This window comes from Bombina bombina, chromosome 4 (assembly GCF_027579735.1).
Source record: "Bombina bombina isolate aBomBom1 chromosome 4, aBomBom1.pri, whole genome shotgun sequence".
NCBI lineage: Eukaryota > Metazoa > Chordata > Amphibia > Anura > Bombinatoridae > Bombina > Bombina bombina.
Genome location: NC_069502.1, coordinates 1,014,358,616 through 1,014,502,794, shown reverse-complemented (window position 1 = coordinate 1,014,502,794; position 144,179 = coordinate 1,014,358,616). Strand labels below are relative to the sequence as shown.

The 144,179-nt window shown below is 38.1% G+C and overlaps 2 protein-coding genes across 2 annotated transcripts in view; one reads left to right on the top strand and one right to left on the bottom strand.

Annotated features, from left to right (window-relative positions):
• DNAAF10 (dynein axonemal assembly factor 10) overlaps positions 1-32,780 on the top strand; it is a 50,670-nt gene extending 17,890 nt beyond the window's left edge. Inside the window, exons 3-8 of the mRNA XM_053712108.1 lie at positions 1,036-1,166; positions 22,427-22,528; positions 23,161-23,276; positions 31,439-31,573; positions 31,840-31,937; positions 32,354-32,780. Coding sequence (XP_053568083.1) covers positions 1,036-1,166; positions 22,427-22,528; positions 23,161-23,276; positions 31,439-31,573; positions 31,840-31,937; positions 32,354-32,561 — 790 coding nt within the window. The 3' untranslated portion in view covers positions 32,562-32,780. The remainder of the gene's footprint in view (positions 1-1,035; positions 1,167-22,426; positions 22,529-23,160; positions 23,277-31,438; positions 31,574-31,839; positions 31,938-32,353) is intronic.
• A 2,228-nt stretch (positions 32,781-35,008) lies between these two features.
• LOC128658157 (uncharacterized) lies at positions 35,009-100,508 on the bottom strand. The gene is made up of 6 exons (XM_053712662.1): positions 100,279-100,508; positions 95,157-95,305; positions 90,541-90,689; positions 85,259-85,398; positions 44,726-44,948; positions 35,009-35,148 (listed from the first exon to the last, which is right to left on the bottom strand). The coding sequence occupies exons 3-6, from the start codon at positions 90,647-90,649 to the stop codon at positions 35,009-35,011; spliced, it is 612 nt and encodes a 203-aa protein (XP_053568637.1). The 5' UTR covers positions 90,650-90,689; positions 95,157-95,305; positions 100,279-100,508.
• Between the last annotated feature and the right edge of the window lie 43,671 nt (positions 100,509-144,179).

The following is a 144,179-nucleotide window of genomic DNA, read 5'->3' as shown; positions in this document are numbered from 1 at the left end:
GGGCTGTGGCTTCCACATGGGCCTTCAAGAACGAGGCTTCTGTTGATCAGATATGTAGGGCAGCGACTTGGTCTTCACTGCACACTTTTACCAAATTTTACAAGTTTGATACTTTTGCTTCTTCTGAGGCTATTTTTGGGAGAAAGGTTTTGCAAGCCGTGGTGCCTTCCATCTAGGTGACCTGATTTGCTCCCTCCCATCATCCGTGTCCTAAAGCTTTGGTATTGGTTCCCACAAGTAAGGATGACGCCGTGGACCGGACACACCTATGTTGGAGAAAACAGAATTTATGTTTACCTGATAAATTACTTTCTCCAACGGTGTGTCCGGTCCACGGCCCGCCCTGGTTTTTTAATCAGGTCTGATAATTTATTTTCTTTAACTACAGTCACCACGGTATCATATGGTTTCTCCTATGCAAATATTCCTCCTTAACGTCGGTCGAATGACTGGGGTAGGCGGAGCCTAGGAGGGATCATGTGACCAGCTTTGCTGGGCTCTTTGCCATTTCCTGTTGGGGAAGAGAATATCCCACAAGTAAGGATGACGCCGTGGACCGGACACACCGTTGGAGAAAGTAATTTATCAGGTAAACATAAATTCAGTTTTTTTTTTTCTTCGTTCTCTTGGTATCTTTATTTGATCCGGCCCATTTTAGGTTGAGAACCTGGGTTGCACTTGCTGATGGGATGGCTAAATGTAGCCACCAATCAGCAAACCCTATCCAGTATACTGAACCAAAAATAGGCAGTCTCCAAAGCTTTCATTCCTGCTTTTTCAAATAAAAATACCAAGAGAACAAAGAAAATTTGATAATAGGAGTAAATTAGAAAGTTGCTTAAAATGACATGCTCTATCTGAATAATGAAAGAAAATATTTGGGTTTACTATCCCTTTAATAACTGGCTCACAGAGGCAACCCCCATAGCTGGATTGGCTGATAGGGACAATCTTCTAAGTGGGAGATATCACATGTAGCCTACTTAAAAGTACATACATTTTACAAGGTAGATGCCTGGCTTTTTATATTTTTAGGAATCTGGAAGCTGCTGATGTTCCGGTGTATTCTGTGCAAGCTCACAAGGAAATAATAAACTGTATAGATGGAGTGGGTGGCTTAGGAATTGGTGACGGAGCACCAGAAATTGTGACTGGAAGCCGTGATGGTAAGCTCTGTTGGCTAAATCTTCTACATTCTCCTTTTTAATTTCCTGTTATGAACTTTGTGTGTAGCGAAATGTATGTTTGTTTTTTTTTTTTTTTTTTTTTTGTATTTAAAAAAAACAACAAAAAAACCTTTTTAAGGTTTTTCCCAGTTTCCGTGTCCAGTCCCATACATATTAAACACCGTTCTTTTACAGAAAAAACAGGCCTTTCTAGTGATACCCTTTATTTAGCCACCAATCAGCAAGCGCTACCCAGGTGCTGAACCAAAAATGGGATGGCTCCTAAGCTTACATTCCTGCTTTTCAAATAAAGATACAAAGAAAGATTGATAATAGGAGTAAATTAGAAAGTTGCTTAAAATTGCATGCTCTATCTGAATCCTGAAAGAAAAAAAAATCTGGGTTTCATATCCCTTTTAAGTATGCAATCGCTAAGACTGGCTGTCAGTGATTGTATACACAGTTACTGTACTGCTGCTGGCATGACTCACATGTAGGCTTCCAGCAGCAGCATGAGATACTCGCTGATCGCAGTGTGCATCTCATGAATGGAGGCAACTCATCTCATGAATGGAGGCAACTCGCTGCCAGGTATGGGATCACAGGGGCACCCTGTCCCTGCGATCACTAGCCTAGTGTGTCCTCCATTACGCTATTTCTGCACTGCCTCACTCCCGAGTCATGCAGAAATAGCTTGGGTGTGCCGATCAGGCTGAGCCGGACGCACTAACCGCCCAGAAAACGGCTGCTATACAGGGTATGCTAAGGTCATTAAGGGGTTAAATAAGATATTTGTTTTCTATATAGGAGTATGAGACATTCTGATATTATAAAATGTTTAATATGTTAAAAAATGTTTCTTATGAAGTAAAAAAAATCTTTGCAATATACTTTATTTATTTGCCCCCTTTTTCTGTAATTTAACAGTGCAACCATTCTACATATCTGTCCCTAATTGGCCTTAGTAGAGGCAATAGGTCATTGGTTAGCCTTGCCTATTGTGATAATAAATATAGATTGGCTCCTACAAGCAAGGAAAGCGATACATTAGCCATTGAAAAGCAATTGCAGCAAACAAGATTTTAATATATTCAGAATTTTTTTACACTGTAGTAATATAAGCTTTGTGATACAAAAAGGAATAAACAGTCAGATGTTGAAAATCTTGCTATACTTGGCATATCTAAAGTTTAGGTATTTTTTTTTTAACCCCTTGCGTGCGGCCACCCATTGTCACCATCAGCACAAAACCTGGAGTTTAAACGGTGACATGTTGCCATTCTTATCTGGATCCTGGGGACCCCCACACTTCAGGAACACTTAGTGATATCAGCAGAGATATTTTGCATTTACTAATTTTCTGTATACATTTAAAAGATGGGCAATGTGACAAATATACATTTATCTTCTGATTTATAATTTATTACTTTTTATTGAATTATGTACGTATTTTATGTTAGCAGTTTTAACCCCTTAAGGACCAAGGATGTACGTACAGGGTACGTCCTACAAACACTGTCACTTAATGACCAAGGACGTACCCTGTAGGTCCTCAGGGTTTTCAAGCGCTGGAAGCGATCATGATCGCTTCCAGACAATTTATGGTATTGCTGTGCTGCCTAGAAGAAAAAAGCAGCACTCGTGGGACACCAACTATGATAAAAAATCCAAACTTTATTCCATAGGTTTAAAAAGTGAGGTAGGATCAGGGAATTAACCCCTTACGCGTTTCGTACTCCAACTGAGTACTTAGTCATAGGGATAATTGCTTAGACCGGACATGGCCTATTTAAAGGCACAGTGTCCAATCAGGCGATTTACAAAAAAGTTAAAAAAACAGTAAATTAAAAGCATGTTAACATAAAACATGATCGTTTAACAATATGTATGCATGAAGTTGCAAAACATCAGATGATATAAATGTGAAAATGTATGATTTTGGTTACCCCATCATAATTCCGTTCTTTTCATCTTAAGAAACCTTATATATCAAATGCATGAGGAGTTTAAATGCAAAAATAGTAACATCAATATACTAAGGACACCCTAGATATGGAAAACCTTGTTTTGATGCCTGTAACTAACCTAGTACGTTTGCAACATGTGAACACTGCATTAATTAACATGTTGTTTAAAAAAGAATTTGTTATTTTTGTAATCATATCACATAATGCTGAACATGGTTAGTAATGACATTTAAGTTGTCTTTATATAAATAATAAGGGATTAATCCATATGGCATGATATAATATGATGAAATATCTGTGATGGATAGATATCAGTCTATAAATAGACTCATATCCCATTCTTTATTTAAACCTTCAGGGGTTACTGTTCTTAATTTATATATCCAAAACATTTCTTGTTTGAGTAACATTTTATTCCTGTTTCCCCCTCTGGTAGGTGGATAAATTTTATCTATGACTTTTACTGTCATATTAAATTTATTCGTCATATGCATCGTGAAATGGTGCCGTGCAATTGCAGAACTTTTATTATACATTTTAGTATCATAAATGTGTTCTCTCATGCGAGATCTTAGTTCTCTACTGGTCTGACCTGTGTATTGCATATGACACAGATTGCACTCTAACAGGTACACAACATAATGACTCCTACAATTAGCATAAAAGCCAATATTATAGCTTTCTTTAGTAACATTGCTTGAAAAGGTTTCCCCTCTGCCTATAATGTCACATGTGGAACATGGACCAGTACCACATTTAAAAGTACCTTTCTTATGCAGCCATGTACCTTTTTTCTGTTTTTTAGAGGACACTAAGCTAGGTGATAATTTATTGGCTAAGGTAGGCGCCTTTCTAGGAACAAACTTGCACTTGTCTATAATCCCACCTAATATCTCATCTTGTTGTAAGATATGTAAATTTTTCTTTAAAATGCCACATACTTGGTTATATTGATTAGAGTATTCTGTAGAAAATACAACAGGGAAATCTTTGAAATCCCTGTTGTCTTTCTTTTGTTTCATCAATAGGTCCTGCTGAGTATTAACACTAACTTGTTGGATACTGTTATCCAAAAGTTTATTGTTATACCCTCTTTTAATGAGCCTGTCTTTAAGCATTACTGCCTGTTTCTCAAAGAGTTCATCAGAATTTGTGTTTCTCCTGACTCTCAAAAGCTGGGCCCTGGGTATTGACCTGATTAGATGGGGTGGATGGCAAGATCTTGCGTGCAAGATAGAGTTACCTGCAGTTGGCTTACGAAATGTATCTGTCACTATGCTCTCTGTGTCAATCATGCCTGTTAATGTAAGATCAAGAAAATTAACAGTGTTGCAGTTACTTTCACCAATGAATTTTAAATTTAAATTGTTGTTATTCAAAAATTCTATAAATTCTGTCACATTTACAGATTCATCAACTATAAACAGCAGGTCATCTATATAACGCATGTATGCGACAGTGGATTTCATGTATGGATTTTCTTCGCTGAAAATAACATTATTCTCCCACCAACCTACATAGAGGTTGGCGAAAGAGGGCGCAAATTTTGCACCCATGGCGGTGCCACAAACCTGTAAATAAAATTCACTGTCAAACATACAATAATTATGTTGCAAAAGGAACTCAATTATTTCACAAATTAATATCTTAGTTTCTTCAGAAAAATTGGTATCTTGATCTAAAAAATACCTAGTTGCTTTAACCCCTAAAAAGTGCGGTATGCAGGAGTACAAGGATGCGACATCTGCCACAATCCAGCGATACCCAGCTTTCCATTTTACCTTTTTGCAAATTACTGATTAAATGTGAGGAATCTCTTAGATAACTATACAGTGTAACTACAATTGGTTGCAATATTGAGTCTATCCACTCCGACAGAGGCTCAAACAATGAGCCTATGCCGGAGATGATAGGTCGACCTGGTGGAGAAACAAGACTCTTATGTGTCTTCGGGAGGTGATGAAATATTGGAATTGATGGAAAATTTGGAACCAAAACATTAATTTCTTTGTTTGTTAGAATACCCAAGGATACTGTTTGTTCCAAGATCCTTAATAATTTCTTTTTAAATTCACATGTTGGATCTCTTGTTAACTTTCTATAGGTCAAGGTATCATTTAACTGTCTTTTTGCCTCAAAAATGTAATCTGTTTTATTTAAAACAACTACATTCCCTCCCTTGTCACTCGCTCTTATAGTGATGTTCTCGTTAGCCTGTAAATTTTTCAGGGCTCTGAATTCATCTTTAGTGAGATTGGGTTTAACTGGTGTTGTTTTACACTTACGTTCTAGTTCTAAAATATCCCTCTCTACTTGTTTTTGAAATATATTCAGAAATTTGCCTCTGAACTGAACAGGATAAAAGTCACTATTGAGACATCTTGCAATACCCTTTTTTAAGCATCTGATGCAGAGAGAGACACTCTGTGGTCCTCTCTGCATCGGCCAGCGATGGTGCCGATCGTTGGTGGGTGGGAGCCATTGCAGGGAGGCAGGTGGGCGGCCCATCTCTGGAGAACTTCCGGCCAGTGGGGGGGATCTCATTTGCGGGTGCATGTGAAAGCGTGCACGGGATCACTAAACAAGAAGTGGTGGGAGAGGGAGAGGGGAATGTTGTCACTAAACAAACAGGGGTGAGAAAGGGATGGGGGGGGGGGGTAGTGTATTGAGGGTGGGCAGCTACACTACAGAAAGTGTGATTTTATAAAAAAAAAAGGCACATTTTATTGCAAAGTGGGTACTGGCAGACAACTGCCAGTACCCAAAATGGTGGCAAATAGTTTGAGGGGGGGGGAGGGTTAGAGAGCTGTTTTGGGGGGCTCTGAGAGGTTGGGTGGTATGGGGGATCCTACACTGCAGACAATATATAATTAAAAAACAAAAAAAATATTTTTATACTGGCAGACCTCCTTGCCCGTACTAAAGATGGCGGTGACAATAGTGAGGTGGGGGAGGGAAGAGAGCTGTTTGAGAGGGGTCAGGGAGGGTTCAGGGGGTGGGACTAAAGCTAAAATTAACCCTGCAAGCTCCCTACAAGCTATCTAATTCACCCCTTCACTGCTGGGCATAATACAAGTGTGGTGCGCAGTGGCGGGGGATCCCAGGGAAGCATTTACAACCCTGCCATAATTGCACAAGCTGTTTGTAAATAATTTCTGTGAGGAACCTAAAGTTTGTGAAAAAGTTAGTAAAAAAAAAAAGTGAACTTGGTGAAATGGTGGCATGAAATATACCAAAATGGGCCTAGATAAATACTTTGGGTTGTCTACTAAAAATATATAGACATGTAAAGGGTTATTCAGGGATTCCTGACAGATATCAGTGTGAACTTATGCAAAAAAGTTTAGCTTTTGAATTCACCTCATAAAATGTTTGGACTTTTCTTCATCCAGCTGCACACACCCTCTTCTTACCTGAAATGTGCTTGTGTTTGTTCTGAGTGAGATGTCAGTGATGCATCCACTCTACAATGCATATTGAAAACATAATTTATTTATCTGTTTAGCTAATGGCAGTGTGATCTAAATTGCTCCCAAGTGTATATCCTAGTGATCATGTTGCAAACTTCTAAGTGAATCTAAAATGTACTTTGCATTTTGCCTACACCTTTTATTTATTTTTAAATCTTAAGTGTTTATGTTATGCACTACTGTGCATTTCAGATTCACAGGTGTTCCTTTTTAATTCATATCTGGTCATTTTTTAGACTTAATTCTCAACTCTAGTCCTCAATTACCCTAAAAGGGATATGAAATACAATTTTTTTTTCATGCTTCAGATACTGCAAAACATTACTTCTATTATCTAATTTGCATGTTTTTTTTTTTTTTGTGGTATCCTTTGTTGGAAAGGATATTTAGGTAGACTCAGGAGCTGGGAGCTAGCTGCACATATATGCCTATTGTCATTAGTTAACCAATGTGTTTAGCTAGCTCCCAGTAGTGTATTTAATAAAATATACCAATAGATTGAAGCAAAACTGATCATAGATTTTGAGAGTTGTTTAAAACGGTGTGCTCTGAATAAAAAGGCTGCAAAATATATAATGCACATTGCAATAATGTTTCACTTGCAATAATGAAACCTTTAATGTGTTGTCAAATGTCAAGTTTAATGGTCCTTTAAAGTGAAGGTCCATTTTGATGAATTAGTGCCGGGGTTTTTAATAAACCTATGAAAAACAAGGGCACTTTAATTCATCAAAATTGACATTTCACTGTTTACTTAAAAAACTTACCTTTTAATCCTTGCAGCAGCTCCAGCGATCCCCCCCGGCTGTCGGAAGCCTCTGCAGACGTCAAATGACGAATCGGGCTTCCGCCAATCACAACTCCCCCCCCCCCCCCCCGGGGGAATCTTGGCCTGATGCAACGCTGTGATTGGAGGAAGCCGGATTTGTCATTTTGGACCCGCGAAGACGGCTTTTGACGGGTGGAGGAAGTGCTGGAGCAGCTGCCAGGATTAAAAGGTAAGTTTTTGAAGAAAACGGTGAAATGTCAATTTTGATGAATTAAAGTGCTCTTGTTTTTAGTAGGTTTATTAAAAACCGGGCACTAATTCATCAAAATGGACCTTCACTTTAAGTAGGCTCTTGAGCAGCGCTGCACTGCTGAGAGCTAGTTGGTGAGATTGGTGGCTACACACATGCCTCTTGGTGTATGTGTGTATGTATGTGTGTGTGTATATACTGTATATATAATCCCTTTATTTACCATTCCCTAGTTTTGCATAACCAACACAGTAAAATAAATACACTTTTCATCCCTGTAATTACCTTTTATCTAAGCCTTTGCAAACTGCCCCCCTTATTTCAGTTCTTTTGACAGACATCCATTTTAGCCAATCAGAGCTGGCTCCCTGGTACTCCCCACGTGTGTGAGCACAGTGTTGGCTATATGACACACATGAACTAACACCCTCTAATGGTGAAAAACTGTCAAAATGCCCTGAGAGAAGAGGCGGCCTTCAAGGGCTTAGAAATTAGCATATGATCCTTTCAACTAAGAATACCAAGAAAACAAAGCAAAATTGGTGATAAAAGTAAATTGGAAAAATGTTTAAAATGACATTCTCTATCTGAATCATGAAAGTTTATTTCTCTTGTTAAGTGTATCCAGTCCACGGATCATCCATTACTTGTGGGATATTCTCCTTCCCAACAGGAAGTTGCAAGAGGATCACCCACAGCAGAGCTGCTATATAGCTCCTCCCCTAACTGCCATATCCAGTCATTCTCTTGCAACTCTCAACAAAGATGGACGTAGTAAGAGGAGAGTGGTGTATTATAGTTAGTTTCTTAACTTCAATCAAAAGTTTGTTATTTTTAAATGGTACCGGAGTGTACTGTTTTATCAAAGGCAGCATTAGAAGAAGAATCTGCCTGTGATTTCTATGATCTTAGCAGAAGTAACTAAGATCCATTGCCGTTCTCACATATTCTGAGGAGTGAGGATAACTTCAGAGGGGGAATGGCGTGCAGGTTTTCCTGCAATAAGGTATGTGCAGTTAACATATTTCTAGGGATGGAATTTGCTAGAAAAATGCTGCTGATACCGGATTAATGTAAGTTAAGCCTAAATGCAGTGATTTAATAGCGACTGGTATCAGGCTTATTAACAGAGATACATACTCTTATAAAGTGTAATATAAAACGTTTGCTGGCATGTTAATCGTTTTTATATATGCTTTGGTGATAACTTATTGGGGCCTAGTTTTTTCCACATGGCTGGCTTTATTTTTGCCTAGAAGAGGCTTTCCACTGTTATAGTATAAAAGTTACAGTTGGTGCAGTTAAAATTACAAACTGTGACATTCAGCTTCCCTCAGCAGTCCCCTGCATGCTATAGGACATCTCTGAAGGGCTCAAAAGGCTTCAAAAGTAGGAGCTGTGGCAGTTGTTATGACTGTTTAAAAAACATATTTTTCGTTTTGTTAATCTGTTTTTTGTATTAAGGGGTTAATCATCCATTTGCAAGTGGGTGCAATGCTCTGCTAACTTGTTACATACACTGTAAAAATTTCGTTGGTGTAACTGCCTCTTTTCACTGTTATTTCAAATTTTGCCAAAATTTGTTTCTCTTAAAGGCACAGTAACGTTTTTTATATTGCTTGTTAACTTTGTTTAAAGTGTTTTCCAAGCTTGCTAGTCTCATTGCTAGTCTGTACAAACATGTCTGACACAGAGGAAACTACTTGTTCATTATGTTTAAAAGCCATGGTGGAGCCCCATAGGAGAATGTGTACTAAATGTATTGATTTCACCTTAAACAGTAAAGATCAGTCTTTATCTATAAAAGAATTGTCACCAGAGGGGTCTGTCGAGGGGGAAGTTATGCCGACTAACTCTCCCCACGTGTCGGACCCTTCGCCTCCCGCTCGAGGGACGCAAGCTAATATGGCGCCAAGTACATCAGGGATGCCCATAGCGATTACTTTGCAGGACATGGCTGCAATCATGAATAATACCCTGTCACAGGTATTAGCCAGATTGCCTGAATTGAGAGGCAAGCGCGATAGCTCTGGGGTTAGACGAGATACAGAGCGCGTAGATGCTGTAAGAGCCATGTCTGATACTGTGTCACAATATGCAGAACCTGAGGACGGAGAGCTTCAGTCTGTGGGTGACGTCTCTAAATCGGGGAGACCTGATTCAGAGATTTCTAATTTTAAATTAAAGCTTGAGAACCTCCGTGTGTTACTTGGGGAGGTATTAGCTGCTCTGAATGACTGTGACACAATTGCAGTGCCAGAGAAATTGTGTAGGCTGGATAAATACTATGCAGTGCCGGTGAGTACTGATGGTTTTTCCAATACCTAAAAGGCTTACAGAAATTATTAGTAAGGAGTGGGATAGACCCGGTGTGCCCTTTTCCCCACCTCCTATATTTAGAAAAATGTTTCCAATAGATGCCACTACACTGGACTTATGGCAGTCTGTCCCTAAGATGGAGGGAGCAGTTTCTACTTTAGCAAAGCGTACCACTATCCCGGTTGAGGACAGTTGTGCTTTTTCAGATCCAATGGATAAAAAATTAGAGGGTTACCTTAAGAAAATGTTTATTCAACAAGGTTTTATTTTACAGCCCCTTGCATGCATTGCACCTGTCACTGCTGCGGCGGCGTTCTGGTTTGAGGCCTTGGAAGAGGCCATCCATACAGCTCCATTGACTGAAATTATTGACAAGCTTAGAACACTTAAGCTAGCTAACTCATTTGTTTCTGATGCCATTGTTCATTTGACTAAACTAACGGCTAAGAATTCCGGATTCGCCATCCAGCCGCGTAGGGCGATATGGCTTAAATCCTGGTCAGCTGATGGGACTTCAAAGTCTAAATTACTCAACATTCCTTTCAAGGGGCAGACCTTATTCGGGCCTGGTTTGAAAGAAATTATTGCTGACATTACTGGAGGTAAGGGTCATACCCTTCCTCAGGACAGGGCCAAATCAGTCCCCTCTACTAAATCTGGATCAGGAAACCAGAGATTCTCTTCTCTGGTGGTTATCTCGGGTCCATCTGTCCAAAGGTATGACCTTTCGCAGGCCAGATTGGACCATTGTAACAACAGACGCCAGCCTTCTAGGTTGGGGTGCAGTCTGGAACTCCCTGAAGGCTCAGGGTTCATGGACTCAGGAGGAGAAACTCCTCCCAATAAATATTCTGGAGTTAAGAGCAATATTCAATGCTTTTCTAGCTTGGCCTCAGTTAGCAACACTGAGGTTCATCAGATTTCAGTCGGACAACATCACGACTGTGGCTTACATCATCCATCAAGGGGGGACCAGGAGTTCCCTAGCGATGTCAGAAGTCTCCAAGATAATTCGCTGGGCAGAGACTCACTCTTGCCACCTATCAGTGATCCATATCCCAGGGGTAGAGAACTGGGAGGCGGATTTTCTAAGTCGTCAGACTTTTCATCCGGGGGAGTGGGAACTCCATCCGGAGGTGTTTGCTCAATTGGTTCTCCATTGGGGCAAACCAGAACTGGATCTCATGGCGTCTCGCCAGAATGCCAAGCTTCCTTGTTACGGATCCAGGTCCAGGGACCCAGAAGCGGCACTGATAGATGCTCTAGCAGCGCCTTGGTTCTTCAACCTGGCCTATGTGTTTCCACCTTTTCCTCTGCTCCCTCGTCTGATTGCCAAAATCAAACAGGAGAGAGCATCGGTGATATTGATAGCGCCTGCGTGGCTACGCAGGACCTGGTATGCAGACCTAGTGGACATGTCATCCTTTCCACCATGGACTCTGCCTCTGAGACAAGACCTTCTAATACAAGGTCCTTTCAATCATCCGAATCTACTTTCTCTGAGACTGACTGCATGGAGATTGAACGCTTGATCCTATCAAAGCGTGGCTTCTCCGAGTCAGTAATTGATACCTTAATACAGACACGAAAGCCTGTCACCAGGAACATTTACCACAAGATTTGGCGTAAATATCTTCATTGGTGTGGATCCAAGAATTACTCATGGAGTAGGGTTAGGATTCCTAGAATATTGTCCTTCCTCCAAGAGGGTTTGGACAAGGGACTATCAGCTAGTTATTTATAGGGACAGATTTCTGCTCTGTCTATTCTTTTACACAAGCGTCTGGCAGAAGTTCCAGACGTTCAGGCATTTTGTCAGGCTTTAGTTAGAATTAAGCCTGTGTTTAAACCTGTTGCTCCCCCATGGAGCTTAAACTTGGTTCTTAAAGTTCTTCAAGGGGTTCCGTTTGAACCCCTTCATTCTATTGATATCAAACTTCTATCATGGAAAGTTCTTTTTCTGATGGCTATTTCCTCGGCTCGAAGAGTCTCGGAGTTATCTGCCTTACATTGTGATTCTCCTTATCTGATCTTTCATTCAGATAAAGTAGTTCTGCGTACAAAACCTGGGTTTTTACCTAAGGTGGTTTCTAACAAGAATATCAATCAAGAGATTGTTGTTCCATCATTATGCCCTAATCCTTCTTCAAAGAAGGAACGTCTTTTGCATAATCTAGACGTAGTCCGTGCATTGAAGTTTTACTTGCAGGCTACTAAAGATTTTCGCCAAACATCTCACCTGTTTGTTATTTACTCTGGACAGAGGAGAGGTCAAAAGGCCTCGGCAACCTCTCTTTCTTTTTGGCTTCGGAGTATAATCCGTTTAGCATATGAGACTGCTGGACAGCAGCCCCCTGAAAGAATTACAGCTCATTCTACTAGAGCTGTGGCTTCCACCTGGGCCTTTAAAAATGAGGCCTCTGTTGAACAGATTTGCAAGGCTGCGACTTGGTCTTCGCTTCATACCTTTTCAAAATTTTACAAATTTGATACTTTTGCTTCTTCGGAGGCTGTTTTTGGGAGAAAGGTTCTACAGGCAGTGGTTCCTGCCTTGTCCCTCCCATCATCCGTGTACTTAAGCTTTGGTATTGGTATCCCACAAGTAATGGATGATCCGTGGACTGGATACACTTAACAAGAGAAAACATAATTTATGCTTACCTGATAAATTTATTTCTCTTGTAGTGTATCCAGTCCACGGCCCGCCCTGTCCTTTTAAGGCAGGTCTAAATTTTAATTGAACTTCAGTCACCACTGCACCCTATGGTTTCTCCTTTCTCGGCTTGTTTTGGTCGAATGACTGGATATGGCAGTTAGGGGAGGAGCTATATAGCAGCTCTGCTGTGGGTGATCCTCTTGCAACTTCCTGTTGGGAAGGAGAATATCCCACAAGTAATGGTTGATCCGTGGACTGGATACACTACAAGAGAAATAAATTTATCAGGTAAGCATAAATTATGTTTTTGGACTAAACTGTCCCTTTTAAATGGACTTTCTAAAGATACCATTATTTTCATCATATCTTATAATTGACTGTAATTTTTTTTTTTAAATATAAAATATGATGAAAAAATGGAAAAAACAAACTTTTTCTAACTTTGACCCCCAAAATCTGTTACAAATCTACAACCACCAAAAACACCCATGCTAAAGAGTTTCTAAATTTTGTCCTGAGTTTAGAAATACCCAATGTTTACATGTTCTTTGCTTTTTTTGAAAGTTTTAGGGCAATAAGTACAAGTAGCACTTTGCTATTTCCAAATTAGCGATAGTTGCATTGGAACACTATCTGTCAGGAATCCCTGAATAACCCTTCACATGTATATATTGATCTAGGCCCATTTTGGTATATTTCATGCCACCATTTCACTGGCAAATGCGATCAAATAAAAAACAATCGTTCACTTTTTCACAAACTTTTTCACAATTTTAGGTTTCTCACTGAAATTATTTACAAACAGCTTGTGCAATTATGGCACAAATGGTTGTAAATGCTTCTCTGCCATACCCTTTGTTCAGAAAAATCAGACATATTTGACTTTGGCATTGCTTTTTGGTAATTAGAAGGCTGCTAAATGCTGCTGCGCATCACACTTGTTTTATGCCCAGCAGTTAAGGGGTTAATTAGGTAGCTTGTAGGGGTAATTTTAGCTTTAGTGTAGAGATCAGCCTCCCACCTGACACATCCCACCCCCTGAGCCCTCCCTGACCCCCCTCAAACGGCTCTCTACCCTCCCCCACCTCACAATTGTCACCGCCATCTTAAGTACTGGTAGAGTCTGCCAGTACTAAAATAATTTTTATTTTTTTGGTATATATTCTTCAGTGTTGGATCCCCCTTAGCCCCTAACCTCCCCGATTTCCCCCCCCCCCCCCACACAGCTCTCTAACCCAGCTGTCTGCCAGTACCCAATTTGTTAAATAAAATATGACTTTTTTAAATTAATAAATAAAATCCCCAATTTTCTGTAGTGTAGCTGCACCCTTTCCCCCTCCCAGATCCCTTGCCCATCATTGGATTCACCCCCCCCCCCACGCCCTCCTTCTCATGCATTCAATTGCATTTAATGGTAATGCGGAACACTCCCGCGCACTCGGTGCAGACATGAATAGGAAATAAACCACCGATGGGCCGCCTCCCTGCTGCTGCTCCCACCACCAAGGATAAATTTATGTCACAATTAGCGGAGCCATCTAGGAATAAAGCTATATTGGATTTAGTGCTATTCAAGGCCCATATACAGAGATGGCAGAAGCTCTGTTTATTCCAAGAAAATTGTTTGTGACGAGGTCACAATTGAAGGCTGGAGGAAAGGAGATTTAATCTCTCTAGCAATGTAAACCTTTTTTCACTGTAAAAGCAATCAATTTGTGGAACTCATTACCTAAGGAGTTAGTAAATGCCATGTGACTTCGTGATTCAGAGAGCATGTAATTTTAAGCAACTTTCTAATTTACTTCTATTATTTTTTTCTTGGTTCTCTTGCTATCTTTATGTGAAAAAGCAAGAATCTAAGCTAAGGAGCCAGCCCATTTTTGGTTCAGCACCCTGAATAGTGCTTGCTGTTTGGTGGCTACATTTAGCCACCAATAAGCAAGTGTAACCCAGGTGCTGAACCAAAAATGGGCAGGCTTCTAAGCTTACATTTTGCTTTTCAAATAGATAGCAAGAGAACAAAGAAAAATTGGTAATGTGGGTAAATTAGAAAGTTGCTTAAAATGACATGATCTATCTGAATCATTAAAGAAAAAATATGGGTTTACTATATCTTTAAATGGGACTAGACTTGGCAAAACAGAGGAGAAAACTGAATTGACTTATAGATAGCAAGCTAAAGATGGGTGCGCAATGCAGGGCAGCGGCTTCTAAGGCCGCGGAGCCATCTAGGAATAAAGCTATATTGGATTTAGTGCTATTTAAGGCCCATATACAGAGATGGCAGAAGCTCTGTTTATTCCAAGAAAATTGTATGTGACAAGGTCACAATTGAAGGCTGGAGGAAAGGAGATTTCTTCTGTTAAGTGTGATCAGTCCACGGGTCATCATTACTTCTGGGATATTACTCCTCCCCAACAGGAAGTGCAAGAGGATTCACCCAGCAGAGCTGCATATAGCTCCTCCCCTCTACGTCACTCCCAGTCATTCTCTTGCACCCAACGACTAGATAGGATGTGTGAGAGGACTATGGTGATTATACTTAGTTTTATATCTTCAATCAAAAGTTTGTTATTTTAAAATAGCACCGGAGTGTGTTATTACCTCTCTGGCAGAGTTTGAAGAAGAATCTACCAGAGTTTTGCTATGATTTTAGCCGGAGTAGTTAAGATCATATTGCTGTTCTCTGCCATCTGAGGAGTGAGGTAAACTTCAGATCAGGGGACAGCGGGCAGATGAATCTGCATAGAGGTATGTAGCAGTTTTTATTTTCTGACAATGGAATTGATGAGAAAATCCTGCCATACCGATATAATGTCATGTATGTATACTTTACACTTCAGTATTCTGGGGAATGGTACTTCACTAGAATTACACTGTAAGAAATACATAAAGCTGTTTAATAACTAGAGATTATGTTTAACGTTTTTGCTGGAATGTAAAATCGTTTTCATTTGCTGAGGTACTGTGTGAATAAATGTTTGGGCACTATTTTTCCACTTGGCAGTTGCTTAATCTGTTTTTCTGACAGTTTCTGTTCTCCCTCACTGCTGTGTGTGAGGGGGAGGGGCCGTTTTTTGGCGCTTTTACTATGCATCAAATATTTCAGTCAGCAACTCATTGTATTCCCTGCATGATCCGGTTCATCTCTACAGAGCTCAGGGGTCTTCAAAACTTATTTTGAGGGAGGTAATTTCTCTCAGCAGAGCTGTGAGAATTATAGTTTGACTGAGATAAAAAACGTTTATTCTGTAATTTGTTTCCTGCTTTCAGAATTTGTTATCTTTGCTAATGGGATTAAACCTTTGCTAAAGTTGTGTTGTTTACAAGGATTGAGGCTATAACTGTTTCAATTTATTAATTTTCAACTGTCATAGATCTTCTGTGCTTCTTAAAGGCACAGTACGTTTTAATATTATTCTAATTGAATTGTATTTCCAAGTTGCAAGTCTATTTGCTAGTGTGTTAAACATGTCTGATTCAGAGGATGATACCTGTGTCATTTGTTGCAATGCCAAAGTGGAGGCCAATAGAAATTTATGTACTAACTGTATTGATGCTACTTTAAATAAAAGTCAATCTGTACAAATTGAACAAATTTCACCAAACAACGAGGGGAGAGTTATGCCGACTAACTCGCCTCACGTGTCAGTACCTACATCTCCCGCTCAGAGGGAGGTGCGTGATATTGTAGCGCCGAGTACATCTGGGCGGCCATTACAAATCACATTACAGGATATGGCTACTGTTATGACTGAGGTTTTGGCTAAATTACCAGAACTAAGAGGTAAGCGTGATCACTCTGGGGTGAGAACAGAGTGCGCTGATAATATTAGGGCCATGTCAGACACTGCGTCACAGGTGGCAGAACATGAGGACGGAGAACTTCATTCTGTGGGTGACGGTTCTGATCCAAACAGACTGGATTCAGATATTTCAAATTTTAAATTTAAACTGGAAAACCTCCGTGTATTACTAGGGGAGGTGTTAGCGGCTCTGAATGATTGTAACACAGTTGCAATACCAGAGAAAATGTGTAGGTTGGATAAATATTTTGCGGTACCGACGAGTACTGAGGTTTTTCCTATACCTAAGAGACTTACTGAAATTGTTACTAAGGAGTGGGATAGACCCGGTGTGCCGTTCTCACCCCCTCCGATATTTAGAAAAATGTTTCCAATAGACGCCACCACAAGGGACTTATGGCAAACGGTCCCTAAGGTGGAGGGAGCAGTTTCTACCTTAGCTAAGCGTACCACTATCCCGGTGGAGGATAGCTGTGCTTTTTCAGATCCAATGGATAAAAAGTTAGAGGGTTACCTTAAGAAAATGTTTGTTCAACAAGGTTTTATATTGCAACCCCTTGCATGCATTGCGCCGATCACGGCTGCAGCGGCATTCTGGATTGAGTCTCTGGAAGAGAACATTGGTTCAGCTACTCTGGACGACATTACGGACAGGCTTAGAGTCCTTAAACTAGCTAATTCATTCATTTCGGAGGCCGTAGTACATCTTACTAAACTTACGGCGAAGAATTCAGGATTCGCCATTCAGGCACGCAGGGCGCTGTGGCTAAAATCCTGGTCAGCTGATGTTACTTCTAAGTCTAAATTGCTTAATATACCTTTCAAAGGGCAGACCTTATTCGGGCCCGGGTTGAAAGAGATTATCGCTGACATTACAGGAGGTAAAGGCCATGCCCTGCCTCAGGACAAAGCCAAAGCCAAGACTAGACGGTCTAATTTTCGTTCCTTTCGTAATTTCAAAGCAGGAGCAGCATCAACTTCCTCTGCACCAAAACAGGAAGGAGCTGTTGCTTGCTACAGACAAGGCTGGAAACCTAACCAGTCCTGGAACAAGGGCAAGCAGACTAGGAAACCTGCTGCTGCCCCTAAAACAGCATGAATTGAGGGCCCCCGATCCGGGATCGGATCTAGTGGGGGGCAGACTTTCTCTCTTCGCCCAGGCTTGGGCAAGAGATGTTCAGGATCCCTGGGCGCTAGAGATAATATCTCAGGGATACCTTCTGGACTTCAAATACTCTCCTCCAAGAGAGAGATTTCATCTGTCAAGATTGTCAACAATCCAGACAAAGAAAGAGGCGTTTCTACGCTGCGTACAAGAGCTCTTGTTAATGGGAGTAATCCATCCAGTTCCACGATCGGAACAGGGACAGGGGTTTTACTCAAATCTGTTTGTGGTTCCCAAAAAAGAGGGAACTTTCAGACCAATCCTGGACTTAAAGATCCTAAACAAATTCCTAAGAGTTCCATCGTTCAAGATGGAGACTATTCGGACAATTTTACCTATGATCCAAGAGGGTCAATACATGACCACTGTAGATTTAAAAGATGCTTACCTTCACATACCGATTCACAAAGATCATTATCGGTACCTAAGGTTTGCCTTCCTAGACAGGCATTACCAGTTTGTGGCTCTTCCATTCGGATTGGCTACAGCTCCAAGAATCTTCACAAAGGTTCTGGGTGCTCTTCTGGCGGTACTAAGACCGCGGGGAATCTCGGTAGCTCCATACCTAGACGACATTCTGATACAAGCTTCAAGCTTTCAAACTGCCAAGTCTCATACAGAGTTAGTGCTGGCATTTCTAAGGTCACATGGATGGAAGGTGAACGAAAAGAAAAGTTCACTCGTTCCACTCACAAGAGTTCCCTTCCTGGGGACTCTTATAGATTCTGTAGAAATGAAGATTTACCTGACAGAGGACAGGCTAACAAGACTTCAAAGTGCTTGCCGCACCCTTCATTCCATTCAACACCCGTCAGTGGCTCAATGCATGGAGGTAATCGGCTTAATGGTAGCGGCAATGGACATAGTACCCTTTGCACGCTTACACCTCAGACCACTGCAACTGTGTATGCTAAGTCAGTGGAATGGGGATTACTCAGACTTATCCCCTTCTCTGAATCTGGATCAAGAGACCAGAAATTCTCTTCTATGGTGGCTTTCTCGGCCACATCTGTCCAGGGGGATGCCATTCAGCAGACCAGACTGGACAATTGTAACAACAGACGCCAGCCTTCTAGGTTGGGGTGCCGTCTGGAATTCTCTGAAGGCTCAGGGACAATGGAGTCAGGAGGAGAGTCTCCTGCCAATAAACATTCTGGAATTGAGAGCAGTTCTCAATGCCCTCCTGGCTTGGCCCCAGTTGACAACTCGGGGGTTCATCAGGTTTCAGTCGGACAACATCACGACTGTAGCTTACATCAACCATCAGGGAGGGACAAGAAGCTCCCTAGCTATGATGGAAGTATCAAAAATAATTTGTTGGGCAGAGTCTCACTCTTGCCACCTGTCAGCAATCCACATCCCGGGAGTGGAGAACTGGGAGGCGGATTTCTTAAGTCGTCAGACTTTTCATCCGGGGGAGTGGGAACTTCATCCGGAGGTCTTTGCCCAAATACTTCGATGTTGGGGCAAACCAGAGATAGATCTCATGGCGTCTCGACAGAACGCCAAGCTTCCTCATTACGGGTCCAGATCCAGGGATCCAGGAGCAGTCCTGATAGATGCTCTGACAGCACCTTGGGACTTCAGGATGGCTTACGTGTTTCCACCCTTCCCGTTGCTTCCTCGATTGATTGCCAGAATCAAACAAGAGAGAGCATCAGTGATTCTAATAGCACCTGCGTGGCCACGCAGGACTTGGTATGCAGACCTGGTGGACATGTCATCCTGTCCACCTTGGTCTCTACCTCTGAAACAGGACCTTCTGATACAGGGTCCCTTCAAACATCAAAATCTAACTTCTCTGAAGCTGACTGCTTGGAAATTGAACGCTTGATTTTATCAAGACGTCAGTTATTGATACCTTAATACAGGCTAGGAAACCTGTTACCAGAAAGATTTACCATAAGATATGGCGTAAATACCTATATTGGTGTGAATCCAAAGGTTACTCTTGGAGTAAGGTTAGGATTCCTAGGATATTGTCTTTTCTACAAGAAGGTTTAGAAAAGGGTTTATCTGCTAGTTCATTAAAGGGACAGATCTCAGCTCTGTCCATTCTGTTACACAAACGTCTGTCAGAAGTTCCTGACGTCCAGGCTTTTTGTCAGGCTTTGGCCAGAATTAAGCCTGTGTTTAAAACTGTTGCTCCACCATGGAGTTTAAACCTTGTTCTTAATGTTTTACAGGGCGTTCCGTTTGAACCCCTTCATTCCATTGATATAAAGTTGTTATCTTGGAAAGTTCTATTTTTAATGGCTATTTCCTCGGCTCGAAGAGTCTCTGAATTATCAGCCTTACATTGTGATTCTCCTTATTTGATTTTTCATTCGGATAAGGTAGTCCTGCGTACTAAACCTGGGTTCTTACCTAAGGTAGTTACTAACAGGAATATCAATCAAGAGATTGTTGTTCCTTCTTTATGCCCAAATCCTTCTTCAAAGAAGGAACGTCTACTGCACAACCTGGATGTAGTCCGTGCTCTAAAATTTTACTTACAGACAACTAAGGAATTTCGACAAACGTCTTCTCTGTTTGTCATTTACTCTGGGCAGAGGAGAGGTCAAAAAGCTTCCGCTACCTCTCTTTCTTTTTGGCTTAGTAGCATAATTCGTTTAGCTTATGAGACTGCTGGACAGCAGCCTCCTGAAAGAATTACAGCTCATTCTACTAGAGCTGTGGCTTCCACTTGGGCCTTCAAGAATGAGGCCTCTGTTGAACAGATTTGCAAGGCTGCAACTTGGTCTTCGCTTCATACTTTTTCAAAATTTTACAAATTTGACACTTTTGCTTCATCGGAGGCTATTTTTGGGAGAAAGGTTCTTCAGGCAGTGGTTCCTTCTGTATAAAGAGCCTGCCTATCCCTCCCGTCATCCGTGTACTTTTGCTTTGGTATTGGTATCCCAGAAGTAATGATGACCCGTGGACTGATCACACTTAACAGAAGAAAACATAATTTATGCTTACCTGATAAATTCCTTTCTTCTGTAGTGTGATCAGTCCACGGCCCGCCCTGTTTTTAAGGCAGGTAAATATTTTTTAATTTATACTCCAGTCACCACTTCACCCTTGGCTTTTCCTTTCTCGTTGGTCCTTGGTCGAATGACTGGGAGTGACGTAGAGGGGAGGAGCTATATGCAGCTCTGCTGGGTGAATCCTCTTGCACTTCCTGTTGGGGAGGAGTAATATCCCAGAAGTAATGATGACCCGTGGACTGATCACACTACAGAAGAAAGGAATTTATCAGGTAAGCATAAATTATGTTTTAATCTCTAGCATTGCAAACATTTTTTCACTGTAAACGCAATCAATTTGTGTAACTCATTACATAAGGCTGTAGTAAATGCTAATATCTTAGATACATTTTAAAAAGATACTTTTTTGTCTAGAAACAAAATTCAGGGATTTTGTGTTAAATGGGACACCTTTTTTAATGGGATTAATTTTAAGCTCAAATTGAGCGAGTGTGTGCAAATGTCATGTATGTAACACTGTGGTGCATTTTAGAGCTGCAACAACTTTAATCGATTATGAAAATAGTTGTCAACTAATCTCATAATCTATTAGTTTGCAATTAGCTGGTCTGTTCACCAGCTGCTTCACTCGAATGAGCTCCTGCACATGGTATTGTTTTATGACTATGCCTTTAGCCTAAATGACGTCTACAGAGGTTTACTTTTCAGGACAGTATAAGTTAACTACTCAAGGGTTATGTGCAACCCAGAAATAAAATAGGAGTCATCATTTGGATTGTTTATATTAAATCAGGTGATTTGGGACTACGCTTTGCATAATATAGTGCCGAGCTTGTTATTTACACCTAGCCCTAGATTGATCGGTTTTGTTATTTGAATTGATGTGCACTATTATTCGTTTGCACCATTATTAGTGGATTGCTTGCTTGCTATTGCTGATTATATGTACTTTATAGATAAATGTGTAAGGCTTTGTCCTGTTACTGATATATAGTCCTTAGAGCTTTTGACTTTTGTTGTTGTTGTTTTGTTTTGTTTTTTTATATATATATATATTAGTTCTAATATGTACCAAATTTAACCTCTAAGTATATATCTGTTATTTTAAAAGGGGACAAGATTTATTTTTTCCCTAACCTTATAGCTGGTTGGTTACCATTGCATATAGATAAGTTATTTTTATGTTAGAATTAAGTTCAGGCTTACTTTGAGAGACCCCTTGCCAAGGAGGAAAAACCTTTGCATTGGTGGAGCTAACAAAGATAAATATCCCACCTTGGTAAAATTGGCAAAACCCTACTTATGCATCTCATGCACCTCAACACCATCTGAGCTCCTCTTCTCTGCTGCAGGCAAAATATCTTGCAAAAAGAGAGCCAGCCTCAGCTATGCGCACGTGGTCATGTTGACATTTTTGCATTTCAATGCAAAGTTTCTAAAAGAATGAATAACAGAATGTTATAAACAGTTATACTCTACCTCTTTCTAGTTCTACCTCCTTTTGAAACCGTGCGTTTGTTGCTTGATTATGATCTGAAGTTTATATTTGTAAAACTCAGTATGTGGATTTTATTTTAAATATAGGAAAAAAATATTCTTTTTTTCATCCAATTAGTCGAATAATTTAAAAAATAATTGTTGGTTGCATCCCTAGTGCATTTCAGAGTTACTGTTGTCTCTCTAAACCTGACTTGAACACATTTCTTTTCTCTTTATTTTGCCGTTTTAACTATGTATATTGCAGTGTTGTAAGATTTTTAAATAAAAAATGTTAACCCTATAATAGGATCATATTTCCTTAAGGTATATTGAGTAGCCTTATGCAAGACTAAGTGTTCAGTAAAATTTGCTGTTGGCTAAATTAACAGCTAGAACTGATATTTCAGGGACCGTAAAAGTTTGGGACACAAGGCAGAAGGATACACCAGTTGCTAATATGGAACCAGTAGAAGGAGAAACCAAAAGAGATTGCTGGACAGTGACATTTGGTACGTATTCTGTTTGTTATGCTGTCAATAAATAATGCTGTATTTAGGTTGCTGTCAGAAACTACCTAGATTCTGGCCAAGGTTAGATCTAAAGTTATTTCGCCTCTAATCATGTAGCGATTGGAAGTGGGGGGGGGGGGGGGGGGGGGGATCCAGTATATTCTTGTTTTTTGCAGTGCTTCATCATCTAAAACCTTAGGGTTTGTCATTTCTCATTCAGAGCTTTTTTACTTTTTCTCTCTTGAGTTGTATGTGTTAAACATCTGCAGAGTGGTTAAACACATAGTTAAAACCAGCTTCCACTCTTATTACCGGCTACACACATATGCTGCCTCTGATTAAGTTTATCAGCTATGTTCAGCTCAGGATCAGTAATACATTATTAGTCCAGAGTTGACTTTAGTTATGTGTGTTATAATTGCTTCATGTCCCTTTAACTTTCTTACTGAACATAAAGCTCTAGTTTGCATGCACCTTATTCATTTTAATCTGTTTTTTTAAAAAACAAAAGTTCTCACCACTGTGCAGAAATGAAACCTAGTTGAAAGATTTTAAATTAGCTTTTACCGGATTATTATTTATCATGTTTGCAGATGTGCTCTGACTGTACAATAATGTGTCTTTGATTCCAGGCAATGCTTACAATCAGCAAGAGCGGGTAGTCTGTGCTGGATATGACAATGGGGACATTAAACTATTTGACCTTCGCAACATGTCACTAAGATGGGAAACCAATATTAAAAATGGGGTAAAGTTGATATAATCTGCTAGTAACCTGAAGTCCTGTTTCATCTATCGATCATCAATGCAAATAAAATAAATCAATAGATCAAATACATAGGCCTAGGGCATCTTATAACTTGTCTGTATTTTGATTAAAAGAGGCTGCTAGTTTGCAAGTGTCCTTTGTCATTAATGTGACTGCAGGATATGCTGCTTCTTCCCTTTTCTCTAGATAAAGAGGAAGTGCAACTACATGCAGCATTAGCTTATTGAAGCAAATCACTAGAGACGCTGCAATGCTATGTGGGGTTAAACACATGGTTAAAATACTGCTGGGAGCCTCAGAGCACGCTCTTCCCAATGCTATGCAACCACTGCCTGTGCTTTGATCAGTGACAGTTTCTGTTTAGAGCATATTATTTAATCTCTGTAATGACCCTTTAGTGATCGAGCACACTATGGTTGATGTGAATTTGCAGGTGACCACCCCTGCACTTCTAATATGCAGTTTTTATAGTGCTTTAAAGGGACATTCTGGTCAAAATTGCAATATATACGTGTATTGGCAAAAATGCTTCTAGTAAGTTATTACTGTTTTAGTGTTAACCTTTTTCTCTGCACGTGAAGCATAGCTAAATATTCTCAGTGCACCAGCTTTTTAAATTCTGAAGCTGCTCAGAGCACCAGTGTGGCTTTGTATCATGTCAGCAATTAAAGGGACAGTCTAGTCAAAATTAAACTTTCATGATTCAGATAGGAGATGGCAAATACAGATCTTATATGCACAATTCTGTATGATATGGAGAGAAAACACAATACTCCCCTTAGTGCAGACCGCTGCCTTCCCACAGGACTGTCAAATGTTTTTGTTTCAAAAATCAGGGGCACAGATCTAGGGGTGTCAAATCAATTTAAGCAATTTGCCATGCTGGGAATACAGACTCAAAGTGGGTGTATATACAAATTAAATGTATATAAGTGAAGTATACATTTTCAATTCCCGCCTTGTTTTATCGCCATGAATCTCTTCAGTGGGAAGCAAACTCCTAGGTGGGCTCCAGGAATAAAAAAACTCCAATGGTGTATGTATAGCAAACTAGTAAAATAAAAATGCATAATACTCACTGATAAAAAAAAAATCAGATTCCAACGATCTTGTAAAGGAACAGAAAAGTTCTATACAGCTCAACGTTTACAATCACCTTTTTTATAAGAGCGCAATAAAAACATTTATAAGATGTTTTTATTGTGCTCTTGAAAAAGACGATTGTAATCGTTGAAACGCGTTGAGCTGTATAATAAATATAGTTCTCTTTTATCAACTTTTCTGTTCCTTTACAAGATCGTTAGAATCTGATTTTTTTTTTTTTTTTTTTTATCAGCGAGTATTCTGCATTTTTATTTGACTAGTTTGGTATACATACACCATTGGAGTTTTTTTATTTCTAGTGCCCACCTAGGAGTTTGCTTCCCACTGAAGGGTTTCATGGTGAAGCGCTAAAACAACGCTGGAATTAAAAATGGATACTGCACTTATATACATTTTAATTTGTATATACACCCACTTTGAGTCTGTATTCCCAGCACATCTCAAGTTTTTTGGAAATTGCAGAATTGGATTCGACACCCCTAGATCTGCGCCCCTGATTTTTGAAACCATGATTAGGATAGGGCATGCAAATTGAAACAACTTTCCAATTCACTATTATAACCAAATTGCCACTTGCATTGTGCTAATGAAATCTCTATTTTTTTAGATAAACTGTGAAGTGCCATGTGCTCTTTCATATTTTATTTTATTTATTTTTACTGGAAGATCCAGTTTTTAGACTTAAATTTATTGGAAAAAGGACAAAATAAATTATTGTATATTCTACTAAATACAATTAAGATTGTAATATGAAATTCTTAAACACTCAATGAGTATTACACTAAAAATATAATATAAAAATATAATTCCTCTTAAAATGATGCATAATTTAAAAAAAAAACAAAAAAAAAACGTATTGGTTATTTTGCTTGTCCTTCCCGGAACAATTGTAGTATTTCCACTCAACGGAATGCAGAACCCCCACCCTTCTGCATGGTGTACAGCGATTGGTTGATATGTGCAGGAGCACACATTTTTTCTAATTCAATTGATTCTAATTTTAAAACCTTTATTTCTCCAACATAGGTGTGTCCGGTCCACGGCGTCATCCTTACTTGTGGGATATTCTCTTCCCCAACAGGAAATGGCAAAGAGCCCAGCAAAGCTGGTCACATGATCCCTCCTAGGCTCCGCCTTCCCCAGTCATTCTCTTTGCCGTTGTACAGGCAACATCTCCACGGAGATGGCTTAGAGTTTTTTAGTGTTTAACTGTAGTTTTTATTATTCAATCAAGAGTTTGTTATTTTAAAATAGTGCTGGTATGTACTATTTACTCTGAAACAGAAAAGAGATGAAGATTTCTGTTTGTAAGAGGAAAATGATTTTAGCAACCGTTACTAAAATCGATGGCTGTTTCCACACAGGACTGTTGAGAGGAATTAACTTCAGTTGGGGGAACAGTGAGCAGACTTTTGCTGCTTGAGGTATGACACATTCTAACAAGACGATGTAATGCTGGAAGCTGTCATTTTCCCTATGGGATCCGGTAAGCCATTTTTATTACAGACAGAAAAAAAGGGCTTCACAAGGGCTTTTTAAGACTGTAGACATTTTCTGGGCTAAATCGATTTATATATAAACATATTTTATACTCCATAGCCTTGAGGAATTATTTTAATCTTGGGAATTTTGTAAAATAACCGGCAGGCACTGTATTGGACACCTTATTCTCTAGGGGCTTTCCCTAATCATAGGCAGAGTCTCATTTTCGCGCCTGTATTGCGCACTTGTTTTTGAGAAGCATGACATGCAGATGCATGTGTGAGGAGCTCTGATACATAGAAAAGACTTTCTGAAGGCGTCATTTGGTATCGTATTCCCCTTTGGGCTTGGTTGGGTCTCAGCAAAGCAGATACCAGGGACTGTAAAGGGGTTAAATATAAAAACGGCTCCGGTTCCGTTATTTTAAGGGTTAAAGCTTCCAAATTTAGTGTGCAATACTTTTAAGGCTTTAAGACACTGTGGTGAAAATTTGGTGAATTTTGAACAATTCCTTCATACTTTTTCGCAATTGCAGTAATAAAGTGTGTTCAGTTTAAAATTTAAAGTGACAGTAACGGTTTTATTTTAAAACGTTTTTTGTACTTTGTTATCAAGTTTATGCCTGTTTAACATGTCTGAACTACCAGATAGACTGTGTTCTGAATGTGGGGAAGCCAAGGTTCCTTCTCATTTAAATAGATGTGATTTATGTGACACAAAATTTAGAGAAAATGATGCACAAGATGATTCCTCAAGTGAGGGGAGTAAGCATGGTACTGCATCATCCCCTCCTGCGTCTACACCAGTCTTGCCCACACAGGAGGCCCCTAGTACATCTAGCGCGCCAATACTCCTTACTATGCAACAATTAACGGCTGTAATGGATAATTCTATCAAAAACATTTTAGCCAAAATGCCCACTTATCAGAGAAAGCGCGACTGCTCTGTTTTAGAAAATACTGAAGAGCATGAGGACGCTGATGATATTGGTTCTGAAGGGCCCCTACACCAGTCTGAGGGGGCCAGGGAGGTTTTGTCTGAGGGAGAAATTTCAGATTCAGGGAAAATTTCTCAACAAGCTGAACCTGATGTGTTTACATTTAAATTTAAATTGGAACATCTCCGCGCTCTGCTTAAGGAGGTGTTATCCACTCTGGATGATTGTGAGAATTTGGTCATTCCAGAGAAACTATGTAAAATGGACAAGTTCCTAGAGGTCCCGGGGCCCCCCGAAGCTTTTCCTATACCCAAGCGGGTGGCGGACATTGTAAATAAAGAATGGGAAAGGCCCGGTATACCTTTCGTCCCTCCCCCCATATTTAAAAAATTGTTTCCTATGGTCGACCCCAGAAAGGACTTATGGCAGACAGTCCCCAAGGTCGAGGGGGCGGTTTCTACTCTAAACAAACGCACCACTATACCCATAGAAGATAGTTGTGCTTTCAAAGATCCTATGGATATAAAATTAGAAGGTTTGCTTAAAAAGATGTTTGTTCAGCAAGGTTACCTTCTACAACCAATTTCATGCATTGTTCCTGTCACTACAGCCGCGTGTTTCTGGTTCGATGAGCTAGAAAAGGCGATCAATAATAATTCTTCTTCTTATGAGGAGATTATGGACAGAATTCGTGCTCTCAAATTGGCTAATTCTTTCACCCTAGACGCCACTTTGCAATTGGCTAGGTTAGCGGCGAAAAATTCTGGGTTTGCTATTGTGGCGCGCAGAGCGCTTTGGTTAAAATCTTGGTCAGCGGATGCGTCTTCCAAGAACAAATTGCTTAACATTCCTTTCAAGGGGAAAACGCTGTTTGGCCCTGACTTGAAAGAGATTATCTCTGATATCACTGGGGGCAAGGGCCACGCCCTTCCTCAGGATAGGTCTTTCAAGGCCAAAAATAAACCTAATTTTCGTCCCTTTCGCAGAAACGGACCAGCCCCAAGTGCTACGTCCTCTAAGCAAGAGGGTAATACTTTTCAAGCCAAGCCAGCCTGGAGACCAATGCAAGGCTGGAACAAAGGAAAGCAGGCCAAGAAACCTGCCACTGCTACCAAGACAGCATGAGATGTTGGCCCCCGATCCGGGATCGGATCTGGTGGGGGGCAGACTCTCTCTCTTCGCTCAGGCTTGGGCAAGAGATGTTCTGGATCCTTGGGCGCTAGAAATAGTCTCCCAAGGTTATCTTCTGGAATTCAAGGGGCTTCCCCCAAGGGGGAGGTTCCACAGGTCTCAATTGTCTTCAGACCACATAAAAAAACAGGCATTCTTGCATTGTGTAGAAGACCTGTTAAAAATGGGAGTGATTCATCCTGTTCCATTAGGAGAACAAGGGATGGGGTTCTACTCCAATCTGTTCGTAGTTCCCAAAAAAGAGGGAACGTTCAGACCAATCTTAGATCTCAAGATCCTAAACAAGTTTCTCAAGGTTCCATCGTTCAAAATGGAAACCATTCGAACAATTCTTCCTTCCATCCAGGAAGGTCAATTCATGACCACGGTGGATTTAAAGGATGCGTATCTACATATTCCTATCCACAAGGAACATCATCGGTTCCTAAGGTTCGCATTCCTGGACAAGCATTACCAGTTTGTGGCACTTCCGTTCGGATTAGCCACTGCTCCAAGGATTTTCACAAAGGTACTAGGGTCCCTTCTAGCGGTACTAAGACCAAGGGGCATTGCAGTAGTACCTTACTTGGACGACATTCTGATTCAAGCGTCGTCCCTTCCTCAAGCAAAGGCTCACACGGACATTGTCCTGGCCTTTCTCAGATCTCACGGATGGAAAGTGAACGTAGAAAAGAGTTCTCTATCTCCGTCAACAAGGGTTCCCTTCTTGGGAACAATAATAGACTCCTTAGAAATGAGGATTTTTCTGACAGAGGCCAGAAAATCAAAACTTCTAAACTCTTGTCAAATACTTCATTCTGTTCCTCTTCCTTCCATAGCGCAGTGCATGGAAGTAATAGGTTTGATGGTAGCGGCAATGGACATAGTTCCTTTTGCGCGAATTCATCTAAGACCATTACAACTGTGCATGCTCAGTCAGTGGAATGGGGACTATACAGACTTGTCTCCGACGATACAAGTAGATCAGAGGACCAGAGATTCACTCCGTTGGTGGCTGTCCCTGGACAACCTGTCACAGGGGATGAGCTTCCGCAGACCAGAGTGGGTCATTGTCACGACCGACGCCAGTCTGGTGGGCTGGGGCGCGGTCTGGGGACCCCTGAAAGCTCAGGGTCTTTGGTCTCGGGAAGAATCTCTTCTCCCGATAAATATTCTGGAACTGAGAGCGATATTCAATGCTCTCAAGGCTTGACCTCAGCTAGCAAAGGCCAAGTTCATACGGTTTCAATCAGACAACATGACGACTGTTGCGTACATCAACCATCAGGGGGGAACAAGGAGTTCCCTGGCGATGGAAGAAGTGACCAAAATCATTCAATGGGCGGAGACTCACTCCTGCCACTTGTCTGCAATCCACATCCCAGGAGTGGAAAATTGGGAAGCGGATTTTCTGAGTCGTCAGACATTTCATCCGGGGGAGTGGGAACTCCATCCGGAAATCTTTGCCCAAATTACTCAATTGTGGGGCATTCCAGACATGGATCTGATGGCCTCTCGTCAGAACTTCAAGGTTCCTTGCTACGGGTCCAGATCCAGGGATCCCAGGGCGACTCTAGTAGATGCACTAGTAGCACCTTGGACCTTCAAACTAGCTTATGTATTCCCGCCGTTTCCTCTCATCCCCAGGCTGGTAGCCAGGATCAATCAGGAGAGGGCATCGGTGATCTTGATAGCTCCTGCGTGGCCACGCAGGACTTGGTATGCAGACCTGGTGAATATGTCATCGGCTCCACCATGGAAGCTACCTTTGAGACGAGACCTTCTTGTTCAAGGTCCGTTCGAACATCCGAATCTGATCTCACTCCAACTGACTGCTTGGAGATTGAACGCTTGATCTTATCAAAGCGAGGGTTCTCAGATTCTGTCATTGATACTCTTGTTCAGGCCAGAAAGCCTGTAACTAGAAAAATTTACCACAAAATATGGAAAAAATATATCTGTTGGTGTGAATCTAAAGGATTCCCTTGGGACAAGGTAAAAATTCCTAGATTCTATCCTTTCTTCAAGAAGGTTTGGAGAAAGGATTATCTGCAAGTTCCTTGTAGGGACAGATTTCTGCCTTGTCTGTGTTACTTCACAAAAAGCTGGCAGCTGTGCCAGATGTTCAAGCCTTTGTTCAGGCTCTGGTTAGAATCAAGCCTGTTTACAAACCTTTGACTCCTCCTTGGAGTCTCAATTTAGTTCTTTCAGTTCTTCAGGGGGTTCCGTTTGAACCCTTACATTCCGTTGATATTAAGTTATTATCTTGGAAAGTTTTGTTTTTGGTTGCAATTTCTTCTGCTAGAAGAGTTTCAGAATTATCTGCTCTGCAGTGTTCTCCTCCTTATCTGGTGTTCCATGCAGATAAGGTGGTTTTTCGTACTAAACCTGGTTTTCTTCCGAAAGTTGTTTCTAACAAAAACATTAACCAGGAGATAGTCTTGCCTTCTTTGTGTCCGAATCCAGTTTCAAAGAAGGAACGTTTGTTGCACAATTTGGATGTTGTTCGTGCTCTAAAATTCTATTTAGATGCTACTAAGGATTTTAGACAAACATCTTCCTTGTTTGTTGTTTATTCTGGTAAAAGGAGAGGTCAAAAAGCAACTTCTACCTCTCTCTCTTTTTGGATTAAAAGCATCATCAGATTGGCTTATGAGACTGCCGGACGGCAGCCTCCTGAAAGAATCACAGCTCATTCCACTAGGGCTGTGGCTTCCACATGGGCCTTCAAGAACGAGGCTTCTGTTGATCAGATATGTAAGGCAGCGACTTGGTCTTCACTGCACACTTTTACTAAATTTTACAAGTTTGATACTTTTGCTTCTTCTGAGGCTATTTTTGGGAGAAAGGTTTTGCAAGCCGTGGTGCCTTCCATCTAGGTGACCTGATTTGCTCCCTCCCTTCATCCGTGTCCTAAAGCTTTGGTATTGGTTCCCACAAGTAAGGATGACGCCGTGGACCGGACACACCTATGTTGGAGAAAACAGAATTTATGTTTACCTGATAAATTACTTTCTCCAACGGTGTGTCCGGTCCACGGCCCCGCCCTGGTTTTTTAATCAGGTCTGATAATTTATTTTCTTTAACTACAGTCACCACGGTATCATATGGTTTCTCCTATGCAAATATTCCTCCTTTACGTCGGTCGAATGACTGGGGAAGGCGGAGCCTAGGAGGGATCATGTGACCAGCTTTGCTGGGCTCTTTGCCATTTCCTGTTGGGGAAGAGAATATCCCACAAGTAAGGATGACGCCGTGGACCGGACACACCGTTGGAGAAAGTAATTTATCAGGTAAACATAAATTCTGTTTTTGTGTGCAAGTCTGATACAATGTAGCAAATAGTTTCCAATGCATAAGCTATTTATTATAATTACACTAGTGTGATGCTGCTTTGAGTGGAGCAGTAACCATATTGAACCCACTAATTTCTGCATTTCTTTGGCAGGTGTGCAGTTTGGAGTTTGACAGAAAGGACATCATTATGAATAAATTGGTTGCCACTTCACTGGAAGGCAAATTTCATGTTTTTGACATGAGGACCCAGCATCCTACAAAAGGATTTGCATCTGTCTCAGAAAAGGTGATCTAAATTCATGGCACACAGTAGAACACTGGATCAGATAGATATTTAAGCTTGATGCAAGACCACAAATTAAAGCACTGGTTGTTTTTCCCACCTCTTAATTTTTTTTAAAAAAATGTTTAATTTAGTTCATCCTTTATTTTATTGGAGAGCATAAGTGTACTTTATTAATTTCTCTATAGAAGCAGTGTTTACATTTGTTTTTCTTTAGTTAATTTGTATTGCTAACTTATTTATTTTTTTGGTTAATCTTGGCAAACTAGGCTCATAAATCTACAATATGGCAAGTACGACATTTGCCCCAGAACAGAGATGTCTTCATGACGACCGGTGGTGGTGGAAATATCCATCTTTGGAAATAGTAAGTAAATGCATCACTAAAAGGCACATAATGGCTAGAAAAAAAATGCTTTAAAAGGATATTGTATACAAGGCACATTGAAAATATTTTTGTCTTAAAATAAGTGAAAGCTTTTTAAATTGATATCAATACTGATGTATCTATCATTCTTGCTACTAATGCTCACTGGCTGCAAAGATCAACTCCTAAAACTCTGAAGAAGGACAGGCCTCAGCAGACTTGAGACAAAAGAATTGGTTAAGGACCATAATTTGTCCCCCACCACCCAAAAATATAGTTTTCTTAAATGTCTTAGATAAACAGAAAATGTTGACTACTTATGTCCTAATGAAGAATTAGAAACAAAGAAAATGCATGATTTCCTTTTTTTTTTTTTTTCCCCTTTCCCTTGACCTTACTCATGCTTTCTTTCCTAGTGAATATCCTGCTCAACGATCAAAAAAAGACTCAGATGGTGTTGATATGGGAGTTGCTGGATCAGTGAGTCTTCTACAGAATGTGACTCTGTCAACACAGCCTATTTCTAGCTTAGACTGGAGCCCAGACAAGAAGGGACTATGTGTTTCCACATCATTTGACCAGACTGTGCGAGTACTGATAGTCACCAAGTTGAATAAACTTTGATACACCTGTTCTAAAGAAGAGCTCATGTCCTCAATAACATGGAGCCAGGTTTACTTTTTATAAAAGGTTCTGTTTCACTGTTGCAGTGACCAGAAAATATCTGACTTTAAATGATTTAACAGAACTAAGATAATGGGGAATCTTTTTGTGAACATCAAGAAAAATGCCATATTTTAATATATTGTATACTCTATAAATAAAATCCCACTTTGTATTATACTAATTCATGTAATTATTTTGTATATAAAGTGCTAGGCATATGAGAAGTGTTTGAGTTTGGAGCATATATTCACTTGCCCACAAATGATAATGCACCTATGTGAATTTAAACCACTTTTTATTGCTTCTCATTTTTGAGAGTATTTTTAATGGTAATTATTATAAAGGAAAACTGTTATATTTAGAATAAAACTTGCCAGAATATTGCTGGGCCATAATGTTTCAATTGATATATTGAGGCGACTTTTGACATTGCTGCCAGGGGGTGCAAAATCATGTCAACCTCCTGATGAATGTTATTGTATCCTTAGACACTTGCCACAATAACCAGTGCCATAGATTGGAGATGTCCTCTGCAAAATCATCTTCTGCTTAAAATCGTGCTCAACACTATCATAGAGTTTTTGTTGAGGTTTTATTCCAGCTGCAACATTCTCTCTCTAGATACCGTATATTACAAGTCCTCATGTTGTTTTTGCCTGACATTATTATTGGAGCGGGCAGCTAGCATATACAGTGCCCTCCACTAATATTGGCACCCTTGGTAAATATGAGCAAAGAAGGCTGTGAATGTTTCTTGTTTAACCTTTTAATCTTTTGTTAAAAAAATACACAAATACTCTGCTCTCATAGATATCAAACAATTGCAAACACAACACAGGTTTTATAGAAAAAACGAAAAAAAACAAAAAACTTTTAAATGTGTGGCACAATTATTGGCACCCCTATGAATTCATATGAGAAAAATATATTTGAAGTATATAACCATTTATATTTTAGTACACCTGGGTGTTGTTCAACCATGACTGCCTGTTTCACAGGGGTATAAATATGTGGTAACACATAGGCAACATTTCCTTAGTCATTCATCACAATGGGTGAGACCAAGGAACATAGCTGTGATGTGCGGCAAAAGGTTGTTGAGCGTCACAAAATGGGAATTGACTCTAAGAAAATAGCAAAACCTTTTCCACCATCAGAGCAATTATTAAGAAGTTCTAGTCAACTGGAAATGTTATGAATCAACCTGGAAGAGGACATGTGTCTATATTGTCTCAATGCACTGTGAAGAGGATGGGTTGAGTGTCCAAAATATCTCCAAGGATCACAGCTGGAGAATTGCAGAAGTTAGTTGTATTTTGGGGTCAAAGTCTCAAACTACAATCCAACATCACCACAAGTTGATTGGAAGGGTTTCAAGAAAAAAGCCTCAACACTAATCCAAAAACAAGCATCTTCAGTTTCCCAGGCACTACTGGTACTTGAAATGGGATCAGGTTCTATGGTTAGATGAAACCAAAATAGAGCTTTTTGGAAATAAACACCAGAGGTCGGTTTGACGCACAGAGAGGTAGCCATATGGAAAAGTATCTCATGTCCACGGTTAAATATGGTGGTGGCTCTTTAATGTTTTGTGTCTGTTTTTCTGCCAGAGGAACTGGACATTTTGTTAGAATACATGCCATCATGGATTCTATCATATATAAACATATTAAATGAACACCTGACTGCCACTATCAGAAAGCTTAAAATGGGCTGTGGTTGGATCTTCCAGCAGGATACTTATCAAAATCCCCTGACATGAACCCCACCAGCTTTGACCTTTTGAAATTTGAAGTATCTGGAGAGATTCTGTATGGAGGAATGGTCTCAGATCCCTTGCCATGACATTAATTGTTCCACATATTTTAACAGATGCTTTTTTTAGGATAAACCCCTGTGTTGCATTTGCAATTGTTTGATATCCATCAGAGCAGAGTATTTGTGTATTTTTTGTTTTAACAAAATATCAAAAGGTTAAACAAAACCTTCTTTGCTTACATTTACCAAGGGTGCCAATATTGGTGGAGGGCACTGTATATACACTTGCCTATGATTCCTTTCCTATCCTATTTGTTTATCTGTCAATATATGAATCAAAATCTACTGTGTTAGTCATAGAAAAAAGTAGTCTTATGAAACCAACAAATTGTCTAAAACACATGAAGAAAGCATAATACCACTGTATAAATGAAATAATATATATTTTGTTAATTCGTTGTAATAACTTAACACAACTCAAGCACAGATATGTAGCCAAACCTTGAGCATGTAGCTCAGTTTAATAATCATTTGCACAACTTAATGTGTAAACGGGTATTTATTGTACACAATTTTACGCAAATATTGTCAACAGATTGCTATGTATGCAAATAAGTAAAGCGCATGCACTTTATTAAAAATTGTTCTTAAATCCAACACTTAAAACGAAAGAAATTCTGGAGGTCTTCATCATCTACTGACTTGCTGTGGATTCCTGCATAAACGCTCTTGAGGATGCTTGTTTTGAATTTTTCTTCTAGGATAGTGATATATTTTTCTAGACAACCTAGAATAAATGAATAGTACATGTTCATAAAGATAGTATCCTGCCCATTTAACCCTCATATTAGTCTTTTTTTCTTTTTCTTTAATGCTCTTCAGTTTTTTGCTACTTTATTTATACTTGAGCACCTCCCTTTACATATAACCACAGCTTACATAGGTTCCAATGTGGTATGTTGGTTGTGTGACTTAAAACATTCCTTTACTCTGCTGCCCTGCAATTAATCCCAATACGATCCTCACCTTTCTCGAATGAGAACACTTCTTGGGTATCATGATATACAAATGTTTGAAGCTTATAGAACAGTAATACAGGTACCTCACTTTATACTGAGGGTAGGTGTCTAAAACCTGTATCTTTACCTGTACCTAATCTAAACAGGATCATTACAAGATGAAAGTACAAATACAGTAGATCAATGAATTTTACTGAGCATTTTTTCTGACAGTCACAATTTTAAATGAGGGTCTTGCACACCTGGATTTGTTTGTTAGGCATTGAAAATTATTGTGTGCATGTGGCATGTGCTGGTACAACTATATGATGGAGTGATCAGCCAGGTCAAAGGTCATGAATGGAATACAGTTCAACCAGATTGCTTAAACAGATTCAGAATCCTAATGCAGAAACAGTCCAAACCAGGCTTTACATTTTACATGGTATCAGCATGTAAATGTCTTTTAAAGTGAAAGATGGAAATATTTAGTCATGTTGTGGAAAACAGAGTCACAAGGAGACTGATGTGATAGTCTTAAATATGAAGGTGGCTCCACCTGCATCATGGCTGGCCCCTTCCCCTGCAAAACAGGGATCAGAGTGTACTTGACTATTGTATCATTTTGACTTTACAAATATGGTGGCAGGGAAGTGTTGTCGGACAGAAAATCCTGCCACTAATATTTTGTACAGGAAGGCAGCATGGACTAACCAGTGGGGAAGACTGTGCCACAGAGAAGAAGCTCCTCTTGATCCTATGTGGCTGCTGGCTCAGTCTCTGTTGAAAGCAAACGGCTAGAAAGGGTGCTATTGAAATGGCTAGCACTGCCACAATCATTGCTCTGGGGCCCAGTGAACTCTAGTTTACACTCGTCAAATATTTATTTAAAACTCCAGTGTGCTAGTAATTGTAATATGGTCTTGGTTTTGTATGGCATGTATAAAATAAAGATCGTGTCACGTCATGTTGTAACAAAAGCTATCATAAAAATATTCCTAGCAACAATGCTGTAAATTTGTCCTGTACTGCCACCTAGTGTCCATTTTTACACACAGCAACCAATTCAAAATAAATTTAGAATATTGTTAAATTTCAGTAGCAAAATTGGTCAAGCAGTTCAATTTATAAAGCAGAGTATTCAACTAGAATTGTAATAAATTACAAACTTGGGTAACTAGGGCATGTTATTGCAACAGATAAGTCCTCGATGCACTGTTTTTCCCCTAGATAAAGTTGGAAAAGAAGCACAATGTTTCCCAAGCAAAACTCCTGCTATCTTTGGAATTCAGGAGAATAATAAACAATCAATTCATAGTTTACACTGAGGGGTTGCTAATTAATGCAGCACATCTTACTAGGCCTTTAGCTGGGGAGGAGTTTAGGCTCCTAGAAATATTTGTAGATATACAGTAAATAGTTAACATCAAGACATACAATTCTTGTAAAACTCTGGAAGTGTATTAATAAACTAGTAGTTCTTTCAGAGTAAGTAAGATTATGGTGAGTTTGTAAGCTTCTGTTAATACTTTGCCATTTCATAGAGTGGTATTTGGATGTCCAGCTATAAATATAAGGATATAGTTTTATATCCATCGTTGCTGAAGCTATAAACCTACAGTCTTAGGATAATTTTCATGACTGAGTTATACATAACAACAACACATTGGGTTTAGAATTGGGAAGTTATCTGGCATTCTACAGGACAGAAGAGGAACAGGCATTTAATGTGACAGATTGGCAAGCAGGAAAAATCTTTGCAATGGAAAGTCCAGAATAAACTTCTGTTGCAGTGATTCTACTGAAGGGGAAAAAAAACCATACTGAGGAAGAATATGGCACAATGTGAGAATCACAAAGATGTATGAGGAGCTGGCCAAGAGAACTAATAAGTCGTCATATACTGGACAACTGGTAAATTATAGCTGGGCATCCAAAGATCACTCTATGAAATGGCAAAGTATTAGAATCAAACAGGACAACAGATATTTCCTCTGCTACAGAAATGTTAAAGATGAGAAAAGAATGGCTGCCGGAATACCTGTGTAATGTCCTGATTATTGACTGGCTTTTTATAAATTAAGATTTTTATAGTCACACGAGGAATATGCCTAGAGAAGCAAGTGCTGGGGGCTGCTTACTTTGAGGGCACAGTAGGGCTCCCAGGTGTTTATGGTATGGCATTCAGCATAAATATGACTCCAAATACTGGGCCATTATAGTCGAAATATTACATTCTAATTCGTTGGAGCATGTCATTTAGCAAAAGGTATCATCGCCTGTGTAGCCAACGGCCCTAGTGAGCAGTGGAAGGAAGAATCAGTGCGATGAACATGATTGACAACAAGTAGTGTGCACTCAGCTAACCAGAGCTCAGTAGAGTCTACCCAGATGATAGAAAGAGCCATGATGTGGCAAAATATTCAAAAGGGGTCTGTCGAGAAACCCAGGGCAAATATTCCAAAGAACTGACATTACTGGTTAAAGGCAGCATCGCCAAGAGAACGCGCACAAGATATCCTAATTTCGACTTTTTTTGTGCTCGTCAGGTTAGCACAAGAGCAGAAACAGTTTACTTTCAACTTATAATACGAGAGCAACCCGACAAGTGCAAAAAGCGTACTTCTAGTGCAGATAATGCTCTAGTAGGGGCGTTAAAGAATGCTCCACCTGTAATCTGGCCCCATGTCTATATCATGGGACTCTGAGAGGTGGAAATAAGCTCTTGTATATAAAAGAGATGTGTGATCACCCTCTCCGTGTACAGGGGTGACATTAGTATCTATTCTATTAATACCAAATCATATATATTGAGGCAAATCATTGATGCTAACTTGGGATATATGAGATTTAGAGGACACCGCTACTTTATAGGGAAGACACTGGTAGCCACCAGTTTTTAATGGGACAGTGTACTGTGAAATTGATTTCCCTGTAATGTGTTTCGAATGACATACAATGTCCAATACTTAGAGAGAACAATTTAAAAATGAACATTTTATTACTTATCTCTTATTCTCAACTACCCCCACCCCGGGAGTGTTATTTATTCTGCTAGCTATATTTACATAGCTTTTCCATAGCCTGTTCTTATGTATAACTTTTCTGGATAGGTGGGAATACAACAAGCAACATTGGCTATTTGAAATGTCAAAATAAAGCTAAAGGAGCTATTTATAAGCAATTTAATACACCCCAGCAGGAAAATGAATAATTGGGAACACATTAAAGGGGAGAAAATGTTACAGTACACCGTTCCTTTAAATGTATCTTCTTCCATATTTTTATTGCAGCTGAGTTCAGCCTGTAGTTAAAATTTAAAATCATATAAAACTAGCCTACTCCAGTCCCAAGACTAACACCAGTCTTATTATCCCCGTCTGATTAAAGTGATGGTAAACTTTGTTTTAAAATCAGGTCCGGAATCTAAACGATATTTTAGACAGACTTTAATTGATCACTTCTAACGAAGATGCTCTGTAAATTACTTTTTAATCTAGCCATTCCATTCTAATACCCCGCACTCTGGCTGCCCACATCAAAAGGATTTTTTTGGGTGAGTTAACGGTTTGAACTGTTCTCCAATTGGTGCTCTAGCTACAACAAAAGTACTGTACGGCTAGAACACCGATTGGAGAACAGTTCAAAATTGTTTTGAAGTGGGCGGACAGAGTGCTGGGTATTAGAATGGCAGGGCTAGATTAAAAAATAAGTTACAGCACATATTCATTAGAAGTGATCAATAAATTAAAGTCCCTGTAAAATATTGCTTTGATGCTGGACCTGATTTTAAAACATGTAAAGTTTACCATCACATTAAAGGGACAGTCTACTTGAAAATGTTTTATTGTTTAAACATAAGATAATTCCTTTATTACCCAGTCCCCAGTTTTGCATAACCAATACTGTTATATTAATACACTTTTTACCTCTGTGATTACCTTGTATCCAAGCATCTGCAGACTGTCCCCATATCTCAGTTCTTTTTGCAAACTTGCATTTTAGCCAATTAGTGCTGGCTCTTGCATGATTCCACAGGGGTGAGCACACATGAACTAGTGCTGCCTGACTGTGAAAAGCTAATAAATGCACTGAAATAACAGGTGGCTTGCAAGGGCTTATGAACAAGCAGATTACAGAATTTGCTTTTTGTCCTCCTAGGGAGTGTGGGGAAATTCAAATTTGTACTCAAATAAGCAAGGTGTGTTTAATGTAATTTTTTATAAAGGTGGTATTAATAATTAAGGAGATGCTGGAAATATAATTGATATGAAAATATATATTGATCTGTAAACCACTTAAAGGGACAGTCTACTTGAAAATTGTTATTGTTTAAGAAGATAGATAACCACTTATTACCTATTCCCCAGTTTTGCATAGCCAACACTTACGTTGATACACTTTTTACCTCTGTGATTACCTTGTATCTAAGCCTCTGCAGGCTCCCCCCTTATCTCAATGCTTTTTACAAACTTGCATTTTAGCCAATTAGTGTTGGTTCCTGCATAACTCTATGGAATTGACCACAAAGTTATCTATATGGCATACATGAACTAGCACTGTCTGGCTGTAAAAAGCTAATAAAGTTCACTAAGAGGTGGCCTGCAGGGGCTTAGAAACAGGCAGATATTTAGAAGTTTAGAGGTTATAAAGTGTATCAATAAAACAATGATGGTAGTGCAAAGCTGAGGAATGGGTAGTAAATGTGTTATCTTTCTTTTTAAGCAATAGAAAAATCAAGTAGACTGTCCCATTAACTGATTAGAAGAGTAGAAAGACGTGTTCATGAGAGCAAACCCTCCTACCTTGTTCCTGATGTTTTAATCTCTTAACCAAGCATATTTATTTTTTTAAATTGCATAAACAGAAGAGACTAAACTTTTAATCAATTTGGAAAAAGCACCAACCTAAATATAAGTTGCCAGACACTGAAAAGGTTTGTCAAACCCTCATATACAGCTACACAAAGATTAATCCAGCCATCAAATTTATATTAAAGGACCTTTATTTGCCTATCAGGGTCCAAAGAAGATGATAAAATGTCAAACCACCACCTGCCCTTAATCATGTCTAAGGGTTAAATGGTGGCTGGAAACATTCAGCTAGATTACGAGTTTTGCGTTATGAGTGAAAAAGCATTGTTATACTTCATAACGATACTTTTTCACTAATGCCCCTATTACAAGTCTTGTCAGAATAGGTGTACCACACACCTTTTTGACCGTCACGCAACGTCAGTACCCGCACTTTAAGAAAAGTCCTTTTTCAATGGGACTCCCATAGCGCTGCTATTACAAGTTTTGCGGTGAGGTCAAAAAGTGAGCGGTAAACTCTAAAATGACAAGATCCGCACTGCCATCTAAAGTCAGTAGTTATGAGTTTTATGCTACAAAGCTGTAGCATAAAACTGATAACTAAAATGTCACAAAGTACACTTACACCTATAAACTACCTATTAACCCCTAAATCGAGGCCCTCCCGCATAGCAAACACTAAAATAAATGTATTAACCACTAATTTTCCGCTCTGGACATCGCCGCCACCTCAAAAATGTATTAACCCCTATCCCGCCGCTTCCCGACATCGTCGCCACTATAATAAAATTATTAACCCCTGAACCGCCGCCCTTCCGCATCGCAAACACTATTTAAATATTATTAACCCCCTAATCTGCTGTCCACCCACACCGCCACTATAATAAACCTATTAACCACTAAACCGCAAGCCCCCCACAACAAAATATACTAAATTAAACTATTAATCCCTAAACCTCTGGCCTCCCACATCACTACATAAATATATTAACCCCTAAACCGAACCCTAACGTAACCCTAACCCTAACGTAACCCTAACACCCCCTAACTTAAATATAATTAAAATAAATCAAAATAAAACTTACAATTATTACCTAAATAATTCCTATTTAAAACTAAATACATACTTACCTATATAATAAAACCTAAGCTAGCTACAAAATAACTAATAGTTATAATATTGTAGCTATCTTAGGTTTTATTTTTATTTCACAAGTAAGTTTGTGTTTAATTTAACTAGGTAGACTAGTTATTAAATAGTTATTAACTATTTACTAGCTACCTAGTTAAAATAAATACTAATTTACCTGTAAAATAAAACCTAACCTGCTTCACACTAAAACCTAACATTACAATAAAATAAATTAAATTAATCAAATACAATTATCTAAATTCCAAAAAAAAATAAACACTAAATTGCACAAAATAAAAAACAAAATTATCAAAAATAAAAACGAATAACTCCTAATCTAATAGCCCTATCAAATTTAAAAAAATGCCCCCCCCAATAAAAAAAACCCTAGCCTACACTAAACTGCCAATAGCCCTTAAAAGGGCCTTTTGCAGGGCATTGCCCCAAAGAAATCAGCTCTTTTACCTGTAAAAAAAAAATACAAACCACCCCAACAGTAAAACCCATCACCCAAACCCCCCAAATAAAAACCTATCTAAATAAACCTAAGCTAACCATTGCCCTGAAATGGCATTTAGCTCTTTTACATTGCCCAAACCCTAATCTAAAAATAAAACCCCCAACGAACCACTTACAGTTTTCGAAGACTGGACATCCATCCTCATCCAAGCGACAGAAGTCCTCATCGAAGCCGGCAGAAGTCCTCATCGAAGCCGGTAGAAGTCTTCATCCAAGCTGGCCGAAGTCCTCATCAAAGCCGGCAGAAGTCTTCATCTAAGCAGGCAGAAGTCTTCATCCAGATGTCATTTTCTATCTTCATCCTTTCGGCGAGGAGCGGGTTCATCTTCATGACATCCGATGCGGAGCATCCTCTTCTTCCGATGGTCAACGTAGAATGAAGTTTCCCTTTAAGGTACGTCATCCAAGATGGCATCCCTTAAATTGCGACTGGCTGATAGAATTCTATCAGCCAATAGGAATTAAAGGGGGAAAAATCCTATTGGCTGTTGCAATCAGCCAATAGGATTGAGCTTTCATCCTATTGGCTGATCCAATCAGCTTATAGGATTGAGCTTGCATTCTATTGGCTGATTGGATCAGAATTCTATCAACCAATCGGAATGTGAGGGACACCATCTTGAATGACGTGCATTAAAGGGAAACTTCATTCTACATTGACCATCGGAAGAAGAGGATGCTCCGCGCTGGATATCTTGAAGATGGAGCCGCTCCGTGCCGGATGAATGAAGATAGAAGATGCCGTCTGGATGAAGACTTCTGCCCGCTTGGATGAAGACTTCTGCCGGCTTCGATGAGGACTTTGGCCCGCTTGGATGAAGACTTCTGCCGGCTTCGATGAGGACTTCTGCCCGCTTGGATGAAGACTTCTGCCGCCTGGATGAGGATGGATGTCTGGTCTTCGAAAACTGTAAGTGGATCATCGGGGGTTAGTGTTAGTTTTTTTTTTAAGGGTTTATTGGGTGGGTTTTATTTTTAGCTTAGGGTTTGGGCAGTAAAAGAGCTAAATGCCCTTTTAAGGGCCATGCCCATCCAAATGCCCTTTTAAGGGCAATGGTTAGCTTAGGTTTATTTAGAAAGGTTTTTATTTGGGGGGTTTGGTTGTGTGGGTGGTGGGTTTTACTTTTGGGGGGTTGTTTGTATTTTTTTTACAGGTAAAAGAGCTTTTTCCTTGGGGCATTGGCAGTTTAGTGTAGGCTAGGATTTTTTATTTATTTTGGGGGGCTTTTTATTTTGATAGGGCTATTAGATTAGGAGTAATTCATTTTTATTTTTGATAATTTTGTTTTATATTATGTGTAATTTAGTGTTTATTTTTTTTGTAATTTAGATAATTGTATTTGATTAATTTAATTTAATTCATTTTATTGTAATGTTAGTTTTTAGTGTAAGGCAGGTTGGGTTTTATTTTACAGGTAAGTTTGTATTTATTTTAGCTAGGTAGTTAGTAAATAGTTAATAACTATTTACTAACTAGTCTACCTAGTTAAAATAAATACAAACTTACCTGTGAAATAAAAATAAAACCTAAGATAGCTACAATATTATAACTATTAATTATATTGTAGCTAGCTTAGGTTTTATTTACAGGTATTTTGTTTTAAATAGGTATTATTTAGGTAATGATTGTAAGTTTTATTTAGATTGATTTTAATTATATTTAAGTTAGGGGGTGTTAGGCTAAGCGTTAGACTTAGGGTTACGTTAGGGTTAGGGTTACATTAGGGTTAATGTTCGGTTTAGGGGTTAATATATTTATTTAGTGTTAGTGATGTTGGAGGCCAGAGGTTTAGGGGTTAATAACTTTAGTATAGTGGTGGCGACATGGGGGATGGCAGATTAGGGGTTAATAACTGTTAGACATGTGCGATTCGTTTCAGATCGATTCGGAAATTCGGCCGAATTCGTAAAATTCGGGATTCGGATCGATCCGAATTTCCGAATTAAAATAGTGTCCCGAATCTACCGAATAAATCCAAATTAGTTTGGATTTATTCGGTAGATTCTGATGGCCATGGATTACACTAGTATTGTACAGTATATTAGGTTATATCACTCTGCTATGGGTTACACCTAATATACAGTACATAATACTAGTCTAATCCCATCTAACACTTACCGAAATTCTGAATTTCCAAACCAAACCGAATCCAGACGAATTTATTTGAATCCGAATGAAACCAAAACGAATCTGAACCGAATTGATTTTTCCGAATTCAAATCGATCCGAAACTAAATTCAAAAAAATCCGAATCGATCCAAACCGAACCGAATTTTTTCGCCATGCACATATCTAATAACTGTAATGTAGGTGGCGGCGATGTTAAGGGCAGCAGATTAGGGATTAATAACTGTATGTAGGTGGCAGCGATATCGGGAGCGGCAAATTAGGGGTTAATAGTTTTATGTAGGTGGCAGCGATGTTAGGGGCAGCAGATTAGGGGTGTTTATACATGGTTTATATGTTAGGGCGTTATGTTTAAACGTAACTTTTTCTTTCCCCAATGACATCAATGGGGCTGCGTTACGGAGCTTTTGTTCCTGCGAATTGCAGGTATTAGGCTTTTTTTTAGCCGGCTCTCTCTATTGATGTCTATGGGGAAATCGTGTGCGAGCACGTCAAAGCAGTGCTTGTATTTGGATGAAGCATGGAGCTCAATGCCACCATATCGCCCGCGCAAGCCTGCTTTTTGTAAACTTGTAATAGCAGCGCTATAGGGAGGTTAAATACCGCCGCTTTTGTGGCAGTCATTAATTTCCCTATATCTCTCAAAACTCGTAATCTAGCTGATTGTTATTTAACGCATTGTTAATAAAGTTGAACATTTTGGTTCATGTATCTCATAGTAACATTTTAAATAAGTATTTTTTAATAAAATAATTGGCAGTCTTCACTCTTACCTATTCCCATGACTTTTCCATATGAAATCATATTGATAGGTAAACGAGGGTCATCATATTTTTCACATTTTATCAGAAGACGCACTATCTCTCCAGGGATGAAGGCATCCTCAAATGATTGTTCTTTGGCTGAGTTTTGTGGATACTGACAGTAAATGTCAACAGCAGCAAGTGGGTCTGTGTTTAAGAGTAGATCTGCCAGTTCAATGTAAGCATCATGCACCTATGTTTGGGAAAGCACATAACCAAGTCAAAATAAGTCAAAATTCAATTCACATAAACTATTTAATTACATGTAGGGAAAACACTTGGCAATATACTTTCTGCATTTATATTGCCACTTTTCTTCAAAGAAAAGCTGCAAGTGAAGTCCATAGAATGCAGATCCCTGACCGCCCAACTTACTGCACAGTAAGGTGAAGCCTGATGAAACAGCCTTGAGCTGAGAAACGCATAGCTTTGTTTTTATCATTTTAATAAAACTCTTTATATTGGGACACTTGCTATTATCTCTTTGCTGCTACATATTCTTTCGCTGAGAGGAACCCCTAGCATTGTGCCTCTCTCTGAATTACTGGAGGTTCCTGGATTTCCTGGTATCCAGCAGGCCCTTGATTAAGTCTGGTGGGTGACTATATTGATCCCATCCTGCCTCTATAGCATCAAAGGAGATGCTACAACAAATGTGAGTACCTTATTCATCAACTTACTGACTCACATTTGTCAAGACAATACTAGGCCATATAGGCACCTTTGTCCTTTTATGTTGTTTATCTAGACTCCACATCTATACCGGAATTTGGTCTCCTGGGTGACTAACAGAAATCCCAGACTGCTGCTATAGCACTACTTGAAGTGCTTTCTCAAATGTGAGTTTATACTGTATATTCACACATATCTATCTTCTGGACCAGACAATATTGGGCCATGTGGCGCTTCTGTTTCTTCTTGTCTTTGTAGATTACTGCACAGTAATTGGTTGGTAAATTTAGGAGCTCATTTGTATATAAGTCCCTTATATGCCACAATATTGGAGATGAGGATACAACACTTAAAAAAATTATTTTAAATTGGGAGGGAGGGGGGGGGTGTCCATGGATAGAAAAACAATGCAAATTTTGCTTAAAAAATACAATTTTAAATACTTTAAAAACATTTATTATGTATGAAGATCTTTTGCAATATAGTAGTTCATTTTTGATGCATATCACTTTTCTGTCCCTTTAAGGTTCTTTAACTGACACATCATATAGCAATTTCCCTAAACAATAGAAAAGGTTTTAATCAATGTACTAAAAAAGACAAAAAAATCAGCCGCCTTTTTCTATAGCAAGCCATTGTTATCTAAGGTATCACAATTAAGCTAGACATTGTTAAAGGGATAGTCTAGTCAAAATTAAACTTTCCTGATTCAGATAGAGCATGCGATTTAAAGCAACTTTCTAATTTATTTCTATTATCAATTTTCTTCGTTCCCTTGGTATCTTTATTTGAAAAAGCAAGAATGTAAGCTTAAGAGGCAGCCTATTTTTGGTTCAGCACCTGGGTAGCACTTGCTGATTGATGGCTAGCTGTGGATTGGTGGTAGCACATATATGCGTGTTGTCATTGGCTTACCTGGTGTGTTAGTTAGCTATCAGTACTGTATTGCTGCTCCTTCTTCAAATGGTAACAAGAGAATATAACAAATTTTATAGAAATAGATTGGAAAGTTGTTTAAGATTGTATGTTCTATCTGAATCATGAAAGGATTTATTTGGGTCTCATGTCTCTTTAAATATAGGATTTAGGAGTGAATTACTTGTTTTTATGTGAACATTTCAGGCAATCGATGAATACCACCAGAGCAAGCAATAATACAGGATTTGTGTCGTAAAAGGCAAATTGACATTCAGTCACAAGGAGAGGTATCACTTTAGTAATAACGGAGACTCTAGATGTGGACCCTGTCTTGAATTGTCGGCAGACGATCCGAGATATATTACGTTGCCTAACAGCATATTTCCTATGCATTACACTGACTGCTTTAAACAAGTTGATGTGGGACATTGCTAATACGTATGTTTGCCAGGATTCTGCTATGCTACTAACCTAGCTTGTTTTGGCTAACTTCAGGATACCTTATTGCCTAAATGCTCACTTACTGATGCATGCTTGCTTTGCTTTGATTAGCACGGATACAGGTGCTGTTTTTTGCCTACTAATAAATAAGTTTGGAACTGCAAAAGCATAAGAGATGAACTCTACTACTACTATATGCCATGCAAATAGTAACGTTACTACCATCACTGTGAATATCACACATGCATAGATCCCCACGTTTAACCTGGCCAGACAAGACCTATCTAGCATAGGGTTTGGCTCTGCAGGGTGTTGCATGTGTAGTCTCCCATCAGAGCTGTTTCTACTTGTATTTTATTTTTTGGTATTGTGTACTGATACTGTTTTTCAATAACAGCACTTTTCTAGGTGACAAGATGTGTGTATACCTGCTATGACGACAGGATGAATTTTTCAGCTAATTCAATAATATTTAATAATATAATTAATACATTTGATTGATATTTGGAAAGAGTGCTGAGCTCCCTTTCTTTAACACTAAGACTCTCATATCTATAGTGTCTATCTTTTGTAAATTTCAAAAAATATAGTAATTTTGGGTCTGCACCATTATACTAGAAAGTATTTTTTAAGAGCATATCAAGGTACATATTTAATGTGTTGAGCTTGCTTACCATTAGTAATGAATTACTTTTACAGTTCTGCTTATCAGTTCAAACACAGCGACTGGTAGAAACAGCATTACTCCTGGGTCAAAAGCTGTGATTGAAAATCAGATAGGGACCACATAACAAAAGTGACAAGACTGAGATGCAAAGGAAAAATCCAGTTTGCAATTCTCATTGAAATCAGTAGCTGTCACTAATAATCACTGGTTGTCTGCGCAGCTACAGATATTTTTGGGAGCCTGGATTTTAATTGCCTGTGATTTGCAATAAGCAGAGTCAGGGTTGGAAATTCTGCCCAGGATCTTATCTTAGTCCTAGTATTTTTAAAAAAAATAAGAATCTAAGTAAGTCATGGCAAAAATAGCAGTAAAAAAGGTAAAAATTCTAAAAAGGGACATAAAAATAATATTTTTCTGGGGGCGTGTCCAAGAAGTGACTCTGAGCAGTCGCATTTTTCTAGTGCTCCGGGAGAAGAGCTTATAACCCACCAGTTATTGCTTGATTTACACAGCAACAAGAGCCCACACGACTGGATTCATGAATATAAGAGAATATTAACATCATATATACCAGATTGGTGTATTAATGACCCCAGAGTCGGAAAAGGACACCTGAGGCCTGTAGTCGTGGCAAACTTACAGGCGGCGCCTCCCCCCCGGATTTCTGGGGTGTACGGCCAGAGCTGTTCGCATTACTGCTTATTGTCGACACACAAGAGTACTTGCAATTTCATATAACGTTGCAGTTGAAAGTGAACCCCTACGCAATACAATAGAAATTAGAAAGGACACCGATTCTCACAGCTACCATGCGAGGTAATCCCCTTCCTGACAAATGGGACGAGTTTCTCATAAGACTAGAGGAACTATTTCAGCCACTCATAGAGAAAGCGCTGTCTGAGAGTGAACTACAACTTCTTATAGACAGAATACCTAAAGCTACAACTCCGGCAACCACTACGCAGCAAACTATGGACCAGAGATCCGGATTTCACACGATGCCCATGAAGGTTGAAACTCTCAACACACAGATAAAAGGAGAGCCTCCACAGCGAGCTGATACCCTACTACCTATGCTCATGCCAAAGAAGCAAAGAAGGCGCGAAAGAAACATACTACCATCACCTGAAGAAAGCACGCCTGTTATACCTGAGCGAGCCAGCAGAACTGCCTTGGGGCCTAGAGAGGAGCTCCGGGGGGACTGTCATCTCCGATATCTCAAGTTTCCCGCTTTCTGGCAATCCTCCAGAAATCTCTAAGACTTGGAGCCTGCAAAATGAGGTAGTGCACAGTGGTCCTGGAGCCTGCTACAAAAAAAAATCCTCTAAGATAATGGAACAAGATCGAGCAGGAGTAGCTGGAAAACACCCCAGCCCAACTTTGACCGCACCGGGTTCCAGATCCAAGACAGGTCACCTATCATGGGGGTCAGCTGTTACCTAGCAAAAACTATGTAAGGCATGCAGAGTAAAGAACCCTAGGACTTTAGCTATGTAATATAATCTTGTCATTTTCTAAAAAAAAAAAAAAAAAAGTTTTGTTCAGTTTTGAAATGTTGTACTCTATACATATAGGGCCTGAGAATTGTTCATGTGGCAATGTCTGTTAAATATTGTTTACCTCAATTTTTATGTACATAAATTTACTATAGTACCATATGCACAATAGATGGGTAAAGAAAAGTAGAATCACCATTAGGGTGATTGCAACACACGCATTTATTTTAACCGTAGTTCTCAACCAGTATGTATATGCAATTGTTGGCGAAGTGCCCTCATCCTCCGTCAAACTATATAATCAGGTGTGTGCTGTGGGGGTTAGTGGGGGGCCCCTAAGTAGACACTACTTAAGCTATACAGAAGGTGGGGCATTGACAGCTCCCTGCTGGCGGCCGATTGGCCGCGAGTCAGCAGGGGGCGGCGTTGCACCAGCAGCTCTTGTGAGCTGCTGGTGCAATGTTAAATGCGGAGAGCGTATTGCTCTCCGCATTTAGCGAGGTCTTGCGGACCTGATCCGCAGTGTCGGATCAGGTCCGCAAGCCCTTTGATAAATGGGCCTGTTAGACTGAGCCCATAGATCAGCTTGCATAAATGGGAAGTTTGTCATTCCCAAAGGGTTAAGCACCACTTTTCTAAAAAAAAATGCAGCATGCATAGTTTCTTATTTTATATTACTAGGTCACAGCAGTGAATTTCATTAGTCTATATTACAATTGTTCAATGGTTAATAGAATGTGTCATGTAAACACACTATGTTCAGCTCTGATCTTAGTATCTGGACCATAACTTGCTTATATCACATTTACAATGATCTCATTTATGTAAGATACTTGTTTGTTTTTTTTGTGTTATAACATCCCCTGGACATTAACAAAATCGCTTGAAAGGTCCAAGAGTGACCTAATATATTAAATGTGGGGAAGAAAAATTAGGACTTTAACTTGAAATATTTACTCTTACTATAATTGGAAGATATTATCTTGTACACTGTCTATAAATGATGTATGCTTTCGATCCTCAATAAAAATACTTAAAAAAATAATAATAATAATATTTTTCTTACTTTGCTATACATTTATCCTTCCACAAGGCCATACTTTAGAATACAACTTAGCTTTCCAATAAAAATTAAAAAATGCAAAACAATGAAAGATTTTTTTTAAAATTTATAATAATACTCCCCTATAGAAAACTGAAAAAATCGGGTACTCATACTTGTGCGATAACCCGCATCACAATAAGCCCCCTACTCTAATAACCCCTTAACTGCCAGAACCCCCACCACAAATTATCCCACTACACTATCAACCCCTAACTGTTACATAGCCCACCATAAAACAGCCCGCTACACTATTAACCCTCTAACTACTACATAGCCAACCGTAAAACAGTAAGCTACACTATTAACCCCCTAACCACCACATAGCCCACACCAAAACAGCCCACTACACTATTAAGCTCCTAAACGCCACATAGCCCACCTCAAAAACAAACTCCCCGCTACACTATTAACCCCCTAACCACCACACCCCCATTTAAAAGTACCCTCTAACCTATTAACCCCCTAACTGCCACACCTGACATCACAAAGAACCTAACCTCATAACAGCTAACCCTCCAACAACCCTAACCTAACACCCCCTAAGTTACAAAAAAAACTACTATTACAGAAAAAAACAAAAACTACCATTACAGAAAATTAAAAAACTACCTTTACAGGAAAAAACTTCCATTACAGAAAATAAAAAACACTACATTTATAGGAAAAACTTTCATTTACAGAAAATAAAAAAAAAACATTACCAAAAATAAAAAAACAACCAGTAAGACCTCTGCTAAAACTAAAGTCCCCTTAAAAAACAAAAACCTTCCCTTTAAAAAACCCTAAACGATCTTAAACCTACTCTAAAAATTGCCTTGAAAAGGGCATTAGTCGGGCAGTGTCCTGGTTGAAGTGAATAGCGCTTCTGCAGAACAAAACCATATCCTAATAACAAAGTAACCACTGCAAAAAAACTAACTTTTAAAAAACCTACACTAAACATTACCCTGATAAGGGCATTTTGCAGGGCATTGCACTAAAATGATAAAACTCTTTTGCAGGATAAAAAAATATCTATACTTTAAAAAAAATCCTAAACTTAAAAAAACCCAGAAAAGGGCATTTGGTCCAGCATTCCCCTAAAGTGATCAGTTTTTTTGCAGAATAAAAAAAAAACTATTCTAAAAGAAAACCCTAACCTACAGTAAAAAAGAACTTTAGGGCAATGCCCTGCAAAATGCCCTATAAGGGCAATGTTTAGTGCATAGTTGCCAACAGTCCCTGATTTCCAGGGACAGTCCCTGGATTTTGTTGTATGTCCCTGGATTTTTTTTTGTCCCTGGAAATGTCCCTGAAAATCTCTTTTGCACAACATTTGTTGTTTGCATATATATATATATATATATACACACACACATACACATATACAAATAGATAGATGATAAATAGATGTAGTATATTATTTAAATATAATTCATTCCTAATGGAATATTGTTATTATTATTGAATGGGTTCACATATTATTTGTCTTTCTAATTTTGATGCAGTGTTGTAAAAATAACCATATGCCCAGAATGTGTTCCAGAGACTGGGTAGGTGTAAGATCTTGGTGCTGTAATCTGTATAATAAACTATGGATAAGTCTAAATTATACTATTACTTTCAAATGGGTGTGTTTTGATTGCAGAACTGAGTGGGCGGAGCAGTTGAACAGTAGGTTGCCAATACTCCAGTAACCCGCTTGCTTGCTCTGCTGCAAAGTGTCCCTGGAATTTTTTTTTAAAAGTTGGCAACTATGTTAGTGTAAGCTTTTTAAAATGTAGTTTCTTTTTTTTGGGGGGGGGGGGGGCGGTTTTGTTCTGCAAAAGAGCTGTTCACTGCAACTAGGGCACTGCCCGACAAATCCTCTTTTCAGGGCAATTTTTAGAGTAGGTTTTAGTGTTAGTTTAGGGTTTTTAGGGTGGGGCTTTTTTATGGGGATTTTAGTTTTATCAGAGGTCTTACTGGTTGTTGTTTTTTTATTTTTGATAATGTTTTTTTTTTAAATTTTCTGTAATGGTTGTTTTCTTTCTTTTCTGTAATGGGAGGTTTTTTTGTTTTTTTTTGTAAATGTAGTAGGTTTTAAGTTAGGGGTGTTGGGGGTTTAAATGTTAATTGGTTAGGGTGTTCTTTATAATGGGGGTTGTGGCAGCTAGGGGGTTAATAGTTTAGGGTGTACTTTGTGATGGTGTTATGGCAGTTTAGGGGTTCATATTGTAGAGGGGTAGTTTGTGGTGTGGCAGTTTAGGGGTTAATAGTGTAACTGGGCAGTTTGCAGTCTGGGGTGTGGCAGTTTAGGGGATAATAGTGTAGAAGGATAGTTTGGGATGTGGGGTTGTGTCAGGTTTAGGGGTTAATAGTGTAACAGGGTAGTTTGCAATGTGGGGGTGTCGCAGTTTAGGGGTTACAAGTGTAACGGGGTAGTTTGCAATGCGATGTGGGGTTGTGTTAGATTTTGGGGTTAATAGTGTAGTGGGGTAATTTGCAATGGAGGGTGTGTCGGTTTAGGGGTTAAGTTGAGTAAGAAGTTTCAAGTTGCATAAAAAGTTTGAGCATAGAACACGATTGCGTTTGAGCGATCACATTTACTTTCAACTTGTAATATGAGCACATTGGCGCTTGACGCCACCCATAGAACATATGGGGAGTGTAAATTACTAATTTAAACACCACACCACTTGTAATTTCGACTTAAGCACCAAAAAGCACTGCGATTTCGCAATTACATTTGCGCTCCTTGTGCTAATGATTGGTCACTTAGCCCTTTGTTGATTTTCAACATTCTTCCTAAAATTTTGTTTTTCAAATTATATGTATTCAAAATAGGGTTTCCACCTAGCTGGCAGGGTCACCCTTAGCATTTGCGGTGCCCTGGGCCAGACACATTTTTGGGGCCTCTTAGCCCAGTACCTATATTTCTCTCCCCCTGTATGCTCTGCCTCCTGTATAGCCCACCTCTGTCCCGACATTAAGCATTAGCTATATAAAGAACAACACTAAATATTACACCTCCTGATACCATAAACACTTCTTTAGAAACTAAATACAGGATGTACATTGCATCTTTTTATAACCTCACCCCTAAACACTGTGGGGGCCCCCAAAGATAGGGGTTCTGGGCAGGCCTGCCAGCAAGTATTTTTAAGGTCCTTCTAAAGTAAAGAATACATATTGAAACAAGGCTCCTGTCATAGTGAAACCTCTACGTGTGTTGGAATCTAATTAAAAATAAATTATAATTTTAAATCAGTCCTAGAGTTATACGGTATCATTATTTATTCAAATTGATGTTAATGAGCATGGCCGGTATTATTTTCCAAGCATTCAAAATTCCACCTTTAGAGATAACTCTTTCTGATATTTTATTTGTGCTACTCCTTCGTAACAGTAAGAATCAATATAACAGAAAACAATTTAAGCTACAGCTCACACTAAAAGGCTTACATCAATCATAATCATTCCTAAAAACTAGCAAAGATATCGAATAAAATGATGTATGAGTCGTTCTCTTGTACAAGTCATTAGCAATGCAGCAGACACCTTGTCTTCTTGTGAGTCAAAAGTATTAAACAATAAAATAGGTTTTATTTCCTTTTTTTTTAAAAAGACTACAGGAAGAAAAATACTTTATGCAGGAAAAACAGAAGATGAATGAATCAGAAAAAAATATTTTAACAAGAGGCTGTAAAGATGATTTTTTTCTGATAAAATGTTATGTTTGTACTGTTAAAAGATAGTGTGCAATAAAAATATATATATAAATTCTTGACATTATTAAAATTATGTGTCAAACCAATTCTGAAAGCATGACATTAAAGGAGCAGTAAAATAAAAAAATAAACTTTCATTATTGTTATAGAGATTACAGTTTTAAAGCACTTTCATATTTACTTCTAGTATCTAATTTGCTTTGTTCTCTTGGTATCTTTTGTTGTAAAGCAAATGTACATATCCTCAGCAGCGGCAGCAATGCTTTACTAAGAACTATGTAGTGAGGAAAAAACAAAGCAATGAGTTCAAAAAGTTGTAAGTCCATAAGTTTATTACAGAGCCTGTAATGGACAGTAAGGTGCTCCCTATTTCCTGACGCGTTTCGCGCATGCGTACATGTGCTTGATCAGAGACCTCTCCTGCACTGGAACCTTAAATAGGGTATGTGAACCAATAGGTGACTAGTGTCAATTAGTAAACTAATGATATGGTGACTAATAGACAGATACACTGGTTTGATTGAAATATACTGACTTTTATGGTATTAATTAAATGTAATTTTTTTACTTTATGGAAAATACGTTCCAGTGGAGGAGAGGAAAGACAGATAAAATAAAATTACAGTTTGAAAGATTAACAGAATTAGTGTAAATCAAATTATCATAGATTGATGGAAAAGCTTAATCAATCTCTATAGTTGGGGTGTTTTGACAATAAAAATACTACTAATGAGGTTTTTTTATTTTCCGTATATAGAAGAAAACCACAAAAGAAAAAGGGGAAGGGAATAAAAGATAAATTTTGTTTTTTTGTTTTAAAAATGTAATGCCAAATGATTATAAACAATAATAGAATGGAATAAAGTTAACCAACAAGTGAAGATCAAAAATATCTTTCAAATAATAAGGTAAAAATAGAAAATAGAAATAAAATTAAAAAACATATACATAGACCAGTGTGTTATCGTCAGAATAAAAACAATGATGAACATCAAAAGGAGAAAAGGAGGTAGGGGGAGAAAATAAAGAGTATGGGTCCATTTATCATTGTGCGGATGGACATGATCCACTATAGCGAACAATGTCCGCCGCACATTGATAAATGCCGACAACATACGCTGTCAGCATTCATCATTGCACCAGCAGTTCTTGTTAACTGCTGGTGCAATACCGCCCCCTGCAGATTCGTGGCCAGTCGTATTGGATCAGGTTGATTTTCTGCGATGTATGTCTTTAGACCGCTTCTTCATAGCTTGTGTTTCTGGCGAGCCAGAAGGAGCTTGATAAATAGACCCCTAAGTGTATATTCTCCCTTGTATATAAAGAAAATAATATATTGTTCTATTTTAGTATGTTCATTCTGTGGAATGATGCTCACAGAAGGGATCTAGTTCTCTTTTCAGATCTAACTTCAAGTTATATACCTCTCAATTCTCCATAATGTATAACTCTTTTGAGTATGAGGGGAAATGAAGGAAATCGAATCCTAGTTTAAAAAGCTGTGGATGTTAAAGCTAGCTATACATATATCAATTTTCTTAGTATATGAACAGCTTCTGCACGGGACACGTCCACATTTATAATTACCCTTGATGGATGACAACCAATTAGTGGTATTGTTTACCTTTTTGTGGAATTTTGTAGTGACCATGTCACATATAGTAGGTGCTATTTTTGCCACATATTTTATACCATTTTCTTGCTTATATTTAAGGAGAAGTCTCCATTGAGAACTGGTAGATATTTTCTGATGATATTTGAAATGACATAAAATTGATTACTGTATTTTGTTATGACATATATCTATTCCTTTGTTGTATTAGTATCTAAGTGTGTTTTTGTTTTGTTCTTAGTTTGTTTGATGGTATCATCAAGAAGAGTTTGTCTATCAAGTCTGGCTACTTGTAGTTTGATGTTATGGAATGTATTTTTGTTATAATCTGTTGCTATTAATCTTTCTGTTAGCTCATCTGATTGTTTCCTATATAAAGTTAGAGTAGAGCAGTTTCTCAGAACACAGAGATATTGCCTATTATGGATAGCTTTTCTCATATGAGGGACATGGCAGTAATCTGCTCTTAGAATAGTGTTTCTAGCTAAAGGTTTCCTATAAGTACTGGTAAAAATGTTTTTCTCTTGGTCAAAAAATGTTATTGATGTATCACATGTTTTAAATGTAAACTCAAGGTTAAGCTCATTGCTATTGAAGTATTCTATCATGTCTTCTATAGATAGATTACTGTCATCTTTATAGATGAGTATAAGATCATCAAAAAATCAACCGTATATAACTACTTTGTCCTCGAGGGCCAGGCGACCACCAAACACATATAGGGTTTGAAAGTATCCCTTATATATGTTGGCATATGAGGGGGCAAATTTAGCCCCCATCGCCGTGCCACATTGTTGGAGACAATAGTGGCTCTTGAAGACAAAGTAGTTGTGGGTAAGCAAGAACCGTGTTAGTTGTACAAGAAAACTATAAATATGTCAGGAAAGCTGGTATATCGTTTAAGCATATATTTGAGTGCATTTAGCCCTTCCTCATGTGGTATACTTGAATATAAAGAGGATACGTCTATGGTAAGCATACTTACTAAGAACTAGCTGATGATTGGTAGCAGCACATATATGCTTCTTGTTATTGGCTCAACCAATACAGTCAGCTAGCTCCCAGTAGTACATTGCAGCTCCTTCAACAAAGGATACCAAGAGAATGAAACCAACTTTATAAAAGAAGTAAAATAGAAAGTTGTTTAAAACTGTTTTCTCTGTTTGAATCATAATATATATAAAAAAAATTTTTTCATGCCCCTTTAATGCATTGAGAATCTGCTTGTTATCAAAGAAGTAATCCACTGAAGTCATAAAGGGACACAAAACCCAAAATGTTTCTTTTATTTTTATTTATTCAAATAAAGTATGCAATTTTAAACATCTTTCCAATATACTTCTATTATCTAATTTGCTTCATTCTACTGGGATCCATTTTTTAAAAGCATACATAGGTAGGCTTAGGAGAAGCAATGCACTACCGGTAGGCGGTAGCTAGCTGCTGATTGGTGGGTGAACATATATACCTACTGTTTTTGGTTCTGACGACTATTTCAATTGAAAGAGATTCAAGAGTTCCAATTTTAGAAGAATCAAATGGCTTTATTAAGGATAAAATCCAAAGGTATACCAGCACGGTAACAGAGAGACAGCTGGCCCTACTAGTTTCGGCGGTGTGCCGTAATCGAAGACCTGCTGTGTATTTACAAGTGGGTGTTTAAAAGTAACTCTCTACACAATCATTGGCTACAGAGGGGTTAGAAATACCACTCCCCCTTAACCATTGCCTGGGTGAAAACAAATGGAGGAAATTATCAACATAGATGTAGACAAATGTAATATAATACATAAGTTGAAATACATACATTAATAAGAGTCAAATTAATTAGAAGAGGGGGGGAGAAAGTTTTAACATTAATAATCTACAACTAGAGCTGCATGTCATATTAGAAAATAACAATAGTTTTGTTACCAGAAATGGATTAAATATATACAAATATGTACAATAGTATGAATAAATCAATAGCGAGCAAAATAAACAAGTTGAAAATTGAGGAATACAATTGATGAATATACAATCCATTCAGCAAGACAAGAACACATTATGACATATATAACTACAGAGCCTGGTTATGCTAGAAGACCAATACAAAAGATGCAATCTAATGAAGACAAATCCTCAAGTGTAGTGGTACATAATGGGGTACTAGAGATAAACCATTGAAGTTATAAGCATAAGAGAGTCAAAATTAGGACTTCTCAAATATGAATATCTAGGTACCCTCATATTTACCAATACAGGAACAATCAAAATACAATGCATAAACAATATATATTATTTTTATTATTTAATCAAATCTAATAACCAAAAAGCCCTAACAGTAAAGATATGAACACATGAGATTGAACCTAAAACAACATAATATAATGTTGTATTTATCTCGATTATAAAAAAGGTTTTTATTATTAGGAATTCGGTTTCTCCAAAAAATGTGAATGGCTTAAATATTCTGAATGTTGTTTACCAATGTAGATGTTAACTATACAGTAAATGAAAAAGCAAAAATGCTATATTATATTCAGCACCAGTGATTGATCAGATCAAATTCCGAATTGAAGCCATTAGGGACCTGAGTGCGTAGTCTGAAAATCCAGAATGCTTCCTGGCGTGCTAAAATAGCATCTTTGTCCCCACCTCTTGGTGGTCTCCTAATGGCCTCAATTGCTCGCCACTTGAAAGATCTGACATCTCCATGATGAATTTCAATAAAATGTCTGGCTAATTCTGAACATGTCTTTTCGTTCCTAATATAGCCCAAATGTTCCCGTACTCTGGTACGGATATCTCGAGACGTCATGACATAATAAGTTGAGCATTTTATGCAACCCTTTGTTTCATATGTATGGTTGGTAACACAAGAGTAGAAATTTCTACCTTCTGTGATAAAATCACAGGCCTTGCATCTTGAGACCCCACACTTATAGGTCCCATTTACAGAGAGCCAAGTAGTGGGCCTGGTTTTCTGTGTTATTTGACTTGGAGATAGGATGTTTCCTAATGTGACATTTCTGGAATAAACACATTTGAATCCTCTCTCCACTACCGTTTTTAGTTGTTTGTCCCCATATAACATGGGAAAGTATTTCTTGAGAATTCTACAAATCTCGTAGAATTCCGTTGAATACTTAGTGATAAAGAGTGTACAATTTTTGGTTTTGTGATCAGACTTAGTAAGTATGCTTTTCTGAAGGACATCACCTCTTTTAGTTTTGCTCTCCTCTGTTTCCTAGAGGCTTATTCAGTGACTTTATTAAAACAGATACTCTCTGTACACCTTATCCTTAATATGGAGGCCACGGTATCAGCACAATTCTACTCATTGCTACCCCCTAGCGATTGTGATTTTGAAGGGTTGGAGCTGGAGGAATTTTTCAACCAGGAGTCTAGTGACATTAAATTGGGGGATTTGTTTTACAGCTTGGAACTATTAAGGCTAAAAGAGATACGCCTGAAATTGGACACTTGGATTATAAATAAATACCTTGGACTTAAGATGATACCCAGAGGCCTTAGGGTAAAAAAGTTTCCCAACTTTGTTGTCACAGACAGCGAATTCATCAGGGAATGGAATGACGTTTTATCTGAATGTTCACTGAGGCTTATGGTTTTGTTAGTCAACTATAAATCTAAACAATTACAATCAGTAAGAGATGAAATTGTTATACTCCAAAATGAATTGTCTAAATTTCAAGATCTAGAAGAATATAGTTGTTTTGACAAAATGTTGGCCGAGGTAGTTGAGAATAATAGAAAAACCCTTATATCCACAAAACATACTAAGTTCCTCAGGGATCAAAGGGACTATAATGAGGGAAAAGTCTTTATTTGGCAAAAACAAGCAAGATTCAGAGGAAGGAATACAAACAAAAATAAAAATAAGAATAAAGGCAATTTGAATATTACAGATGGGAGTGAAGGCTCAGGTAGTGATGATCAGGGTGGTGGTCCATATAACCACAAAAATACAAACAAAAATAAAAATAGGAACAAGAACAAACAAAAGAAAAAAGTCAGTTTTGCTGATGTGGATTCAACAGATGATGAACATTCATCACCTGTAGCTTCAACATCGGGTGAGGAACAGTCCGGATCAGATGGTGAATTTACCTCCCAATTATTGAGGGGTGACCCACCGGAATCTATCAACCAAACAACCATACCCAGTAATACTAGCAATGTTGATGTAGAATGTGGTCAAGCTGTCAGGCCTAAAACACCTGGCAGCGTGACAGATAATACATCATCTATTCTTAAATCCAATGCTGGTGAAGGGGGGTCCAATATGACATCCGATCATGCAGCTACAAATAAATCGCAGGTTTTTCGGCCTGTTCCAAAAAAACCCAAAGGGGGAGGGAAGGATGGGGTTCAGAAACATCGGTATACCTTGAGAGAGACCAAACGCCTAACTTAGGCAGTGTTATAAATTTATCTTCGCATTCACTTAATCAGGTTGAAATCAAAGTGTTGAATTATGGCTTGGGTTTTTGCCCTGATAACAGCTTTAATCTATTTAACACCATAGTGGATGTGAATAAATTTATAAGGAAGCTTACCTTACAAAAACATTTCAATAATCCTGAATCTGCACATCCTAATACAGATATCGAACAAGCAACCAACAGGGCTCCCTCTAGAAGGTCTGCTTTGCCCATGTCTAATATAAATAACTTTCAAGATGTTTGTGATCTAACAACTCTTGAGAGTTTACAAGCAGAATCTGCAATTACAGAAACAACAGCAACAGAGGTTTTTCCTAAATTTAAACCTCAGTCTAAATTTTACCCTATCCACAGTAGAGGTAAAAACCTGGAACTCTATCACAAGAGAGTGGTGGAAGACCTAACTTCTCTCCATTACTCTAAAAAAACCAGTAAACACAATTTGTCTTTACGCGAAAAAGAAGCATTAGCTGCTCTTAAAAATAATAATTCCCTTGTCATTAGGAACTCTGACAAGGGTGGAAGTGTTGTACTCCTTGATAAGGACACATATGTCCATGAAGCCATGAGACAATTGGGAGATCCTGACACATATTCAGTTCTCTCATGTGATCCCACTAAAAGATTCCAGAGGGAATTATCACAATTGTTGGATGATGGAAGATTTTTGGACCTCATGGATGACGATACTGTTCAATATCTATATGTTGAGTACCCAGTGGTCCCGATCTTCCATCATTTGCCAAAAGTTCACAAGAGTCTTGAGGAGGTTAAGGGACGTCCGATCGTTTCTGGCATTGGCTCCCTTTTAGAGCCATTGTCAGAATGGTTGGACGCTATCCTGCAACCCATTGTACATTCCTTACACAGTTACATCAGGGACACCACACATATCTTACAGATACTCGATGGTTTTGTCTGGACACCACTGGATAGTTGGCTCACCATCGATGTGGTGTCATTATATTCCACTATCCCCCATGATATGGGCATTATTGCCATTAAACACTTTTTGGAATCCTTTTATTCCATGGATAACTCTGCAGCCGATTTTATCATCAGAGTGACCTCTTTTTTGTTAAAACATAATTATTTTATGTTTGAGGGGGTATTCTATCTGCAGAGACAAGGTACTGCCATGGGGGCAAAATTTGCCCCGTTATATGCTAACATATTTATTGGATGGCTAGAGACCAACTTTGTCTATGCAGATAGAAACCCCTTCATCCATCATATACGATTGTATAAACGTTTCATTGACGATCTGATTATTATTTGGTCCTCTAATGGCAAATCGGCTGAGGAGTTCACAGAATTCCTGAATATAAGTGACAATGGAGTGAAATTCACCCATGAATGGCAGAAATCAGAAATCCATTTCTTGGAAGTTAACCTAAGGGGAGACACTGACACTGGCACCATTATATCCAATTTGTATCGAAAACCCATTGCAGGAAATACCCTTTTACATCACAAAAGCGCCCACCCTAAACATGTTTTTAAGGGTATCACAAAAGGGCAGCTACTTAGGGCTAAAAGGATCTGCAATAGGGAATCTGATTACAAAAAGGAGAGCCAAGAGATAAAAAATAGGTTGCTTGAAAGAGGGTACAACCAATCTTTGGTTGATAACGTCTTGGATGAAGTAACCAAAACTAAAAGAGGTGATGTCCTTCAGAAAAGCATACTTACTAAGTCTGATCACAAAACCAAAAATTGTACACTCTTTATCACTAAGTATTCAACGGAATTCTACGAGATTTGTAGAATTCTCAAGAAATACTTTCCCATGTTATATGGGGACAAACAACTAAAAACGGTAGTGGAGAGAGGATTCAAATGTGTTTATTCCAGAAATGTCACATTAGGAAACATCCTATCTCCAAGTCAAATAACACAGAAAACCAGGCCCACTACTTGGCTCTCTGTAAATGGGACCTATAAGTGTGGGGTCTCAAGATGCAAGGCCTGTGATTTTATCACAGAAGGTAGAAATTTCTACTCTTGTGTTACCAACCATACATATGAAACAAAGGGTTGCATAAAATGCTCAACTAATTATGTAGTTTATGTTATTGAATGTGTTTGTCACAAACTACAGTATGTGGGCATGACGTCTCGAGATATCCGTACCAGAGTACGGGAACATTTGGGCTATATTAGGAACGAAAAGACATGTTCAGAATTAGCCAGACATTTTATTGAAATTCATCATGGAGATGTCAGATCTTTCAAGTGGCGAGCAATTGAGGCCATTAGGAGACCACCAAGAGGTGGGGACAAAGATGCTATTTTAGCACGCCAGGAAGCATTCTGGATTTTCAGACTACGCACTCAGGTCCCTAATGGCTTCAATTCGGAATTTGATCTGATCAATCACTGGTGCTGAATATAATATAGCATTTTTGCTTTTTCATTTACTGTATAGTTAACATCTACATTGTTAAACAACATTCAGAATATTTAAGCCATTCACATTTTTTGGAGAAACCGAATTCCTAATAATAAAAACCTTTTTTATAATCGAGATAAATACAACATTATATTATGTTGTTTTAGGTTCAATCTCATGTGTTCATATCTTTACTGTTAGGGCTTTTTGGTTATTAGATTTGATTAAATAATAAAAATAATATATATTGTTTATGCATTGTATTTTGATTGTTCCTGTATTGGTAAATATGAGGGTACCTAGATATTCATATTTGAGAAGTCCTAATTTTGACTCTCTTATGCTTATAACTTCAATGGTTTATCTCTAGTACCCCATTATGTACCACTACACTTGAGGATTTGTCTTCATTAGATTGCATCTTTTGTATTGGTCTTCTAGCATAACCAGGCTCTGTAGTTATATATGTCATAATGTGTTCTTGTCTTGCTGAATGGATTGTATATTCATCAATTGTATTCCTCAATTTTCAACTTGTTTATTTTGCTCGCTATTGATTTATTCATACTATTGTACATATTTGTATATATTTAATCCATTTCTGGTAACAAAACTATTGTTATTTTCTAATATGACATGCAGCTCTAGTTGTAGATCATTAATGTTAAAACTTTCTCCCCCCCTCTTCTAATTAATTTGACTCTTATTAATGTATGTATTTCAACTTATGTATTATATTACATTTATCTACATCTATGTTGATAATTTCCTCCATTTGTTTTCACCCAGGCAAGGGTTAAGGGGGAGTGGTATTTCTAACCCCTCTGTAGCCAATGATTGTGTAGAGAGTTACTTTTAAACACCCACTTGTAAATACACAGCAGGTCTTAGATTACGGCACACCGCCGAAACTAGTAGGGCCAGCTGTCTCTCTGTTACCGTGCTGGTATACCTTTGGATTTTATCCTTAATAAAGCCATTTGATTCTTCTAAAATTGGAACTCTTGAATCTCTTTCTTTTGCTTATATTTACGGACTACAAGGAGTCCGTTCACTCTCAAGAGCCCACAGAGCCTCTACTCCTATTGGTTCTTTACCTGCCGTTTAGTGTTCCCCCTTGTGATAGCTGAAGATTTGACCGGCGCCGGAGCGATCTGATTGGATAAGCCTCACACACCCCCTTTCGGCATGTTCCAATGATGATGTCAGACGCCCAGAAGACTTGGGTGGCGTTTAGAGGAAGGCACGTCTAGTGTATAATTCCGCACAGGAGCTGCGGTTCACCGGGATGACGAAACCTGTGACCTGGAAGCTGCCATCACGTCTAGAGTGAAACTTACAAGTGAAGCTGACTATCAGTGGGGTGAGTGTAGAGGCTTATACCCTCTGTCTTTTCTTCTCATATTGTTTGAATGTGAATTACCTCCACTTGCGCTGAGATAATGGACTTGTGCTTTCCATGGGGACAATACACATTATAACACTTTAACGGCAGGTTTTTGTTTTGGAGTACTTACATAGCCATCACTTTGAGTTACAGTGACTGTGAACCCTGGGGAATATTACTGTGTTATTGTGACTATTTCAATTAGCCCACAGTAGTGCATTGATATTCTTTCAACAAAGGATACAAAGAAAATGAAGACAATTTGATAATAGGAGTAAATTGGAAAGTTGTTTAAAATTGTATTTATTTCATGTAATTGGCAAGAGTCCATGAGCTAGTGACGTATGGGATATACAATCCTACCAGGAGGGGCAAAGTTTCCCAAACTTTAAAATGCCTATAAATACACCCCTCACCACACCCACAACTCAGTTTTACAAACGTTGCCTCCTATGGAGGTGGTGAAGTAAGTTTGTGCTTGATTTTTTTGTTTTCTTCTATGATAAGAGCTTCTAAGCATTCTGAAGTCTAATTCCTCTCAGAGTACAGTGTTTGTCAGAGGGATGTGAAGAGAGTATTGCCTATTGATTTTTTATGGTTTCCCTCACGGGAAATCTTTTCAAGGGTTCTCTGTTATCGGTCGTAGGGATTCATCTCCTACCTCCCTTTTCAGATCGACGATATACCCTTATACCATTACCTCTGCTGATAGTTTTCAGTACTGGTCTGCCTATCTGCTATATGTGGATGGGTGTCTTTCGGTAAGTATGTATCATTATTTTAAGACACTCTCAGCTATGGTTGGCGCTTTATGTATTTATATAAAGTTCTAAATATATGTATTTACTTATATTTGCCATGAGTCAGGTCTATGTGTATTTCTCTTTGCAGTCTGGTAGTTTCAATATGGTAATCATGTTTTAGGAAGTTTTTGTCTTACTTGGGGTATAGTCTTTTTTTATCAATTTGACGTGTTTTTCTTTTAAAAACTTGCGGGCAAATTAGGCTCACGAGGGGGCAAAATGCTGTTATTTATTGTGTCATTCTTGGCGCAAGAATTTTTTGGCACGAATGTGCGTCTTAGTTGACACCAGGTTGTTTAGCGCAAAGTTATGTTTGTTATCACGCAAGTTACGTCATTTTGTTTGTTCGCGTTGTGCGTCATACTTAGCGCCAAAAAAAAAATCAGCTTTATTTTGCTTTTTTGTCAATTTTAATATTTGCATTTTTTCCCATTCCTGAAACTGCTTTATGTGGAAATAAGATATTTTTGTTTAAATGTTATTTTTTCTTTTACATTTTACAAGATGGGGCCTAGTTATCAACGTGTCTACTTTTCCTGCCTTCGCTGGCCCAATATGCCCGCCCAAGCTCGCCTCACATCGCCGCCGCGGACCTGCAAAAATTCGCCTAAGTTATCATAAAAGCCGTCAAAAAGCCGCGCACCAAGTACGGGGCGATGAGCTGCGGACTGTGAGAGTTATCACTCATCCGATCTCACTGCTCTTCGGCTTTTTCACAGCTTTCTTGCTAGCCTGTCACTAAGCACCCACACTATACTATACTGTTCTACCCCCTATACCGGCGCTCCTGGAGCCTCCCGCAACTCAATAAAGTTACTAACCCCTAAACCGCCGCTCCTAGACCCCGCCACAACTCTTATAATTGTATTAACCCCTAAACCACCGCTCCCGGACACCGCTGCCACCTACATTATACCTATTAACCCCTATCCTGCCCCCCCTATACCGTTGCCCTCTATAATAAAGTTATTAATCCCTATCCTGTTGATCCCGCACCTCGCCGCAACTAAATAGTTTAACCCCTAAACCGCCGCTCCCTGACCCCGCCGCAACCTATATTAAATTTATTAACCCCAATCCTGCCCCCCCTACACCATCGCCACCTATAATAAATTTATTAACCCCTATCCTGCCCCCCACTACACCGCCGCCACTGTAATAAAATTATTAACCCCTAAACCTAAGTCTAACACTAACCCTAACACCCCCTCTAACTTAAATATTAATTAAATAAATCTAAATAATATTTCTATTATGAACTAAATTAATCCTATTTAAAACTAAATACTTACCTTTAAAATAAACCCTAATATAGCTACAATATAAATAATAATTATATTGTAGCTATCTTATGATTTATTTTTATTTTACAGGTAACTTTCAATTTATTTTAACTAGGTACAATAGCTATTAAATAGTTATTAACTATTTAATAGCTTACCTAGCTAAAATAAAGAGAAATTTACCTGTAAAATAAAAACTAACCTAAGTTACAATTAAACCTAACACTACACTATACTTAAATAAATTATTCCTATTTAAAACTAAATACTTACCTGTAAAATAAACCCTAAGATAGCTACAATGTAATTAATAATTAAATTGTAGCTATCTTAGGATTTATATTTATGTTAAATCTACCTAGCTAAAAGAAATACAAAATTACCTGTAAAATAAATCCTAACCTAAGTTACAATTAAACCTAACACTACACTATCTTTAAATGAATTAAATAAATTAACTACAAATAACTACAATTAAATACAATTACATAAACTAACTAAAGTACAAAAAAAAAAAGCTAAGTTACAAAAAATAAAAAAAATAAGTTACAAACATTTTAAAAATATTGCAACAATTTTAAGCTACTTGCACCTAATCTAAGCCCCAATAATAAAATAACAAAGCCCCCCAAAATAAAAAAATGCCCTACCCTATTCTAAATTAAAAAAGTTCAAAGCTCTTTTACCTTACCAGCCCTTAAAAGGGCCTTTTGTGGGGGCATGCCCCAAAGAATTCAGCTCTTTTGCCTGTAAAAGAAAAATACAACCCCCCCAACATTAAAACCCACCACCCACATACCCCTAATCTAACCCAAACCCCCCTTAAAATAACCTAACACTAATCCCCTGAAGATCATCCTACCTTTAGTCGTCTTCACTCAGCCGAGCAGCAATGGAACCGAAGAGGAGATCCGGAGCGGCAGAAGTTCTCCTCCAAGGGGCGCTGAAGAAATCTTCCATCCTATGAAGTGATCCTCCAGTCGGCGCTGAAGAAGTCTTCCATCCGGGCGATGTCATCTTCCAAGCCGGGTCTTCAATCTTCATCCCGCCGACGCGGAACATCCTTCTTTACCGACGGACTACCGACGAATGCAGGCTCCTTTAAGGGACGTTATCCAAGATGGCGTCCCTTCAATTCCGATTGGCTGATAGGATTCTATCAGCCAATCGGAATTAAGGTAGGAAAAATCTGATTGGCTGATTGAATCAGCCAATCAGATTCAAGTTCAATCCGATTGGCTGATCCAATCAGCCAATCAGATTGAGCTCGCATTCTATTGGCTGATTTTAAGTGGGGTTTGGGTAAATTTCTCTTTATTTTAGCTAGGTAAGCTATTAAATAGTTAATAACTATTTAATAGCTATTGTATCTAGTTAAAATAAATTGAAAGTTACCTGTAAAATAAAAATAAATCCTAAGATAGCTACAATATAATTATTATTTATATTGTAGCTATATTAGGGTTTATTTTAAAGGTAAGTATTTAGTTTTAAATAGGATTCATTTAGTTAATAATAGAAATATTATTTAGATTTATTTAATTAATATTTAAGTTAGTGGGGTGTTAGGGTTAGTGTTAGACTTAGGTTTAGGGGTTAATAAATTTATTACAGTGGCGGCGGTGTAGGGGGGGGCAGGATAGGGGTTAATAAATGTATTATAGGTGTCGACGGTGTAGGGGGGCAGGATAGGGGTTAATAAATTTAATATAGGTTGCGGGGGTCCGGGAGGGGCGGTTTAGGGGTTAAACTATTTATTTACTTGCGGCGAGGTGCGGGATCGGCAGGATAGGGGTTAATAACTTTATTATAGAGGGCAGCGGTATAGGGGGGCAGGATAGGGGTTACTAGGTATAATGTAGGTGGCGGTGGGCTCCGGGAGCGGCGGTTTAGGGGTTAATATGTATAGAGTAGCTTGCGGTGGGCTCCGGGAGCGGCGGTTTAGGGGGTAATAACTTTATTTAGTTGTGGCTGTGTAGGGGGGGCAGATTAGGGGTGTTTAGACTCAGGGTACATGTTAGGGTGTTAGATGTAGACAGCTCCCATAGGAATCAATGGGATATCTGGCAGCAGCGAACTTGTACTTTTGCTAAGGTCAGACTCCCATTGATTCCTATGGGATCCGCCGCCTCCAGGGTGGCGGTTTGAAAACCAGGTACGCTGGGCCGGAAAAGTGCCGAGCGTACCTGCTAGTTTTTTGATAACTAGCAAAAGTAGTCAGATTGTGCCGCACTTGTGTGCGGAACATCTGGAGTGACGTAAGAATCGATCTGTGTCGGACTGAGTCCGGCGGATCGAAGTTTACGTCACAAAATTCTACTTTTGCCGGTCTCTAGCCTTTGATAACTAAGGCGAATCAGCCTCGCCACAAATACGCTGCGGAATTCCAGCGTATTTGAGGTTGACGGCTTGATAACTAGGCCCCTGTGTCTCAATCAGATCCTGTCTCTGAAGGAACCATGCTGCCTGAACACAGTTCTACTAAAGCGAAGTGTATCTGTTGTAAGCTAGTGGAGATATTGAGGCCTATTTATCAAGCCGTCAACTGTGAGGCATTCAACGGCACCAATACACTCACCTAACATCGCCTAACATTGCGGCCGCGGACCTGAATACACTCTCCTTATTTATTAAAAAAGCTTTCAAAAAGCTGCGCACCAAGTACGGGGCGATGAGCAGCGGACTGTTGTTAACTAACAGTCATCGATCTTGCTGCTATTCTGCTTTTTTCCAGCTTTATTTATATCCTGTCACTAAACACAGCCACTATACTAAAATGTTTAACCCCTATCCCGCTGCTCCCGGACCCCGCCGCAACTTTAATAAAGTTATTAACCCCTATCCCTCCACTCCTGGAGCCCACCGCAACTAAATAAAGTTATTAACCCCCATCCCGCTGCTCCCGGACCCCAACACAACTCTAATAAAGTTATTAACCCCTATACCACCGCTCCCAGAACCCACCGCAACTGTAATAAAGTTATTAACCCCTATCCCGCCGCTCCCGGAGCCCACCGCAACTCTAATAAAGTTATTAACCCCTATCCCGCCACTCCTGGAGCCCTCCGCAACTAAACAAATGTATTAACCCCTAAACCCTTGGCCTCCCACATCACTATCACTTACTAAACCTATTAACCCCTAAACTGCCAGCCCCCCACATCGTCATAAACTAAATTAAGCTATTAACCCCTAAACCTAACAACCCGCTAATTTTACATTACAATTACAACATCCCTATCTTATAATAAATTTAAACTTACCTTTAAAATTAAAATAAACTATATTAAACTATTAATTAACCTACCCTAACTATTATACTAAAATTACATTAAACTATATTAAACTATTAATTAACCTACCCTAACTATTACACTAAAATTACATTAAACTACAAATTAAATTAACTATATTACATATTTAAAAACCTAACCCTACTCAAATTATTTAAATCTACTATAAAGAATTACTAAGTTACAAAAAACTAACAACTAAGTTACACAAAATAAAAAACACTAAGTTACAAAAAAAAAAAATAAACACTAAATTACACAAAATAAAAAATAAATGATCAAATATTTAAACTAATTACACCTAATATAATAGCCCTATGAAAAAAAAGAAAAAAGAAAAAAAAAACCTAGCCTAAACTAAACTGCCAATAGCCCTTAAAAGGGCCTTAAAAGACCCGACATCCATCCTCAACGAAGTGGCAGAAGTCCTCAGCGAAGCTGGCAGAAGTCTTCATCCAAGCGGGCCGAAGTCTTCATCCAATCAGCCAATAGGATTGAGCTTGCATTCTATTGGCTGATTGGAATAGCCAATAGAATGCGAGCTCAATCCTATTGGCTGATTGGATCAGCCAATAGGATGAGAGCTCAATCCTATTGGCTGATTGCAACAGCCAATAGGATTTTTTCAACCTTAATTCCTATTGGCTGATAGAATTCTATCAGCCAATCAGAATGTAATCAACGCCATCTTGGATGACATCATTTAAAGGGAAACCTCATTGTAAAGAAGACATCGGAAGAAGAGGATGCTCCGTGCCGGATGTCTTGAAGATGGAGCCGCTCCGTGCTGGATAGATGAAGATAGAAGATGCCGTCTCGATGAAGACTTCTGCCCGGTTGGATGAAGACTTCGGCCTGCTTGGATGAAGACTTCTGCTGGATTCGCTGAGGACTTCTGCCGCTTCGTTGAGGATGGATGTCCGGTCTTCAAAAACTGTAAGTGGATCTTCGGGGGTTAGTGTTAGTTTTTTTTAAGGGTTTATTGGGTGGGTTTTAATTTTAGATTAGGGACTTTGGGCGGAGAAAGAGCTAAATGCCCATCCAAATGCCCTTTTCAGGGCAATGGGGAGCTTAGGTTTTTTAGATAGAATTTTATTTGGGGGGGTTTGGTTGTGTGGGTGGTGGGTTTTACTGTTGGGGGGGTTGTTTGTATGTTTTTTTTACAGGTAAAAGAGCTGATTTCTTTGCAATGCCCCGCAAACGGCTCTTTTAAGGGCTATTGGCAGTTTAGTTTAGGCTAGGTTTTTTTTTTATTTTGGGGGGGCTTTTTTATTTTTATAGGGCTATTAGATTAGGTGTAATTAGTTTAAATATTTGATAATTTATTTTTTATTTTGTGTAATTTAGTGTTTATTATTTTTTGTAACTTAGTGTTTTTTATTTTGTGTAACTTAGTTATTAGTTTTTTGTAACTTAGTAATTCTTTATAGTAGATTTAAATAACTTGAGTAGGGTTAGGTTTTTAAATATATAATATAGTTAATTTAATTTGTAGTTTAATGTAATTTTAGTATAATAATTAGGGTAGATTAATGAATAGTTTAATGTATTTTTAATATAATAGTTAGGGTAGGTTCATTATTAGTTTAATATAGTTTAATTTAATTCTAAAGGTAAGTTTAAAAATTTATGATAAGATAGGGATGAGTTATATTATATATATAATTTATATATATTTAATGTAAAGTTAGCGGGTTGTTAGGGTTTAGGGGTTAATAACTTAATTTAGTTTATGGCGATGTGGGGGGCTGGCGGTTTAGGGGTTAATAGATTTAGTAAGTGGTAGTGATGTGGGAGGCCAGGGGTTTAGGGGTTAATACATTTAGTTAGTTGCGGTGGGGTCCGGGAACGGTGGTATAGGGGTTAATAACATTATGTAGGTTTTGGTGGGGTCTGGGAGCGGCGGGATAGGGGTTAAGAACATTATGTAGGTTGCGGTGGGGTCCGGGAGCGGCGGGATAGGGGTTAATACTTTTATTTAGTGACAGAGGGGTCCGGGAGTGGCATAATAGGGGTTAATAACATTATGTAGGTGGCGTGATGTCGGGGCGGCAGATTAGGGGTGTTTAGACTCGGGGCTTATGTTAAGGTGTTAGGTGTAAACGTTTCTGGTTTTCTAGCATATAAATCAATGGGATATCTGGCAGCATCGAACATAAGCTTTCGCTGCTTTCAGACTCCCATTGATTCCTATGGCATCCGCGGCCTCCAGGGTGGCGGATGGAAAACCAGGTTCTCTGGGCCGGAATAGTGGCGAGTGTACATGTTAGAAGTTTGATAACTTGCAAAAGTTGTCAGATAGTGCCGAATTTGTATTTGGAACATCTGTAATGATGTAAGCATCGATCTGTGTCGGACTGAGACCAGCGGATCGTATGTTACATCACAGATTTCAACTTTTGCCGGTCTGTAGGCTTTGATAAATAAGGCGAATCAGGCTCGCCATAATTACGCTGCGGAATTCCAGCGTATTTGCGGTTGACGGCTTGATAAATAGGCCTCTATATCTCCAGCTGTAGTATGTAACAGTTGTCATGATAAGCTTTTGCATGCAGAAAAGGTTTCTATTAGTGCTAGTACAGTATCTGTTGTTCCCTCAACATCTAAAATACAAGATATCCCTGTTAATATGAAAAATGATATTGCTGTTGCGATACAGAAGGCTATGGCTGCTATTCCACCTTCAAATAAACGTAAAAGGTCTTTTAAAACTTCTCATAATACTGATGAAATTTGTAATGACCGACAACATACTGATATATCCACCTCTGATGAGGATCTCTCTGATTCGTAAGATCCTACTTCAGACATTGACACTGATAAATCAACTTATCTTTTTAAGATTGAGTATATTGGTACTTTGTTAAAAGAAGTGTTGATAACTTTGGATATTGAGGAGTCTGGTCCTCTGACCTCTTGATATTAAATCCAGTAAACGTTTAAATTCTGTCTATAAATCTCCTGTGATTACTCCTGAGGTTTTTCCTGTTTCTGATGCTATTTCTGACGTGAATGCTAAGGAATGGTCTAAGCTTGGTACTTCTTTTGTTCCTTCTTCAAGGTTTAAAAAGTTGTATCCTTTGCCAGTGGCTGAGTTAGAGTTTTGGTAGCCAGCCCCCAAAACTGCATGAAGGTGCGGCCCTCAATCCAGTTCTACTGGTGGGGGGCAGATTGAAATGATTTCAAAACGTTTGGGCAGGTTCTGTTCAGAATCATTGGATTCAGAATATTGTCTCTCAAGGGTATCGAATAGGTTTCAGAATAAGACCTCCTGTGAGATGGTTTTTTCTCTCTCACATTCCAACAAATCCTGTGAAAGCTCAGGCTTTTTTGAAATGTGTTTCAGATCTGGAGCTTTCAGGGGTAATTGTACCGGTCCACTTCTGGAACAGGGTTTGGGTTTTTATTCAAATCTATTCATTGTCCCGAAGAAGGAGAATTTATTCAGACCAGTTCTGGATCTGAAATTTTGGAATCACTTTGTAAGGGTTCCAACTTTCAAGATGGTGACTATAAGGAATATTCTGCCTTTTGTTCAGAAAGGTCATTATATGTCTACAATAGACTTAAAGGATGCATATCTTCACATTCCAATTCATCCAGACCACTATCGGTTTCTGAGATTCTCTTTTCTAGACAAGCATTACCAATTTGTGGCTCTTCTATTTGGGGTAGCAACATCTCCAAGAATCTTTTCCAAGGTTCTAGGTGCCCTTCTATCTGTAATCAGAGAGCAGGGTATTGCAGTATTTCCTTATTTGGAAGATATCTTGGTACTGGCTCAATCTTTTCATTTAGCAGAATCTCACACAAATCAACTTGTGTTGTTTCTTCAAAGACATGGTTGGAGGATCAATTTTACAAAGAGTTTTTTGATTCCTCAGACAAGGGTCACCTTTTTAGATTTCCAGATAGATTCAGTGTCCATGACTCTGTCTTTAACAGACAAGAGACAAATGAAATTGGTTTCTACCTGTCGAAACCTTCAGTCTCGATCATTCCCTTCAGTGTCTATGTGCATGGAAGTTTTAGGTCTCATGACTGCAGCATCGGACAAAATCCCCTTTGCTCGTTTTCATATGAGACCTCTGTAGCTTTACATGCTGAATCAATGGTGCAGGGATTATACTCGGATATCACAATTGATATTCTTATATCCCAACACTCAACTCTCTCTGACTTAGTGGTTAAAACATCACCTTATTGTTCAAGGGGTCTCCTTTGTTCGTTCTTCCTGTGATTTCAACAGATGCAAGTCTCACATTTTGGGGAGCGGTCTGGGGGTCTCTGACAGCACAAGGGGTTTGGAATCCTCAAGAGGTGAGATTACCAATCAATATTTTAGAACTCTGTGCTATTTTCAGGGCTCTTCAGGCTTGGCCTCTACTAAAGAGAGAATCATTCATTCCTTTTTTAGACAGACAATATCACAACTGTGGTATATGTCAATCATCAGGGTGGGACTCGCAGTCCTTAAGTGATGAAAGAAGTATCTCGAATACTTTCTTGGGAAGAATTCAACTCCTGTCTAATTTCTGCAATACATATCCGGGGTGTAGACAATTGGGATGCGGATTATCTCAGCCATCAGACTTTACATCCAGGGGAGTGGTCTCTCTATCCAGATGTATTTTGTCAGATTGTACAGATGTGTGGTCTTCCAGAAATAGATCTCATGGTGTCCCATCTAAACAAGAAACTTCCCAGGTATCTTTCCAGGTCCAGGGATCCTCAGACGGAGATGGTAGATGCGTTCCTTGGCCATACCAACCTGCTTACATCTTTCCACCTCTAGTTCTTCTTCCAAGGGTGATCTCCAAGATCATAATGGAACAATCGCATGTGTTTCTGATAGCACCAGCATGGCCTTACAGATTTTGGTTTGCGGATCTTGTCCGGATGTCAAGTTGCCAACCTTTGCCACTTCCTTTAAAACCAGACCTTCTGTCTCAAGGGCCGTTTTTCATCAGGATCTCAAATCGCTAAATTTAAAAGTATGGAAATTGAACGCTTAGTGCTTAGTCATAGAGGTTTCTCTGACTCAGTGATTAATGCTATGCTTCAGGCTCGTAAGTCTGTTTCAAGGAAGATTTATTATCGGGTTTGGAAAGCCTATATTTCATGGTGTTCTTCTCATAAAATCTCTTGGCATTCTTTTAGAATTTCTAGAATTTTACAGTTTCTTCAGGATGGTTTGGATAAAGGTTTGTCTGCAAGTACCTTGAAGGGAAAAATCTCTGCTCTTTCTGTTTAATTTCATAGAAAGATTGCTAAACTTCCTGATATTCTTTTTTTTGTTCAGGCTTTGGTTCGTATCAAGCCTGCTATTAAATCAATCTCTCCTCCTTGGAGTCTCTTAATTTGGTTTTAAAGGCTTTGCAGGCTCCTCCTTTTGAGCCTATGCATTCTTTGGGTATTAAACTAGTTTCCTGAAAAGTGTTGTTTCTTTTGGCTATCTCTTCTGCTAGAAGAGTTTCTGAATTGTCTGCTCTCTCTTGCAAGTCTCCTTTTCTGATTTTCCGTCAGGATAAAGCTATTTTGTGGACTTCGTTTCAATTTCTTCCTAAGGTTGTGAATTCTAACAACATTAGTAGGGAAATTGTTGTTCCTTCTTTGTGTCCTAATCCTAAGAATGCTCTTGAAAGATCTTTACATTCTTTAGATGTTGTAAGAGCTTTGAAATACTATATCAAAGCTACTAAGGATTTCAGAAAGACTTATAGTCTATTTGTTGTGTTTTCTGGTCCCAGGAAAGGTCAGAAAGCCTGTGCCATTTCTTTGCCATCTTGATTAAAGCTTTTGATTCAAAAGGCTTATTTGGAGGCGGGACAGTCTCTGCCTCAGAGAATTACAGCTCATTCTACTATATCAGTTGCCACTTCTTGGGCTTTTAAGAATGAAGCTTCAGTTGATCAGATTTGCAAAGCAGCAACTTGGTCTTCTTTGCATACATTTTCTAAATTTTACCATTTTGATGTATTTGCTTTTTCAGAAGCAGTCTTTGGTAGAAAAGTTCTTCAGGCAGCTGTCTCAGTTTGATTATTCTGCTTATGATTTAAGTTTTTTTCTTGAAATTATTTAAGAAAGACTTATTATTTTGTTTGGATTTAATTTTCTCAGCGAAAATTGCTATTGTTATTTTCTCCCTCCCCCTCTAGTGACTCTTCTGTGGTCTTCCACATCTTGGGTATTTCTATCCCATGCATCACTAGCTCACGGACTCTTGCCAATTACATGAAAGAAAACATTATTTATGTAAGAACTTACCTGATAAATTAATTTCTTTCATATTGGCAAGAGTCCATGAGGCCCACCCTTTTTTATGGTGGTTATGATTTTTGTATAAAAGCACAATTATTTTTCCAGTTCCTCTTTTTGTATGCTTTTTTACTCCTTATTTTATCACCCCACTACTTGGCTATTCGTTAAACTGAATTGTGGGTGTGTTGAGGGGTGTATTTATAGGCATTTTGAGGTTTGGGAAACTTTGCCCTCCTGGTAGGATTGTATATCCCATACGTCACTAGCTCATGGACTCTTGCCAATATGAAAGAAATTAATTTATCAGGTAAGTTCTTACATAAATTATGTTTTTCTATCTGAATCATGAAAGATCAATGTTGGGCTTCATGTCCCTTTAAATACATTTATGTTAAATTATGTAATCAATTTGTGCTTTGGATAGCAGAAAATTATATCATATTAGGAAATATTACACAACCCTCACCCGCCTACTTCATATTGCCACCTGGCTGGAAACATTTTTTGTGGAGAACACAGAATATATTTATAATAATATATATAAAGATATATATAGAAATATCTATTTAAAAATGCATATAACATTTTCCCCTATGCCAGAACATTGGGATGTAACATATTTATAGTATATACACAGTAAAACACATTGTTAAATATTAAAATATATTAACCCCTTAGTGACCAGACCATTTTTCAATTTTCTTACCATTAAAGGAAAAGTAAACTTCCGTGCACCTCAAAGCCCCAACGCAAGTACATGCAAAATTAGCTTGACTTTAATTCATGATTTTTATTATTTTGGTACTAATAATCTTATAATTCTACCTCGCAATCCACTATGCTATATTGCCGTCACTCCGCCTGGATATTAAAATTTTTTGTATTTTGATATGATGAAAATCGTCTTCATGATCCTCATTGGTCCCCCATTGGTGTCCCAACAGACTAACTACACGCCCCCAACTTAAACTACACATGCGTGTCTCATTGAATCTTGTCTCATTTAAACTCTTCCTGTATAGATGCGCATTCATGAGACACGCATGCGCATTGACGGCACAGGAATAGATAATACTATCTCTGCTACAATGCAAAACAATGAATCAAGTGATTCATTGTTTTACTATGTATCACAGCAGAGATTGTATTTTAACGCATGCGCAATACAGGATGCTTCACAAAGGTTTTTGATGAGATTAACTTTTACTTTAAGGGCCAGGGTTATTTTTAAATTTTTGCGGTGTTTGTGTTTAGCTGTAATTTTCCTCTTATTTACTGTACCCACACATATTATATCGTTTTTCTCACCATTAAATGGACTCTCTAAAGATACCTTTATTTTCATCCTATCATATAATTTACTATAATTTTGTTTTATAAAATATGATGAAAAAATGGAAAAAAAACACACTTTTTCTAACTTTAACCCCCAAGATCTGTTACACATCTACAACCACCAACAAACACCCATGCTAAATAGTTTCTAAATTTTGTCCCGAGTTTAGAAATACCCAATGTTTACATGTTCTTTGCTTTTTTGGCAAGTTATAGGGCAATAAGTACAAGTAGCAAGTTGCTATTTCCAAACCATTTTTTTTTTTTCAAAATTAGCCATAGTTACATTGTAACACTGATATCTGTCAGGAATCCCTGAATAACCCTTCACATGTGTATATTTTTTTTAGTAGACAACCCAAAGTATTGATCTAGGCCCAGATTGGTATATTTCATGCCACCATTTCACCGCCAAATGCAATAAAAAAAATACAAGTGTGGTGTGCAGCAGCGTTTAGGCGCCTTCTAATTGCCAAAAAGTAATGCTAAAGCCATATATGTCTGCTATTTCTAAACAAAGGGGATCCCAGAGAAGCATTTACAACCTTTGTGCCATAATTGCACAAGCTGTTTGTAAATAATTTCAGTGAGAAACCTAACGTTTGTGAAAAGGTTTGTGAAAGAGATAACGATTTTTTTTATTTGATCTCAAAAAATATATACATGTGAAGGATTATTCAGGGATTCCTGACAGATATCAGTGTTACAATGTAACTATGGCTAATTTGAAGAAAAAAAAATGGTTTGGAAATAGTTTAGTGCTACTTGTACTTTTTGCCCTATAACTTGCAAAAAAAGCAAAGAACATGTAAACATTGGGTATTTCTAAACTCAGAGACAAAATTTAGAAACTATTAAGCATGGGTGTTTTTGGTGGTTGTAGATGTGTAACAGATTTTGGGGGTCAAAGTTAGAAAAAGTGTGTTTTTTCCATTTTTTCATCATATTTTATAATTTTTTTTATAGTAATTAATGGCGAGAAAAATAGTATATAATATGTGTGGGTACAATAAATGAGTAAGAGGAAAATTACAGCTAAACACAAACCTTGCAAAAATTTAAAAATAGCCCTGGTCCTTAAGGGTAAGACAATTGAAAAACGTTCTGGTCACTAAGGGGTTAAAGGGACACTAAACCCAAATTCTTTCATTCAGATTCAGATAGAGCAGGCAATCTTAAGCAACTTTCTAATTTACTTCTATTATCAATTTCTTTCATGTAATTAGCAAGAGTCCATGAGCTAGTGACGTATGGGATATACATTCCTACCAGGAGGGGCAAAGTTTCCCAAACCTCAAAATGCCTATAAATACACCCCTCACCACACCCACAATTCAGTTTTTACAAACTTTGCCTCCGATGGAGGTGGTGAAGTAAGTTTGTGCTAGATTCTACGTTGATATGCGCTCCGCAGCAAGTTGGAGCCCGGTTTTCCTCTCAGCGTGCAGTGAATGTCAGAGGGATGTGAGGAGAGTATTGCCTATTTGAATGCAGTGATCTCCTTCTAAGGGGTCTATTTCATAGGTTCTCTGTTATCGGTCGTAGAGATTCATCTCTTACCTCCCTTTTCAGATCGACGATATACTCTTATATATACCATTACCTCTGCTGATTCTCGTTTCAGTACTGGTTTGGCCATCTACTATATGTAGATGAGTGTCCTGGGGTAAGTAAGTCTTATTTTCTGTGACACTCCTAGCTATGGTTGGGCACTTTGTTTATAAAGTTCTAAATATATGTATTCAAACATTTATTTGCCTTGACTCAGAATGTTCAACTTTCCTTATTTTCAGACAGTCAGTTTCATATTTGGGATAATGCATTTTAACATTTTTCTTACCTTAAAATTTGACTTTTTCCCTGTGGGCTGTTAGGCTCGCGGGGGCTGAAAATGCTTCATTTTATTGCGTCATTCTTGGCGCAGACTTTTTTGGCGCAAAAATTCTATTTCCGTTTCCGGCGTCATACGTGTCGCCGGAAGTTGCGTCATTTTTTGACGTTATTTTGCGCCAAAAATGTCGGCGTTCCGGATGTGGCGTCATTTTTGGCGCCAAAAAGCATTTTGGCGCCAAATAATGTGGGCGTCTTATTTGGCGCGAAAAAATATGGGCGTCACTTTTGTCTCCACATTATTTAAGTCTCATTTTTTATTGCTTCTGGTTGCTAGAAGCTTGTTCTTTGGCATTTTTTCCCATTCCTGAAACTGTCTTTTAAGGAATTTGATCAATTTTGCTTTATATATATGTTGTTTTTTCTCTTACATATTGCAAGATGTCTCACGTTGCATCTGAGTCAGAAGATACTACAGGAAAATCGCTGTCAAGTGCTGAATCTACCAAAGCTAAGTGTATCTGCTGTAAACTTTTGGTAGCTATTTCTCCAGCTGTTGTTTGTATTGATTGTCATGACAAACTTGTTAAAGCAGATAATATTTCCTTTAGTAAAGTACCATTGCCTGTTGCAGTTCCTTCAACATCTAAGGTGCAGAATGTTCCTGATAATATAAGAGATTTTGTTTCTGAATCCATAAAGAAGGCTATGTCTGTTATTTCTCCTTCTAGTAAACGTAAAAAATCTTTTAAAACTTCTCTCCCTACAGATGAATTTTTAACTGAACATCATCATTCTGATTCTGATGATTCCTCTGGTTCAGAGGATTCTGTCTCAGAGGTTGATGCTGATAAATCTTCATATTTATTTAAAATGGAATTTATTCGTTCTTTACTTAAAGAAGTCCTAATTGCTTTAGAAATAGAGGATTCTGGTCCTCTTGATACTAAATCTAAACGTTTAAATAAGGTTTTTAAATCTCCTGTAGTTATTCCAGAAGTTTTTCCTGTCCCTGATGCTATTTCTGCAGTAATTTCCAAAGAATGGGATAATTTGGGTAATTCATTTACTCCTTCTAAACGTTTTAAGCAATTATATCCTGTGCCGTCTGACAGATTAGAATTTTGGGACAAGATCCCTAAAGTTGATGGGGCTATTTCTACCCTTGCTAAACGTACTACTATTCCTACGTCAGATGGTACTTCGTTTAAGGATCCTCTAGATAGGAAAATTGAGTCCTTTCTAAGAAAAGCTTATCTGTGTTCAGGTAATCTTCTTAGACCTGCTATATCTTTGGCTGATGTTGCTGCAGCTTCAACTTTTTGGTTGGAAACTTTAGCGCAACAAGTAACACATCGTGATTCTCATGATATTATTATTCTTCTTCAACATGCTAATAATTTTATCTGTGATGCCATTTTTGATATTATCAGAGTTGATGTCAGGTTTATGTCTCTAGCTATTTTAGCTAGAAGAGCTTTATGGCTTAAAACTTGGAATGCTGATATGGCTTCTAAATCAACTTTACTTTCCATTTCTTTCCAGGGTAACAAATTATTTGGTTCTCAGTTGGATTCCATTATTTCAACTGTTACTGGTGGGAAAGGAACTTTTTTACCACAGGATAAAAAATCTAAAGGTAAAAACAGGGCTAATAATCGTTTTCGTTCCTTTCGTTTCAACAAAGAACAAAAGCCTGATCCTTCATCCTCAGGAGCAGTTTCAGTTTGGAGACCATCTCCAGTTTGGAATAAATCCAAGCCAGCTAGAAAGGCAAAGCCTGCTTCTAAGTCCACATGAAGGTGCGGCCCTCATTCCAGCTCAGCTGGTAGGGGGCAGGTTACGTTTTTTCAAGGAAATTTGGATCAATTCTGTTCACAATCTTTGGATTCAGAGCATTGTTTCAGAAGGGTACAGAATTGGTTTCAAGTTGAGACCTCCTGCAAAGAGATTTTTTCTTTCCCGTGTCCCAGTAAATCCAGTAAAAGCTCAAGCATTTCTGAAATGTGTTTCAGATCTAGAGTTGACTGGAGTAATTATGCCAGTTCCAGTTCCGGAACAGGGGATGGGGTTTTATTCAAATCTCTTCATTGTACCAAAGAAGGAGAATTCTTTCAGACCAGTTCTGGATCTAAAAATATTGAATCGTTATGTAAGGATACCAACGTTCAAGATGGTAACTGTAAGGACTATCTTACCTTTTGTTCAGCAAGGGAATTATATGTCCACAATAGATTTACAGGATGCATATCTGCATATTCCGATTCATCCAGATCATTATCAGTTCCTGAGATTCTCGTTTCTGGACAAGCATTACCAGTTTGTGGCTCTGCCGTTTGGCCTAGCTACAGCTCCAAGAATTTTTACAAAGGTTCTCGGTGCCCTGCTGTCTGTAATCAGAGAACAGGGTATTGTGGTATTTCCTTATTTGGACGATATCTTGGTACTTGCTCAGTCTTTACATTTAGCAGAATCTCATACGAATCGACTTGTGTTGTTTCTTCAAGATCATGGTTGGAGGATCAATTTACCAAAAAGTTCTTTGATTCCTCAGACAAGGGTAACCTTTCTGGGTTTCCAGATGGATTCAGTGTCCATGACTCTGTCTTTAACAGACAAGAGACGTCTAAAGTTGATTACAGCTTGTCGAAACCTTCAGTCACAATCATTCCCTTCGGTAGCCTTATGCATGGAAATTCTAGGTCTTATGACTGCTGCATCGGACGCGATCCCCTTTGCTCGTTTTCACATGCGACCTCTTCAGCTCTGTATGCTGAAGCAATGGTGCAAGGATTACACGAAGATATCTCAATTAATATCTTTAAAACCGATTGTTCGACACTCTCTAACATGGTGGACAGATCACCATCGTTTAATTCAGGGGGCTTCTGTTGTGCTTCCGACCTGGACTGTAATTTCAACAGATGCAAGTCTCACAGGTTGGGGAGCTGTGTGGGGATCTCTGACGGCACAAGGAGTTTGGGAATCTCAGGAGGTGAGATTACCGATCAATATTTTGGAACTCCGTGCAATTTTCAGAGCTCTTCAGTTTTGGCCTCTTCTGAAGAGAGAATCGTTCATTTGTTTTCAGACAGACAATGTCACAACTGTGGCATACATCAATCATCAAGGAGGGACTCACAGTCCTCTGGCTATGAAAGAAGTATCTCGAATTTTGGTTTGGGCGGAATCCAGCTCCTGTCTAATCTCTGCGGTTCATATCCCAGGTGTAGACAATTGGGAAGCGGATTATCTCAGTCGCCAAACGTTGCATCCGGGCGAATGGTCTCTTCACCCAGAGGTATTTCTTCAGATTGTTCAAATGTGGGAACTTCCAGAAATAGATCTGATGGCGTCCCATCTAAACAAGAAACTTCCCAGGTATCTGTCCAGATCCCGGGATCCTCAGGCGGAGGCAGTGGATGCATTATCACTTCCTTGGAAGTATCATCCTGCCTATATCTTTCCGCCTCTAGTTCTTCTTCCAAGAGTAATCTCCAAGATTCTGAAGGAATGCTCGTTTGTTCTGCTGGTAGCTCCGGCATGGCCTCACAGGTTTTGGTATGCGGATCTTGTCCGGATGGCCTCTTGCCAACCGTGGACTCTTCCGTTAAGACCAGACCTTCTGTCACAAGGTCCTTTTTTCCATCAGGATCTGAAATCCTTAAATTTAAAGGTATGGAGATTGAACGCTTGATTCTTGGTCAAAGAGGTTTCTCTGACTCTGTGATTAATACTATGTTACAGGCTCGTAAATCTGTATCTCGAGAGATATATTATAGAGTCTGGAAGACTTATATTTCTTGGTGTCTTTCTCATCATTTTTCCTGGCATTCTTTTAGAATTCCGAGAATTTTACAGTTCCTTCAGGATGGTTTAGATAAAGGTTTGTCCGCAAGTTCTTTGAAAGGACAAATCTCTGCTCTTTCTGTTCTTTTTCACAGAAAGATTGCTATTCTTCCTGATATTCATTGTTTTGTACAAGCTTTGGTTCGTATAAAACCTGTCATTAAGTCAATTTCTCCTCCTTGGAGTTTGAATTTGGTTCTGGGAGCTCTTCAAGCTCCTCCGTTTGAACCTATGCATTCATTGGACATTAAATTACTTTCTTGGAAAGTTTTGTTCCTTTTGGCCATCTCTTCTGCCAGAAGAGTTTCTGAATTATCTGCTCTTTCTTGTGAGTCTCCTTTTCTGATTTTTCATCAGGATAAGGCGGTGTTGCGAACTTCTTTTGAATTTTTACCTAAAGTTGTGAATTCCAACAACATTAGTAGAGAAATTGTGGTTCCTTCATTATGTCCTAATCCTAAGAATTCTAAGGAGAAATCGTTGCATTCTTTGGATGTTGTTAGAGCTTTGAAATATTATGTTGAAGCTACGAAATCTTTTCGTAAGACTTCTAGTCTATTTGTTATCTTTTCCGGTTCTAGAAAAGGCCAGAAAGCTTCTGCCATTTCTTTGGCATCTTGGTTGAAATCTTTAATTCATCTTGCCTATGTTGAGTCGGGTAAAACTCCGCCTCAGAGAATTACAGCTCATTCTACTAGGTCAGTTTCTACTTCCTGGGCGTTTAGGAATGAAGCTTCGGTTGACCAGATCTGCAAAGCAGCGACTTGGTCCTCTTTGCATACTTTTACTAAATTCTACCATTTTGATGTATTTTCTTCTTCTGAAGCAGTTTTTGGTAGAAAAGTTCTTCAGGCAGCGGTTTCAGTTTGAATCTTCTGCTTATGTTTTTCGTTAAACTTTATTTTGGGTGTGGATTATTTTCAGCAGGAATTGGCTGTCTTTATTTTATCCCTCCCTCTCTAGTGACTCTTGTGTGGAAAGATCCACTTCTTGGGTAGTCATTATCCCATACGTCACTAGCTCATGGACTCTTGCTAATTACATGAAAGAAAACATAATTTATGTAAGAACTTACCTGATAAATTCATTTCTTTCATATTAGCAAGAGTCCATGAGGCCCGCCCTTTTTTTGTGGTGGTTATGATTTTGTATAAAGCACAATTATTCCAATTCCTTATTTTATATGCTTTCGCACTTTTTTATCACCCCACTTCTTGGCTATTCGTTAAACTGAATTGTGGGTGTGGTGAGGGGTGTATTTATAGGCATTTTGAGGTTTGGGAAACTTTGCCCCTCCTGGTAGGAATGTATATCCCATACGTCACTAGCTCATGGACTCTTGCTAATATGAAAGAAATGAATTTATCAGGTAAGTTCTTACATAAATTATGTTTTTTCTTCATTTTCTTGCTATTTTTATTTAAAAAGCAGGAATTTAAAACTTAGGAGCCATGCCATTTTTGGTTTAGAACCTGGGTTATGCTTGCTTATTGGTTTGCTAAATATAGCTACCAATAAGCAATCGCTATCCAGAGTGCTGAACCTAAAATGGGCTGGCTCCTAAGCTTAACATTCTTGCTTTTTAAAATAAAGATAGCAAGAGAACAAAGAAAAATTGATAATAGGAGTAAATTAGAAAGTTGCTTAAAATTGCATGCTCTATTTGAATCATAAAAGAAAAAATGTGGGTTTAGTATCCCTTTAAAGCTACAAGGAATGTTTGTCTTTAATCCAGCGAGTGTGGTCTGTATGTATACTGTATATGTATATATATATACATAGGGCGCCATGTACTAAGAGGCGGGCGGACAGCTTCTTAACTCGCGAAGCTGTCCGCCCGCCACCGCTACACACGGGCAGCGGATCTATTGATCCGCTTGCCCGTATGTACCATTACACACTCATCGGAGTGTGTAATGCCCGCCCCTTCAATCGCTTGACCAATCACGCGACTGAAGGGGCTGTCAATTACCGAGAGCGAGCGTGCTCTCAGTGATTTTGCTTCGCCACCTAAGAGGTGGCATAGGGTGTAAGAAGCAGCGGTCTAATGAGAACTGGAGCAGCGGCTCCAGTTCTCCTTTACTATATATATATATATATATATATATATATATATATATACATACATATACACACACATATGTATATATGTTTAGACATGTATATGTATGTATATATATATATATATATATATGCATACATTATAGCCCTTTCTATTCAAATACCTTGTCATATGCCATATACCTTTTAACCCTTATCATTTTTTTTTATATTTCTATTAAAGGGACACTGAACCCAAATTTTTTCTTTTGTGATTCAGATAGAGCATACAATTTTAAGAAACTTTCTAATTTACTCCTATTATCAAATTTTCTTTTTTTCTCTTGGTATCTTTATTTGATATGCAAGAAAGTAAGTTTAGATGCCGGCCCATTTTTGATGATTGGTGGATACGTTCATCCACCAATAAAAAAAGTGCTGTCCAGAGTTCTGAACTAATAAAAAATCTTAGATGCCTTCTTTTTCAAATAAAGATAGCAAGAGAATAAATAAAAATTGATAATAGGAGTAAATTAGAAAGTTGCTTAAAATTGCATGCTCTATCTGAATCACGAAAGAAAAAAAATTGGGTTCAGTGTCTCTTTAATAATTTTTATTAGATAGTGTATATATGAGTGCAACACTTTATTTTAATGCATTTATGTTGTGTTTGGTGCAACTTTTAATTTAGCCCAAACCCTTTAAGTGAGGACTTAATTAGTGCTAACCCCGCAAACTTGCAATATAAGCTCAAGTTAGCACGGGCGCGATATTTCAATATTGCGTGCTATTGTTAGCGAGCCACTTGTAATCTAGCCCTGTGTATGTTTGCTCGTGTGTGTTTATATGTATATGTTTGTGTTTGTCTATGTGTGTATATTTATGTTTCTGTGCGTATGTGTATTTGCAATATTGTTATATATTTGAAAATTCAATAAGCAACATATGACAGAAACATTATTAAAGGTCAAAATAGTATAATTACCTCTGGTGCCATTTTTATTACTTCTTGATACAAAGATGATGCTTCTGCTGCTGTCTCTTTGGTACGAGAAAGTGCACGTGCTAAGCCCAAGCGATGCAAATAAGAACACTGATTTAGCGACACAGGTATGGAAGTAAAGTCTGTAAATGAGAAGTATTACTTGTATATAAAGGCATAATGGAACATTCTAATGTAAAAACAACACACCCTTACTCATTAGAACCCAACATTCTTGCAGTATGATGGGGTCAATCACAGTCTTTTCAGTATTTATAGCTGATATTGATATTTAAAGTTCAGATTATATTCTCATGGTAGTTTTTGAGTGATCACAATTTCTAATGATTACAAAAACAAGCTTTACATTGTTACTCTAGAGATATTGGCATCAAAAATAGAAATGCAAACAAAAATGACTACAAAGAGAGCGTACCTCTAGGTGCTATAAACACAGGCAGGGAACTCTTAGTCTCCCCATTAGCTGAGCCTATAGCAAGCCAGAGCTAAGCAGAAGTCTTTAGATCACATCCCACTGGCTCTATAGGACCACGCACTGAAGCAACCAAACATAGCTCAAATAGGAAGCAGTGCTGGTAAAGCAAAGTCAATTTCAAAGCAAGCCACCATCTTAAATCTATTTATTTAAACCATTTAAAAATGATGTGACGTGTTCCTTATCCCGTTAAGGCTGTTTGCTCAAACTGCTGAGTCTACTGGTCTACACTATATGGCACCCCTGTCTGATGGTCTAGTTTTCATTGTACACTATTATGACTTTTATGTCAAATATTTTTTTTTACTAACATCAATACGTTGTAGTAGGTTGGAGCGCCCCCAATATTATACCATGTGTTGTTGTTGCAGGTTTACACATTACATTAGAGGTGTTTTGATTTGATTTGTACAGTGATTAATGTAAATAAGTAGCGTGTGAAATTAATTTTTTGTGGTCCAAAACCAATAAGAATATGTGTTAATGACTAATAAAGGCATTTGAACTGAAGCAAGATGGGTACAGCAGGCATGTGTGTGTCGTATGACTTATTTACATTGATAACACCGTAAATGTGCTTATTATACATTTGGTTTCTTAATTGATGTAGTAGAAAGCCTATTTCGGTTTTGCATAATTTTGGCCTGAAATGAAGAAGAACGATGCAGGAAATTAATATTTCACAGAAGAAAGATTGAATTTGAAAAGAATTATAATCAACCACTATGTATTTAACAAATAGGTTAAACACACAGTTATGTCCTACTGGAAAAAGTCAAGCAGGGACGGGGTCAGTCAGTTTGCAGCTTCTGAGCAGGACTTTAACTCCTGCAATGGTTTTAAACACAAAAGTTATCTAGGGTCAGTAATAAAAATACTGCATTCTCTACTTTTCACATTTAAACTGTCCCTTTACAATATACCATGTGCTTTATTTCATACAAATGTAGTACGAACATAAAGATTCATTACAATCAGTCCACATTCTCTTGCCAAGTGCACTGCATTGGTTTTTGTGGGCTTTTTTTAATTTTAACTTATTTGAAAACCCCATAATAATGCTCTTTTCTAGACATGTGCATTTGTTGATTTGTTTCACAAACAAATGCCGAATATGGCCATGGACTGCAGCATTCAGCTATTTACAGAGCTGGATTTATTAGTGTGAAAGTGCAAGACACAAAGATCTGTGCAAATCCAGATGTTTGTGCGTTGCGTTTTCACACAAAAAAATTAGTTTCCTAAAAACAGCCAAATGCTGCTGCCTTTGGTTATATTTGGCATTTGTTTGTAAAAAAAAAATTAACAACTACACATGCCTACTCTTTTCAAATGCATTTGTGCAACAAAAACACTCGACATACCTTGCATGGACACAGTTTCCCACTGAAATTTTCACATCTGCCCATGGAACTTTTTTAAATAGATAGGGACATTAATGAAACATTACCCCATTTTTACTTATAAATCTATAATATATTTTAACAATAAAATCGCAATTACCCAATCAAGCCATGCAACATGGTGGCTGGTCCAGAGTTTTACATTATAAATGAGTGATTATACAGGCAAACAGTAGTGTTAAGTTAAAACATTTTTACAAATTGATTTTAAATTAATTGTAGTTTCTCCATGTACAAGAGTTCACAGTACAAACGTACATGAGTCTGTGATTGGCTGAAGGCTGTCACATTATACACAGGACAAGGAATTCAAAGAAACTTTGTTAAAAAAAATATACTGCTCATCTGAACTTCAAATAAGTCTCTTTAAAGCTCCAGTTTGTAGCAGAGGTACTATCTGCAAGATTAAAAGTTTTGCGCTAAACCGGGTGCGTAAATAATGCAAAAAAATTAGCGGTATCGCACTCTCCATAGCGCTTCCATTATAAGTTACTGAAAAACCTTCTTTTGTTGTGCGGTCTGGTGCGTTAAGCTCCATAACGCACAAAACCAAAGACCTAACTTAACGTGCTTGTGCACGTTTTCCCCCATAGACATCAATATCCATTGATGTCTATGGGGAAAAGAAAGTTACACCCTAACATAAACCCCTAGTCTAAATACCCCTAATCCGCTGCCCCCTGACATAGCTGACACTAAATAAACCTATTAACCCCTAAACCGTCGCCCCCCACATGGCTACTACTATAATAAAGTTATTAACCCCTAAACCGCAGGCCCCCCATATGGCTACTACTATAATAAAGTCAGTAACCCCTAAACCGCCGGCCCCCACATCGCTACTACTATCATAAAAGTTATTAACCACTAAACCACCGGCCCCCCACATCGCAACACACTAAATGAAACTATTAACCCCTAAACCTAACTATGCCCTATACTTATAATTAAATTTACAATATAACTATCTTAAAATAAATAAAAACCTGTGAAATAAAAAGAAACTAAGATTAAACTATAAACTAACCTAACATTATTATATTAAAAATTTTTTTACGAAAAATAAAAACCTAAGTTACAAAATGAAAAAATCCTAACACTACAAATAAATTAATAACATTACAAAAAATACACTAAAATTACGAAATATAACAAAAAACTAACATTACCAAAAATAACAAAGAATTAAATTACGAAAAATAAAAAACACTAAGATTACAAAAATAACAAACAAAATTATCCAAAATAATAAAACAAACCTAATCTAATAGCCCTATGAAAACATAAAAGCCTCCCCAAAATAAAAACACCCCCTAACCTATCAATAAACTACCAATAGCTCTTAAAAGGGCCTTTTTGTAGGGCATTGTTAATCAGTTCTTTTACCAAAAATAATTACAAATTCCCCTCTAAAAGTAAACCCCTCCACCCAATCAACCCCCAAAATAAAAAAAACCTAAGTCTAAAAAAAACCTAAGCTACCCTTTCTCGTCCTTAAAAATAAAAAAGCCCTAATCTAAACCCCCCCCAAAAAAAACAACCTAAGGCTGACCCTCAAATAGGTATTCCCCGTCCTGAAGTCCGGCGGAGAAGGTCTTCTTCCAGGTGGCGACATCTTCATCCAGCGTGGGGACCTCTTCTATCTTCATCCAGGGCGAAGGCGGCGTTGAGTGGAGGTAACCGTGGAACAGGACCAGCGGCCGCGAATCCATCCAGGGTGGAGGATCCTCTTCGTACGATTGTTGCTGCACACTGAGGATTGAATGCAAGGTACCCCTTTTATATTGGGGTACCTTTGCATTCCTATTGGCTGTAAAATCATCGTACAAAGAGGATTCTCCACACTGGATGGCTCTGTCGTCACGGGTCCTGTTCCGCGCCGCCTTCGCCCTGGATGAAGATAGAAGAGGTCCCCACGCTGGATGAAGATGTTGCTGCCTGAAAAAAGACCTTCTCCACCAGACATTCTCGAACGGTGATTACCTATTTGGGAGTTATAGTTTTTTTTTTTTGGGGTGCTTTTTTTTAGATTAGGGCTTTTTTATTTTTATGGGCGAAAAAGAGCTGAATGCCCTTTTAAGGGGGGACTTCGTAATTATTTTAGGTAGAAGAGCTGTTTAACTTAGGACAATGCCCTACAAAAAGGCCCTTTTAAGGGCTATTGGTAGTTTATTGATAGGTAAGTGGGTGTTTTTATTTTGGGGTGGCTTTTTTGTTTTTATAGGGCTGTTAGATTAGGTTTCATTTTTATTATTTTGGATCATTTTGTTTATTATTTTTTGTAATCCTAGATTTTTTCTATTTTTGTGTAGTGTTAGGTTTTTTAATCTTGTAATTTAGATTTTTTATTTTTCGTTTATTGTCTTAAAATACTTAGGCTATAGACTATAAGGCAAGCATTTTAGCCACACAACCTATAATACAGGTGCTATGAAAATCCCGAACTCAAAAGCCAATTTTTGAGTGCGGAATGGAGAGTTGCATAAAGGCTAAAACGCTTGTGGTATAGCTGTACCACAGCGACTTTTAATACGGGAGACCTGCATATTCCACGCACAAAGGTCAATTTTTCAGCGGAATAGCCGTACCGCACCATACCGCAAAACTTGAAATTTAAGTGTACATGAGGTATAAAGCGCACCACAGAATGTTATCTTGTATAGGGCTGTAAGGGATTGGACACTTTTTATGATTCAATGCAGAAATAATTAATCAAACAGTTTATGTATTAGCAGTTTATATTAAAACTTTGCTATTTAGACAACATATATATATATATATATATATATATATATATATAGTATAGTACATATATCACATAAAAACACATATATGCCTTTAAGAAATGTTACACTGGTTTTTCACTCTGCTGTTCTGTTCTCAAGCAGTGCTATTAACTAGAAAGTGGGATTACACATTCCAAAGGAGATAGTGCTACCGCACTAGTGTGAGAATATTCAATTGTTATGCAAGATGATTACTAAATAAAAGAATATGATTGACATAACTGATCACACCTACTAATCTGTAGTTTAATTATTAGAATTGATGAGAGGGGGCAGGTGTGCTTTGGACAATATCTGCCTGTGTTCCACTGAATGATGACTCTCAGCCTTGTTGCATGTAATTAACACCTTATCCAAAACCCGAAGACAAGTAATGTGTTTATAGTTTAATCACTGCCTTGCTTTATAAGTTGATTACTGACTTATGTTATTCCAATAAGTTCATAATAAACTGCATTTTACTGCATTATTGTGTGTCTCTTTCCCTTTTTCAGTACTATTGTAAGGCCTAGTTTGCACTGCCCCAGCACCAGGACATAACAAGGGCTCAGTAAATACTATAGCATTTTATTTAACACTTTTAAGTCAAATATTAGTTACCTTGAACTGGTGCACAGGAGGTTTCTGATTCTGTAGGATTTTGTATTGATGATAACTGTGGTTCTGCAGCTTTTACGGGAGTACTTGGAGCTTTTGGTTTCAAAGTCATTATGTTTTTGCTTGTTGACAATCCAGTTGTACCACGCCCCCTAGCGGGAAATACATGTTTTGCGATAAAAAAGAAAAGTTTGTCTATCAAGCCAAACTCAGTTAAAAAATCAGCAAGATCTCAATGCGGATGCATTTATTTGTGATTGGAGCAGCACACACTCAAAATGACAGGTCACAGTAACCGTGTCTCCCATTACATGCAATAGGAAATGGAAGAGACTTGTTAAAGTGGAATCAGAATCCGGTCACATGCATTGCTGTGCAATAATAGTTTAAGCTTGATAAACTGATCAATATTCATCCTAAAAGCATTTCACCAATTTATGATATGTTGCATGGCAATGGCCTCTAGTTATCAAGCTGTCTACTTACCTGCATTCACCGGCCCAATACGCTAGCCTAAGCTAGCCTTACATCGCAGCCACGGACCTGAAAACGTTCACCAAAGTTATCAAGAAAGCTGTCAAGAAGCCGCGCACCAAGTAGGGAGCGATGAGCAGCGGACTGTTGTTAACTGACAGTCATCGATCTCGCTGCTCATCGGCTTCTTCGCAGCTTTCTTGCTAGCCTGTCACTAAGCACTCACACTATACCATACAGTTTTTCCCCCTAAACCGCCACTCCCGGAGCCCCCCGCACCTAAATAAACTTATTACCCCCTAAACTGCCGCTCCCGGACCCGCCGCAACTATAATAAAGTTATTAACCCCTAAATCGCCACTCCTGGACCCCGCCGCCACTATAATAAATATATGAACCCCTAAACCGCTGCTCCCGGACCCCGCCACCACCTACATTATACCTATTAACCCCTAATCTGCTGCCCCCTATACCGCCGCCACCTACATAAAGTTATTAACCCCTATCCTGCCGATCCCGGACCCCGCCACAAATAAATTAATTGTTTAACCCCTAAACCGCCGCACCCAGAGCCCTCCGCCACCTACATTACATTTATTAACCCCTATCCTGCCCCCCCTACACTGCCGCCACCTACAGTACATTGATTAACCCCTAATCTACCCCCCTACACCACCGCCACTATATTAAATGAATTAACCACAAAACCAAAGTCTAACCCTTAACACCCCCCTAACTTAAATATTATTTAAATTAATCTAAATAAATATTCCTATCATTAAATAAATTAATCCTATTTAAAACTAAATACTTACCTATAAAATAAACCCTAAGATAGCTACAATATAATTAATAATTACATTGTAGCTATTTTAGGATTTATATTTATTTTACTGGCAACTTTGTATTTATTTTAACTAGGTGCAATAGCTATTAAATAGTTAACTATTTAATAGCTACCTAGTTAAAATAATTACAAAATTACCTGTAAAATAAATCCTAATCTAAATTACAAATACACCTAACACTACAATATGAATAAATTAATTAAATAAATTAAATACAATTATCTAAAATAAAATACAATTAAATAAACTAAACTATATTACAAAAAAACAAACACTAAATTACAAAAAATAAAAAATAAAAATTACAAGAATTTTAATCTAATTACACTTAATATAAGCCCCCTAATAAAATAAAAAATCCCCCAAAATAATAAAATTCCCTACCCTAAACTAAATTACAAAGTAACCAGCTCTTTTACCAGCCCTTAAAAGGGCTTTTTGCGGGGCATTTCCCCAAAGTAATCAGCTCTTTTACCTGTAAAAAAAAGCAATACAATACCCCCCCAACATTACAACCCACCACCCACACACCCCTACTTTAAAACCCACCCGATCCCACCTTAAAAAAACCAAACACTACCCCATTGAAGATCACCCTACCTTGAGCCATGTTCAGAATCGGGTATGGTAAACTAAGCGCTATAGAGTCCTAAAGCTCTCCTCCTAAAATATCCCCTAGCGGATTATAAAAAACATCCCCTAGCGGATTATAAAAAAGCCATGTTCACCCAGCCGAATGTTACTATCATAAAAGTTATTAACCACTAAACCACCGGCCCCCCACATCGCAACACACTAAATGAAACTATTAACCCCTAAACCTAACTATGCCCTATACTTATAATTAAATTTACAATATAACTATCTTAAAATAAATAAAAACCTGTGAAATAAAAAGAAACTAAGATTAAACTATAAACTAACCTAACATTATTATATTAAAAAAATTTTTACGAAAAATAAAAACCTAAGTTACAAAATGAAAAAATCCTAACACTACAAATAAATTAATAACATTACAAAAAATACACTAAAATTACGAAATATAACAAAAAACTAACATTACCAAAAATAACAAAGAATTAAATTACGAAAAATAAAAAACACTAAGATTACAAAAATAACAAACAAAATTATCCAAAATAATAAAACAAACCTAATCTAATAGCCCTATGAAAACATAAAAGCCTCCCCAAAATAAAAACACCCCCTAACCTATCAATAAACTACCAATAGCTCTTAAAAGGGCCTTTTTGTAGGGCATTGTTAATCAGTTCTTTTACCAAAAATAATTACAAATTCCCCTCTAAAAGTAAACCCCTCCACCCAATCAACCCCCAAAATAAAAAAAACCTAAGTCTAAAAAAAACCTAAGCTACCCTTTCTCGTCCTTAAAAATAAAAAAGCCCTAATCTAAACCCCCCCCAAAAAAAACAACCTAAGGCTGACCCTCAAATAGGTATTCCCCGTCCTGAAGTCCGGCGGAGAAGGTCTTCTTCCAGGTGGCGACATCTTCATCCAGCGTGGGGACCTCTTCTATCTTCATCCAGGGCGAAGGCGGCGTTGAGTGGAGGTAACCGTGGAACAGGACCAGCGGCCGCGAATCCATCCAGGGTGGAGGATCCTCTTCGTACGATTGTTGCTGCACACTGAGGATTGAATGCAAGGTACCCCTTTTATATTGGGGTACCTTTGCATTCCTATTGGCTGTAAAATCATCGTACAAAGAGGATTCTCCACACTGGATGGCTCTGTCGTCACGGGTCCTGTTCCGCGCCGCCTTCGCCCTGGATGAAGATAGAAGAGGTCCCCACGCTGGATGAAGATGTTGCTGCCTGAAAAAAGACCTTCTCCACCAGACATTCTCGAACGGTGAGTACCTATTTGGGAGTTATAGTTTTTTTTTTTTGGGGTGCTTTTTTTTAGATTAGGGCTTTTTTATTTTTATGGGCGAAAAAGAGCTGAATGCCCTTTTAAGGGGGGACTTCGTAATTATTTTAGGTAGAAGAGCTGTTTAACTTAGGACAATGCCCTACAAAAAGGCCCTTTTAAGGGCTATTGGTAGTTTATTGATAGGTAAGTGGGTGTTTTTATTTTGGGGTGGCTTTTTTGTTTTTATAGGGCTGTTAGATTAGGTTTCATTTTTATTATTTTGGATCATTTTGTTTATTATTTTTTGTAATCCTAGATTTTTTCTATTTTTGTGTAGTGTTAGGTTTTTTAATCTTGTAATTTAGATTTTTTATTTTTCGTTTATTGTCTTAAAATACTTAGGCTATAGACTATAAGGCAAGCATTTTAGCCACACAACCTATAATACAGGTGCTATGAAAATCCCGAACTCAAAAGCCAATTTTTGAGTGCGGAATGGAGAGTTGCATAAAGGCTAAAACGCTTGTGGTATAGCTGTACCACAGCGACTTTTAATACGGGAGACCTGCATATTCCACGCACAAAGGTCAATTTTTCAGCGGAATAGCCGTACCGCACCATACCGCAAAACTTGAAATTTAAGTGTACATGAGGTATAAAGCGCACCACAGAATGTTATCTTGTATAGGGCTGTAAGGGATTGGACACTTTTTATGATTCAATGCAGAAATAATTAATCAAACAGTTTATGTATTAGCAGTTTATATTAAAACTTTGCTATTTAGACAACATATATATATATATATATATATATATATATATATATATATATATATATAGTATAGTACATATATCACATAAAAACACATATATGCCTTTAAGAAATGTTACACTGGTTTTTCACTCTGCTGTTCTGTTCTCAAGCAGTGCTATTAACTAGAAAGTGGGATTACACATTCCAAAGGAGATAGTGCTACCGCACTAGTGTGAGAATATTCAATTGTTATGCAAGATGATTACTAAATAAAAGAATATGATTGACATAACTGATCACACCTACTAATCTGTAGTTTAATTATTAGAATTGATGAGAGGGGGCAGGTGTGCTTTGGACAATATCTGCCTGTGTTCCACTGAATGATGACTCTCAGCCTTGTTGCATGTAATTAACACCTTATCCAAAACCCGAAGACAAGTAATGTGTTTATAGTTTAATCACTGCCTTGCTTTATAAGTTGATTACTGACTTATGTTATTCCAATAAGTTCATAATAAACTGCATTTTACTGCATTATTGTGTGTCTCTTTCCCTTTTTCAGTACTATTGTAAGGCCTAGTTTGCACTGCCCCAGCACCAGGACATAACAAGGGCTCAGTAAATACTATAGCATTTTATTTAACACTTTTAAGTCAAATATTAGTTACCTTGAACTGGTGCACAGGAGGTTTCTGATTCTGTAGGATTTTGTATTGATGATAACTGTGGTTCTGCAGCTTTTACGGGAGTACTTGGAGCTTTTGGTTTCAAAGTCATTATGTTTTTGCTTGTTGACAATCCAGTTGTACCACGCCCCCTAGCGGGAAATACATGTTTTGCGATAAAAAAGAAAAGTTTGTCTATCAAGCCAAACTCAGTTAAAAAATCAGCAAGATCTCAATGCGGATGCATTTATTTGTGATTGGAGCAGCACACACTCAAAATGACAGGTCACAGTAACCGTGTCTCCCATTACATGCAATAGGAAATGGAAGAGACTTGTTAAAGTGGAATCAGAATCCGGTCACATGCATTGCTGTGCAATAATAGTTTAAGCTTGATAAACTGATCAATATTCATCCTAAAAGCATTTCACCAATTTATGATATGTTGCATGGCAATGGCCTCTAGTTATCAAGCTGTCTACTTACCTGCATTCACCGGCCCAATACGCTAGCCTAAGCTAGCCTTACATCGCAGCCACGGACCTGAAAACGTTCGCCAAAGTTATCAAGAAAGCTGTCAAGAAGCCGCGCACCAAGTAGGGAGCGATGAGCAGCGGACTGTTGTTAACTGACAGTCATCGATCTCGCTGCTCATCGGCTTCTTCGCAGCTTTCTTGCTAGCCTGTCACTAAGCACTCACACTATACCATACAGTTTTTCCCCCTAAACCGCCACTCCCGGAGCCCCCCGCACCTAAATAAACTTATTACCCCCTAAACTGCCGCTCCCGGACCCGCCGCAACTATAATAAAGTTATTAACCCCTAAATCGCCGCTCCTGGACCCCGCCGCCACTATAATAAATATATGAACCCCTAAACCGCTGCTCCCGGACCCCGCCACCACCTACATTATACCTATTAACCCCTAATCTGCTGCCCCCTATACCGCCGCCACCTACATAAAGTTATTAACCCCTATCCTGCCGATCCCGGACCCCGCCACAAATAAATTAATTGTTTAACCCCTAAACCGCCGCACCCGGAGCCCTCCGCCACCTACATTACATTTATTAACCCCTATCCTGCCCCCCCTACACTGCCGCCACCTACAGTACATTGATTAACCCCTAATCTACCCCCCTACACCACCGCCACTATATTAAATGAATTAACCACAAAACCAAAGTCTAACCCTTAACACCCCCCTAACTTAAATATTATTTAAATTAATCTAAATAAATATTCCTATCATTAAATAAATTAATCCTATTTAAAACTAAATACTTACCTATAAAATAAACCCTAAGATAGCTACAATATAATTAATAATTACATTGCAGCTATTTTAGGATTTATATTTATTTTACTGGCAACTTTGTATTTATTTTAACTAGGTGCAATAGCTATTAAATAGTTAACTATTTAATAGCTACCTAGTTAAAATAATTACAAAATTACCTGTAAAATAAATCCTAATCTAAATTACAAATACACCTAACACTACAATATGAATAAATTAATTAAATAAATTAAATACAATTATCTAAAATAAAATACAATTAAATAAACTAAACTATATTACAAAAAAACAAACACTAAATTACAAAAAATAAAAAATAAAAATTACAAGAATTTTAATCTAATTACACTTAATATAAGCCCCCTAATAAAATAAAAAATCCCCCAAAATAATAAAATTCCCTACCCTAAACTAAATTACAAAGTAACCAGCTCTTTTACCAGCCCTTAAAAGGGCTTTTTGCGGGGCATTTCCCCAAAGTAATCAGCTCTTTTACCTGTAAAAAAAAGCAATACAATACCCCCCCAACATTACAACCCACCACCCACACACCCCTACTTTAAAACCCACCCGATCCCACCTTAAAAAAACCAAACACTACCCCATTGAAGATCACCCTACCTTGAGCCATGTTCAGAATCGGGTATGGTAAACTAAGCGCTATAGAGTCCTAAAGCTCTCCTCCTAAAATATCCCCTAGCGGATTATAAAAAACATCCCCTAGCGGATTATAAAAAAGCCATGTTCACCCAGCCGGGCACCACTGGTCATCCGATGGGGCAGAAGAGGACATCCGGACCGGCAGAAGTCTTCATCCTATCTGGGCAGAAGAGGACATCCGGACCGGCAGAAGTCTTCATCCAATCGGGGCAGAAGAGGTCCTCCAAGCGGAGCGGAGCCATCTTGAATCCAGCCAACACGGAGCCATCCTCTTCTTCCGATGTCCAAACAGAAAATTAAGGTTCCTTTAAATGACGTCATCCAAGATGGCGTCCCTCGAATTCCGATTGGCTGATAGGATTCTATCAGCCAATCGGAATTAAGGTAGGAAAAATCCGATTGGCTGATGTAATCATCCAATAGAATTGACGTCGCATTCTATTGGCTGATCCAATAAGCCAATCGGATTGAACTTCAATCCAAGTGGCTGATTACATAAGCCAATCGGATTTTTCCTACCTTAATTCCGATTGGCTGATAGAATCCTATCAGCCAATCGGAATTCGAGGGACGCCATCTTGGGTGACGTCATTTAAAGGAACCTTCATTCTCTGTTAGGACATCGGAAGAAGAGGATGGCTCCGTGTCGGCTGGATTCAAGATGGCTCCGCTCCGGTTGATTGAAGATAGAAGATGCCGCTTGGATGAAGACATCTGCCGCTTGGAGAACCTCTTCTGCCCCGATCGGATGAAGACTTCTGCCGGTCTGGCTGTCCTCTTCTGCCCCATCGAATGACCAGTGGTGCCCGGCTGGGTGAACACGCCTCAAGGTAGGGTGATCTTCAATGGGGTAGTGTTAGGTTTTTTTAAGGGGGGATCGGTGGGTTTTAGAGTAGGGGTGTGTGGGTGGTGGGTTGTAATGTTGGTGGGGGTATTGTATTGCTTTTTTTTTTTACAGGTAAAAGAGCTGATTACTTTGGAGCAATGCCCCGCAAAAAGCCCTTTTAAGGGCTGGTAAAAGAGCTGGTTACTTTGTAATTTAGTTTTTATTATTTTGGGGGGCTTTCTTATTTTATTAGGGGGCTTAGATTAAGTGTAATTAGATTAAAATTCTTGTAATATTTTTTTATTTTTTGTAATTTAGTGTTTGTTTTTTTGTAATATAGTTCAGTTTATTTAATTGTATTTTATTTTAGATCATTGTAGTTTATTAATTTAATTAATTTATTGATAGTGTAGTGTTAGGTGTATTTGTAACTTAGGTTAGGATTTATTTTACAGGTAATTTTGTAATTATTTTAGCTAGGTAGCTATTAAATAGTTATTAACTATTTAATAGCTATTGTACCTAGTTAAAATAAATACAAAGTTGCCTGTAAAATAAAAATAAAGCCTAAAATAGCTACAATGTAATTATTAGTTATATTGTAGCTATCTTAGGGTTTATTTTATAGGTAAGTATTTAGTTTTAAATAGGATTAATTTGTTTAATGATAGGAATATTTTTTTATAGATAAATTTAAATAATATTTAAGTTAGGGGGGTGTTAGGGTTAGGGTTAGACTTAGGTTTTGGGGTTAATTCATTTAATATAGTGGCGGCGGTGTAGGGAGGTAGATTAGGGGTTAATAAATGTACTGTAGGTGGCGGCGGTGTAGGGGGGGCAGGATAGGGGTTAATAAATGTAATGTAGGTGGCGGACGGCTCCGGGTTTAGGGGTTAAACAATTAATTTATTTGCGGCGGGGTCCGGGATCGGCAGGATAGGGGTTAATAACTTTATGTAAGTGGCGGCGGTATAGGGGGCAGCAGATTAGGGGTTAATAGGTATAATGTAGGTGGCGGCGGGGTCCGGGAGCGGCGGATTAGGGGTTAATATATTTATTATATTTGCGGCAGGGTCCGGGAGCGGAGGTTTAGGGGTTAATAAGTTTATTATAGTGGCGGCGGGGTCCGGAAGCGGCGGTTTAGGGGGTAATAAGTTTATTTAGGTGCGGTGGGGTCCGGGGGGCAGATTAGGGGTGTTTAGACTTGGGGTACATGTTAGGGTGTCAGGTACCGACACTTCCCATAGGAATCAATGGGATATCGGGCAGCAGCGAACATGAGCTCTCGCTGCTGTCAGACTCCAATTGATTCCTATGGGATCCGCCGCCTCCAGGGCGGCGGATTGAAAACCAGGTACGCTGGCCCGGAATAGTGGCGAGCATACCTGGTAGGTATTTGATAACTACCAAAAGTAGTCAGATTGTGCCGAATTTACGTTCGGAACATCTGTAGTGACGTAACCATCGATCTGTGTCGGACTGAGTCCGGCGGATCGTATGTTATGTCACTAGATTCTACTTTTGCCGGGCTGTAGGGCTTGATAACTACGGCGAATCAGCCTTGCCACAAATACGCTGCGGAATTCCAGCGTATTTGCGGTTGACGGCTTGATAACTAGAGGCCTATACATTGTATTGTCTAGTAGGTGTTTTTTGTGTGAAAAAAGAGCAGTAGTTGTTGAGAAGTAAAGGTTTAAAAATACACTATACAGATATACTGTGTGCATGGTACACACTACACACACTACTCACACACACAGAGTACACAACTACTGCACACATACACATTCTATGCCTACAATTACTACATATACAATACACCCTACACACAAACACTAAACATACACTACACAGAGTAAAATCACTGTACACACACACACTAGACACACACTTTACATACACATATACTACAAAAATGATACACACTAGAAACAAACACACTACACAATGACTGCACACATACACTAGACACATACTCAACATACACACATACTACACAAATGATAAACACTACAAGCACACACACTACACAATGGGGCCGATTTAGCAAGCTCCAAATGGAGCTTGATGCCCCTGTATCTGCACGAGCCGTCAGGCTCGCCAGAAACAGCAATTATGAAGCAGCGGTCTATAGACCACTGCTCCATAACTGATCCACTGCCTCTGAGGCTGCGGTCTTCAATCCGCCCGATCCTATACGATCTAGCTGATTGACACCCCCTGCTAGCGGCTGATTTTTAACATCTCATTTGCAATTTAATCTGTGACATAAATCTAATATTTTTTCAATTAATCGATTGATCTATCTGTCTGTTTGTTTATTGGAAGCACTGTATACCTTGCTACATTAGTAGAAACAGCTTTATTGTTGACCCCTCTGGCTGTTGCTGCAATAGTTTTTTTAGCGTTGGGAATGGTTTTCGCCGCACCTCTTGATTGTGGAGCTGTACCTCTGGCACAAGCAGTTCGTGAAACATTTACATTAGGGGAAGTTGCTATTTTTGCTGTTTCCTTATCTTTGTTAGCTTTTTTCTGTTTTTTCTCTTCTTCAGCAGCCTTCCACTCCTGCCACCACTTCTGCTCTGCAATTAATAACAATGCCATTTAATAAATAAAGCTGATTATGGTAATCAGTCATTAATTTTTATGACTGTAACTAGCATTTTTTAGCAAAGAATTTAAAGGTACAAGAAACACAACTTGCTTTTGTGTAAAAATTGTGCTTAACTGAAGCTCCTACGCTGTATGACAGATTTTATTTTCTAGTAGGTGCTTTTATTTGCTCAGTGGAAAAAAGGACCAGTGGTTTTACAAAAATCAGAGCAAGGTACTAAAAATGCTGTACAAGATATTGATTTGCAACACTTTGAAGAAAACCTAGGTTACAGAATTTGCTTCTTGGCCTTGCTAGGGTTCATGGGACAATTACAGTTAAAGAAACTGCATAGACTGCTTTGAAAAGTGCACATGATGTGCTCGTCTCAGAGTACTGTATGTGTGTGTACACACACTTCCAGATTGGCACCATGGCAATATAAATGATGACGATCACACACTTAATAAATAGCTTAAGCAGATTTGTTTAATAGACAAGTTATTGCAAAGCCGCTAGAGTCCCAGACTAGTTTAAAGTAAATTAAAATTTCCTTTTAACATTTTCTAATTTTTAAAAATTACTATTCAAATTCTAGCTGTCATTATCAACATGTTCATTATAATACTCTATTTTTTGTCAAACTGAAGAACTGCTTTGTAAGATTAGAAATTACAAAATCATTTATTATGAGCTAGATTACAAGTGGAGTGCTAAATTATTGCACGCCCGCAAACGGGCAAATTTGTGCCTTTACATTGCGGTCTATGGGAACTGTGTGTTCCCAGTAAATATATATGTATATGCTTATACACATATATATATATATATATATATATATATATATATATATATATATATATATATATATGTGTGTCAATATGTGTATATACACATATTAACACATAAATATATATGTATATAAGCATATATATTTAATATTTTTGCCATCCTTGCGCTACTTACCCCCTTCACTGTGCTTAGGTTTTGTGCCGTCTTTGAGGGCATCAGAACGAGGCTCCCATTGGAGCCTATGGAAGCGCACTATTGTGAGCACAATGCTTCCCAGCTTGCGTTCGCATTGCTGTCAACTTGTAATACCAGAGCACACACGCACTCACGCGTGCACTGGTATTACTCAGTGGAGCGCAAATATCATTTTCACAAAAGATATATTTAGTGCTCCACTTGTAATCTGGCCCTATATGTGTGATTGCTCCCTAACATATGAATATGAAGAAACAAAATGCACATTGAAATGCCCTATATACATTATTATACTTAATAAACTATTAATTATATTATAAGTTTTGTTAATAAGTTAAAGTGAAGGTAAAGTTATGGTGAAATCAAGACAAGCTAGCATTTATTAAACTATAATTTAGTTAGTCACTAAGTTATTTTTTAAATTACTGATCTATTTGAAATAAAAATCTTTATGACAAATTCCCGACCCTTTGGCTCCAAACTCCTCCCAAGCCCTACTTCCGTCTTCTTCTAGGAGTGACTTCTTCTGCGGTCCCATCCGCTCTCCACGCCTCTCTAAAGCGTGTTTACAGAATCTGAGTAACAATGCACATGCGCTATTCTCCGACTGTGCATGCCAGTCCGTAATAAGCAGATGACTTAATTATGGATTCTTAGGTGGAATTACTAAGCATGTGCAAAACGGGAGTGCGCGCACTTCTCTGTGTGTAGAAAAAGTATTTAGCGCATGCACAGAAGGATGAAGGGGCAGATGCCCTAACAGCCAGAATTTCAATTGGCTCAAAAGAAAACCTGATCGTGGGAGAAACATTTTTGCTTTAAACGGGTTGAATTTAGTAATGTTACGAATCGACTTTCTAAAGGTAATAACTTTATAAATAATATAATATATAGAAACTGATGACTTAAACTTATAATTATTTGACACACAGAATGCTACAGTTCATAGAGTTTGAGCTAACTTTACCATCACTTTAAAATACATATAAAGTTAAATTTTATAGTTAAGCTACATTTAGAGATAGACAATATGATATTAATGCTGTGCAATTATATTTCTAACTGGGAAAAACATTACAATATATCAATAATACATTTAATTTAAACAAATATTAAAAGTTTAGAGACGGTGGATTTTGAAATATTTATGTCCTATTTTTTAATTAACACATTTTACAACATTACTAACAATGCTATTGTGACTCTAATGCTCTAAGCAAACAGAAATAGCACTAAAACATATAGGGCTAGGTTACAAACGGTATTTGGCTCGAGCATAGACATCGCTAGAAGTAAGCTTTATGCGTACGTTGGTTAATGCGCGTATTACAAGTTTAAAAGTAAATTTTTTGCACATGAGCTTATCCTGATGCGCTTAGACTTCAGGATTTTCGATAGTGCATTAACTTTTTCTCCCCATAGACTTCAATAGAGATATCCCGACAACTTTTAACCAAGTGCACTAAACCCAACATGAATTATGAATATTTTACTTTTCAATGTTCTTCACATAGAATAAAATGTTCTATTATATTATATAAATATATATAATTTTTTTGTAAAAAATCAAATGGACAAAGTTATTTACAATCCTTAATACATTTTGCAGCCCTCTCTAGAGTATTTTACATGATGATTACAAACATTACCTTTTATGAGAAAAGTCCTGTATATATGAATATATATATATATATATATATATATATATATACACACTGTGTGCAGAATTATTAGGCAAATGAGTATTTTGACCACATCATCCTCTTTATGCATGTTGTCTTACTCCAAGCTGTATAGGCTCGAAAGCCTGCTACCAATTAAGCATATTAGGTGATGTGCATCTCTGTAATGAGAAGGGGTGTGGTCTAATGACATCAACACCCTATATCAGGTGTGCATAATTATTAGGCAACTTCCTTTCCTTTGGCAAAATGGGTCAAAAGAAGGACTTGACAGGCTCAGAAAAGTCAAAAATAGTGAGATATCTTGCAGAGGGATGCAGCACTCTTAAAATTGCAAAGCTTCTGAAGCGTGATCATCGAACAATCAAGCGTTTCATTCAAAATAGTCAACAGGGTCGCAAGAAGCGTGTGGAAAAACCAAGGCGCAAAATAACTGCCCATGAACTGAGAAAAGTCAAGCGTGCAGCTGCCAAGATGCCACTTGCCACCAGTTTGGCCATATTTCAGAGCTGCAACATCACTGGAGTGCCCAAAAGCACAAGGTGTGCAATACTCAGAGACATGGCCAAGGTAAGAAAGGCTGAAAGATGACCACCACTGAACAAGACACACAAGCTGAAACGTCAAGACTGGGCCAAGAAATATCTCAAGACTGATTTTTCTAAGGTTTTATGGACTGATGAAATGAGAGTGAGTCTTGATGGGCCAGATGGATGGGCCCATGGCTGGATTGGTAAAGGGCAGAGAGCTCCAGTCCGACTCAGACGCCAGCAAGGTGGAGGTGGAGTACTGGTTTGGGCTGGTATCATCAAAGATGAGCTTGTGGGGCCTTTTCAGGTTGAGGATGGAGTCAAGCTCAACTCCCAGTCCTACTGCCAGTTTCTGGAAGACACCTTCTTCAAGCAGTGGTACAGGAAGATGTCTGCATCCTTCAAGAAAAACATGATTTTCATGCAGGATAATGCTCCATCACACGCGTCCAAGTACTCCACAGCGTGGCTGGCAAGAAAGGGTATAAAAGAAGAAAATCTAATGACATGGCCTCCTTGTTCACCTGATCTGAACCCCATTGAGAACCTGTGGTCCATCATCAAATGTGAGATTTACAAGGAGGGAAAACAGTACACCTCTCTGAACAGTGTCTGGGAGGCTGTGGTTGCTGCTGCATGCAATGTTGATGGTGAACAGATCAAAACACTGACAGAATCCATGGATGGCAGGCTTTTGAGTGTCCTTGCAAAGAAAGGTGGCTATATTGTCACTGATTTGCTTTTGTTTTGTTTTTGAATGTCAGAAATGTATATTTGTGAATGTTGAGATGTTATATTGGTTTCACTGGTAAAAATAAATAATTGAAATGGGTATATATTTGTTTTTTGTTAAGTTGCCTAATAATTATACACAGTAATAGTCACCTGCACACACAGATATCCCCCTAAAATAGCTATAACTAAAAACAAACTAAAAACTACTTCCAAAACTATTCAGCTTGGATATTAATGATTTTTTTGGGTTCATTGAGAACATGGTTGTTGTTCAATAATAAAATTAATCCTCAAAAATACAACTTGCCTAATAATTCTGCACTCCCTGTATATATATATATATATATATATATATATATATATATATATATATATATATATATATATATATATATAGAGAGAGAGAGAGAGGTATAAAAATATATATATAGGAATATCTATTTAAAAATACATATAACCATTTCTACTATGTGAAGAACATTGGAATGTAAAGTATTTACAGTAAATACACAGTTAAAAAAATATTAAATATTAATTTTGAATAAAAATATTTTTACTTGTTTTCAGGTATTCAACTGGAAAGGGTTCAAATGTATATATATATATATATATATATATATATATATATATATATATATATATATATACAGTATGTATACATGTGTAAAGTTAATACATGTGTATTGATATCACGACTCACGCTACGCTTAGTGCGACACGTAATCAAACCCATAGAATGTAAAAAAATCACTTGGTAATAAATATATAAATATATGTAAAGCAAGTTTGATTATAAAAAATGATGCCTCCTTAAAAATAGTGCTTTGATATTTGGCTTTTGAAAAATTTAGTTGTGTGTAGAACCACAATATATTGCACTCCTCATGAATTGTTGCAAAAGTACTTGTATCTCTCTGCATAAAGTGGATTTCTATCAGATTTTAACTTGTCTCAACTCCATATGAACTGCTGTATTATATTTTTTACCCATTGGTGTTTATGTATGTGTGTATGTGACTGTGTTTGTATTTATGCACTTGATAATAAATATATAAATGTATGTAAAGCAAGTTTGATTATAAAAAATGATGCCTCCTTAAAAATAGTGCTTTGATATTTGGCTTTGGAAAAATTGATGTGTGTAGAACTACAATATATCGCACTCCTCATGAATTGTTGCAAAAGGTACTTGTATCTCTCTGCATAAAGTGGATTTCTATCAGATTTTAACTTGTCTCAACTCCATATGAACTGCTGTATTATATTTTCCTGACTACCTCAGACTGAACTTTACTAATCAGCAGGGGGAACTACAGGGAGTGCTGAGGTCCCAACTGCGACTGGGCCCCTGAGGGTGGGGACCCAGCTTCAAAAAAACAAATAAAAAACGTTGACCTGCCACTGCCTGCACTGATATCATGTGAGTGTGACATGATACTTCACTAGTGTCTCCAACTACAGGTGTTAGTGTTTCTGTTTTACCCATTGGTGTTTATGTGTGTGTGTATGTGTGTATGTGACTGTGTGTGTATTTATGCATGTATGTGTGTGTGTGTATGTTTGTGGAACCAGCAAATTACAGACCTTGTTACTACAGCATGGGGGGGGGACAGGGGGTAAACAATGTCACTATATACCAAAGAGGGGGGTTGGACCATGTCACTGACTACTGTGGTCACTTTCTAAAGTACTGGGGCTGGTAGGGTCAGGCCAGCCATCTCACCGGCAGATTACAGACTGTGTCACTAACTCACTATATACAGTACTGGTGGGTTAAACAGTATCACTGTATACAGTAATAGGGGGTCAGACCATCTCACAGACTGTGGGCACAGTGTACCTCCTTTTGCAGAGATGTAATCTGATTCACATTTTTTTTCTGTGTTAAATTTAAAAAAAAAAAAAAAAAAGATATTTATCAAATTCACCTTTTTTTTTTTTTTTTTTTTTTTGGGGGGGGGGGGGGGGCTTCTTAGATTCTTGCACCTGGGCCCTGTGGTTTCTAGTTACGCCTCAGCTAATCAGTCTCAGTATCTAGTCTGCATACTAGAAATCTTCTGTGCTTGAACTTCACTTTGCAGCTCCTATACTATGTTCCATTGTCCTCTTTTCTGCAGCCTTGAACTTCGATTTGCAACTCCTCTACAATGAATCTTTGTCAACACCCATAATGTTCTCTGCAGCCTTGTTCTGAATATATTCTAACCCATTTTCAATTATTTATTTCTGCATAACTCCTGTATTGGTTCCAGTCTACTCAACTGAGCTGCAAATTTACCATTCACTATCCTGAAGCATGAACAACAGTCCAGAGGCCGTGTGTGTTCATGTACTACTGAGGGTCTGTTTGCAGACTGGTATGTCTTTGGACCATGACAGGGGGGACCTGGTGAGCACGGCCTAAACCTGCATAATGTCTGGATCCTCTGGATGTTCACCAGCAAATTAGGGTTCAAAGTTTAGATTTGCCTTTGCAACATGGATGCAGGTTTTCCAAGATGGCTGACACAGTGTTACTGTAGACAAAAAAACGCCACTATATTTGTTAACGAAGACTGAACCTGTGCATATCCTCCAGCACAAACTATTCAAGGGTGAAGAATAATTCACAGACACATAGAAGCAGCACCTGTTTGACATGATTAAGAGCCATGTTGTATGCTTGGACCCAGGATAAGATAATAAAGGTCTTTTAAATGAAGATGGTGGCTGGAGATTTTTGAGGTTTGTGGATTTCCTATGTGGCTGCCAGCTCAGCTTCTACTTACTGCAAACAGCCATAAAGGGCACTGTTTAAATGGGAAACCCTCCACAGCCTTTGCCCTGCGGCCAAGCGAGGTCTGGTTTGCCCCTGCTTTGTATCATTTCAGAATTGAACAAACTGTCATGAGTTCTCTTGACTAGCTAGTAAAGAACATACTGTCAGTGGCTGGTTTATAAGAATTTAAATGTAGAAGAATGAATAACAACATAAAAGTAAAACATAAGGCTCAGCACAAAGAAATAGGCCAATTGAGTGCTCTGAAAATGTCCCCCTGATTATATCTTTTCTTAAAATTCTTACTTGTTAATTCTGTTGGAGATGATCCTTTGACTGGCAAATTCTCCAGGTTAATACTGGCTGTAAAGCTAAGGTTTGCTTCCTGAAGAACAAGTATGGCCTTCTCTGAAGAGGGGTTATTATCATACTGTGCAAGCTGTGCCATACCTAATAAATAAAGTGAGTAACTGTTGCATGGAGATGCAATAACTCCAAGTTGACAAACCTTAAAAACAGAGAAAATTGTTAGACAGTTTTAAAATGTACTTGTACGACGTCTAGCTATCTTTGGTGCTTACTGGTTGGGCATAAACAGTTATATATTTTTTAAACTTTTCTGGTTTTTCTAATTGGTTGTCTGTAAGTAGATGTCTGATACTATGGTGAGCAGTACCAATTTCATTATAGATGTCAATGACTAGTGATAAAAATGCTGAGTCATTTTACACAGGAGTAAATAAACTTGGAGTCATGAAGCATGAGGAAATCAAAGTGTGTCAGGTCTTATGATTAAATTAACAAGGTATGGGCTCCTTAGCCCCTTAACCAGGTAGTAGGCAGCTTTTAATTTAGTCTAAATTATTTGTGACAAGGTTAGTAAATACCAATTATAATGTTGTAAAGAACAAATTAGAACATGCAATTTTTCGCACTATAATGGCCTTTTAAGCAAACTATTCACTATATAGCTCCAGAATAGTATGAGCTTGAATGTCCCTTTATGGGTTTAATAAAACTTTAATGCAAATGTGGTAGAAACTAAAAGGTGTATCGAACTTACAATCATACACTTAATAAATCAAAATGGTTACTTTGGCAAGTCATATCATGGTTGCCATCATTAAAGTCAAACAGAACTTCCTTTTTATAGTGATCACAACTATATTTATATTTAGACTTTAAAAATCATAGAAGAAGAAATGATGATAATGGTCTAATTTTAAAATACATAAATGTGGTAAACCTTTTCTTGCATATCCAGAAGTTCCTTACACACAGGAATGGAGGTAAGACGTATCAGTGCTGATAATGCCTGACACCTCTTCCTAATCCAGTCTTCATTGTCTGAAGATTCTTGAACAAGGGACTCTAGAAGGCTGTAAGTGGCTTCCAAGAGAATCCACTCTAATTCCTTAGAAATATTCCCTTTGTGTGGACATTGACACAAAGCATTGACAGACCAATCTACAACACTGCAAACATTGAGTTAGTCTTTGCCACATAAAATTAACAATGTATTATGCACAAATTTCATACAAATAATGTACTTTTGTTTGATGGTAAATTACATATATGTACCAATTTCATCCAAAGATCAGGTTATATTTTATTAAAGGAACATCATTTAATAATAATCATAAGATGTGTTAGTCATTTAAAGTCCAATTTAAAACCCTTAAGAGATATAATTACAAAAAAAAAATACATTATTTTAGAGGGCTATTTTAAGATATGACTAGTCCGACTACAAATGTAATATAGTTCTATCTATATAGGAGAAAAGGAAGCGGCAGGCACTACTCCTAAAACCAATTCAATAAAATATCAAATTTATTCAAAACAGTTAAAAAGTTGAACAGACATGGCAGGCTAAGTGAATGCAAGCAGTCTGATGCGTTTCACGCCCCCTACAGGCGCTTACTCGTAGACACTATAGTTCTATCTATATATCTATTTATCTATCCACATACTTTGCTTCAAACATTTCAGAAATTCATAAAGTATATAAGGCACTTACAGATGCAGAACCTTTTGAAAGGTCATGAAGTGACAAGATGAGTCTGTAGAAATGTTTTTGAGTAACTTTGCCAAATGCAAAAATCCTCTTAGAAGTTGTACATTTAGTAGACAGAGTAAATTATTAGCCTTAAGAACATTTTGACTGAAATAAAAACAGCAAAAAATAAATAAAAATGAATCTATAAAATACACAAAAACAAACACATTAATAAACATTTACATTTAAAACATTATCACAGTTAAAATGAAATGAAGTATGAAGTAAGTAGAAGGCATTGAATCAGTTTTTTTTATATTCCAAGACTAAAAATGCAGGCACAATCTCAGCAATCCAATTTAAAGAGTGTATGTAGGAAACTAGACAACAAATATCATCCTAACCAACCTTTCTGGTGTTATAAGCAGTTCACAAAGAAGGCTCTCAAGTCCTTGGTGAAGGTAGAGGACACATTCCTGAATTTGTGTGCCTGGACCATCATCCTGTTCAGCAATAGCTAAGCCGGTGTAGCATCTGTTTGAACAATAATACATTAAAGGAATTTAAAAATGTGCAAAATATATTTACCAATGTTTTTCTCGGTTTCGAAAACTACAGAAACATCTTAAAAAATCCCCTCATAAATGCAATTATTTATATAATTCATCTCAGATAACCCTTAATTAATTTTCTTATTTTATTGGATTGTAAGGGCCATTTATTACACTTAAAGGGACACTAAACCCAATTTTTTTCTTTCATGATTCAGATAGAGCATGCCATTTTAAGCAACTTTCTCATTTACTCCTGTTATCAATTTTTATTCCTTCTCTTGCTATCTTTATTTTAAAAGCAGGAATGTGATGCATAGGAGCCAGCCCATTTTTTGTTTAGAACTTGGGTTATGCTTACTTATTGGTGGGTAAGTTTAAGCCTCAAATAAGCAAGCGCTATCCATGGTGCTGAACCCAAAATGGGCTGGCTGCTAAGATTTACATTCCTGCTTTTAAACAAAGATAGCAAGACAACGAAGAAAAATTGATAATAGGAGTAAATTAGAAAGTTGCTTAAAATGTAATTTTCTATCTGAATCATGAAAGAAACATTTTTGGTTCAGTGTCCCTTTAACCTTCGCCTTCTTTTTTTTTTTGTTTTATACTAAAAAGTGAACATAAATGCAGTCGGAAAAATGATTGCATTTCTACAGGACCATAATAGTGCAGAATAATAATTACACTGCTTTAGCTTCACAACGGATGAACTATGACTAAGTATCAATGGTGAGATGAAAACTATCCGGTCGTGTGCTGTACATTCCTGAGTTTATTATTGTATGGATTAGACATCTTCTGGGGCAGTAATCTGTCAAATTGGAACTGTTGCATGTTGAGTGATGTTACCACTCAATAAATTTTAGTTTAATATGTCTCATGTTGGTATGATATGGTCTACTGCTTAGGAGGGAACAACCTGAAATACTGTGATACATTAGAAAAGTGTAGCAAATGTTCTATCCACTACCCTAAGAAATTGTAGTATAATGTATGGAATGTAGTCTCATTAAGTTATGCAAAGAGTCTGATGCGTTTCAGTCAAAGACACTGTATTCACAGGGACAGTCTACACCAAGATTGTTATTGTTTAAAAATAAAGACAAACATTGTTATATTAATATACTTTATAACATTTAAACATCTAAATTTCGGCCTGTTTCTAAGTCATTACAGGCAGGCTCTTATCACATGCTTTTTTTATTTGCTTTTTCACAACAAGACACTGTTAATTCATGTGTGCCATATAGATAACACTGTGCTCAGTCCTGTAGAGTTGTGCAGGACACAGCACTAATTGGCTAAAATGCAAGTCAATAGATAATAAATAAATAGCCCTGAGATAAGGTGGCTGTCTTCCGAGACTTAGCTACAAGGTAATCACAGGGGTAAAAAGTGTATTAATATAACCATGTTGGCTGTGCAAACCTGGGGAATGTGTAATAATGGGATTATCTATATTTTTAAGCAATACACATTTTGGAGTAGACTGTCCCTTTAAATAAGTCTCTTTAACTGAAATGTGTTACTTTTTGTTCGTATGTCTAAACCAGTTAATATGCCCACATACTTTAATGAAATAAATAAAGCTTTGTCATGGCTCCAATACTTTTTAGATGTATGGAGCTTGACACAGCAGAGAGTAGGAATGCAGGGTTTTGGACCACATCAGGGATTCTCAACTCCAGTCTTCAAGTACCTCTAACAGGCCAGGTTTTCACTAAATCTTAACGCGAGCACAGGTAAAACAATCAGCTGAGCAGTAACCATGGTTTGAAGAACACTTTATTATGAGTATCTATAGTATAATTGCGTTTGTAACGCGTCTGTCTGTGTCGCCAGTTGCGCACACATCCTCAAAGGAATGTTGGCTGTGCGAGGCAGCCAAAAGAATGTTGGCTGCGTGCAGTCAAAAGAATCCACCTGGATGCAGCGAAGCTGCATCCTGGTGGATTCTAGGGCTGCAACTAACGATTATTTTCATAATCGATTAATCGGCCGATTATTTTTTCGATTAATCGACTAATCGGATAAAAAGAGAATCAATAATAGTTTTCTATGTTTTAAATAAAATCCACATAATGAGTGTTACAAATATAAACTTCAGACTAAAACTTTACATTAACACAACTGTTTCTTCAATTTTTAAGCAGCTGAGCACAGTTTTATAATTAAACAAAACAAAACCACAAACTGTTTGAAAAGAGGTAGAACTAGAAAGAGTTAGGCTATCACTGTTAATAACATTCTGTTGTTCACTCTTTCAGAAACTTTGCATTGAAATGCAAAAATCTCAACATGTCCACGTGCTTCTGGCTAAGGCTGGTTCTCTGTTTGCAGCTATATTTCCTGCAGCAGAGAAAAGGCTGTTGAGGTGTATAAGTAAGGTTTTGCTAATTTCACCAAAGTGGGATATTTATCTTTGTTAGCTCTTCACCAATGCTAAGTGTTTTCTACCTTGGCAAGGGGCCTCTCAATAAAGTAACCATTGACTTCATTCTAACATAAAAATATCTTGAATATCTATATGCAATGGTAAATAACCAGCTATAAGGTTAGGGAAAATAACGAATATATACTTATAAAGGTTGAATCTGGTACATATTATCACAATTTATTAAAAATATAAAAAAACAATAAAAAACAAAATCAGAAGCGCTAAGGACTGTATATCAATAACAGGACAAATCCTTACACATTTATTTATACAGTACATATAATCAGCAATAGCAAGCAATACGCTAATAATTGTGCAAACAGATAATAGTGCACATCAATTTAAATAACTCCCATCAATCTAGGGGCAAGGTGTAAACAACAAGCTTGGCACTATATCATGAAAAGCATAGTTCCAAATCACCAGATTTAATATAAACAATACAAATGATGACTATTATATCTGGGTTGCACATAAGCCAGGAGTAATTGTAAACTTATACTGTCCTGAAAAAGTGAAAAGTAAAATGTCTGTAGACGTCCTTTAGGTTAAGGACATAACCATAAAACAAAATACCATGTGCAGGAGTTCATTGGAGTGAAGCAGCTGGTGTTGTGCATAGACCAACTAATTGCAAACCAACTAATCGATTATGAGATTCGTTGACAACTATTTTCATAATCGATTATTATCGATTATGACGATTAGTTGTTGCAGCTCTAGTGGATTCCGAAATTTTTCAGAATCCACCGGGATGCAGCGTAGGCAAACCCAAAGCCTTAAAAAAAAAAAAAACACACAACCGCCCGCACGAAATAACGAAAAAACACGTAATCGCCCTCAAGAAATAAATAAAAAACATGTAACCGCCCGCACGAAGTATAACAAAAAAAAACTAACCTCCCACACGAAGTAATAACAAACACCGAAACCGACAACCCCCTCATCGCAAAATAATAAAGTAATTAACCCCTAATCCGCAAATAACATAATTAAAATATTAACCCCTTAAAGGAACAGTATACTATAAAATTGTTTTTCCCTTAAAGTGAAGTTAAACTTTAATGAATGAAAGCCCGTTTTTTAAAAATACTATTAAAAACAGGGGCACTTTCATTTATCAAAGTTTAGAAAGCAGCCGTTTTGATTAAAAACTTACCTTTGTTCTTTTCACAGCCAGATTCATCAATGACTAATCCGGCTTCCTCCATTCACAGCTTTCCCCCCAGGGGAGTTATTGCCTGAGGCCATGCCGTGATTGGAGGAAGCCGGATTAGTCATTGCTTATGTGTGAAGAGAGGATCTCTGGGTGGGGGAAGCTGCTCTGGCTGTGAAAAGAACAAAGGTAAGTTTTTAATCAAAACGGCTGCTTTCTAAACTTTGATGAATGAAAGTGCCCCTGTTTTTAATAGTATTTTTAAAAACCGGGCTTTCATTCATCAAAGTTTACCTTCACTTTAATGTGTTTCCAATTAGAAAATAAATTAAATGATAGAGAAGCTTATAAAGACTACCTCTAGATAAGGGGCTCTATAAGAAAAAGTAGTGATAGATATTTGGCAAATTATAAATATATATACACACTATACCAAGAGGAATTAAAGCATATGATATAGGCTGTATGATATTTGGCAAATTGTAAATATATATACACACTATACCAAGAGGAATTAGAGCATATGATATAGGCTGCATAATATACAGCATAAAAAATATATATAATGATGTTATATACTGATACCAAATAATAGGAAAACAAATATCTCTATACGAAAATGTCCATTTATGGCTGATTTATTTAATCCAAGGTCAGTGGATGAAGCTGTTGCTTGATGGTATCAAATGACAGATATGAGAAAATGCTGCACTCTCCTCACATATAGATGTCACGGAAGCTAAGAAAATGAAGAACACAAGAGAGGCGCCTGTGTGTACCAATAATAGAGCCAAATAATCAAATTCAATAAACCCTAATCAGGGTACTCACATTTGTAAGGAGCACTCAGACAGTGCAATTAGGTGCAGGCTAGATATTTGGCAGTAACCCAGCTCACTGATCTGCCTGGATGTAGGAACAAGATGGCATCAAATATTTGTGAAGAGCACTCAGACAGTGCTATTAGACACAGACTGGATATTTGGCAGCAACCCAGCGCACTGATCCAACCAATAGCAGGTACAATGGAACATAGGAGTCCCAAGGCACAGAGGTCCCAATGGATTAGAACTACAAAGGGAAGCTGCATGAGTGCTGCAATAAGTGCAGCCAGAGGCTCCCTAGGGGAGTGGTGGCTAGGCAGGAAAGGCACAGTTCCAGTATATAAAATTGTTAATAATGATTTAATAAAATATCAAAAATACAAATAAAAATAAAGCAATGGAACCATAAGGTAGGGAATCCTAGCTACCCTCCTTAACAAATGCAACGCATTTCTCAGCGCTTCATAACACTTCACCACGCTGTTTCATCAGGCCTGATGAAACAGCGTTGTGAAGCGCTGAGAAACGCGTTGCATTTGTTAAGGAGGGTAGCTCCCAAATATCCAGTCTGTGTCTAATAGCACTGTCTGAGTGATCTTCACAAATATTTGATGCAATCTTATTCCTGCATCCAGGCAGATCAGTGAGCCGGGTTGCTGCCAAATATCCAGCCTGCGCCTAATAGCACTGTCTGAGTGCTCCTCACAAATGTGAGTACCCTGATTAGGGTTTATTGAATGTGATTATTTGGCTCTATTATTGGTACACACAGGCACCTCTCTTGTTTCCTTCATTTTCTTAGATTTCAATTATAAAATGTATGAGGTTTACTTTTTTTAAGCTTATTTGTGTATAGGAATTAGCTGATTTTGTGTTTTGAAGCCACAACCTAATAAAATGGGTCGAGCTTGTAGGTGTAATCATATCTTATTACTTTATCACATTGTGTAAACATACATGCTTCTTTATCTTATATCTGTCCATAAACCAATCACCAATACTGGAGAGAACAATGGAAAATTAACATTGTATTACCTTAATTCTTCTATAACCCACTGGGAGTGTAATTTCTTCTACTGGCTGTGTTAACATAGCTTGGCCTTGAGGCTAAAAACTTTCACAATGGGTGGGGATACCACAGGCTAAATAAACTAATTAAAATGCCAATATAAGGTTAATGGAAATACTTGTAAACAATTTAATACACCCCAGCAGGTAAAGTGGATCATTGGGAACAAATTAAAGGGGAGAACATTTTTGAGTAAACTGTCCCTTTAACTGCCAACCCCCCACATCGCAATAAACCTAATTAACCTATTAACAAAAAAAACCTCTAAAATGACAGAAAAAAAAAAAACAAAATTATCAAAAATAAAAATAAATAAACCTTATCCCTATGAAACTACCAATAGCCCATAAAAGGGCCTTTTGTAGAGCCTTGCCCTAATTTAAACAGTTCTTTTACATTTAAAAGTTACTAATTCCCCCCTAACAGTAAAAACTCCCCACCCACTAAACCCCCCAAAATAAAAAACCTAACACTAAAAAACCTAAACTACCCATTGCCCCTAAAGGGGCATTTGTATGGGCATTGCCCTTAAAAGGGCATTCAGCTCTTTTACTGCCCTTAAAAGGGAAATCAGCTCTTTTCCAGCCCATTAAATCCCTAATCTTAAAAATAAAAAAAAATCTTAACACCAAGCCCCAAATAGGTACTCACATTCCTGAAGTCCGGTGGAGAAGGTCTTCTTCCAGGTGGCTCCATTAACTTCTATCTTCATCCAGAGCGAAGGCGGCGCGGAGGTGCAGAGCTGGCTTCCCTGATGCGTGGATCCTCAGCGGCGGTCCTTAACAGCGGAAGTCCTTGACGGCAGTCCTCGACGGCGGCGGTCTTCGGTGGCATGGAGGCTTCTCTTCATGCGATCGTCCGTTGCACACTGAAGATTGAATGCAAGGTACCCCATATTTATTGGGGTACCTTGCATTTCTATTGGCTGAAATTTTTAAATCAGCCAATAGGATGAGAGCTACTGAAATCTTATTGGCTGATTTAAACAGCCAATAAGATTTCAGTAGATCCAATCCTATTGGCTGATTTCAAAATTTCAGCCAATAGGAATGCAAGGTACCCCAAATTGATTGCGGTACTTTGCATTCAATCTTCAGTGTACGACAGACATCAGATGAAGAGGAGCCTCCATGCTGCCGAGGACCGATGCCGCCGCCACGAGGACCGCCGACATTGAGGACCGCCGCTGAGGATACACGCATCGGGGAAGACAACTCCGCACCTCCGCTCCACCTTCATTCTGGATGAAGATAGAAGATGATGGAGCCGCCTGGAAGAAGACCTTCTCTGGCGGACTTCAGGAATGGTGAGTACCTATTTGGGGCTTAGTTTTTAATTTTTTGGCGTGGCTTTTTTTTTTTTAGATTTGGGGGTTTTTTTTGGGCTGGAAAAGAACTGATTGCCCTTTTATGGGCAGAAAAAGAGCTGAATGCTCTTTTAAGGGCAATGCCCATACAAATGCCCCTTTAGGGGCAATGGGTAGTTTAGGTTTTTTTTAGTGTTAGATTTTTTTATTTTATTTTGGGGGGGTTACTGTTAGGGGTTAATTGGTCATTTGTTTAGGTAAAAGAGCAGTTTAACTTAGGGCAATGCCCTACAAAAGCCCTTTTAAGGGCTATTGGTAGTTTAGTATTAGATTAGGGGGTGTTTTTATTTTTGGGGGGATTTTCTATTTTTATAAGGGTATTAGTTTAGGTTTAAATTTTTTATTTTGGATAGCTTTGTTTATTTTTTCTGTAATTTTACTTTTTTATTTTTTGCAACTTTAGCTTGGGGGTTTGTATTTTTTTGAGTGGACTCACAGACACAATAACCTCACTATTACAAAGCACTCAGTAATCTTTGGACCGTGACAACTTTCTAACTTTGACATTTCATTTTAGTGTCCTTGTTATAATAAAAAAAAATGTAATACTATATAAATGTTTTTTTTTTCTCTAAATACTTTTCTGATGTGTATGTCAGGATCTCTTTTTAAACAACCTGGTGGGGGATTATTTGTGTTATAAGAACTCTTTGTTCCTGGATCCTATTGACTTTTTTTATTATTTTGAGGACATCATCATAGTTGGCAGGACAGGACAGTTTAATGACCAGAGTACAAAACAGGGTTGAGTTAAATAGTCCTCAGCATATTTGCAGCCCACATCAGATCCCTGGTCCTACAGCCCCAGTGTCAGCTGCATAACACATCAGATCAGACCTCTGGCTTTATAGTCCACCTGTGAGTTAGATACCACATCAGATGAGACCCAATACTCTACAGCCTTCTGTAACCTATATGCTCACATCACACCTCTGCTCTGTTAACCATATGCACACATCATACCTATAATCAGACCTTTGGCCCTGCAGTCCTTCAGTAAGCCACCTGCCCTCATCAGATTATGCCCCTGGCCCTATAGTTGTAATAAAAAAGCCTGAGCCACTTGCCATTTGCCTGGTTGCCAGCAGTTATCAAATTATAGCCTCTCTTTTTGAACTTTTTTTTAGATCACTCATGTCACCAATAGACAGTTCATGTGGATCTTTATTATTATTATTATTATTATTTTTAAACTTTCTTCATCCTTTATCTCTTTTATGCCCTGTATAAAGCACTGTGTTGAAAATTCAGTGCAACTGGCAACTTTGAAGTTTGGGGCTCTACATGAATGAATCATTACAATTATTTTAAAAAAATATGTGCCACACTTTTATAGCTATCGGATTATTTGTGAACACTCTATTTAACCTGGTGATTGGTGATTCTGGTCGAAGAGCCAAAGCTTTTTGGAGAAAAGTCAGAGCTTCCTTGTTCATCTTCTGCTGCAACAGGAGTCTGCCCACATGGAAGCTGTATTGCCAGTTTTCAGGATTAAGAGAGAGAGCATCTTGATACTTCAGAAAAGCTTGTGTCAATGGGTTTTCTTCATCTAATGATATTACGCTCATCTTCACAAGTGATTAAAAGGGTGAAAAAAAAATGTTTTAGCACTTATATGGTCCAATATTGCACATAACATTTTCTTTATTACTGCTTAGTTACATTCACTGGCAAATATAATAGTCCCTAAGATTTGTATTTAAACTTAAAGGGCTGGTAAATGTTATGTGTTGGAATGTTTTTAAAACATTGCTGTATATAGCCAAATTACCCATAACTATGGTTGGCACCCTGCTGGTATTTTACAGATGTGGTCGGTAATTTTTAAGGTTCAGATCAGAGTTAAAAATAAAGATTAAATATAGAAATAAAGATGCTATCATGGTCAAACCTCTCATATGTGTATTGCAATCCAATTAGAAAACAAATTATTATTTGAAATAAGTCCTAGCTGCTTTAGTTCCTGATTTATGCTGTATAATTATTTATGCAAATGAGTATGGGCGGTATTTTTTGCTAGAAAAGGTAGCAACCCTACCCCTAACACAGAGGGGCAGCCAGTTGAATAGGCACACATGCATCATCTGGATTTCAAAAGTACAATATGCAAAGTGATCTTTTTATGTTTCCAGGGGAGTAATAATGACTACATACTGCACTGTTCAGAATACATTGCAGAAATATAGAACGTTTACTGTCCCTTTGAATCAATCATGCACAGTTGGTCACAACACACACACATATATATATATAAATATAGTAGATATATTTCTGTTTATCTAATTACTCTAGCTTAATGTTAAGAATTATATTTAATAAATAGCTTAATGAAATAACACTAATACTAATGGTCAACCATTTATTATGCTAGACTAAGGGGTAGATTTACCATTGTGTGGACGGACATGATCCGCTGTAGCGATCATGTTTGCCGCACAACGATAAATGCCGACAGCATACGCTGTCGGCATTTATCATTGCACAAGCAGTTCTGTGAACTGCTTGTGCAATGCCGCCCCCTGCAGATTTGCGGCCAATCATCCACTAGCATGGGGTGTCAATCAACCCGATCGTATGCGATCAGGCGGATTGCTGTCCGCCGCCTCAGAGGCAGTGGACGAGTTAAGGAGCAGCGGTCTTATCTCCTGTTTCCGACAAGCCTGAAGGCTTGCGCGGAAACAGTTAAATTTGTCGCAATAGGGGGGTTGTTAAATCGTCCGATTAGACAATAGTTTGTAAATGATTTAATTTATAACAAACACACAGATACTGAATTTTAAAATCTATTTTGAACTTGTAAATAGTATATAAGGCAGTATACATTGATATATATATATATTTTAAAGTATACCACGCAATTAACAGTTTAGTTGCTAAATTCTAATAAAAAAAAACTCTCTCTGAATTAAGCTTTCAAATGCTACATCTGTTTCCGTAAGGCTTTACTGAAAATGCTTCATGCTCCATCAGTTGATGGAATCTCACTTTAAAGTCAATACTACTGACTTAGCACTAACAATACTCATAAATCAATTCTCCAGGGATAGATAAGGACAAAGGTGAAATGTAAAACACAATGATGTACATTTCTTAAGAAATCAATACGCTGTACATTTAATAGCCTCTAGTGAGGTGAAAGTTACGAGAGACCAGCAATAACTGCAAGCAAATTGAAAGTTCTCGAAAGTAGAATGTGGATAATTTGGCATACGCAGAATTATTAATGCTTGTGACACACACATAAACTGGATATATGGATAACCTTATCTATTATTTAAAATTACAGTTATGTTCCAAATCATATCTTCTTTAACTCTTTAATGTATTACATGTTTCAGTGGCTTAAGGCAAACAAATGCTATAATGATTACAGTTGAATAGATCTATAACATATGCCAGTATTTTCAGTTTTTATGTACTGGCATTAATATACTATGCCTGAAATAATAAAAATGCTATCACAGCTAACTCTGGTCTAGATTTTATGTTTACGTGTTGTTTTTGTGGATAAAATTATGTTCTGCTAAACAACTTCTACATGGAAGTCATATTATTCCTGATATATTTAAAACCAAGCTGTACCAGTAGCAGAAACTAGCTTGGTGTGCATAGAGGATTGTGAGTTAATAACAGATGCCAGCAGTGTAATGAGGGCACAGGTCTAGGAAAACACAGTAGTACTTCTCATCTAGTGTTGTATTTTAAAAGACAATTACATGGTTCCAGAATCCAAGATCACAAACTGTGAAGGGTTTAAAAAAGTCTCCCTAACCTTCACTCTTAAAGTGATACTAAACCTACATTTTTAGTTTCACTTTAAGAGTGAAGATTAGGGAGACTTTTTCAAACCCTTCACATTTCGTGATCTTGGATTCTGGAACCATGTAATTGTCTTTTAATTGTCATGCAATTTTAAGCAACTTTCTAATTTACTCCTACTATCAATTTTTTCTCTCGTTCTCTTGCTATCTTTATTTAAATAGCAGGAACTTAAAGCTTAGAAGCCAGCCCATTTTATGATCAGCACCCTGGATAGTGCTTGCTTATTGGTGGCTACATTTAGCCACCAATGAGCAAGAATAACCCAGGTTCTCAACAAAAAATGGGCCGGCTCTTAAGCTTTACATTCCTGATTTTTAAATAAAGATAGAAAGAAAACGAAGAGAAAAATTTATAATAGGAGTAAATTAGAAAGTTGCTTAAAATTGCATGCTCTATCCGAATCATTAAAGAAAAAAAATGGTTTAGTGTCCCTTTAAGGCGAGAAGCCTGCCAGAATAATATAAATATGAACTCTTGGAAGGACCACCAGTTATAAAACAGTTGTGAGAAAGCATTACAATAAAATATGGTTATACTTAGGTAACAGGAACCAAAATGTCAAAGTGATTGTAAACTTTAACGAATTAAAGCCCAGTATCAAATAATACTCCTAAAAACAGGGGCACTTTAATTCATTAAAGTTTACAATGATGCTTTTTTTAAAAAAAAAACAACCTTACCTTTGCGTTATGGTAAACATAATGCCGATCCTCCGCCCGCATCTGATGCTTTCATTAGCAGATCAATGACGTATCTGGCTTCCTACAATAATTTTGTGCCCCCTTTGGCATCCAGCTCGTGGGGCAACGCAACAATTGGAGGAAGCCTGATTCATCATAGATATGCTAATAAAAGCAGCATATGCGGGCGGAGGATTGGCGTTATCATGCTTACCATAACACAAAGGTAAGTATTTTAGAAAATAAGCATTAAAGTGCCCCTGTTTTCAAGAGTATTATTTGATACTGGGCTTTAATATTATTATTATTACAGGTAGACAACACTTTATCCAAACTGCTTGGGACTGGAAAAAGTTTGGATTTTGGAATATTTGCATTTGTAAAATGGGACAGTTTGGAGAGAGGATGGAACCAAGTATAGACAACAATATCTTATGTCATGTAGGCAATATTTACATTATTATTATTATTATCATTTATTTGTATAGCACCGCCAAATTCTGTAGCACTGGATACAATGATAGGAGTATACAATGACAAGGATTTGTGATAAAATACAAAACATAACAAAACTAAACAAATCTAGTACAGGAGGAAGAAGGCCCTGCTCCGGAGAGCTCACAGTCTACAGGTTTAGGGTGCAGAGACATAAGGTTGGGGTAGCTTGTCACATCGGTTGTAGTTGCAGCAGTGAGTCAGGCAGTTCAAGTATTAGTTTGGTTAGGATGAGAGATGGAGGAGAGATGGTAAGCCTCTCTGAATAGGTGGGTTTTCAAAGAGCATCTGAAGCTATACAAGGGAGGGGGCCATAGAGATAACAGGAGTGGAGAGTTGTAGGTCAGAGGTTGATCGAAGAGGACAGGACGGGGAATATTCCACGATGAGAGAGGAAATATAATTGGGAGTTAGACTGTTGAGTGCTTTGTAAGTTAGGGTTAATACTTTAAATTGTATTCTGGAGTGTATGGGGAGCCAGTGTAGAGACTGGCAGAGCGAAGCAGCTGATGTAGAAGATGAGTCTAGCAGAAGCATTCATAATAGATTGAAGGGAGGAGAGGCAGTGTTTTGGAAGGCCATTTAGAAGTAGAATGCAATAACCAATGTGTGACAAAATGAGGGAATTATTATTTTTGTAGTTTTTTGAGTAAGGAAAGGACGAATTCCGGAAATGTTGCGTAGGTGTGAACAGCAGGATTTGGTAAGCGCTTGTATTTGTGGGTTGAATGTGAGTTCTAAATCAAGTGTGACCCCAAGACAGTGGACCTGGGGTGAGGTGTTGAGAATAGAGTCTCCAACTGTCAGCGAAATGTCAGGTCTCGAAGAGGGGGGAATAAGAAGCAGCTCAGCTTTGGACATATTGAGTTGGAGGTAGTGTGAACACATCCAAGAGGAAATTGCAGAGAGGCAGTTGGAAATCTGGTTGAGTAAAGAGGGAGAGATATCAGGAGAGGAAAGATAGATTTGGGTATCAGCAGCATATAAGTGGTACTGGAATCCAAAGGAGGCTATAAGTTTGCCAAGGAAGAATGTATAGAGAGAGAAAAGCAGGAGGAGAGGATGGTCAACTGTGTCAAAAGCAGTGGACAGGTCAAGAAGAATTAGTAAGGAGTAGTGGCCTTTTGCTTTAGCTGATAACAGGTCATTTTTTACTTTAGTAAGAGCGGTTTCTGTTGAGTGTTTAGGGTGAAACCCAGATTGTAGTGGATCAAGTAAGGAGTTAGTTGTGAAAAATTGAGTTAGCCGATTATAGACCAGTCATTTCAATAATTTTGAAGCATAGGGAAGTAAGGAGACTGGTAGATAGTTACAAGGGGTGGAGGGGATAAGCGATTTTTAGGATTGGTATGATTGACACATGCTTAAATGTATTAGGAAATGTGCCAGCAGTGAGAGATTGGTTAAAGAGATGAGTTAGGGTAGGGGTTAGTGAAGCAGAGAGAGAGGGAAGTAGTTGTGAAGGAATAGGGTCAAGTGGGCAGATTATGAGATGAGCCAAAGATAGGAGTACAGAGACATCTTCCTCTGTTACAGGAGGGAAGTAGCATAGAGTTTTGTTAATAGAAGGGGTGTGTAGGAATGCTAGGTTTGAGGGGTGTGAGGTGCAGACATCTTTTCTAATGGTGTCAATTTTATTTTTGAAGTGATCAGCAATAATCTTAGCAGTGAGGTTGGTAGTGGGCGGGGGTGCAGGCGGATGTAGAAGGGAGTTAAAGGTTGAGAACAGCTTTCTGGCGTTGGATGTGTGAGATGACACAAGAGAGGAGAAATAGACTTTTTTGGACAGGCTGAGCGCAGAGTTGTGGACTTAAGGATGAATTTATAATGTCAGAAATCAGCACAGGTGCGTGATTTCATCCACTGCTGTCTGGTCTGTTTGGTGTGCCACGGCTGCCGTTGAGTGATTGATGTACGGCGAACAGGTCATTATAAGGTTTATATATGCAACCTAAAGGTAGTTTTATATAATTTGTATTTCTTTTGTATGCACAGTAGCTTCAGAAAGATAGAACAGCAAAGTAATCAGAAAGTTAATATTTGATGTTTTAAATAAATATAGAATGTTATTTGCATTTTATAACACAAAACCAAACCAAAGACACAGGCAGAGAAGATTGTGACTTACAGGCAGCGAAAATAGTAAATTTTGATAATTTTATTTTTACAAAAATATTAATTATAAAGTTTGGATTTTAGAATAAGTTTGGATTTTGGAATTCAGGATTTGTAAATGTATATTATTATTATTATTATCGTAACATTTTCTGAAGCTGGCCATAAAAAAAGGTGAGATCATTAGGACAAACATTTGATGTTCACAAGTACAGTCATATGTGCCTTTCCTTACAAACAGGAAATCAGGAACAGGGAGAGAAAGATACAAAACATGAATATAAGATGATCACAGGTACGTTAATTGAATTTGTTAGAATTATTTGTAGGGCAGAAAAAAGGAACAATCTACCAAGGCATTACACTGACTTTAGACTAGCAGTGACTCATTCTGTCAAGAGGGATTGATGGTGCCTTCTATAATTACTTTAGTATAGCTTGGGTTTATGAAGTTGAAACACAATATACTTAAAAAGTCTAGTTGCTTAGCAACTGGAACATCACTGAGAGGCCTTACAGAAAACAAAATGCTTCTAGCACAGACCATATATTACTATTTATACTGGACACACGTTGATACCAGATAAGAGAAAGACAGCTCTGTTCAAGTTATTAGTCAAATCCATGTGAAACCTCCATGAAATACCGGTACCCGCTATACGGGATCACACAAACCAGCATAAATAATATATGTAGTGAAGTTTGCCACACTTCACCAGATGCACAGATTGTTGCAGGGAACCATATGGACTTGCAATCCTTACATCTCTTTCAGGTGTTTTGTGTAAAATTACTATTCAAAAAACAAGATGATATTTTTCTAGCACACAAATCTATGTTAAATCACTCTACAAAACTTCTGCTTGCTAGTGAAGTCTATTTTATGCCATTGGGAAAAAAGAGCCAGGAGAGATGCAGTGGCACACACAGAAAAAGTATCTACATTTGTTTTATCCAAAACAAAGAAGGTGTCCACAGCTTGTTTTGGATTACATTTGGTGAAGTGGCAGTTCACCTGTCTGCACGAGCACTCCTGTCCTTTGGTGCTGTTCCACCTTTGACTGTTTGGCATTACATTTGTTTTATGGCACTGAGTCTACTTTGGGCACTCTGCAACAACAATTACGTAAAGATGAGCTATAAAAGGGAGCCATTTCACATTTTTTTACATAAACAAAATATTATTTTCCCCAAAAAATCTGGATAAACCACAAATTACAAACGTATATGTGATTTCCCTGCAAACATGTTAGCATTTGTTTGGCTGAGGCTAATGTATGACGCTAACATACCAGCATATACTTTGGTTTCACATGTACTGCAGAGATTTCTGTTAGTATAGCACTGTCCATACAGATCGCATTTATTTTTGTGTACGTATTCCAAAATCTAGTAAGGACTGAGTGGGTCATGTTGGCTCCAAGAATGTTCTGCTTGTATGAATGCTGATATTAGCTGATGGTGATGTAAAGTATTTTGCTGCAACTTTGAATACATGTTGAACTTTTAAAACTTTTACTCTGAAGCTTGAACTGTCTGTGTCATTTTTCTATCCTATAGGATTATAAGCGGTATGTTAAGGTTAGCGCAGGCCGCAATATCGCGACTGCGCTAACTTACACACATATTACAAGTCTAAAGTAAAAAAAAATTGCTTAACGTATTAGAGTGCCTAAAGATCTAGCGTAAAGTGCACCAAGCACAACATAAATACATTAACCCCTTTATGCCGGGGGCAAAATCACACAATCATCGATGCGATCAAATAATTTCAAGGCCAGTATTGAATCATGGTGGACTGCCTATTATGCTAGGCATGCCCCAGTCGGATTTCTCATTGCTTAAAAGAAGGCGGGTACAGGATGCCAGAAAAGATAGGACGTTCTATGCCGTCATAACAACGTTAAAGCGCAGTGCTGTTAGGAAAGCATGGAATGTCCTAACGGTGTCTAGGGGTTCAAATAAAGTATTACACTTATATATACACTTACTGATAAAAATATTGTATATACATACCAATAAAATGTTTTATAAGGGTTAATAAGCATAGGGTATATGACAAGGTATTTGACTAGAAAGGCCTACAATGTATATATGCATGTAAAATGCGTATGTCTGTATATACAGTGGGGCAAAAAAGTATTTAGTCAGCCACCAATTGTGCAAGTTCTCCCACTTAAGAAGATGAGAGAGGCCTGTAATTTTCATCATAGGTATACCTCAACTATGAGAGACAAAATGTGGAAACAAATCCAGACAATCACATTGTCTGATTTGGAAAGAATTTATTTGCATATTATGGTGGAAAATAAGTATTTGGTCAATATCAAAAGTTCATCTCAATACTTTGTTATATATCCTTTGTTGGCAATGACAGAGGTCAAACGTTTTCTGTAAGTCTGCACAAGGTTGTCACACACTGTTGCTGGTATGTTGGCCCATTCCTGCATGCAGATCTCCTCTAGAGCAGTGATGTTTTGGGGCTGTCACTGGGCAACACGGACATTCAACTCCCTCCAAAGGTTTTCTATGGGGTTGAGATCTGGAGACTGGCTAGCCCACTACAGGACCTTGAAATGCTTCTTACAAAGCCACTCCTTCGTTGCCCGGGTGGTGAGTTTGGAATCATTGTCATGCTGAAAGACCCAGCCACGTTTCATCTTCAATGCCCTTGCTGATAGAAGGAGGTTTGCACTCAAAATCTCACGATACATGGCCCCACTCATTCTTTCATGTACACGGATCAGTCATCCTGTTCCCTTTGCAGAGAAACAGCCCCAAAGCATGATGTTGCCACCCCCATGCTTCACAGTAGGCATGGTGTTCTTTGGTTGCAACTCAGCATTCTCTCTCCTCCAAACACAACGAGTTGTGTTTCTACCAAACAGTTCTACTTTGGTTTCATCTGACCATATGACATTCTCTCAATCCGCTTCTGGATCATCCAAATGCTCTCTAGCATACTTCAGATGGGCCCGGACATGTACAGGCTTAAGCAGGGGGACACGTCTGGCACTGCAGGATCTGAGTCCCTGGTGGTGTAGTGTGTTACTGATGGTAGCCTTTGTTACGTTGGTCCCAGCTCTCTGCAGGTCATTCACTAGGTCCCCCTGTGTGGTTCTGGGATGTTTGCTCACCGTTCTTGTGATCATTTTGACCCCACGGGGTGAGATCTTGCGTGGAGTCCCAGATCGAGGGAGATTATCAGTGGTCTTGTATGTCTTCCATTTTCGAATTATTGCTCCCACAGTTGATTTCTTCACACCAAGCTGCTTGCCTATTGCAGATTCAGTCTTCCCAGCCTGGTGCAGGTCTACAATTTTGTTTCTGGTGTCCTTCGACAACTCTTTGGTCTTCACCATAGTTGAGTTTGGAGTGTGACTGTTTGAGGTTGTGGACAGGTGTCTTTTATACTGATAACAAGTTCAAACAAGTGCCATTAATACAGGTAATGAGTGGAGGACAGAGGAGCCTCTTAAAGAAGAAGATACTGGTCTGTGAGAGCCAGAAATCTTGCTTGTTTGTAGGTGACCAAATACTTATTTTCCACCATAATATGCAAATAAATTCTTTCCAAATCAGACAATGTGATTGTCTGGATTTGTTTCCACATTTTGTCTCTCATAGTTGAGGTATACCTATGATGAAAATTACAGGCCTCTCTCATCTTCTTAAGTGGGAGAACTTGCACAATTGGTAGCTGACTAAATACTTTTTTGCCCCACTGTACATGTGTCTTTATGTGTTTATATGTGTAAATACGTTGATTGGAGTAGCCGTGTTAGTCTAGTGATTTAGATACCAGTATAACAAGAGTATTACAATGAGTAATGATACTTTTATATTGGTCTAGCTATACATTTATAAGTAGACAAGCTTCAGACTTGAGAAAGGAAGGAATTCTGCCGAAACTTGTCTATTTATAAATGTATAGTTAGCTCAATGCAATACTCTTGTTATTTTGTTATGTTTAAATATGTATATACATACATATATACACATGTATATACATACATACACATCGGAGTTCTTTTCACTCAAATACATTTAAACATGAAAAATCATTTTTAATCAATTTAATTTTTTTAACTATGTTTTACTGTGTTTTTCGGAAAAAAAAGTACATTCAAATGTTCTTCACTTAGAAGAAAATGTTCTTTGTGTTTCTAAATAGATATTTATATATATATATATATATATATATATATATATATATATATATATCTGACTTCTTAATGTGAACTTCTTAAGACTTCTTAATGTGAACTTTGCTACAGATCTGTTGCTAATTGGCGTCAGATGGGGGGATTTTTTGAAAACATTTGAAAAACAACAAAGATTTTGCTAACATAACATGACAGTGGCCAAACTCGTCTATTCCAGAAACAAATCCAGGTTGGTTCCTCCAAATAAGGCAAATGGTGAGTAGAGATTGGCTTTTAAAAAGCAATTGCAGCAAACACAATGTTAATTTGTTTCGAAAATGCTTATACTTGGCTGACATCAGGGGCATAACTACAGGGGTCTCAGAGGTCTCAACTGAGACTGGGCCCAAACATCAAGGGGCGCCTATCTAGCTCAATCAGTAGAGGTGTTGTTACAGGAGGGTCTAGTGGGGCTTGAATTCCACTTGCATCCTGTCTGGACCCTCAGTGTTGTCCCCCTATAAAACAGGGCTCACATTGTACAGAAAGTGCATGGATTCGCATTTTCAAATATAATGACAGGGTTTCCAAGATGGTCATCACAGTGTTGTACATAAAAATTTGCCACCATATTTGTGCAAGTGCATATCCTCTGGTATGGACTAACCAAAGGCAAGAGATGACTCACAGTCCCCTTGCTCCAGCTGTCTACTGGCTTAGCCTCTCTTTTATTACAAACAGCCAGAAAGGGAGCTATTGAAAAAGGGGGGCCCCCTCAACAGATTTTTGCCCTGGGCCAAGTGAGGTCTAGATACGTCCATGATGGACATGTAACTCTATAGCAAAACACCAACAACATAAATGCCTTATCATTACAAGTAGTGTCCATTTAAACATAGGATTGCCAGTGACACCTTAGTTATTAAACACTTTCTATTGTACTTTCAGCAGTAGTAAATCCAGTAAGTATTGTTATTAAGAATTATATAGGCTTATCTTTATGAGAGAAGAACTGTATGAATTATAAGGGTACACATGTACCTTGCCATGCATATAGTCGCAATAATATATTTACCTTTCCAGCCTGTTTGGATTTCCAAGCAAAGAGGTTCTGAATGTAATCAGCTCTGCTTGACTGACCCTGTTCTTTCAAATGGTGATACTCAAGGTCTAAAGCTTTAAGCTGTTGCTCTGTACTAGGTTGTCCAGAAACGCCATGAAGCTTGCATATTGCCAGGATTTCTTCATTTTTACCTGTAGCTTTTGCACTGTTGAAATCAGGACCTTCATCTTCCTTCTGGAAGAAAAAATTCTCAAGGAATAACTGTACTGAAGCATAAATGAAATGTTCTATTTACCAGAACAAAATTAATAATTTCTTAAATCAAATATCCATTGAGGGTGGTTTCACTGAACTGTGCAATACTTCTAAATATGCTTCAGTCTTCAGTAAATAATTCATAAATTATATTGCCAGCTTAGCTATCTTTTATCATTTTACCATTGAATCGATCTGTTAGTGAGTTAGTTCTGGATGCTCATAAAAATAAATTAAATAAAAGACTCCTTTTTCAAAGGGCTGAAACAACCGAAACTCATATAAGCATTAAACATGGCTACACATACTCCCACCTGTAAAATTCTTGGAAAAATCCCCTAGATAAAAGCCTTCAATATTACTTTTTTAAATTTAATTTTCACATTATCTTTTTGCCTGGAAATTCTGATGGATTGTAATAGGGCTATTTTGATAAAACAGTTATAAAAAAAGAACCTCACTACTTTAAAGGGATAATAGAGTCAATTTAAATACCGGTATATCCAGGACATACATAACTAATTAAATACCTACAAGCAAAATGTATTAATGGCTTGTAGAACTACTCTGGTGAGTATTCTTTATGTTATCGCCTTTATTTGATGCCAATTAAGGTTAGCTATACATGGGCCTCAAATGCACATCACCCTGCATATTTGTATTTTTAAGATTTCTTTTAAATAAAATTATTTTTTTAACAAACCTGCCCTTGGAGTCCCAGGAACGCTTCTTCTTCGTACTTAGCTATACATGCTAGTTCTCTATTGCCAAAAGAACAAACACATTTGCTGAATTTACCTTTTTCTTTAAGCCATATATTTCTGCTGCATAATAGTATTCTTCTAATACCATGCCAAGGTGGAAATGTAAGTTAGGATCTTTTGGTTTGAGTTTGATAGCTGATGCATAGTCAATTGAAGCCTGGTGTAAAGCACCCAAGGGTGACATCCCTTCTTTATGTTGGAGCACATCTCCTGTAATTCAATAAGTTGAAGTTGGATGATATCATTAATGTAATTTACCTATTGAATTAAAGTACAAATTCAGGTGGCCAACATTTTACTTTAGCTTTCAGGGTACATATCTATTTTGGATAACTTTGTGGGTACATATTTATAAGATCTAATTATTTTATAAAAGTACTGGCAAGACAGCTAAAGGAAAACATAATTACCAACTCTATTTTGTTTCTTCCCCATCATTCTTTGTCCCATAAATATCTCAACTCGTAATGGAAAATCAGGCTCACCTAAAGCACTGATAACAGTCAATTCTTTTCTAATTGTATATTAGATTGTTATATACATGATGAAAGAGAAGCCACAAGAGTATTTGCTCCTTTATAAACATTGTTATATATATTTTCAAGGTATTTAGTATTCATCCACGTATAAAATGGTTAACAATAGCACAGCATAAAGGCAACTGATCAAGCATAATAAATATGAGGAGTTTGTGTGGCAGTCTATGATTAAAGGAGTGCAGAAGTAGATACCAAATTGAAAAATAAGTATTTTTGCAGTATACTTCCATTAGCAAAAAATTCTTCTAATAAACGCTATTACTGATTTTCTGCGGCATACACGCATATCCTTTGAGGGCCCGTGCACCAGTATTCAAACAGCACACCTTCTTAGAGAGTCAGCAGTGGCTTGTATGCCACAAGTTACATCTTCTGAAGCAATACACACCATCTTCAGGTCTCTGAGCATGCATGGTATTTAACTACTGGTGCACTGGCCTTCAAAGGATATGTGCGTATGCCACAGAAAAACAGTAATAACTTTTATTAGAATCATTTTTGCTAATGGAAGTATACAGCAAAACTGTTTATATTTCCCATTAAAATGCAGCCATGCACAGTTCAATTCTGACTTTTCTATCCCTTTAAAGCAGACAAGGCACCTACTTCTAGCATTGAGTGAATTAAACATATACTCAATAATGTAGAAAATGCCATCTAACATCTATTGCTGCTGAAAAAATCTGTATATCATCTCTAAATATTCATCAGAATGAAAGCTTGTGGGATTCCTATTCCTACATAGTTTATATTCTTTTAAGGAGGACTGTGGACCACATGAGTGCAATGTTATTTCTTCTTACGTAGATAAGAGCAATAGCAGAACGGCAAGAACTCAGGAACAGTAATTTAGAGACTGCAGGACAGCTATTAGAGTTCAGAGTTGTTGCAGTTGTTCATCATTTTATGCTTATTTAAATAAAGCAATTTTTCACTAGTATAATTACCCAGTAAGAGTTATTGTGGGGCACCTGAGATGTGTATCTCAGTGCGTATACTGAAAGAGCTGCTGTAATACATAGTACACCGCACCTATCTATCTGAATTTATTGAAACTTAACAGTTTAAAGTTAAAGTGACATAAAACACCTTGTAATTAAAATAGTTTTGTTTAGACTTGAAATACATTAAAATACTAGCAAAATGGGAACATATTCTGAATGCATTAACACATTGTTTTTTTTTTAACGAGCAAACTCACCATTTGCCTTATTTGGAGGAGCCAATCTAGACTGGAGTAGACAAGCCTTGGTACTGTAATTTGTTTACTACAGTTTGCACTCAAGATTTTACTTTATTTTGAAAATTACATAAATTGATTTTTAAAATTGCATTTTCCACATCTGATTTTTTTTCTGGCTTCTGTGCAATTTAAAGGGACATTAAACTCCTGGGTACAACTACAGTAGCATGGTCACTACTCACACCGTTAGTGTTTTTTCTTCTATACCTGCAGCTCTCTTTAAAGTCTTTCTCTTATTTTATCCAATAACAAAAGACAGCTGGTAAAGCTCTGCATCTTTACACTGGGTGCCACCATCTTGGACTAAGCGTATTGTTGCATCCTGTGATAGAAGCAATGAGTTTTCATAGATCAGTGATGTTAGCGTCTTTTTGATAGCTGTATCTTGCTCTTTGGATTTTACTACAAGACCAGAGATGAATATTTTGCTTCCTCTTTCTTTTACTACTTAACGCAGTTTATGGTCACAACGGCTATTCTGACTGGTCATTCTATGCTTTTTTCTCTAACCTAGCCTTTTCATTGGCTAGCTATGTATGGTCATTGTTTTCTGTGCTGTTTAATGCTTTCTGTTACTGCATATTTCTTTAAGAGCTGCATTAAGTAGTAAGAAAAAGATGAAGCAAAATATTCGTCGGTGTCTTTAATAAAATCTAGATTATTCCGTCACAAAGCTAGGATAATCGGAATTATCTTACACAACAGAAAGCAGGCATTTTACATATTTCCGTTTTTTTTAAAGTGCCATAACAAATGTAAAAAAAAAAGCTCTCAGGAATAATATAGAGAAATGCTGCCACTGCAAAAATGTACAGCTCCTGCTCTGTATTGTGCATGATAATGTTTGTCATGAAGACAACAGAACCACAGAGCTGGGAATGCCCACTGCTCCTGTCACAATGTGCATGAATACTTAAACTCCAAGATGGCGGCGCCCATTGTGAAGATCCAGAGTTTCACTAGTCAGCACTTGTAAAGGGTTAAAATAAGGGAATGGTTTTGAAGAGAACTACAGGCACAAGTGGAAAAATAATAGCATGGTGAGAAGTCACCAAAATAAAGTAACAAATTGTGTTTAAAGGAACAGTCTACTTGAAAATTGTTATTGTTTAAAAGATCGATAATCCCTTTATTACCCATTTCCCAGTTTTGCATAGCCAACACTGTTATATGAATACATTTTTTACCTCTGTGATTACCTTGTAGCTAAGCCTCTGCAGACTGCCTCCATATCTCAGTGCTTTTTACAAACTTGCATTTAGCCGGTTAGTGCTGGTTCCTGCATAACTCCACAGGAGTGAGCACAATGGTATCTATATGGCACACATGAACAAACACTGTCTGGCTGTGAAAAGCTAACAATATGCACTGAGATAAGAGGTGACCTGCAGGGGCTTAAAACAGGCCGAGGTTTAGAGGTTATAAAGTATATTAGTATAACAGTGTTGGTTGTGCAAAGCTGGGGAATGGATAGTACAGGCGTTATCTATCCTTTTAACCCCTTAATGACCGCAGCACTTTTCCATTTTCTGTCCGTTTGGGACCAAGGCTATTTTTACATTTTTGCGGTGTTTGTGTTTAGCTGTAATTTTCGTCTTACTCCTTTACTGTACCCACACATATTATATACCGTTTTTCTCGCCATTAAATGGACTTTCTAAAGATACCATTATTTTCATCATATCTTATAATTTACTATAAAAAATTATAAAATATGAGGAAAAATTGAAAAAAAAAAACACTTTTTCTAACTTTGACCCCCAAAATCTGTTACACATCTACAACCACCAAAAAACACCCATGCTAAATAGTTTCTAAATTTTGTCCTGAGTTTAGAAATACCCAATGTTTACATCTTCTTTGCTTTTTTTGTAAGTTATAGGGCCATAAATACAAGTAGCACTTTGCTATTTCCAAACCATTTTTTTTTTCAAAATTAGCGCTAGTTACATTAGAACACTGATATCTTTTAGGAATCTCTGAATATTCATTGACATGTATATATATATTTTTAGTAGACAACCCAAAGTATTGATCTAGGCCCATTTTGGTATATTTCATGCCACCATTTCACCGCCAAATGCGATCAAATAAAAAAAATCGTTCACTTTTTCACAAATTTTTTCACAAACTTTAGGTTTCTCACTGAAATTATTTACAAACAGGTTGTGCAATTATGGCACAAATGGTTGTAAATTCTTCTCTGGGATCCCCTTTGTTCAGAAATAGCAGACTTATATGGCTTTGGTGTTGCTTTTTGGTAATTAGAATGCCACTAAATGCCACTGTGCACCACACGTGTATTATGCCCAGCAGTGAAGGGGTTAATTAGGGAGCATGTAGGGAGCTTGTAGGGTTAATTTTAGCTTTAGTGTAGTGTAGTAGACAACCCCAAGTATTGATCTAGGCCCATTTTGGTATATTTCATGCCACCATTTCACCGCCAAATGCGATCAAATTAAAAAAAAACGTAAAATTTTTCACAATTTTAGGTTTCTCACTGAAATCATTTACAAACAGCTTGTGCAGTTATGGCACAAATGGTTGTAAATGCTTCTCTGGGATCCCCTTTGTTCAGAAATAGCAGACATATATGGCTTTGGCGTTGCTTTTTGGTATTTAGAAGGCCGCTAAATGCCGCTGCGCATCACACGTGTATTATGGCTAGCAGTGAAGGGGTTAATTAGGTAGCTTGTAGGGAGCTTGCAGGGTTAATATTAGATTTAGTGTAGAGCTCAGCCTCCCACCTGAAACATCAGACCCCCTGATCCCTCCCAAACAGCTCTCTTCCCTCCCCCACCCCACAATTGTCCCCGCCATCTTAAGTACTGGCAGAAAGTCTGCCAGTACTAAAATAAAAGCTATTTTTTTTTTTTTTTATGATTTTTTTAAGCATATTTACATATGCTGCTGTGTACAATCCCCCCTTAGCCCCCAACCTCACTGATTCCCCCCCCAAACAGCTCTATCCCCTCCCACTCTAACTTAATGGGCGCCATCTTGGGTACTGGCAGCTGTCTGCCAGTACCCAGTTTAGAAGAAAAAATTGTTTTTTTTTTTTAAATTTGTTAAAAGTTTCTGTAGTGTAGCTTCCCCACACACAAAACCAACCCCCCCACCCCTCCACGAACACTGTTTGTGCTTTTGCACAAACAAGATTAGGCCAGTTTTATTAAAACATTTTCCGTAGTGTAGCGGTTCCCACCCGCTCCCACCCCGTGCACGCGCCTGCCCGCCACCCTCTGTGCACGCGCGCGTCCGTGTGCGCCCCCCGATGATCCCGCCCCCCTTGATGTCACGCGGCACACCGATGGCCGCCCACCCGCCTCCCAATTCGGCTCCCACCCACCAACGATACCGGCCATCGATGTCCGGTGCAGAGAGGGCCACAGAGTGGCTCTCTCTGCATCGGATGGCCATGTGAGGTTATTGCAGGATGCCTCCATATCGAGGCATCACTGCAATAACCGGAAAGCAGCTGGAAGCGAGCAGGATCGCTTCCAGCTGCTTTCCACACCGAGGACGTGCAGGGTACGTCCTCAGGCGTTAACTGCCTTTTTTTTGAGGACGTACCCTGCACGTCCTCGGTCATTAAGGGGTTAAACAATAATACAAATTTAGTAGACTGTCCCTTTAACTACCCCTGTTAGAAAGCTTTAAATTAGGTCCATAGCAGTTTAACTGTTTGTCTTACTTCAGGTGGGAGTAATTTATAGTTCATATTCCAAACAAAATCAAAAAGATTGTGATGTTATATTTAATTAAAAGCTTAACTTCCAAGATAATATTAACTAACAACACATTAAATAAAATTCATAATAAATAATTTATTCTCATCTATAAATTAAGTCTCAAAGAATCTAAGTTATGATTACATCAGTATTTTTGCACAGAAATATTAAAAAGACAAACCTGGCTTTGGAAGGCGTTCTTTATATAGCCGTATTTGCTCTTCTGCATCAGTACAAAGTTTGTCCATTTTATTGTCTGTACTCACTTGTTGAAGATTTTTCTCCCAACTTCGTTCCTATAAAGAGAGATCGGTATTAAATTAAAGGGACATTAAACCCAAATTTTTTCTTTCATTATTCATGTAGAGAATACAATTTTAAACAACATTCCAATTTACTTATATTATCTAATTTGCTTCATTCTTTAGATATCCTTTGTTTAAGAAATAGCAATGCACATGGGTGAGTCAATCACACAAAGCATCTATGTGCAGCCACCAATCAGCAGCTTCTGAGCCTATCTAGATATGCTTTTCAGCAAAGAAAATCAAGAGAATTAAGCAAATTAGATAATAGAAGTAAATTAGAAAGTTGATTAAAATTGCATACGCTTTCTAAAGCATGAAAGAAAAATATTGGGTTTACTGTCTCTTTAAGTATAAAAATATACTAATTGATAAGCACCTTTCCTGGAAATCATAAATCCTATTATTTTTATACAATTTTAAATTCTATTGTTAAATTTCAGCTAAACAACTCCACATATTTCATATTTCCCTGATTGTGAGTGACTTACCTATGATTAGATAGGACAATCCTTCAAATCTAGTTTCTTAGGAACATTAAAGTGCAAAAAGAAAATGTTTTCATGTAATAAAGCACTTTATTATTGCACTATTGCTTGTATGTAACTATGGTGTCGATTACAATCCTTTAGAGTGACTTATCAAACAGACTGTAATGGTGAATTTTGCAGAAAATAAATAAATAGATACACTTTCTTAAATGATTGTAAACCATACCTATGTGTTTACTCTCTGTAATAAAACATAGCTGCAGTCAGCTTTAGAGCAGCAATGCACTAATGGGAGGTATCTGAACACATATGGGGGTCGATCCGATAAAAATCGTCGCCCGCAAAAGCCGGCGACGCCAATATTTACGCTGGTTTGGTATCACATATACGGCGTAACCTAGAAGTTACGCCCGTATATTTCTGCCGTCACCCGTAGTTTTTTGGGCCATAGGCAGGTATACCAAACCAGCGCAGTTTGGTATCCAATATGCAGCGTAAGGACTTACGTGGCGAAAATGGAGAAATCTTACTCCATTTTCACCTCGCCACAAAAAGCAGCCGTAAGAAGCCTTACGCTGACTATTGGAGCCCCGTAACTCCCTAAACTAGCTAGAAAATAAACCTAACACCTAACGCATGCGCAATGTCTATCTACCTGTCAACCGTGATCCCCCCCGTAATCCCTAATAAAGTTATTAACCCCTGAACCGCCGCTCCCGGACCCCGCCGCCATCTACATAAACGAACCCCCTACTGTGAACCCCTAAAACCGCCGCCATCTACCTTATCTATCCCCTAATCTGACCCCTTACACCGCCGCCACCTATATAAAAATTATTAACCCCTAATCTAATCCCCCTATACCGCCGCCAGCTATATTAATATTATTAACCCCTAATGTAAGCCCCTTACACCGCCGCCATCTCTATTAAAATTATTAACCCCTAATTTAATCTACCTACCCCGCCGCCAGCTATATTATCTATATTAACCCTAAGTATATTATAGTTAATATAGTTATTACATTATATATATTAACTATATTAACCCTAATTATATTAGGGTTAATATAGTTAATATAGTTACTATAGTATTTATATTAACTATATTAACTCTATCTAAACCCTAAGATAGCTACAATATAATTAATAATTACATTGTAGCTATGTTAGGGTTAATATTTATTTTACAGGTAAATTGTTAATTATTTTAACTAGGTATAATAGCTATTAAATAGTTATTATAGTTATTAACTATTTAATATCTACCTAGTTAAAATAATTACCCAATTACCTGTAAAATAAATCCTAACCTAAGTTACAAATACACCTACACTATCAATAAATTAAATAAACTACAAATATCTATCTAAAAATACAATTAAATTAACTAAACTAAATTACAAAAAAAAACAAACACTAAATTACAAAAAATAAAAAAAAGATTACAAGATTTTTAAGCTAATTACACCTATTCTAAGACCCCTAATAAAATAATAAAGCCCCCCAAAATAAAAAAAATTCCCTGCCCTATTCTAAATTAAAAAAAGTTCAAAGCTCTTTACCTTACCAGCCCTTAAAAGGGCCTTTTGTGGGGCATGCCCCAAAGAATTCAGCTCTTTTGCATTTAAAAACATATACAATACCCCCCCCCCATTACAACCCACCACCCACATACCCCTATTCTAAACCCACCCAAACCCCCCTTAAAAAAGCCTAACACTACCCCCCTGAAGATCTCCATACCTTGTCTTCACCACACCGGGCCGAACTCCTCATCTGATCCGGGCGATGTCTTGCTCCAAGCGGCAAAGAAGAATTCTTCCTCCGGCGATGTCTTCCTCCAAGCGGAAAAGAAGAATTCTTCCTCCCGGCGACGTCTTCCTCCAAGCGGCAGCAAAGTCTTCTTCCTTCCGGCAGCATCTTCCATGAAGCGGCATCTTCAATCTTCTTTCTTCGCTCCGCCACCGCGGAGCATCCATCCCAGCCGACGAATGAACGACGAATGAGGTACCTTTAAATGACGTCATCCAAGATGGCGTCCGCCGAATTCCGATTGGCTGATAGGATTCTATCAGCCAATCGGAATTAAGTTAGAAAAATCTGATTGGCTGATTGAATCAGCCAATCAGATTCAAGTTCAATCCGATTGGCTGAACCAATCAGCCAATCAGATTGAACTTGAATCTGATTGGCTGATTCAATCAGCCAATCAGATTTTTCTACCTTAATTCCGATTGGCTGATAGAATCCTATCAGCCAATCGGAATTCGACGGACGCCATCTTGGATGACGTCATTTAAAGGAACCTCATTCGTCGGGAAGTCGTCGTGCCGGAAGGATGCTCCGCGGCGGAGGAGCGAAGTAAGAAGATTGAAGATGCCGATTTGCTTGAAGACGTCGCCGATGGAAGAAGACTCTCTGCCGCTTGCTTCAAGACATCGCCCGGATGGAAGAAGACTTCACTGCCGCTTGCTGGAACACATCGCCCGGATCGGATCAGGAGTTCTGCCCGGCGGGGTGAATAAAAGGTAGGGAGATCTTCAGGGGGGGTAGTGTTAGGTTTATTTAAGGGGGGTTTGGGTTAGATTAGGGGTATGTGGGTGGTGGGTTGTAATGTTGGGGGGTGGTATTGTGTTTTTTTTTGCAGGCAAAAGAGCAGTTTTCTTTGGGGCATGCCCCCACAAAAGGCCCTTTTAAGGGCTGGTAAGGTAAAAGAGCTTTGAACTTGTTTTAATTTAGAATAGGGTAGGGAATTTTTTTATTTTGGGGGGCTTTATTATTTTATTAGGGGGCTTAGAATAGGTGTAATTAGCTTAAAAATCTTGTAATCTTTTTTTTATTTTTTGTAATTTAGTGTTTTTTTTTTGTAATTTAGTTTAGTTTATTTAATTGTATTTTTAGATAGATATTTGTAGTTTATTTAATTTATTGATAGTGTAGGTGTATTTGTAACTTAGGTTAGGATTTATTTTACAGGTAATTGGGTAATTATTTTAACTAGGTAGCTATTAAATAGTTAATAACTATTTAATAGCTATTATACCTAGTTAAAATAATTAACAATTTACCTGTAAAATAAATATAAACCCTAACATAGCTATAATGTAATTATTAATTACATTGTAGCTATCTTAGGGTTTATTTTATAGGTAAGTATTTACATTTAAATAGGAATATTTTAATTAATAATATTAATATTAGATTTATTTTAATAAGAGTTTAGTTAGGATGTTAGAGTTAGATAGGGTTATTATACTTAATATATATATAATATAATAACGATATTAACTATATTAACCCTAATATAATTAGGGTTAATATAGTTAATATATATAATATAATAACTATATTAACTATATTAACCCTAATATAATTAGGGTTAATATAGTTAATATAGCTGGCGGCGGTGTAGGGGGATTAGATTAGGGGTTAATACATTTATTATAGGTGGCCGCGGTGTAGGGGGATGTAGATTGTAGGTAAAAGAGCAGTTTACTTTGTGACAAAGCCCCGCCAAAAGCCCTTTTAAGGGCTGGCAAAAGAGCTGTTACTTTGGGGCAATGCCACACAAAAAGCCCTTTTCAGGGCTATTTGTAGGGTTAGACTAAGGTTTAGTGGTAGGGATAGTTTAGTATTTTAGGGGTTAAATAATTTAATATAGATGGCGGCGGGGTAGGGGGATTAGATTAGGGGTTAATAATTTTAAAATAGCGGCGGGGTAGGGGCTCACTTTAGGGGGTAGGTAAGGTAGATGGCGGCGGTGTTAGGGGCTCACGTTAGGGGGTTATAGATTTAATATAGCTGGCGGCGGTTTAGGGGTTAATAACTTAATTAGGTAGCGGCGGTTTAGGGGTTAATACATATTTTATTGTTAGGATAGTGAGGGGGGATAGCGGATAGAGGGTTAGACGTGTCGGGCTATGTTAGGGAGGCGTGTTAGACAGTGCGGGTGATTTAGACTTTAGTCAGGTTTTGTAGGCGCCGGCAGTTTCTAACGTGCCGCAAGTCACTGGCGACGCCAGAAATTTGTACTTGCGCAGATTTCTGGACATCGCTGGTTTGTCAGACTTACGGCACATTAGCATCTGACGGCGACATATATGGGATAGCTCGAGTTGCGAGCTGAAACTGCGGGCGACGCGGGTTCCCTCGCTTGCGCCGCAAACTGTGATCTATATCGGATCGCGCCCATGATGAGCCAATAACAGGAAGCATAAGTGTGTGGACACGAATCATTAGAGCTAGCTCTCAGTAGTGCACCGCTCCTCCTAAGCCTACCTAGGTATGCTTTTCAACAAAGGATAATAATAGAACAAAGTACATTTGATAATAGAAGTAAATGTAAAAGTCTGTTAAATTTGCATGCTCTATCTGACCCATGAAAGTTTAATTTTGGCTATCATGCCGCTTTAAGGACTCTGCTCTAGCAGGTGTCATCTACTACAGTACACCTACATAGCTCCCACCCTTTGTGGCTAGGTATTAGGGACTCGGGAGGTTGAGGTGGGCTGTAGCTGTGGGTGGGGCTGTGTGAGGAGGAGGTGGGATCATGTGTGGATAGTATGTGGGATAATGTGTCTGACGAGTCAGTGAATGTGTCTGGTTGGTTAAAGGGACAGTCTAGTCCAAAACAAATTCATTATTCAGATAGGGCATTTCATTTTAAACAATGTTCAAATTTACATCTATCATCAATTTTGCTTTGTTTCTCTTGGTATTCTTAGTTGAAAGCCAAACCTAGGAGGTTCATATGCTAATTTCTAAGCCCTTGAAGGCCGCCTCTTATTTTAAGAGTTTTCACCACTAGAGGGTGTTTTAGTTCATGTGTTTCATATAGATAACACTGTGCTCATGCACGTGGAGTTCCTAGGAGCCAGCACATATTGGCTAAAATGCAAGTCTGTCAAATGAACTGAAATAAGGGGCAGTTTGCAGAAGCTTAGATACAAATTAATCACAGAGGTAAAAAGTGTATTAATATAACTGTGTTGGTTATGCAAAACTAGGGAATGGGTAATAAAAGGATTATCTATCTTTTAAAACAATAAATATTCTGGTGTAGACTGGTCCTCTGAAATAGGAACAGTTGAGAGCTTTGTACCTGTTTTCCCAGAAACAATAAGGAAACCAACAGGTTACATAAAAGCAAGAAATGGAAATGCAGTTTAAACATTACATTAAACTTAAAATGTATTTCTTATTCATTATTAATTATGCTCCCATTTCCTTTAAAGTAAATCTATTTTTTTTTATAGTTTCCACTCTACCCAAAGAGGCTGGATTACTTTCTTTGGAATTTAGAAACCTGCTTAACATGTATAGGAGCTCATTGATATTAATCCTTAATTGGTCACACGAAATTAGATAAGATAAAACAGTCATGTTTTCAGTGGGTGTGCTCCTGAATTGCAAAACAATAGCACAGTTATATAATGCTTTTTAAATCGTTATTTACATGCAAATTTTCTGAAATACAGTAATACATATCTGATGCACATACAAACACTTTCATCTCCTATTAATTATGTATCATTACATTAGACAAACTTGCAGTCAGAAACTGAAGAGGAAGATAAACATGAGGATAATAGAGACCAGAGTTTGTGTTCCTAGCAAAGTTTGGGTATTCTACGGCAGGGCTTAGGTGTTTTGGGTGTTCCTTAGCAGAGTTTTGGTGTTCCTGAGCAATGTTTGGGTATTTATGGTCAGGATTTGGGCGTTCTAGGGAGGGGTATTGGTATTCTTCAACAGGGGTTTGGTATTCCTTCTGGGTGTTCCTGGGCAGGTTTTGGGTATTTCTCAGCAGTGTTTGGATGTTCCTGACAGGTTTTGAGTATTTTGGGTCATGGTTTGGGTGTACATATGATGGGATTTGAGTGTTCCTCAACAGGCTTTGGGAGTTCCTGGGCAGGGTTTGGGTATTTCTTCTGGGTGTTCCTTGACAGGATTTTCAGTATTCCTTCTTGGTGTTCCTTGGCAGGGTTTTGGTATTCCTTCTTGGTGTTCCTGGGCAGGGTATAGGTATTTCGTAGCAGGGTTTTGGTATTCCTTCTGGGTGTTCTTGGGCAGTTTTTGGGTATTCATCAGCAGTGTTTGGGTGTTCCTGGCAGGTTTTGAGTATTTTGGTTCATGTTTTGGGTGTACATATGATAGGGTTTGAGTGTTCCTTAACAGGGTTTGGGAATTCCTGGGCAGGGTTTGGGTATTCCTTCTTGGTGTTCCTGGGCAGGGTTTGGGGAGTCTTTCTGAATATTCCTGGGCAGGGTAGGGGTATTTCTCAGCAGGGTTTGGCTGTTCATGACAGGTTTTGGGTATTTCTGGGCAGGGTTTGTTGTACCTGGGAGGGATTTGGGTATTTCTCAACAGGGATTGGGTGTTCCTGGGCAGGAATTTGGTTTTCTTCTGGTGTTCCTGGACAGGGTGGATATTCCTTGGAATGGATTAGGTTTCACTGACAAGATTTGGGTGCTCTTGTGTGATGTTTGGGTATTCCCTGGACATGTTTTGGCTATTCCTCAAAGGGTTTGAGTATTTCACAACAGTATTTTTGTGTTAATGGGCAGGTTTCGGTCTTCTTAAACATGGTATTTGGATAAACTTATGGATGGAAGGGGACAACACTACCACAATCTTACACAATAAACGATAACCTAATGGTTTAATAAACCATAAATATAAACATAGAAATCGAGAATTTTTGGCATTTGCGAATGAATATTATATACTGTACATTCTATCCAGTTGCTATTACAAGTTGGTGAATGTTAAAATAAAAGCGAGCATTCAAAGCCATAAAATAAAACGCTAATGTAAGTCAGTTTTAAAGGGACATTATACGCTAATTTTTTATTTGCATATATGTTTTGTAGATGATCTATTTATATAGCCCATACAGTTTTATTTTTAAAAAAAAGTACAGTTTTGCTTATTTTTAAATAACATTCACCTAGATTACGAGTTTTGCGTTAGAGGCTGTGCGGTGCTAACCGCTCACTTACCTACAGCGCTGGTATTTACGAGTTTTCAGAAACCCGTAGTTAAAAGACAAGAAGTGAGCATTGAGCAAAATTTTGCTCATGACCGCACTCCAATACCAGCGCTGCCTAAGTCTGCGGTGAGCTGGTCGTACGTGCTCGTGCACAATTTCCCCATAGGAATCAATGGGGAGAGCCGGTTGAAAAAAAGTCTAACACTTGCAAAAAAGCAGTGTATAACTCACTAACGCAGCCCCATTGATTCCCATGGGGAAATAAAAGTTATGTTTACACCTAACACCCTAACATAAACCCCGAGTCTAAACACCCCTAATTTTACACTTATTAACCCCCTGACATCGCAAGCACCTAGATTATAATTATTAACCACTAATCTGCCGCTCTGGACACTGCCGCCACCTACATTATATGTTTTAACCCCTAATCTGCTGCCCCCAACATCCTATTGGCTGATTGCAATCAGCCAATAGGATTGAGCTTGCATTCTATTAGCTGTTCCAATCAGCCAATAGAATGCAAGCTCAATCCTATTGGCTGATTGGATCAGCAAATAGGATTGAACTTCATTGCATCAGCCAATACAATTTTTTCTACCTTAATTCCGATTGGCTGATAAAATTCTATCAGCCAATCGGAATCTAAGGGACGCCATCTTGGATGACGTCACTTAAAGGTACCTTCATTCTGTTTTAGTCGTCGGAAGAAGAGGATGCTCCGCGTCGGATGTCTTGAAGATGGAGCCGCTCCACGCCGGATGGATGAAGATAGAAGATGCCATCTGGATGAAGACTTCTGCCTGTCTGGAGGACCACTTCTGCCTAGCTTGGATGAAGACTTCTGCCCATCTGGAGGACCACTTCGCCCAGCTTGGATGAAAACTTCTGCCCGTCTGGAGGACCACTTCGCC

Coding starts and splice junctions, on each gene's coding strand:
- LOC128658157 (XM_053712662.1), bottom strand. CDS start 90,649: ATGACTTTGAAACCAAAAGCTCCAAGTACTCCCGTAAAAGCTGCAGAA. Junction 85,399..90,540: donor CTCCTGTGCACCAGTTCAAG/GTAACTAATATT, acceptor TCTCATTTACAG/ACTTTACTTCCATACCTGTG. Junction 35,149..44,725: donor TGGAAAAGTCATGGGAATAG/GTAAGAGTGAAG, acceptor CATTTATTCTAG/GTTGTCTAGAAAAATATATC.